Below are 119,675 nucleotides of genomic sequence, written 5' to 3' on the forward strand. Positions count from 1 at the left end.
GTCCATTTCACCTTCTCCATTCTTCTCCACACCCACATTTCAAAAGCCTCCAATCTACGTCTATCCTCCTGCTTCAATGACCACGTTTCCGCACCGTACATAGCTACGCTCCATATCAAAGTTTTTACGAGTCTTTTCTCAACATCTTTACTCAAAGTCCCCGTCATCAACTCCCTCCTCCTTGTGAAAGCCTCTTTGCCTAGCGCAATTCTTCTCCTTACGTCCCTACTACTTTGACCGTGTTGGTCCAAAACACTACCGAGATACGTAAACTTTTCTACCTGCTCTAGTTTTTGCCCTCCTATTTTAATGTTAAGCTTAGCCTTTATCTTCCTAGAAAATCGCATAACCTTTGTTTTATTAATATTGATTCTCATCCCATACCTGTCGCATCGAATTTCCAATTCACTAAGCAATGCTTGCAGCCCCTTGGCTGACTGACAAACTAAAGCTTGGTCATCAGCAAACCTAACTGATTTTACGAATTCCCCGCCCACTTTCATTCCTACCTTTAATTCTCCCCATATCTCTTTAATCATTTCCTCTGCATACAGGTTGAACAGCAACGGTGATAATGGGCAACCCTGCCTTACACCTCTTCCTAACACTGCCCAACCGGATTCCCCGTTCCCCACTCGCACTTGAGCAGTCTGAGACATGTACAGGTTGCGGATTATCCTCCTTTTTCTCCAATCTATTCCTATTTCCTGCAATACACTCATTAGTTTTTCCCAATTCACTCTATCAAACGCTTTTTCGAAATCTACGAAACAGGCAAATACCTCCTGGTTGTGTTCTATATTCCTCTCGATTAATAATCTCATTACTGCAATGGCATCACGCGTACCTCTCCCCTTCCTAAACCCAAACTGATCATCCCCTAAGTAATCATTTGCCCTACTCTCTATCCTTTTGTTTATGATCCTGAGAACAACTTTAGCTGCGTGGGATATCAAACTAATTGTCCTATAGTCCTCACATGACGTGGCCTTTACTTTTTTCGGAATAGGAACTAAAACTGATCTCACAAAGTCTTCCGGCCAGATTCCCTCCTCATAAATACTACGGATCAGCCCATATAGCCTCTTCCTCCCACATTTTCCTAAGCATTTTAAAAGTTCCACGGGAATGTTATCTACCCCCACGGCCTTATTTAGTTTCATCTCCCTTAATGCCCTTTCTATCTCATGGTCTAGTATGCCTGGACCTAAGCTGTCCTCTACGTCATTTTCTTTTTCAATGTCTAACTTTGTTGGTCTGAGTTCTTTACCATACAGTTCTTCTATATACTCCTACCATCTCTCTTGGATCTTTCCTGCGTCAACTATTACCTTACCCGCCTAATCTCTAACTGTTAGCATAGATCTTCCTTTTGTACTTCCCGATAAAGGTTTAACTTTGCTGTACAGCGCACCGATTTCACCCTTCCTCTGCAGACTTTCCATATCCTCGCACTGCGTCTTCCACCATGCGTCTTTTGCCTTATTTGTTGCCCGCCTCAATTTATTGTTCAATTCTTTGTACTTCATTTTGCCTAATTCTGCATTTATATTCTCCCATTTTCGCCGCTCATCCATCTTTGTAATCATCTCATCCGTGATCCATGGTTTCCTAGTCCTTTTAGCGTTAACGGTTCCAATAGTGTCTTTTACGGCTTTAGACAACCCTTTCTTGATACTTTCCCATTTTTCTTCGATAGTACTTAGCTCTTTACCATCCTTCATGATTTCCTCCAACTCCTGATTGAATTCCTTCCATTTCAAACCATTTAATGCGTCTATATTCCATTTTCTAGCTCGCCGACCCTGCATTATCTTTTTGAAACGGACGCTACATTTCATAACAACTAAATTATGGTCAGAGTCCGCCTCCGCTCCCGGGAAGCTGTGCGAATTTATCTCACTGTTCCTAAACCTTTGTCTAACCAGAATATAATCTGCTGTTTCTACTCAGTTCTGTCCCTCTCTTCCTTGATAAAAGTGGCTACGACCACTGAAAATTCGAAAAAGAGTGAGTCTCTTTTTTGTGTGTTTCTGTGTTTTTGTCTGTGTCCACTAGTGCTAAGTGTACCCATGTATGTATGTGTGTATTTATATACACACATACATACATTGGTTGCGGTAGCCCCGGGGGTAGAGCGTTTGACTACTGACCGGAGGGCCCGGGTTCAATTCCAGGGCAAGCCTCTCTGGGCACCAGCAGGTCCACCCAAGCTATGTATTTTTTCGGATACCAGATCATCCTTTGAAACCATAACCGACACAGGGTAAGGAACTGCCCCCCCTACTCAGATGTGTGAATTTCACACTCCGTCGGCCTTAGTCCCTTTTCCTCACATCTATTTCCATTATAATATTATGATTAGGTAATCTACCAGTTAAGGTAGGTTTTTGGATGGTAACAGCTAGTGAATTTCACACGCCGTCGGGCTTTGTACTGGGTGAACTCTACCATCACCTACCAAACCGACCTTCGGGTTGATTACTGTGTTAATGGTTTTATATATATATCGATTATTTAGAAACACTCATGTGGACGATATAACACTTGGACGGCACAATAGAACACAAAAATATAAATAGAGAACGCGTAAAAGGACACTCACCTTAAGAAAGTTTAAGTTTCAGCCCTATCTTAGACCATCTTCAGGTAAGAAAACCAGTGCAATTGATCGATCGCTTTCTCCATTTAAACTGAAATGTTGCCAACCTTGTTTTGTTTTGCCACGTGTGTTCCTCCCTTTTGTGTCCATCTGTCACGGCAGCGATCATATGCCGTGCACACGAGGGCACGGATGAGTGCATGCATTTGGTCACGCATCCGGGGCGCCATTTCCCTCACGGATGCCCGTGGATCACCCGGGCCTCCCCTCGCGGCTTCTCGAGTGGGAACCTAGAGGTGGACGAACACCAGGGTTGTGTTTTTGCGGAGGGACCCCGTCGGTCACGAGGGGTCGTCCCCGAAATCTTTGGTGGTAGGGTTCGGCTAGTGGCCACCCTCCGGGGCGTCAGGGTGTGGGGAGGAGGTGGGGTTGAGGAGGGGAAGGGAGTCGCGGTTGTGGTGGAGCCGTCTCCCACTGCTGGACTGTTTCCGCTTCATCACTTCCCCCCTTGAGGGCGTGAGGTGGTTGAGTCAGGGACTGCGTCTCTCCCCCGCTCGTCGAAAGGGTGTAGGGCAATGGGTGTGGAGTTGGAGGGGGAGAAGGGGAAGGATTACCAGGGTACCTAAGCGATTCGCCACATTCACGGATCACTTCAGGGCGGCGAGTCGAGTTCACACGGTTGGGTGTACGGCCATGAACAGGAAGTCCCCTATTATGAACATCATTCCGAACGACTCGTCTGCGCGAATTTTAATACCACGTGTAGGCATCCTAAGTTATAAGAGGACTGTACTTATCTGAGGAAATGTAGTTTTATAAAATTTTAGAAATCTTCGTGCATAGTTGCTGCCGGCGGGGTAACTTCACCTGCTAACGTACGGATTGGGGGTTGGGGTCTCGCCGAGGTAGGTTCACTCCACTTTGGACACAGGTTTACGTGATTGACTTTGCCTTATGTTTATACCCAAAATGAGAAGACATCAATGTTTTCGGAATAGTTTTATAGAAAGGAAGAAAGAATATTCAAACCAATTTTTTGCCGGAAGTTTTCTCTCTTAATTCATTCGAATCATTTAATATACTGGTATAATGTGAGATATCATAAATCCCTGTTTGAGTGATTAGGCGCCAAAGGAGAGTCTTAGGGCGATTAAGAAGTTCATTATCCCGCTCAATCTCTTGGAGTTCGTAGGGAATCCCAATTTTTACTTTCCAAAGCGAAACGGGACGCCTCGCTTCGATAATCTCGTAAATTTTCCAGATAGATAGTTGCTCAACCTAGATGGACTTTTTTCTCCTTGGGGCTTTCATTCATTGCTTCCTACCGCCGTCACAATGAGATAGAGTTTCTTCAGACGCACTGTCATTTCTTTTCTAGTGATGACTCGTGGTTAGAATCTCTCCCTTCAGTACTACCTTTTTTTACAACCTGCTTCATGCATTCCTAACTTATATACATGAGCTTTAGTGTGTCATTTTATTTTATTCCAAAAGTTACCGTAAAACTGTTCCATTTTTTCTTCATTAAAGTTTATAACAGTTAATTAATGTCTGTTAGTTCCCCCCACTAATTTTGAGTCTTTATTTCTTGCGTAATACGTTTTTAACGGGGAAGTAATGCAATTGTTGCCATTAGTGTGGCACTACTGGACGTAATTTGAATGCATGAGAAAGTGTCCGGCTCGCGCCCCATCCCCTGTCGCTCGCCGCCTGTTAAATTCATTTGCACCTATTTAGATCAAGTCATAAGCAATGCTGCATGAACCCTGCCGGACACTCCACCAATCGTTCGAGTCCCGTAAAGGATTGGAGGTGGACCCGCGGAGTGACCGTTTGGGGGATATTAGGGGTCAGGCGATGACGTGATGGATGCTGAAACTAATTTGGGTGTTTTTGGGTAGTAGGGAGTGAGGGGAAGGTAGGATTTTTGCACGAGGAGAGGCGGGGCGGAGGAAACCGAATTGAAATGCAGTCGGCCGGTCGGGTCGTTCCTACGGTGGGAATGACGAGTGATGGTGTCGGGGGGGGGGGTGCGGCGGTGTGGCCGCGCGCCAAAGGGACTCTTCCCTCGAGCGGCGGGAGAGGATAAAGTGGGGCAGGGGGGCGGATGAAGTGGCCGGCCAGGGGGTTAAGGGGAATGGAGAGGGGGAGGCATGGCGACCCCGGGGGCTCAGGGTAAGAGTGAAGGGACGGAGGGAGTGGGACTTTATCCCCATTCGACTCCCCCTCCTCTCAATTACGTGCGATGCCCCCGGACCCTACGAGAGGAAAGGGGACCTTACTTACTGCGGGCGGCATCAGGGTGAACTTCGAGGGGTTGGATACCGGATAAGGGAGGGTGCGTCCTATGTGTACATTATATAAGTATCCTCCTCTGCTCTTAAAAGTCTATTCTGCTGCAGTTATCCGCTTCCGCCATCCGGTCGCAAACTGAAAGGGGGGGGGTTGAGGCTCGGAGGGAGGATTTCCACGTCCTTTCGCTCGTATCAATGCGTATTCCACTGCACGGCTCCCTTTTAATACTGACTTGAACGCGTCAGTGCCTTCTTCTGTTTTATCATCTGTTTGGTCTCTCACGCCCTGACGCCCTTCCCTCGCCCCCCTCCCCCCGCTCTGCAGCAATTCCTCGCCCCCCTTTTTCCTATTCTCCCCCACACCCTCCTCCTCGCCGACAACCGCCCTGATCGCTTCCCCCATCCACCCCACGCACATTCGCCACCCCCTCTGGTCCTCTCCCGGATCCGTTTCCTTCCTCCAAACCCTGATCCTTATTTTCGTGGAATTTTCTCCAATCGCCGCCCTCCCCCTTTCGCCTCTCTCCTCACCCCCGCACTTGTTAGCCTTAAATGGATTGATCTGACTTGGCACCTCCTTCTCTCTCCCTCTCCTCCCCTTCTCTGCCGTCTCGATGGGGTCCTCGTGTATTTTTTACCGGGGGCGGGGGCGAAAAAACTGCCTCTCCACGGACAGAGGATTGTTGTTTTTGAGTTAAAAATCGGCGCCTTGGTCCGCCGGCCTCTCGGATGCGTGCTTTGGTGAGGGGTATGGGAGGAGGCGAAGGAGGGCGGTGGTTGGGGGCGGACGGGCGGGTTCGAGAGACGTTGATTTTTTAGGGTGGCCACGCGATGGGTTTGGACTTCACCTATTCCGCCAAGTGGAGGAGCGTGTTTCGTTTTGGAGGTGGGGCAGGCGGGCCTCCTCCGCCGGTGTTGTTTGGGCAGGGCCTCCGCGTTCCCGAATCGAGAGTCTTCCGCAAGAGTGTTCCCATGGCTCCCAGTTGAGCGAATGACGCGCGATCCGAGGGTGGGAGAGGTCTCTGGGCGGAGGGAGGGGGGATGAGGATAATGCTTTTGTTTTGTCGGACAACACTGGCGGCACGGGCAAGGACTAATTAGTGTTTGTCTTCCCAGAGGTCTCTTTCCCTCTAGTGATTGGGAAATACCTCTTCGTTTGGCGACGGGGTCGTTTGGCTCACGGCTGTTGTCTTAATTTTGTCTATATGTAGTTTAAGAGATTGTACCGGCGACGGAAATGTGCTCTGCGCGGAGAAGCAGGAAGTCGGTATTAAGAAATGGATCGTTTCGTGATTGAATGACCGTGTATACATGTGCTTCTCTGATGGCACGTCGGCGTGAACTGTGTTTGGAATCGATAATTTCTTCGGAATTACGAGGATGACCAATGGGATGAGGTCGTCATATCGTAAAGATACTATGTGGAGAGAGAGCACCCGTAAGAGATGAACCACTCTAGAAATGGATTCTCATTTTCTACGCCGAGTTTTGCTCATACTGACGGTCGTTCATACGTATATTTTACGCGCTAAGCGCTGATCGTCACTGTACTGAAATGACAAATGAGTTCCTCTAATATTCCGGGAAAATAGTCTATTCCAGGATTGGTTCACACCATTAATCCATTTATTCATAAAAATTTTAAAAGTAAGTTACTTTCTTAAACGTGTCATGAATTCTATTTCTTTCACTTTCCGCTAGGGAAAGGTGGTCGCAGTTGTTTTCCTCATTTCTTAAAATGTCCATCAACCGAATGGGTCGTCATCCTTTTCTAATCTTTTCAATGTATTATTATTATTAAGTAATCTACCGGTTAATGTAGTTTTGGATGGACACCACTACCAAATAAATATTTTGTGACTCCTATCAAAACACAATCCATCATCCTCCTCCACATCAGGTCCCTCTTCATCTCTGAGTACTGCCTTCCCCCTTCACCCCGTCCAACATGCCGATCCTGTTCCTTCCCTTTCCTCGTTTGCCTAACATTCTCCCCTCTTCCACAATCTTCAACATCCCACTGCCGGTCAACACCCCCTTCATCCAATTTTCCTGCCTCCATAGGATTTCTCCCAACAAACCCCTCCCTTCGCCCACCATACCAAGTACTTCCTCATTTGTTTTCTTCTCTGTCCATTTCACCTTCTCCATTCTTCTCCACACCCACATTTCAAAAGCCTCCAATCTACGTCTATCCTCCTGCTTCAATGACCACGTTTCCGCACCGTACATAGCTACGCTCCATATCAAAGTTTTTACGAGTCTTTTGTCAACATCCTTAATCAAAGTCCCCGTCATCAACTCCCTCCTCCTTGTGAAAGCCTCTTTGCCTAGCGCAATTCTTCTCCTTACGTCCCTACTACTTTGACCGTGTTGGTCCAAAACACTTCCGAGATACGTAAACTGTTCTACTGCCTTTTTCTTTGTAGAAAATCGCATAAACTTCGTTTTATTAATATTGATTCTCATCCCATACCTGTCGCACCGAATTTCCAATTCACTCAGCAATGCTTGCAGCCCCTTGGCTGACTGACAAACTAGCTTGGTCATCAGCAAACCTAACTGATTTTACGAATTCCCCGCCCACTTTCATTCCTACCTCCAGTTCTTCCCATGCCTCCTTAATCATTTCCTGCACTCCCCTTCCTAATCCCAAACTGATCATCCCCTAAGTAATGAATAACTGGTCGTAGCACCGAGGTTATTCATTGTGTTCAACTTCCACCACATCACGCCTGAAGCTACTCAATCCCCTAAGTAATCATTTGCCTGGCTCTCCCTACTTTTGTTCATGACTTTGATAGCCACTTTGGCTGCATGGGAAATCGAAGTTATTGATATGTAGTCCTCACATAATTTAGCCTCTTTCGGAATAGGAACTATTTTTCAGAGTAGGAACTATTTAACGGAATAAATCTTTTTCGGAATAGGAACTAACACTGATCCCACAAAGTCTTCTGGCCAGATTCCTTCCTCATAGATGCAATGATGATTCCTTCCTCATACATGAATAATTAAATAATGTTAGGCAAACGAGGAGCTATTTACGCTACGCGTAGAATTTATTTACCATTAGATAAAGTCCAAAACCTAAGTTTCCTATGTAGAATACCTTTGATGATGATCGATTTAATGATTCAAAGTTATAGTTGTAATATGGGCATTTATATTATCAATTATAAGTAGAAGTTGAACCACCCAAAGCATTTCAATTAAATGTTATTCATCCTGAGGTAGGGGAATGATTTTAAAATTCATATCCTATGAATCAGGAGTAAGTGTGGCAGCAATGCTCACGGGTCAGGGGGGTCGTTGCTCCAGGGGCTGTGTCTTCCCTACCGTGCTCCGCCCTTGCCCTCCCTCGCCGCTCGCTTTTCACGCGCACCCGTCTTTCTCAGCACACCTAATACCCCCGGAAAATCACTCGTGGCGCTCAGGAGCTCTACGGATATAGGTGTAATTGGTCGAGGGACGCACCCTCTTGGTACCACTTCCTCTCTCCCTCCCCCCTGTCCCCTCGCCAGAGCTTCCCCCGCAACGATTCCGCAATCAGCACTCCGCGGCGACGGGGTGCGTCAAACCCCGAGATCTCTTGAGAGTGCCAAGGGCCATTGCTGTGTATTCTTTCGAAGTTAGAAAGGTCGTGACGCAAAATATTAGCACGCATAATTTCACACGTTAAGAATCGGAAGGCCATCTTCCACAATAGGGAAAGACTCTTAATATCTTACATGGGGCTCAAATAAATTACTACCTCACGTACGTAACATTTACTCTTCCCATGTAACGAAATCGCTGGTATAATGATATTTGATATTTTATTTAGATACTTTAGTGCCCTTAAAGCCACCGCTGGGGTGTGTGGCAGGGGGTGAATACACACCAGACCCGAACATTTTTACTCCTACCGCAGTCGGACTGTATTATTGTGATTCTTATTGTTCGTGGAAAAATCGACATCTTAAATCTGTTCGACCACTTAGCTCCCTAATTTTATTGACTTGATCTCTCCTAACTTAGCCGAATGGAGCTAAGCATGCATTTTTAACATCACTGATAAGGAAACATTCTTCTAATTAATGCAAGAGATATAATTTATATGCTAACTTCGCTCCGTGAGTGATTCCCAGTCTAGCTCCTCTAATATTTTAGATACGCTACTATTAAAATGCTTCTGATTGAAGTAAAATAAAGATATTTTCCGATTCAGGAAACACTTTTACATTTTGCAAATCAGGCTCGTAACGAATATTAAGCCATAGATGATTAAACATCTATATTGTCTTGAATAGGTTAGGAGCAGGTCTCTTTTCAATAAAATTGACGAATAAATTCCTCAATACAAAAGGTATTAGGAATCATGAATAAAAGGTTGCCTTGAGAAGCTGTAGAAGCTACAGAATCAGAAATGTCATTTTCCCACGGTGGAGAAAGGATTAGAATGTTTATCAACGAATGCGTGGTGCCCAGGATGAGGTTTAACAACAATTAACTCTTATCGATAGTGCATTTTGACACTTTCTTTGAGCTCGTTACGCAAGTACGGACTAGTATTTGAAAGTTAGACGTACTTAAAGTCATATAGATTTGTTTCTAATTGATACACCTATCGCTTAAAATATAAAAATTTCGATGATGGTAGCCTTTGAGGTCATCAAACCTTTTTACACTTCGGCCGAAGCTTGCAGAAGACCATGTGTATGCAGTAAAAGTTGATTGATTTGACTCCAAGATCGTGTAAGGCGCAGCCGTCATAAGTTAAAACATTGATCAAAGACTACTTCTGTAAGTGTTAAAGGTTCCTTCGAAGACATTTATACATAATAAAGAACAGAAAAAAGTCACAGAGCCTCATACATATAATCTATGGGGAAGAATAATAAAAACTTCACGCTGGTTATTACAATATTTTTGCGATTCCACCATAAGTATAGCTGAAGAAACTGCGGGCCTAAACGTCTCATGCAAAATTTCCCCGGTACTAACATTCGATGGGATTTCCAATATTTTTGATAGTGTTCTCAAATATATTCGACGATGATGAAAGCTGCTGTGTTTTTATATTTTTAGAGAGTGATTTCCTTCTTCAAGGCACCGATAGGGTGTGTGGCAGGGGAGGTTTCAACACCTGCCATGCAACATCCATAAATGAAATTTTTCTTAATTTTTAACTACTATTTATAATGTAAAATAAATAAAAATGTGTGGATTATTTTAACTTAAGGTACAGGCATTACGATATCTAAGCGAGTTACGTGCACTTCTCAACACATTAGAAGGGAGCAGTTGATAGAGTGGAGGATAATTACTGATGGATATAGATAAAATGATGACAACACAATAGGCTACTTAAAATGGAAACGGAGAATACTTTTACCTCCCTAGGGCGGTCTAATACAGTTATTCTGATCCATTATCGTTCATGATAGTTTATTTTTAAATCTTTTCTGACTAATTAAAATCCTATCTTCACAGAAATCCTCCAGAAATTATCTTCTAATTTACCATCGCAAAATGTCTAGTTCCTTCTGAGAGTGTAGTGGTCCAGTCGAATGGGGTACAAAAAGTACTTAATGTAAGTAAAAATGCCGCTGTTCAATTAAAAACCTAAGATCATTATTATCAGGAGCATTACCCTGACCTCTACAGAAAATGGGTCAGACAATGGGGGCATGCAAGTGGGCATGATGTAATTACAGTTAGGTCATTACAATGGTAATGATGTAAATTGGGTAAAAATATATTTCAGTTACTTCATTGGCAGTACTTATCTAAGTCTTTGATGAATATTCTATGTGAAAGTTGGGCGTACAACTTCGTGCGACTGCTCCAAGAATTCTGCCTCGCTCTGATTCCTTAGAAAAAAAGTTAGTTTTTGTCGTAATTTCCTGGAAGCCAAAGCAACTGTTCTTTTGTGTAATGCGCCATTTCCTTTCAAGTGGCAGGGACTATTTATCTTTGCTTTCCTTGCGCCTAAGCCATTTAAAGGATTATTGATGTGGGAATTCTTTTTTTACAGTAGGAGCAAGGAGGGAAGAGCGTTTCAACTCCTTTATACCTTCAATGTGATCATCGGTCTGAGAGACTTTATTTTTTTTATTCCTTTAAGCTGCCGGAGTGGAAAAAAAATCCCTTCGAAAAGAAATCGGATTAAGGGTTCTTCGCAGAAAAGAACAATGCCTCGATCGTCCTGAGACGTAGAAAGGCGCAAGGGAAGAAATCCGAGTCTTCTTAACTCTCCTTCTTTTCGCATCATTTCGTCAATTCGTCCTCGACGGGGTATTATATTCAGTGTTTCATTTGCGTCTCCGACAGTGCGAATCGGTTCCCTTACTTCGTCACTTGCCAGAAAAAATTTACTACGATTGAGTAAAAAGTTACATTTTGGGAGTGGGATGGGAATGGGAACACCCTTAATGCCTCATTTTATTAGATTAGGGGTCGTGGTATGGTTGGACAAGAGTTTTTGTAATACATACAGGGTATTACGGGGTATTACGTAGATGTAGATTTAGATGAGGTTGTGTGGCATGGAGTATTTATTAATGAGAAGAATGAATGATAATTGGCATTTCGTGCAATGGAAGTTTTATGTAGTTTGACTTGGCATGCATTTTTTTCCTACTCTGGACATTAATTTTGTGAAAGTGAAAAAATTATTGAATTACCATATGATATAATAATAATAATAATTAATTGGGCCCGTTCGAGCACGATCGGGCATTTATTGTTTCAATTTGTTTTTTGGGGTGCCTTATGTTTAAACCCCCAATACAATTTCGTAAATTTTACAAAATACAAAATATGAGTTACATGCCATTCCTTTCCGTTACTCTCCCCGTTCTTACTTTATCTTTTGTTAATAAATCTTTCCAATATTTTCCTAATCGGTTCCTCATGTAGGTATTGCCCAATTTGTTGGACGTTGTGCAAATACCCAAGGATAGCTTCCAGTTCGCGTCTTTCCTCGGCATAAATTGGGCAATAAAGGACTCTATGTATTGCCGTGTCCTCCTCCATCATGCATTCACACGTCCCCTCCTTTTTTTCCCTATTTTCTTGAGGTATGATCTAAACTCCCCGTGGCCCGTTAAAATTTGCGTAATACCGTTGTAAATTTTAAAGTTGATCTTCATTCTTTCCTTCACGCTAGGTAAAAATTGTCTGGTTGTTTTACCCTTTTCTAATGTTTCCCATTCCCGTTCCCACATATCCAGGAAATACGCTCTTATAAAATTCCTGTTCCTGCTCCATTTCTCAGTTGGAGACAAAGCTACATCTCCCAGAGTAGCCTCTTCCATCTGTTTCATCCGTACCTTGATTCTTCTTTCCTCTATTGAGAACGTTATCGGCTGTATCCCAGTTATTATTTGTAGAGCTTCATTACAGACCGTATTGTAGCTCCCGGATATTGCAATTAGGCAAGATCTTTGGGCCTCTTCCAGTTTTCTCCGGATTCTGCTGTAATTGAGTCTCTCTCCCCACACCTCGCAGCCGTATGCCAATATTGGGATGGTGACTCCGTTGTATATAGTTCTTAAGCTATTAGTGGTGATGCCAAATCGGTTTCTGCACAGCCTTCTTAAGCAGTTAAATATTTTCTTGACCTTGCCTGCTGCGTAATTTGCGTGTTCTTGGAATGTTAGTCTCTCGTCGAATTCAATGCCCAGGTATCTGAATGTGGAGGATCTTTTGATGTTTTGACCATAGATTTTTATAGTTGGGTTTCGTGACAATTTTTTCCCAAATACGACGTACTTAGTCTTATTCACAGAAATTTTTAATTTCACTTTCGTACTCCATGACTCCACTATATGGCAACATTCTTTTGCGAGTTTTTCTATTTCTCTCCTGGAATTTGCAGGCATTGTGATCACAACGTCATCAGCATAGGCTGTCCATCTGCAGTTTCCAGGAAGGGGCTGATTCAGTAAATCGTTCATGGAGATGTTCCAAAGAAAAGGACCGAGTATGGATCCCTGTGGTGCCCCTTTTGTAATGTTCTTTTCAACTTCCAGAATATTTAGTTGTATTTTGGTGGTTCTATTCAAGAAATAGTTTTTAATAAGTTCTACTATTGGTCCCGGGACTTTATACCTTTTGAGCTGGTTTATGCAATGGGGCCACCATAATGAATCGAATGCTGCTTCGTAATCTATGAATAAGGCCACCTTATACTTATATGTACGATTTTTGATTTCTTGCAGAAGTTTTATTGCCGCGGCTGCGGTGGATCCGCCTCTTCGAAATCCAAATTGGCTTTTGTGAAGTAGATCCTCCTCACCAACTGCTTCTTCAATTTTCATTTTGATGATTCTTTCGAACATTTTCCCCATTTCGGGTAGTAGTGTTATGGGTCTGTATGCCTTAGCATCAGAGGGATCCTTTTCCTTAGATTTCAAGATGGTGCATAGGACACCCTTTTTCCATGCCGCAGGGAAGTACTTGTTTCTGCAACAGTCCTGTAGCAATCTAGTTAAATAGTTGAGGATTAACGGCTCTGCTGCTTTGATCAATTTAGCGTTTATGCCATCAAAGCCTGGGGCCTTTTTCACTTTCATCTCTTTAATCGCGGTTCTAACTTCCTCATCGGTGATATCTATCTCCGTACTTTGCAGACAAGGGAGGTTAGCCTCACGCCTAATTACTTTTTGCTCTTCAGTTTCATTTTCTGCTGTGTCATCCGGCACTAGCGTGTTGATGATGCTGGAAATGGTTTCGTCCAGGAATAGAAGCTCCCCTCTGGCGTTGGTCTTAGCTGAGTATGCTGGTAGGGTTTTAAATTTTTCCCTCGCGATTTTATATATTAACCCCCGGGGGTTTTCCTCAATATTTGACCTCGAGAATTTCTCCCAGCTTTTTTCCTTGCTTTTTTGCAATTGTTGCTCATAGTTCTCCTTTGCCTCGTAGTATCTTCTTTTGTTGATGGTACGTTCTTCGTGGCTAATGCTTTTCTGGTAAGTTCTCCGTAGGTTTCTGCAAGTTATCTTAAGCCTATGAAGTTTCTCATTCCACCACACTGTTTCGTTTCGTCGTGTTCTGGTCAGAGGGATCGAAGCCAGAGCGGAACCTTGCAGCGCCTCCGTAAGAGATCTAACTCGAGCATCGATGTTGTTATTGCTTGGATCCCATGGCAACAATTCACATTTGTACCAGGTGTTCTTTGATAATATCTCCATAAATTTTCTCCAGTTTGCTGCACCGATATTAAATCTTCTTCGATGACAGCGTTCATTTTCTGTAGTCGTGCCAATCTGGTATGTGACTAATCTGTGATCGCTGATAGATAGTTCGGCATGAACCTCCCATCTGTACACGTCTCGTATTAATGCCGAGTTACTGATGGTTAGGTCTATATTTGAGCAGCCTATTGTCGAACTAAACGTGTACGGTTGCCCCGGTTCGTTTATTATATACAGGTCCTCGGAAGCTATTAAGTCCTCCAATGCCCTGCCTCGGTCATTGGTTTCCTTACTAAACCATATTTCGTTCTTTGCGTTCGAGTCAATTGCGACTAGTATCCTTTTATTTTTGAATTTATGTATCAGGCTCTTTAGCTCTGTGATGTATTCTTGGATGTCCTCCGATGGTGGCATATATCCGGAAATCAATATCAATGGTTTCCTATCAGCCCGAATTTCTGCAGCTGCGAAGTGATTTGTTGTGCAGTGCTCAAAACTCAAGAAATCATAATTTTTGTTGAAGACCATGATGCTTGCAAAAAATTTTTCTTTGGCATTTGCTGGTGTAATGCGCGTTTGCACTCCGAATCCCGGGATTTTCCATTTTCTTTCATGACTGTTGCTGTACACATATGGTTCCTGCGTCAATATAATATCTAGCCCAAGATCCGTTGCTATTTTTCTTAATTCATTAGTATTAACCTTTGATTTGCCCTATTTTTATAATGTGGTTTTTAGTCCCCATAATCGATCAGCTCTATGATGCGTTCTAGTGCCTTCTTTAGACAGGGGCATTTCTTGTCACTGGCTTTGTGGCTACAATCTTTTATGTCTGCTTTCTTGTAATTCATACAGCAGGGTGGTTTTTCTACAGAGTCGCATTTCCTGGAATCATGGTTTTCGGAGCAATGGTCACAAACATCCTGGTCTGCATAGCACTTTTTGGCAGTGTGCCCAAACTTTTGGCACTTGAAGCACCTCGTTGCTACAATGAAGTCCTTCACTCTATATGAGCTAAACTCAATGAAAGCCCTTTCTCTATTTAACAACTTCTTTCTGCTAATGGGGTCTACCTCGATTACCCAGTTTGCTGTTTGTTCATCTCTTTTCCCAAATTTAAACAATGCTTTCACGTGGCTACCTGCAGATAGGTCATTTTGGTTCCTCAAAGCTTCCTCAATATCCTCTGGTGTTACGCTTGATTTAACCGCATATAATGCCATTCTAGGGAGAACCTTAACTGGTTTCCTTATCAGTAGGTTATTATCGGCAAATCCTTTGCAATTCTTCAGTTTCTCTTCGATATCTTCGTTTTCGGACTCAATTTTTATAGCTTTGTTCTTCGTCCTAGTGATTCCTTTGATTTAAATACCATGTTTTTTGGGGTTTAATATTTTTAGTACCTTCATCTTCGTGTCGTCACTTGTTTCTTCCTCCGCTCCTTCCCCTGGGGTTATTACTACAGTGTACGTTTTGTTTGCCTTCTTGCCCCCTATTGGAGACATCTCGCTCATGTACTCATTCCTTTGAATGGAAGCGATTTCAGCAAAAGATGGGCCCACTGCAGGTTTCGAACAGGAGAGCTTCAACTCTTCTCTAACTATATGTCTTATTATTTTTACATTTTCATCATTGTTTTCAAACTTGGCCTCTAGTTTTCCTAGAGCCCTATTATGACTATTTATTAGTGTCATGAACAAGTCCTCCAATTTCTTGATTTCGACTGTGATTTCGCCTTTTTTTAACGCCGAGATTTTTTCACTGCCCACAAGACGACGCACGGCGTCACTTGCTACACTAAACTGGCTTGCTAAAGAACTGAGGTCTGCCTCTCCATGAAAGGCATCAGTCTCTGCCATTGCTGCGTTTGATTATCACTACACTAAGTGATACTCAATCCCATTTATTCCATACCCAATGTTTAAAGACCATTCAGACGCTCGTTGATATGATAATGGACGCTTCAATTAGACCCAACAAGGATGTTCAGAACATCCCTCACATATTCAAGCTTCACCGTTCCACTCGAATTGATACCCAAGTAGTCTGCTTCACACAACTTCAACCGGAATCCGAGAAATCGGGAAATTCCGGTGTGGACCACGTGTTCCGGTTTCAGGATATACGGCACCGATTCAAGAAATAATTACACACAACACTGATATTCACAACACCTATCCCTCCCCCAAGTTTCACTGCACAGCTTCACCCGGGTTAGGAGAAATCGGGCACTTCCGGTTTAGACCACATGTTCCGGTTTTAGAAGGTATCCAGCCGATCGTTACGAGATGCGCACACAACACATATATAAACAGTACCAACAAGACAATCAAATATCTCCCTGTTTCTTCCGACGGTTTCCGATGAACTGCCGGAATACCGAAATTATTTATGCACTTTTCACAGCCTCTAGCCCGCTTTGGTCCAAATGAATCAGCTTCGCACGCTCACAGATGGTGAGGAGTATTGTCGGGGAAAGAAAATAATCCGAACTTTTCATCACATTCGCACGAGAACTTTTCCAAAATGACGTTTTAATAACTCCTCCGCGGGAGGTACGGAGCTCAAAACAGATACGTCCGCACGGCACCGCGACTAGACTCGGACTACCATATAATATATCGAACTAATATCTGTGTAGATGTTGACGTAATATTAATACTCGCATTAAATGTGTATGGATGATTGGCCCCTTAACACCTCCCGCCAAACACCCTTTCGGCGGCTTGCGGGATATTACAAGTATGTACATTTAGATGTTATTATTTAGTCATTTACCTTCAGCTTGATTTACACTTCACTTAAACTTAATTTTGCAGTATCGTCTTCCAATGTATTGCAGAACTAAAATGCCTCCGTTCATATCAGTATTAAATTCGGTTTAGTTACATTTATTTCATAGACTTGAAGGCAGCCTGATAATATGAGGTTTTCTGTCCCTTCAGTATGATTTTTCGGTTGAGTTCTCCAGAGGCATGAGGTAGGTACAACAGAGAGGGGAGTTGACTGGTTGAACGGTGCTGGATAATAGATCAAAGTTTTGAGAGTCGTCTGATGAAAGATTTCAAATGAATGGATCACTTCATCTACATCTACATCTACATAATACCCCGCAAGCCGCCGCAAGGGCGTTTGGCGGGGGGTGTTAGGTCACCAACCGTAAAAAAGAAAAATACCACATGCAAAAAAACAACACGGAAAATTACACCCACAGCAGCGCACACACTCATGCAAAAATCCCTTCATCCATCACTTTGGTAGTCTTAATTAATGGCACGCATTTAATATATTACAGCTGCCGGAAAGAATATCTCCAAATGTAGAACGGTAATTCATATCCGTGTTGAAGTAGCAAAGAGATGGATCGAGCCAAATTTAGTTTATTGCACAGTTGAATACTGCTTCGAATACAATTTCATGCATTTAAAGAAATTAGTTTGGTGTGTAAACACCCCCTGCCATACACCAAAGCGGTGGCAATATTTCATAAAAGAACGATAATAAACATTTCGTAACGCTGTGAATTTAATTTGAGATATTTTACGTTTTTTGCATTATTTTAAGATTTTATTAGATAAAAGCACGAGAAATAAAACAAAGACTCTACGGTTTTCGAGAAAGAGAACTTTCCCCAATGCCACACACCCTAGTGGTTGCTTGCAGGGTACTATAAATATATATTATATCTACATTAAGAGGTAATATGCCAAAATATATCTCGAGATGAGGTGAAGAGGCGGGAAATCATTGCAATCCTTGGAAGATGATAAGTCTTCGTAATTGCACTGACATTACTTATTTTTCAATTCAATCCGGAATGCAAACAAGAACACCTTAATTATATTTACATTAAATCTCATTATTTATGATATGCAATTGATTTATTTGTGCCTAGTTTTATAGACCTTTTATAATACTTCTATTGTGTATTATTTAAAATCACTGATCGAATACAACCAGATCCATAAACAGAATTGTATATATTATAAAACAGTCGAAAATCATATTCCGTGAATGTTTTCCATTAAAATCCATTCGGATTGAATCTCTGCTTCTAAAACTGTCACGTTGTACTCTCATGGGCCTCGTTCTTCTCCTGCTAACAAGTAAGCTTCAAAATTAGCTCAGCTTTTCTTTGCTCATTAATCACATGCTTTCCTGATCGGGAGGTATCTTACATTGAATTAAATCATTTAAATTATTGCGTAAATTACTTTTAAGAGAAGGGTTTGCCATGTGTCAATTATTGCGAGCTATAGTTGTACGAAAAATTAAGTCATCTTCTCTTGGTTAATTTGATAACGTGGAAAATAGTATGCCATAGCATTCAAGCTCTTTTGAAAATGCAAGAATATTAACGGTCATACTACTTTTCAGGTAAATCACTGTATATAACTGCATCGGAGTACCTCTGGAACTTTAAGACTCGTAGCAATATACATGAACATTCAGGCGACATGCATAAGACTTCGGTCTTAATAATATTCTGGTAGCAACGTGGCGTCCATCAGCCATCCTGTAACATGACAGGAGTAAATGTCTGCGGATAACAATATCATTTTACCTAATAAATACATATTGGATCCTCGAGAAGCTCTAAAGACATATTTTATTGAGTTAACTATAGATAGGACTTTAAAAGAATTACATATGGTTTATTACACACGTTGTATGTGACCACCCGGGTTGTTTCGGGCAGTCGTTAGAAAGGAACTCTCCGTACAGTGGTCCATTCATCACAGAAGTCATCGAACAGAGCTCCATAATGATCTGCAGTATTAATTAATTATATGCTTCACTGAGCAGAGTTAAGTCATTTGGAGAGATATGTGCACATCTCATTATTTTAATTGTAATAATTCATGCGAATTGTTTAGTCCCATTTATAATTGATCGCACATAAAAAATTAAATGGTAAGTATTTATTAAGTCAAACTTATAATGATAAAAATGGGTTTAATTTTGGAATGTATAATTTTATTTATTATTTTATTCTTTTCTTGATATGTACAGTACCGACTGTTTTTTACTACTTTACTTAATTTATATCGATAAATGTAGATTTCATATAATTTAAATTAGTAAAATTACATATTATAGTGTTCCATCGTAACCTGAATTTGGAATGACAAATGGATTTCACCTGGGGTTCTCATTTAGTTTGGTAACACTTTTAGTTTATAGGTCGCTGTTATATAATTTAAAGTTTCGTATTAAATAATGTAATTCTTTTGTGTTTCATTACGAGGAAAAATATTTTATTCATTCCTTGTTGAAGTTACTTTGTACTATGCTTTTTTGTTATTTTCAAACCCAATGCGTTTTCATTGATTGTAATTTCATTAAAGCTCTATCATCTTTTACGGGCGGTGACCTAACACCCTCTGCTACGCACCCTTGCTGTGGCTTTCGGGGTATTATGTAGACGTATGGATTTTACGCTCAGTAACTTCCTGGCAATAAGCATTCTATGGGTCAGAATACGAAGACAGAAAGATAGGTTTACCCTGTCTATTTGCCCGGACGCCACCCCGCAAGCCACCGCTAGTGTGTGTGTGTGTGTCAGAGTCGTACCATTGGTGCTACGTATTCTAAAAAAGGAATTTCACTATTGTGAGTTCACTCCTGTAAATATCGAATTTTATTTTACTTAGTTTATTTCACTTAGTTTACTCCAAAATTTTCAAACGCGCAGTTTGAAAATTTTGGAGTAAACTAAGTGATAAGGAGGTGAATTAATTGAGATTGTGTATGGATGAATGGTAACTATCATCACTCGGCTACATATCTTTTCGGTACCTTGCGGGGCATGGTGTAGATGTAGATACGTAAATATATATAAAGTGGTGAGGTTGTAAAAAACAAGAAACAAATTACTCTTGTCGTATAAGTTTTCTTGGAATGATGGTGGTATAATATGCTCTTTTATTGTTTGTGAATAGTTTGCCAGTTCATTGCAATTTAACTTTTTTTCTATAGCAAGGCTCATACGTGATGCGTGACCTTGTCAGTTCGTGTGCTGAATGTCTAGGGTGGATACACCCCCTGCCTGCCGCCTTCTTGGTCGCTTGCAGGATACTATAGGATAGATGTAAATGCTTACGCACGGCAATATCAGATCTTCCTCTTGCAATTAATGGGTGTAGAAACGCGTCAGAGCTTGTTAGAATGTTTAACTTTTACTTCATTGCGAACTGGTTCTCATACAATGGATGTGAGGAGTGGCCATTAGTATTGAATGCCCTCAGCGGCAGCCATTGCCCTGCCCTAGGGTTGCGCGCCTGTTAATCGCTTATACCCTCGTTCGCCAGGAAGAAAGGGCGCGTGACCTCTTCCCCCCCTCCCAGTAGGGGGCAACTGACTGTGAGTTTGCCTTCCAAGGGGATCCGGCTTGGAAAGGTGGGCAGACCATTGTCCGGTTTTAAACTCATCAGCGGAAACATCAAGAGAAATCTTCCCGTCTAACTGCTGCTTTTTCCTACCTACCATTGGTCGCTCGTTAACGAATTCCTTGGTAGATTCGTTTGAATGTCTTCGCGAACCTTTTTATTCCTTTGACCAAGGATCGAAAAATATTCTGGGAATCTTCACTGATGGAGGCGGTCATATGCCTTCACGTGGTACTTAGGCGCTCCTTTGTCCCTCACTTCCCCGTTCATTTTGGCTTTCGCTATCCATGCAAGTCACCCCTTGGGTAAGTAAGAGTGATATCCCACTACATACTATATATGCACTATGCTCCTTGCTCACTGTTCACTAGTTTTTAAGCATATATTACTGGTTACGTAATGAAGACTTAAAAGTGGTAACTTTGGTGACGAAATGACTTTGAAAGCATTATGTCTTTAAATTACAAATTATTGTCCTATTCCTGTGCAGATTGTTCATGCGGAAAGTTTAGTACATCATTGAAGTATGGGAGGCTTGTTTATTGTACAACTGTATATTTACATCATCACAATATCACGTAAACCGCCGTAAGAGCATGTAGCTAGGAGTGTTAGAACACCACTAGTAACATAAAATGCAACTAACAAATGCATGCCAATTCACACCCACAGAGACGTACGTATTCAAACAAAACTTATTTTAATTAACATGCAAGTACACACAATTAATATGATGACTTAAAAATTCACCAGATGTCTACGCAGCGCTTAATCTTGTTCTCGCTTTATTTTGATTTATTTACTATATTTTTTATGACTTTAATTTTTTACCATCATGATTCATGATTGTCTACATCTACACAATACACCGCCAGCCACTGCAAGGGCGCGTGTTTGGGGGGGACTAAATGGTCTGAGCAAGGACCAATATTTGCATCTATATGTATTCTATCTCCCTTATCTTTGTGTTCTAACCTACTTAAATACCACGGAGCCATAATAATTTCTGTTGTGCCATTGTTTAACTCATGTGTTCTGAAGTCTCGCTTGTACACGTCACATCTCAAGCGGCTCCCAGCCTGATTCCTCTAAAAGACCTGTCATACTCGTCTCCTTATCGCATTAATTTCACACTTGACCTAATTAAAATACTTAGTGATATTCTAAATATTGGTATAGCATTTGATGATTAAAAAGAATTAATATTTTTAGAGCATCAAATGATTTCAATATATCTCCGATTGCTTAAATGGGCATTGTTAGAAAGAGGGGTAAGATAGGGTTGTCCATTATCACGCGCACCTTACAAAGTCTGTGTGGAGGATATGGTCCCCCTCCCCCCGCCAGCCCCCACCGCACACCCTTGCGGCGGCTTGTGAGTTATTATGCAGATGTAGAATAGTAAAATAAAAATGCGAAGAGCTGAAGCTAGGAATGAGATTTAGTGAGGGATTGATAAAATCAGTAAGGTTTTCAGATGATCAAGCTTTTGTTAGCCAATCATCCAAGGGGTTATAGTCCTCGCTGAGCGCGTGGGAAACTGTTATACAGATATGGGATGGGGTCAACATAAAAACAACCAAGATTAGGAGATTTACGAGGAAGAGGGCGGCTAAGTTACCAGTAAAAATTTGGAGGATAATGACTAGAGGTAGAACAGTTTGTCTCTCTTCTAAGTTCAATATAGATGTGATGTAAATGATTTTATCAGAATTTCAAGATTCAACGGAATTATTGTTTGAAATGATGTAAGCACTCATATTTTTGCTCACGCAATTGTATTTAATCTGATTTTTGTGCTTCGTTATTTTTAAAAGCATTTTTTTTAAAGAAATTTTATTAAAATATCTCTTTGGTATAGCTTTTGTCATCTTCGTAAAACACGGTCCGAGTCGTGAGTTCAATGTTGTTTATTAGTTTCTTAAAAACCCTAATTCTAATATTTTCTCAGTTTATTTTACGCTTGTGGTCTTTCCACATAAATTTTGTACATAATTTTTAATGGCACACAATACTCCAGACTTAAAGTAACATTTTCCAATAATTATCATAATATTAATAAAGTATCTTTTACCTATCGAATACATCTCGCTTGCCTAACCAGTATTAATCACTTGCAGTTTCCAGCTACACTGTGAGACTAAAAGACACTTCATATGGCCATAAATAGTCTCACTTTAATGAGAATCATGAAATATCCAACGTTACATAATTACAATGGCTTCATTTATGATAAGCATGTGTGTATTGGGTGTTTATACATATTTTACTGTATGAATATGGACATTTGCATCTGTATGTGTATGTCTATGCTAACGCATATATGCCTACATATATTTCATCTACATCTACATATTACCCCACGAGCCGCCGCAAGGGCGTGTGGCGGGAGTTGTTAGGTCACCACCCCTAAAAGAGAATAAAACCACATTAAAACCAATAAATTCATGCAGACCTACTCCCACAGAGACAAATGAGATATTCATGGGAAAACCATTTTAACTTAAACTCATGCAAATACATGTACAATCAACGATATGCGCTCCCCATGAAAGGCGTAGTGTTACAGCTACCCCCAAATATTTCACTTGATCTGCCGTTATATGCGCCGAACCCTCTTTTTTACAATTTATGTGCTGCTCACCAATTTCTTTCTTCCAAAATTTCAAAACTGCGCCCACACATACACATACGAGTATACCTTATGTCTACGCATCCTTTAACCTTTTTTCAATTTGTAAATCGAGTATCTTTACTTTTTCTAGAATGACTTTGATTTATTGCTATTGTAATTCCTGATTGTCCGAGGAAAGAACGGAAATTTATATCTACGAGTGTATTTTCATCTCTCCCTTATTTTAATTCTTTTCACCTTTAACTCCAACTTACACGTATATATTTATCTATCTCATGTATCTATTTATTTGAAGTAATCGAGGCTACTTTAAAGAATAAACAGATCACTATTGCTACATTATGTTACTACAAATAGTGCTGTTTATTATGTGCATTCTTCTCGTGTCCCATAAGTGATTACTTTTACCTTGCATTTCAATTTTTTTTCTGTGGTCGTGTCCGACCTTTCGTGAAGTTCGTGCGCGATGCATGCTTGGTGAAGTTATACTCTCTGCCACGAACCTTCTCGGTGGCATTAACGGTTTTATGTAGAAGTTGATATAAGTGCCCTGGATCCAAATGGTTAAAGTAGCGGTCACATTAGAAGAATAAATGATAGGAAGCTTAACTTGTCAGTCAAATAACGGGTTGCGTTGCTGAACGCATTAAAAGTCAGCGTAATAGTTTATGGAATGATAATACATTTGTACTAAACGAAGCTTACACGTTTTTTGAGAAAGAGGAAACTAATTTATATATTAAAATAGGTAGTCATAAACTGGAGCAGACGTTTACGGATCTCGGTAGGGTTTTGGACCAAGATGATTAAATTAGTAGGGACGTAAGAAGAAGAATTATACCGTTGAGCAAGGATGTTAGGATAAGGATGGGAAAGGTGCATGAAAACATTGGTATGGAGGGTGGTTTTATACGGCGCGGAAACGTGGTCATTTATGCGGGGTGAAAGGCGTAGATTGAAGGTTTTTGGAATGTAGGAGTGAAGATGGATGGAAAAGGTAAAATGGACTAATAGAAAACAAACGAGGAAATGCTTGGCATGGTGTTGAAGGAGAGGGGATTGTCGGAGGAAATCCAAAGGTCGCGGGGAGGGTTGATGTAAACCATTTTGATTGCGATGGTACGTATAGGTAAGCAGGGAAGAGGGAGAAAAAGAAAGATGTGCTGGACGGATTGTTAGACGGTAAATTATATTCAGAATTGAAGAACAGGTTAATATAGTCGGATGGATGGTGTCCTGACACCACCCGCCACACACCTTTGCGGCGGTTTGCGAGGTATTGTGTGGATGTGTTGATGTCAGGTCATATTTTTTTAGGAGTTACAAAGGAATACTACCTTGATCAAAAAGTTCCCGGAATAACCACCGTGTAGCGCTCCCATCGTTCCGATTTGAGTTCTGTTTTTTTTGTTAAATTGGTACATCTGTTGTTGATATTCCCTTTAAATCTTAGTGTCATAACTTGACATTTGCAAAAGTTACGTAGCCAAGAGTACATCTATCTCTGTGTGTGTTGGCGATTTTTTACAATTTCAGAAATGGATTTAAATTTGCAACAACGAACTTGTATTAAATTTTGCGTAAAAAACGGATTTAGTGGCGCACGGACGTTGGAAATGTTGGAAAAGTGTTTCGGCAACGATTCTCTAAAAAAAACGGTCGTTTACCAGTGGCACGAGCGGTTCAGAAGTGGTCGTGAGTCAATCGAAGATGATGAACGCAGTGGCAGACCATCGACATCGAAAGTCGGTGAAAAAATTGATAAAGTAAAAGAAATGTTGGTCAATAACCGCAAATTAACCATCAGAGAAATAGCGGAGGACTTGAACATTGCCTATGGGTCCGCCCAAGACATTGTGGTTAATGATTTGGGTTTCCGTCGTGTAGCAGCAAAGTTGGTGCCAAAAGACCTCAATTTCATGCAAAAAAGAGACCGTGTTGACGTCGCAAAAGACATGATTTGTGAGGCTGAATCCGATCCCACATTCATCAAAAGGATCATTACTGGAGACGAGACGTGGGTTTATGAGTACGACACGCAATCCAGACATCAGGCAAGTGAATGGCGTTCACCAAATGAGCCGAGACCAAAAAAACCACGTCGTTTTCAGTCAAAAAAGAAGGCAATGCTGACGGTTTTCATGGATTACAACGGTGTAGTGCATCATGAATTTTTGCCAGAAGGCCAGACAGTAAACAAAGAGAATTATTTGGGCGTTATGAGACGTTTGCGTGAAGCAATTCGCCGAAAGAGACCAGAAATGTGGGCAGAAAACTCGTGGATTTTGCACCATGATAACGCACCGTCGCACAGTGCTATCATTATTTGTAATTTTTTGACGAAAAATGCAATAAATACCATCCAACAGCCACCGAATTCACCTGATTTGGCTCCCTGTGACTTCTTTCTGTTCAATCGAGTTAAAAAACCATTACGGGGAACGCGTTTTAGCAGCCGAGAGGAAGTAATGGAAAAATCGCAGGAAGCACTGATGGACATACCGAAAACCGAATATAAAAAATGTTTCGAGGATTGGATCAAGCGCTGGCATAAGTGTGTTGCAGTCGATGGGGATTACTTTGAAGGGGACAATATAGATTTAGATGAATAAACTTGTATTTTTAATTTTCTGAATAAATTCCGGGAAATATTTGATCAAGGTAGTATATATATATAATTCATAACGGCCTCTGCTGTCATGAATAAGGGACCAATGGTTTAAGTGCTCAAGCGAAATTTTTTCAAAATCAAGCAAAAATATGCCAAAACAGGAGACACGGTCAAATGAAATAGTTTTGCATTTTTTTCCAAACTTATCCTTGAAAAATTAGCAAAATACAACATTTTGAAATACCGGCCAGTCCGCGGATGATTATTTAGGTTGAAAATCCATCCGATCTACACATCCCACGGACTAGAGATGGCCAATCTACCAGCTCCACGCATTCGTCGGATAGAAGAGGGGGTTATTTTAGCAATTCAATTAGAATATATGGAGGGGGACAAACTACTCATTTTAAAATGATATGAACTCAGTATTTTTCGAAAAACCTCTACTTAACCAACATTCAAGGGAAAATTGGCTACATGAATCATATATTCTCTTTCGTTAAACAACTTACATGATGCAGTCAAGTCGCATACAACTTTTACATGATAAATCTGTGTCTGCTTGACTTGCAATAGATTTTTCAAAAATACGTTTCGTGAGAATTATCCGTATTTCTATTCTCCACGTGAAAATATTTCCCCTGCGACTTAACTCAAATTGCAGGCTTCCTGTTGTTTAATAATAGCGCGTACTATTCCAAGCGTTACAACGTTAAGTCACTGAAATCGAAAAAATAAACAACATGGCTTTTCCAAATAGAAAATTTTTAGGAGTTGATGACAGGGACGTTGAGTGAAGATTTTTAGATAAGGCTCGCCAAAACTTTGGTATGGAGCGTAGTCTTATATGTTTAGTGCGGAAAAATGGCCACTGCAGGAACATGTTAGGAGTAAATTAGAGGCTTTTTAAAAGTGTCTGTTTGGAGAAGGATGGAGAAGGTGAAGTGGACAGGAAAGAAATTATATGAGGAAGTGCTTGGTATGGTAGGCGAGGAGAGGGAAAAATGGATGAAGGTCGTATTTAACGGCAGTGGGATGTTGAAGACTGTAATTGAGGGGAGAATGTTAGGCGAACGAAGAAAGGGGGGGAATAGGATAAGGGATGTTGAATGGGATGAAGGGAGAAAGGAAGTGCACAGAGATGAAGAGGGACCTGATATAGAGTAGGATGTAAGGTTGTGTTTTGTTTGGAGAAACAAAATATTTTTATTTGGTAGTTCCCTCGTAACCCTACCTTAATTTGCAGATTAAATAATAAATCAGCCTTAAGTCATCTACCTAGTATCGCGGCATAATTTCATAGGAAAATGCCCCTAAACATACAGTTGCGGTTTATACGCTAATGTAACGCGTGCAGTATAAATGTCGGGGGCATCGTATAACGTTTAATCGTTATCCCCACGCGTGAATGGTGCCAGCGAAAAAACATAATCTCTAGATTCAATTGGTATTTGGTAGCACGTAGCCTCCCTGACCTTCATGGGCGCAACCAGTAGGTCAGGGAGGACCACCCTCTAAATATGAACAATATAAAGAATTGTGCAAAACTTGTATTAATGATACTAGTAATTAATATTTGCTTAAAATATTATGGAAATACACGCCTCCGGGAAAAAAAATATTTGCACACACCCAAATTAGACTTTTTAAAATATACTTTCTCTGGCTTTGTAATTCTATATACTAGCAAGCATGGACCTGTGGGGGGAGATGTTAGTTTTATAGAAAATCTGAGCCTTCAAAAACGTGTTGTAAATTACTGTTAATTCTCAATATAACCTAATTGTAGATGGACGGATGCCATGACCACCGAGGAAGATTTTGTAGAATGGGACCCTCTTTCCGACGGGAAAAAACGGATGGTTCGTGACTACGAGACTTCTTGGGTACATTTCGACGCTCGACCGTCTCTGACTTGTCACACGACTATCAACGCGCGTCTAATTTTACACCCATTCCTCTATCAACGCATGCCTCATTCAACTGATGATACATTCCGATTGGTGTGAAAACGATAGCAATCGTAGGAAACAGGCGATTACTCTTATTGTACACTAAACGACCCCGTGTTTAGCATTGAAAACGCTTCTCATTCCCTTTAAATTCTCTCTCTTCCCATCGCTGCTGAATGAATTATTTGCACTGCAAGGCGCAGCTTTATATAGTTTTAAAGAGGTACCCGGGTATTTTAAGCTAAATCAAATCCTTCCTCTTCTCCTAGTTTTGATAGCAATATTAGTTGACATCAGAATTCGAACGTGCGTCGTAATCCAAAAGACTTGCTACTATTTATTTATTCAGCATTAGTCCGAAAACAGCACATTTTGGCCTTTACATCGAACTATTAACAACGATAACAATGGTCACATTTACAAACACCCAAGCCCTAGATGGAGGGAAACTCACCCAGGCGGGAATCGAACCCGCGACCCTTGAAATGGCAGATGAGGACGTTACCCCGCCGCCACCGGGGTCGGCAAAGTCGACTGAGAATTAAAGTAGATCTGGGCAAAAATGCGATGACTGTCAGAACAAGTTTCTTTTATAATCATGTAGTGGCATAAATCTCCGTTTTTTTATTTAACTGTAATATAATGGAATGGAGATTTAGTTCGAAAATTATTGCGTCTATAAGTAACTGAAATAAAATAAGACAAGCAAGTTGGAATAATGGTTTCACTGATATTATGGACAAGTTCATTTGAAGAGGATTACAGGTTAAATAAATCATAACTGGAGATTACCACTTCCTTGGTGTCATCGGATGTTAGTAAAACGGTCTTTCTGCTTGAAATTGGGGTTCAAGCATGCGAGAGGATAGTTTTCAAATCCACGCCATCAAATGCCGTTCCCGAAAGCGCTTCTCGGGTTGAACGGCGCGGAGGGAAGCAATGCGGAAGGCATCGAGCACAGTGGTGGTGCGGCGAGGAGCGCACATACGTATGTGTAAATACATGCGCTCCTCATAAAACATGTCTAATGTATGTGTGCGGGGCGGATGGAGGGTGCTCGGCGGAGGCGTAGCGTGAGCGATGGCGTCGCGCTAGGCTTCCTCACCACGTCATCGACGGTCAAGTACGGTGCGCGAGGTCGCCAAGAGGTGGGGGTGGGTTCAGGGAGAGGAGGAGTGTCGGGGTGCGGATAGACGCAGGGGATTGTGGGATACGTTCGAAGGGCGGGGGGGGAGGGGATGACAAGAGTGCGGGGAGATCGGTTCGAAAGGCTAGTCTGCCCTGCAGCATATTGGACACATGTTCTGCGGAAGGTAATCTGCCTGTAGCCTGACGTCCAGGCGCCTCTCGTGTTTCGCCTCACCCTCCCCTACACCCTTGTAACCCCTCCCCTCCCCCTCCTCGTCCACCCCCCGAGCGGTCAAGCGAGGCTTTCAGGACGGAAGAGAAGAGCGGGGCGAGTGGAGTGGAAGGGAGGGGCGAGGGGGAGGCAAGCGGGGGGGGGAGAAGAGGGGGCGTGTCCTCCCTCACGTCACGACGCTCAACCCCCTTTCCCCCACCCGAAGAGTGCGGAAGTGGCGTGAGCTAATTGGTTGACGGCCCGAGCCGCGGCTATTGATTGGTTGCCAAGTGGACGCTCTCGGTGGGCAGGGGGGAAGAGGGGAAGGCGGGGGGGGGGGGTGAGGAGGGGTAGGGGGTTTCCGTGGGCAGGCAGGATTTGGGACTCGGGGGAGGAGGGTGGGAGGATTTCGGATGGGGGTGTACGTGAGTGTGTGGTGTGGTGCGGTGTTCTTGGTGTTCTTTATATAGCGAAAAGTCCTGTTCGGAGGCGGAGTGGTGGTTTCCATGGCAATGCGGCAGAGGGGGCGTGGGGAGGGTGGGTGGGAAGGGAGGAAGCGTGTGGGGGTGAGCGGGTTGCCGACCATCGCTCTCCATTCAGGCCCATCGGCCCCATCCGCTCCAGAGGGGACAGCCAAAGGGGTGCTTCTCAGGGTGCGGGAGGCAAGGCAAAGAGCGAACCGAATGCAGGGCAAGTTGTGGATTCTCCTCAGAGTTGAAAACGAACGCTCATCTCTCTACGGAAACAAGTACATCACGCAAAGACTACGGCGCAAAGCCCATGAAGTTAAGAACTGAATTTGTATCGAAAATTATGGCTCCTTAAAGTGGTTTAAGTACAGGTGCGGGAACGTACTCCTGTATAGTTGATTCAAATGACTCCTTTATATTTTTCCGGCTGATATAAATTATTCATACACACACCATCCGACACACGCTGACATACATTATCCATAGCTCCTCAATACTTAAGTAATGAAGTCTTACATTTTTTAGTAAGAGACACTCATTATATTTAGCAGATTTGGTTGATAAATGATCATTCTTAGGTATAAATGATTGTAAGATGGAACATTGAGGAAATTGAAAACAATTAAGTTAGTAGGTAGGGGACGGGGTGGACCAGTGGTAGCGTGTCGACTCTCGAACCGGCGACTCTCATTCCGAGAGTCGCCGGTTCGAGACCATTGCACGGAGAATATTTTTCTGGATATTCTGCGGGAGAATATTTTTCAGCGGTCGACGACTTTTACACGCAGCACAAAATGACACCACTACTGAGAGGAGGCAGCTCTCAGTAAAAGGCAATGATGGCGCAGATCAAGGAGATCGGCATCAACTGCCGCAGCTTCGGGCGAGAGTGAAGTTCACGGAATAGGCCGAAGTACGGCGATGCGAAAGGCAACGGGAAAACCACCGCATTAAACTCCCGAGGAGATGCAGCCCTTGCACCATGGAGCAGGGCTGCAGTACACCAATTGTATTGGATTGTAATACTAAAAAAAAAGATAATAGCTCGGAGGAAATGCTTAAAGTTTCAGGGAAGCGGTTGGAAGAGTTGTCGTGGACTGATTGATATCTGCATTCATAAGGCAGAAATTTGACCGAAAAACTCCGTTAGGCATAGGTTAGTTCTATAAAAAGAAAGCAACCACAATACATTATATCCAGCAGGTTTTGCCCAAAAAATCATTTCCGATTCCGGAGAATGAGCCGTCGAACAATACATTCATTCTTGTACACAGCTCAGACAGCAAAGTTTTATCTCCGTCGATTGATGATAATTCAACGCTTATATTGCACGTAATAATAATGTATGAAGTTTATACATTAGATTTATTTTTCCTGTTTTACAATAAAAATATTTACTTTCACAGCAATATACAAACCATTAAGTAAATCGACCATTTCAAACTTACATAATAATTTCTCCGAGCATAAGTTCAAGATATATTTGTTTGTTGTTCATTGATTGCATGAAAATCAAAATATAACAGTTATTTGATGTCGCGGGTTCATAGTCATCATACGAACCCGCATTGGTAATCATTCTTGTAACCGTCTTAATTTAGAATTATATCGCAAATATCTTTTTTCTAAGGCACCAAGCAAAGAGTAAGCCCTTTTTCTATCATTGAATATGACATTTGGACCAGCTTATTCGGATATTTTTTCTCAATTTTTATCCTTGCTTCAAAATTGCAGTTTATTTACTCATGTTTTTATTCCCTGTATCTTTCCATGAACGTGAGTAAACTGTGGTGATTTGAGCAGTTATATGAAGGGGAGTCGAAAATTAAGGTCTCCTATTTTTTTCATGAAAAATCAAATTTATTCTCAACTTTGTGTACATTGTTGGAAAGGCTGAGCATTTAGCTATTTTTGTATAGTCGCCTTGACGATCAATCACTTTTTGCATCCTTCTGAGCAGTTTTTTAATACCGACGTCCTGCCTTTCTCCCACCGCGTCACGAAGCCAACTGACAAGACCGAGTACCTTTCCCTGTGCCGGTTATGGTTTCCCAGGAAGATCGGGCACCCAAAATATCTGGAGTTCAGCTGTGAAGCTGAACTCCAGATATTATAGCCTTGCCTCGGAATGGAACCCGGGCCCTCCGGACAGTAGTCCAACGCTCTACCCCTGGACTACAGCGACCCACACACGCACACACGTGTGTGTGTCTATATATATATATATATATATATATGTATATATATATATATATATATATATATATACGATATATATATATACATATATATATATATATATATATATATATATATATATATATATATATATATGTATATATATATACGATATATATATATATATACATATATATATGTATACATATATATATATGTATATATATATACGATATATATATACATATATATATATATATATATATATATATATATATATATATATATCGTTGCTTAAATAACAAAAAATGAAGGTGGAGAAAATATATCATAGAGACTAGGATATGGTAGATATTTCAACCAATTGATCTCAGCGTATAAAAATAGCACATAAAGAAGTAACGCATGGGATGGCAGTTATATAGCAGGATAATTGTGTTCCATGCAATTTCCCATTTGATAACCCTCTGATGATTTCTCAAAGGAGGTTATCATTCATGTAGCATTCTTTAAAAACGATTTTCCATTTTGCATTTTTCTCCCTCACTAACGTGGAATTCACAAGTAAATGTCTCTAAATTCCCGCATTGACACAAAATGTGTATTTTTTTTCTATTGACTCAATGTGCAAGCTGGAAGAACTGAAATAATCGAGAATGACCAAAATACGTCGGAAAAAATTAATTTTATTAAACCAAGCATAATAATTACGAGTGATTGTTTCAATGTTTTGATGTGAGCATTAAAATTTTCCACAAAGTGACCCACTTTACCCGCAATAATTCAACGGAAGTTACTCGAGTGTGGATATTTAATATTTTCCACCGAGACCTTCGTCATTATAAGTGACTTCATTTGACTCATACGATTCCCTTCCTCTTTTTCATGGTTCCAGGTGATCGGCTCCTCGACATCCCGTGCAAAGTTTGCGGCGACAGGAGCTCCGGGAAGCACTACGGAATATACAGCTGCGACGGTAAGTGACTACTCCTGCTGTTTATCCATTTTTTGTTTTCGTCCAAAAGGATATGGTCACGTGGTTTATTAGGACCCAATCAGAATGACGGATATCTTTAAAATTCTTTCTGAAATGGTCATAAACAAGTGAATGCTTCATTCGGACGGATAAATATCACTTTTTCGTCTTGCATGTACATGGAGGACTTTTTCCAAACGATCTTACAATTCTTTGCCGAACCTTCAGAATGCATCCAGCATAAGATTAGAGATTGGAGTCATTGTTACGCTCATGATGGCTGCTACCAACATCGAATTTTTAAAATTGTGTATCCATCTCCAGCTAAAAAATACCACGCAACAACGTCTGGCGGTGGGTGTTACGGTATCACCAATACAGTGTCTATTTTATAAGTAATGCGAATTCTCTGGAGGAAATAGATTTATTGATCGTACTTGTACAAATGATTAAAATTCTTCAAAATGCACCCCCCCTGCATAAATAAGTACACTTGCAGATACGTGTCTGGACCACGCCTGGCAGGCACTCTTGAAACTCCTCTCGGTGGGAATGTCTCTCAGGAACGTTGTAACATGCTTTTGGATGTTTTCCACGGTATCCCAAAGTTTTCCTTTCAGCTCTCTCTTCAGTCAAGGAAACAAAAAAGTCGCACGTAGCTAAGTCGAGACTGTGAGAGGGCTGGAGCATCAGGCCAGGAAATTGGTAACAATGAAGGACGTCTGGCTGGGGGCATGTGGCGTTTGGCTGGGCGCTACATCGTGCCGTCTTACAAAGTCGAAAAACACACTTCACGCAGAGGCACGTCTTACTACCCAGACTGCTCGTAGAAACCTGCTGACCAGCTGATTTTGAAGTGCTGACTCCCCACCACATTTCCCGACCAGTTTTGTTGCGCTGCTATGGATAGTCGCAGCACAATAAAATCATACGCATTACTTTCATCATGGACAATGTATAGTCAGAAATATTATTTTAAATATGTATGTATGCCAGCAAATACAATAAAACAACGTCAAAATAGAAGAGCAAAAATTAGAGTGGGTGGAACAGTATACCAATCTCGAAAGTGTTTTGGACTTAATGTTCAAAGTAGTGGGGGTATAACGACGTATGTGTGTCTATTTCCATTGAATATTTCGCGTATGACAAAAAGTCTTAGCGATATATCTACTAAAATATGGACGCGATTACAAATGAATGAGAATGACAAAAAACGTTTACTAAATTCCCTTTAACTATTAATTTATATTGATAATTTTAAATCTATTCAATAATACTCGAGTATATATGGCAGGATAATTTTCACATGGGTCATATAAAACTTAGCATTTGGGAAATTTCAGTCAAGTTCAATTATTTGGCAATGTTATAAATATTATACAATAATTCTCCTTGAGCGGCCACACTAAGTAGTTCTCCACCGATTTGAATAAAGTTTTTTTCGGAGTAATTTTCTCAGAAATAGTGATTCTATTGAAAACGAACTGCTTTCAATCGCAATTCAATATTGTACATTTTATCTCATCGTTGTTATGAAGAAAATACAGAAATAATTTTCCACTGGATATTTATCTATCTTGTGGAAAATTGTGGACTATCTTTTCTTTATTACTTTCGAATTCCACCAAAAAACGCCTAAAACTATTCCATCTCGTCGTTTTTTTATCACTTATATCAGTCATCCTTTTCCTCACCACTTATTCACGTGGTCTATGCGAAAAGTCAACTTTGCGTCAACTGCCAACTGCAACTTAGCGGCGTTAGTTGTTAATCGATGTCCTCTGATGACTTTTGAGACTTGACCAATACGAAAGCGTTGAGCCTATCCGACTTATCACGCTAAAAACTAATCGCACGGAGTCACGACTTTATCTCTGTGAAAATGATACCATTCGCACATTATCGAATCTTAGCATTGTCGCTCCAAAAAATGCAAATTTTGCAAGCGATATGAAGGCGAGCTCAAAATTATCTAGTCTTTCAATTTTCCCCAAAAATAAATATTTTTTATCAAAAAATACAAGTAAATAGAATATATTGACTAAAATAAATATCTTCAGATTATATTTTAGCATAGCTGTTGAACTCTTCAGCACCACAAAAGCTATTATCCATTTCACATCGTACACTGATTAAGGTATTATTTCATAATTTGTGCTTTGTCAGGTAATGCCGGACTATCTGCTGACCTGTCTCCAAGCGCGTAAGAATATAAGAAAAAAGTGTTGGAAATTGACTTTGTTTTCCAGAATAACATTTTTTTATATGAAATTTAAATATAAAATTGCAACATTTGCTCAAGAATGATGCATATATGCGTCCCCACTTATTATCAGTCGCAGGTTGTGAATGATTTCGTCCTATTTACTCGATTAAAATACGAAATTAATTGCATTTTAACGGGCTAACCTCTCAGTCTAGCGCTTTGTGCAAGTGAGTTGTTATCGTGATTGCTCAACGCTTTGGTTTCAGTTAGTTAATTCCATTAAATTCCGTGTCTATTCCGTCCCTTTATTGTAAATGGTACTGCAAACCTCTTCCCGGGGACATGAAATCCAATTTCGATTCGGGAACTTGCCCCCTTCATCCCCCGCCGTAACTATTTTGGTACGGTCGCGATTTAAACACAACCAAGCCCGTATCGAATGATCTTGATTAACTGATTTTCAATTATCGGTGCAGAGTAACGCTAATTGCAACATAACACAGGCACTGGAAATGTTTGTGTGCGATTGGGAAAAAATATCATTTTGCTACATATTTATAAGGGATATAGAATTTGCCTGCCTGCTTATTATTGCAAATCATTGGAAGTGAAGCAGACACAAGGGATACAGGAACGCACAGTAAGAGAAGCCATCCCAATTATTTAAATACATTGAGTTCTCATGTACATCTGTTTTTTAATGCATATGATTGCTTTTTGGCTTAGAATTTATCAGAAACCGTTACCGCTTCATAGTGAGATTTAAAACGAGAAACCTATAGGTATTCACTTGGTGATAAATAAGCGTAATCATAGTTTTAGTGAATAGTACGCACTTAAAAGGACACTCACATTGTAAATTGTTTAAGCTTTCGGCCTTCTCCGAGACCTTCTTAGAGTCAATCTTACTGACTGAAGGCCGAAAGCTAAACAATTTACTATGTGAGTGTTACTATTTCATTTGTGTTCTATTGTGCCGTACAAATATATATATATATATATATATATATATATATATATATATACACACACACATATACATATATACACACACACACACACACATACATATATATATATATATATATATATATATATATATATATATATATATATATATATATATATATATTTATATATATATTCATAGTTTCTTATTTTTTTTACATGGAAATAATTTCTGTATACACACACACACACACACACACACACACATATATATATATATATGTGTGTGTGTGTGTGTGTATATACAGAAATTATTTCCATGTAAAAAAAATAAGAAACTATGAATTAAAGGAATGTATTAGATGTATACTTGTATATATTGACTCTTAAATGAAGGCAGCAATCGATGCACAGGGGTTATGATGATAAAAAACTCTATTATATTTTACTATAACGCTCAATGCATAGAAAATGCGCTAGAACAATGTTTTCATGAACAATATCGGATAAATTATTTCAACTGAACTGCAATGATATTCGACCTAACAGTTTCCGACGGTAATCAAAATAATTGTATCTTTGTCAATGTTAGTGTAATCGATTTTCGATGCAATACAGTAACCCAGTAAATTTAGGAAACACGCAATTTAAAAACCTTAAAGCTTTTTCATTATATTGCCCTAATTCAACCGGAACGGAATCGATATCTCCAAAAATACCAAAATGTCATCATTCAAAGTCATAGTTAATGTAATATGTAGGTAGACATTACTATGTTTTATTGGCGTGGTTTACACGTATACCCGGAAGGGGGGGTGTTTTCGATGTTTATTTGATGTTCTTCATGGTAATAACACTATAATTATAAAGATTGGGACATAACGTCCTTGATCCATAATTTTTGCACGTATTATTGTTTTTAAAATGATAACGTAACCTTGTTAACATTGTTATTAACATTGTCAATTATTCCCAAATGATAACTTTTAACGACATACCAACAAAAATGGAAAATGGATAATGGTTGCCACAATTTGTTATGGTATGTCTTTTATCTCAGTAAACTGCCTAAGGAAATCATTATTCCATTCTAATATTATTAATCTCAGTTGGAGATCCGATAGTGGACTACTGTTTCTTTGTACGTAATGTAATGATTGCATTTTCGGATCATATGATTATTATTCTCTTCTTTATCCCCGTATTTCTAATTTCATTAAGCATTTAAGAATGACGCTAAAATCAATTAATGGCGCCCCAAGAACCCCCCAGGTAACTAACTATTTTTGTTAGAATTTTGCGCATTGCATTAATTTTTTAGTGACAACTACTCTGGGATGAAATTTCTGGCATTTCTACGTTGCAGCGACTTGCCCATTTAGTCAAACCCTCCGTTTAATTACAATTATTTGGACAATTCATCATCGCCGGTCATCTAATGCATTTGAACCGTGGGTTTTACCACTTCCTGCCCCCAGGTTGCTCTGGCTTCTTCAAGCGAAGCATCCACCGCAGTCGGGTGTACACCTGCAAGGCTGCCGGTGACCTCAAAGGCCGCTGCCCCATCGACAAGACTCACCGGAACCAGTGCCGTGCCTGTCGACTCAAGAAGTGCTTTGAGGCGGCCATGAACAAGGACGGTGAGTTATACCCCGTAGTTTCCTTCGCCCGGTCGCCGCGGTTGTCGTGACCGCGCCCTGGTTCTCTTTTTGAATCCTAACCGTAATTGGGTGAAGTGAATATGGTAAGCAATTAAATAAAATTGCACTGGAAACGTCTGCAAAGTTTCAAATCAATTTCGTACACTTTTTGAACCACCTCTAGTTATTAACTCCGTTCGTTGATCGAAATCGTCGATTCATTGCTGATCAAAATCTTTATTTTTCCGTTGAGGCCAAACGTTACGGGAGGGCAGCTGAGGTGATTTGGGAGAGGGAATGGATGATCACTTGACTTTTGCGCAATTGAAAGTATCCTTGTTGGCACCGTTCTCGGGGGGGGGGAGCTTGCGTATTGATTTGTTTATCAAGTACTGAGGCCCCGGAGAAATGCAAAGCGTACTACGGCAATGTGCTGGAACAAAATACCCTCCAGGCTACCGTTCGAGAGAATCGCGCAGGGAATCCTTCAGAAGCGCACTTCCCCAAAACTCCGAATATCCCCAATTCCGATACCCTCACCTCACCCTCCTCCACCTCCACGGAAGATTCCCATATTATTCGTTCATTCCCGAAACGTAATTTCAGCGAACGTATATCGAATGAGTTTCAATTCGCTCCCCTCCCTTCACCGAGTGCCATCGGAGACGACGCTTCCTCTATGGGGGGCGACAGACGGACCCGGGGGGGGGGGGAGCTGAGTCTCCAGCGGGGCGAACCTAATTTCTTCCAGGGAGCATGAATCAGAGCATTGACGTTTTGAATCGTGGACTCTTCTCCAAAGGGGGAGGGGCAGCGGGAGGCCCTGAGGACACGGTGGGCGACGTAACAAAGGACTCCTTCCCCCTCGATTGCCTGCCCTCCCGCCGATACATTCGCGCCCACGGATAATAAATAAGGTCGCGCGATTTATGGCGGGGTCCCGACCGGGCGCGAGATGGCACCGAAGCGGGTGGCATCTTAGGAAGGGAACAAACGACTCCCCCGACGGCGTCGCCGGCGGCATAGCCTCCCGCTGCCGCGAGGCCCATTCACGACCCGCACGCGCCCCCGCGAACCCCACGACCCTTTGTCCTATCGAGGGGACAGGTAGCGAGCGATTTGATAGTGCCGCAGATAACAATGCCCTTATTCCATACACCGCATGAAGTCCCCTATATCTATCCCATTGGGTTTCCTTCATCGACATTACTTTGCATAGCACGTGTCAATGGAATTTTAATTCATAAAGGTTTCATTCTTTTTTCTCGTTTTATATGGTTGCGTTTCTCCAGTGGAGAAAGTTGTGCACCCGTCGAACTCTGAAACACTCCCAACGTGCCCGTTGTTCGTGGCAATATGAGCCTGGCGGACTTCAGTAAATCATTTTAGTGCTATAAATACGATACGAGTATAACATTTAGATTACTAACGAGAATATCTTAAATTATTCACTTCTTCAAACGTCAGTTACTGACTGGTATTCGATGCACCTAATGTGAGAAGAATATGCATTTATTGAGTTACCCGTGTAATTATCTTCCACCAAAATTAATAATCACTATTCCCTTATACGTTAATATTTTGATTAGAGCAAGTGCAAGGCTAATTTCAATGCTTTGAAGATATTGCAAGAGAGATGGGACTATTGAAATGAGCTCCATTCATGTCTAAAATCCTTATTCCTACTTATCTCTGCGTCTTTGTTTTTCGCCATTTCGCCAGAATTCAGACCTAGTTTTTATCGTTAATTTCTCACCCTTTATTTTCATAAAATTCGGATAAAAACAATATAAATTTCTCAATACGAAATACCATTTTACAATTGCTCCTCGCAATTTGATCACTTTGAGACGCACTGAAGGAATTAGTGAACGAATCATTTTCAATGTTACGGAATTTGTCACCAGTTGGAATATCAAGACTGATTTCTTTGTCTCTGTCCGACTTTCCATGATTCAGCATAATGTCTTCATGTTGAAGCACTTCAATAATGTATCTCCATCATTACTGCTAGATTGTGATATTTACAAGGTTATATGGGGTCTTGTTTGTTTTCACGATGTAATTTTCATTCAGTAGCTTTTACCCTGGGATAGATTGACGGGACATTTTTTCTTAAATATTTCTGCATCTCATTCCATTTCATCGCCTTTCATTTGAGCCAGATATTTTCTCCCAGTGGAGCGTGTGAACTTCTATTCCTATTTTATGGCAGAAAAAAAATCAAGTGTGTTTCGAGTTTTATCGGATCCTTTTCCTTTCCTTATAGTGATCCACTTGTCCCATTCCTTTACTCTTATCTTTCGGCTCCATTCTCTAGAATGTAAAGTCTTTTGTTCTGTTCTCTCCTTCTCTAGCCTAGTTCCAAAGATTATCCAGCTCCACACAAATATTGTTGAGCATTAATTCCTTACTGGTCACCATGATTCTTCAGCACATTTAAGCATAATCTCACACTCTTCATCAGAAATGTGCTAAAGGTATTCATTCACAATTTAAATTAATAACCCAAATGTGCATCAAAAAGGTTCTATTGCAATTATTCCTCAGCTTAAGGTATTGATTCATAATTTAAATTAAAAGCCTAAATATGCATTTTATAAATTCTATCGCAAATTCCATTGAAAAACGTGCCAATTCATCCCTTGACGATTTCAGATCTCCGTTTTAGCCACTGTGCAGGACGTAGGGTATGACGAGAGCAACCGCGAAGGAAGAGCCAAAATATGCATTTCGCCCCCGCGGAGTTTCCTCACCCCCTTCCTAATTTCCTTCCTCGGAAGCTCGTCGTGTATTTCGGACGCAGCACCCAATTCGCTGATTCGGACACGGTCCGCATTCGACCGCCGCCTTCCCGTCCCCCCCCCAACCCATCCTCCCCTCGCCCCCCTCTCCATCGTCCCCACACACAGAAGGTCTTCCCCCCCTCAATCCCTCCCCACCCCTCCTTTGATGATGGCGAGACGAGAGGCTGATTCCTCCTCCTCTCCTCAAAACCCTCCCTCTCCCCACTGCGCCCTTCGATCGTCACTTGTTCCCTTTCCCACGGCCCTTCCAAAACCATCCGCGGCTCAGCCCCTACCCATGCCACCTCCGCATCCACCCCCAACCTCCCCCCCTCGCCCTGCTCCTCCCCCTCCCCCCCTCAACCCTCCCGCCGCTCTTGACTGGCTCCTCTCACTTATGCGATTACCGAGGCAAACAACCGTCCTTGGAAATTAACTTGGCCATTTCGTGCCTCTTCTTTGCCCCCACCCTGCACCCTCGCTCCCCCGTGCGACCCCCCGCCATCGCACAGACACAAGCAGTCGCTCGGAAGGAAGGAGGGTGGGTGGCTCTGGGATGAGCGATACCTCGATGCCTCGATTGCGATTTTCATGTACTATAAAGTTGCGACTTTGAGTCATAAACCACCCATGTGAGATAGCATGTGTCATCGAATTTGGTTAGATATGTGATATAAATGTATTGACCACGGATAGGAGGTTATTGGAACGTAAGCATCGAGAAAAATTGAGTTAGGATGTGGGAAGGAGATTAAGTCTAACGAAGAGATGTTTTTCATAGTGGGAGAAGAGAGGAAGTTGCTGGGTGAAATCCACAGAAGGAAGTAAAAGTGGTAGGTGTTGAAACTGAGAATATAGCGATTTTGAAGACCGTGATAGAGAGGAGAATATTAGAGGAAGGAAGTGTAAGCTTTTTGGCCGTATTTAGCCAGAAGAAAAAGGTATTTAGAACTTAAGTCGGAAGTTTACAGGACAGAATTATGGAAGTTCACGGGCTACTTTGTATATAGTTTGTGTTAGGGTACCCCCGTACCCTAATTTTTTAATAGGTGATGATAATTGAATTGATTGATGTAAATGTAGTAAATCAATATTCGCTTCCGAATTGCATACGCGGGAGGTATCATTCATCTTCTTCGCGTTGACGCTATGTTGAAAGTTATGATGCATGCAATTACCATCGCAGCCAAATATTTTTTTCCAAAATCAAATTGCCAAATCCTCATCAAGGATTCTATCCTGTCAGGTCTCGTATTCTAGTCGACACTTCGACGCTGGAGTCGAAGTATCAACTTGTTGTCCAGTCCTCCATGAGGTTAAGTAGGGCAATTGAGGAGTTGAACGAATGTGAACACATCTGAGCACAGTCGTTCAAAATGCAGGACCTGACTCGGTCGATGGCAATCTCGACGAGAATTTATAGATTCGATTCAAACGTGGCATTGCTATACAGACTTCATGTCTCAAAAGTGTCGGCATGTCACCCACGTGACACTAATGGACGCCATCGCAGTTGCAGGCTATTATCACTATCGGTCGGTTCTCCAAATCATTCTTCTGCGATCCCTACAATCCCTGAGAATCTCTTCGTTTTCTCATATTTCCTTGAACATCTTCCATCAACGGCTTTTTATAGTTCACCGTAGCCGACCTTCCTAATTACTCCCTAACACGTTTCCCTCGATTATGTCCAGTAATCTCTCGTTCCACAAGATGAATTCTAATCCTCCCGGTTTTATGATGGTTACATATGAGGGCGATTCGAAATGTAAGGTCCCCAATTTTTTTTTTCATGAAAAATCAAATTTATTCTCAACTTTGCGAACATCGTTGAAAAGTTTGAGCATTTAGCTATTTTTCTACAAAGTTGTCTTGACGATGAATCACTTTTTGCATCCTTGCGACTATGTAGAAAAATAGGTAAATACTCCGCCTTTCCTACCATGTATACACAGTTGAGAATAAATATGATTTTTCATGGAAAAAAATAGGAGACCTTACTTTTCGAATCGCCCTCGTACATTATGAAAACGCTTGTTGCATTAAAAGTGCCGCGTCGGAGGAAGACTTCGAAAGATACGAGACTACTGAAGTCTACTACAAAGGAAACCTAAAACAAGATAGAAAAACTACCGGAGGGAGTAAACAAGGGAGGCAACGCGAGAGGCAGTTAATGCGTCTAGAGAATTGTTTAAGACATGAACTGCCGTTCCTACTTGGAGAAAAATGCAGGCTCTCGACCGGGCGAGTGGAATCGGAAAACAACTTCTGCAAATCAATCAATTTGATTGTTGATCGATAAGAAGCGTATTTACATCGCATGTTCCATAATATTCGATGTCGCACCACATACGCACACCTGGTTCGGTGGAATCCCTAGAGAAACCCCCCCCCCTCGTGGCACGCACCCTTCCCTAGCCAGTTTCGCCGTTTCGATCTTCGGCTTCGGGGCTTACAATTCGAGTATCCCACGACCCGAAGTGTGTTAGGAAGGTTTGCGGGAGGCGGGGCGAAGTGGAGGGAAGGAGGGGGTTGTTATCGCGGGTGGATGCCTTTGCCTTTGAGTCCTTGGGTTAAAGAGGGAAGGGAGGAGGGCGAGGCTGCTCCGGAACCATTTTTGCGTCGGTTCGTAGGCGCCGGGGGGAGGAGGCGAGTGGAAAGAGGGTGGGGGAAGGGGGTTTTGCGAGTTGTGTGTATCGCTTCTTCGACATGGGCTGACTCCCCGTCTCCCACCTCCACCTCGCCCCACCCCTCCAACCCCCCATTCCCGGAGATGTAAGAGCGAGAGGGTCCCGGAGATGGGGGACGCGGGAAGCTATTTTGTAAGAAGCTACTTTTCTTAGATCCCTTCTCTCCTCTCACCCACGTCCCTACTCGTCTCCTTCCTATGGCCAAAGCAATCTCCCTCCCCCGCCTCTCTCTCTCCGCCCTTGCTTTACTCGTAAGTTTGCTCGAACCAGAGAGGAATTAAGCGAAACAAAAACAGCAAGCCCTTGATCTACTTGCCCAACAGTACCGTGGGTCACGATGGGACGGCAAGGATGAAGCTATTGATAATAATGTGGGGAAGATATCGGAGTGATGTGATTATTTCAATGTCAAATAACACCACCATCGCCAATAGTGATGATCACCATACCAATGATCAAAGTTTAGCGTTTAGATATGATATTACTTTTTCCTTAATTTTAAAAGATGGCCGGCATTCAGCATAAGGCTGGTGGGGAGAATGACAGGTTGTTGGTTTTAACAGAAACAGGTCATCCTTAACCAGGAAAATATTTGGAATATAGCCCGTAAATTAGGGACGTAGTAGTCCAGGGTTTGAGCGGTGGACTGCTGACCGAAGGTCCAGGGTTCGATCCCCAGGTAAGGTTTTCTGGGCATTCTGAGGTTCACCCGAACAGTGTATTTCTTCGGGTGCTAGAACTTCCTGGTAAGCCATAGGCGACCCAGGGAAAGGACCTGCCCCCCCCCCTGTGAGAGAATGCTCATACCGTATCGGACTTTGGCGGGATTTCGTGTTTGAATGTATATATATATATATATATATATATATATACACACACACACATATATATATATATATATATATATATATATATATATATATACACATATATATGTATGGGTGTTGTGTGTGTGAGTCCTTTAACGTGTTATCTATTATATTTTGTGCTCCGAATGATGCCGTCCAAATGTTATATTGCTCTCTTGAGTGCTTGTACTTCCCGCAATTTAATTCCGAGAAAATGTGACTACAACTCAAAGGACCCGCCGCCGCTTTTCCGTAGTGCCAGTAATATCATACCACGCCATTAGAAATTACCTGATTAAGTGGCGCCTTTATAAAATGAGAAACCACAGGAATACTACCAAATTACGTTGAATCAAATTACGGAGAACAAGTGTTTCCGCGTCGTCCCTCGTTGTTTCTCTCGCCATGTATTGAACTTTCCACACTTTATGCACACTTTTCGAGCACATTCACAGCGCATTTCAGTTCGGCTCATTCCATCAATGAGATCATTGAAAATGTGCGTTTTGAGTATCAAAACGCGTACGCCTGTGATTCCTCAGCCAAACCACCCAGGGTGCTTTATCGAAATTTGGCAGGGTTACTGTATACCCCTCTCCCTCCCTCCCCCTCGTGAAACGTCCCCTGGGTTCCAGGGGTTGAGAGAGTGGGGGTGGGAGACTGGGGGTGGAGGGGTTGCGGTGAGAAGGGCACCAAATCCTCTCCCGCAGTTTGTCAAAGGCCAAAAAGGGGGCAGGATCCATCCTATTTAGCGTGCCCGTGTGTCAAAGGGGGCCTTTATGCTGGGCGGGGAGGGGCGAGAGAGAGGGAGCGGGCGACCGAGGTCGACGCGTTTGCCTCGCGACGAGGTAGTTGGGAATCATGGGATATTTCCGCGAATGAATGGAGCCAAATAGAAAAGAACTGTTGGTCGGCTAATAGGATTTGATGCCCGAAAATACGAGCGTGTGAGTATATGCTCGCACGGAGCTATGTGGGCGTGAAATCTGCACCGAGGAGGGGGGAAGGAAGGGCGGCGGCATGAGGAGTAGGGTGGGCGATGGAATCGGCGGGAACTGCGCGGAAGCATGCGTGTATTTGATTTGTAGGCCTAATCACTTCGAAACAGGAAAAAATGTTTTTTTTTCCACGAAATCACCTAGGTCCAGCCGTGTGCTATGACGATTGATTGAGAAGGCCATCTTTTTTTTGCGAATCGGCGCCGTAAAATATTTTCCTCGGAGTTACCTTTGAGGGGTGCTAATTGCAAATTTGACAAGGATTTCGTTTGTCGAGTGAGGATTTTGCGTGCTTTTTAGTCGAGCGCTTTTTGGAAAACCATCCGGAAGGAAAGCCGGTCGTTATGGTATCCAAAATTCTCATTTAAGTTTCAGAGGATTTAGAGAGCGTTGCCGTTTATTGAAGGACTTCATTGAAATCGTATCTTTAGTTTCGATATTTTGTTTCGGCACGGACCCCTTAGTGTTTCGATATTAGGTAGAATGCAATGGAATGCGGCAGCAAATGGAAATCAAATTTTAGCAGCTGATATTCTTTAAAGGACAGTTATTTTAAAATATGTCAAAAAGCGTGAGGCGTTCACGTTTGGAATATTAAATTTGTTTATACAATTAAGCATTTTTATTCAGCTGAAATTAAATTGATAAGGATCAGAATGACGCCCAGATATTTTACTTGAGATGTACTCTACCCTGCGACTGTAATTGTAAGCATACTTGTAATCATACACCGAAGCACAGGCCACCGCAGTACTGACACGTTCACATAAAAAATTTTAGGAATTAGGAACCTGATGGAATGCCTAAAATCATCATAGCACATGAAGGCATTTATTAAATAAATAAATAAAATAATATTATATATATATATATACAGGGTTCGTCCGGAGAATAATTGTACTGAGCTCAGGAAAAAAAATTTATTACACTTTTACATATCTTAAGCTAATATTCCTCAAAATAGGACCCTTGTGAGTCGATACACTTGTTCCAGCGGCGTTCCCATTCCTGGAACGCTCCCGCGAAGGCATCATCGGGAACCTCTCGAAGACACGTCGTCACGGCCTCTTTGACGGCGTCCAAAGTCCCGTATCGCGTTCCTTTCAAACTCCTCTTTATCTTCGGGAACAGAAAGAAGTCCGGGCTGTAGGGCGGGTGCGGCAGCGTTGCCACGCCGTGCTTGGCCAAGAAGTCCGACACGACAAGCGCGGTGTGAGACGGCGCATTGTCGTGATGCAGCCGCCAGATGTTTTTGATCGCTGGCCGGACGCGGGCGACTCGTTTTCGAAGCCTGTCGAGCACTTGGACGTAAAATGCAGCATTTACAGTTTGTCGTTCAGGTACAAATTCGTAGTGGACGACTCCCCTTTTGTCAAAAAAGACAATGAGCATCGCCTTGATCCGAGATTTGCTCATGCGAGCTTTCTTTTGACGGGGTGATGATGGGGTGTGCCACTCCGCACTTCGTCTCTTCGACTCCGGGTCGTACTCAAAGATCCACGTCTCGTCACCCGAAACAACGTTCTCTAAAAAATGTGGATCATATTTGCAGTGATCCGCAAGTTGTGTCGCGATTTCCAAACGATTGAGTCTTTGATCATCACTGAGCACTTTCGGCACCAACTTTGCACAAATTTTTCGCATCTGTGATTGCTCCCTAATAATCTCGTGCACTATTGTTTTTGGCACATTACACTGCTCTGCTATCATCCGAACACTAAGACGACGATCAGAGTTCAGTACATCGCGAACTTTTCGCACATTTTCGTCGGTGAGTGTCGTTGATGGGCGTCCAGGCCGTGGTTCGTCGTCGACCTCTTCTCTGCCCTTCACGAACATCTTGTGCCACCGAAAGATCATGTTTCTGGGTATGGCTGACTCCCCGTAAGCCTGGTTAATCATACCGACAGTTTCGGTAGACGATTTCCCAAGCTTTACCGCAAATTTGATGGAATAACGCTGCTTCGGCATCGCGTTCCGTGACGTGGGTCGAGCGTGGAGGTTCGCGTTAACAGAGCTCCTCACTACACCACAGCTCAGAGCCGACTGCCTTTTTCAGCGTCGCTTGCCAACATACCCCCCTCCAATCGCAGCCCGTCAGAGCGGTGCTGGGCGCGCCTGGAGCGGCGGGAAAAAATCAGTACACTTATTTTCCGGACGAACCCTGTATATATATATATATATATATATATATATATATATATATATATATATATATATATATATATATACACTCGTATATATATATGAGATGGTATGTCTTTCTTCATTTAGCACAGAACTACTAACTGGATTTTGCTCCAAATAAAACGATAGCGCGGTTCAATGCGAAGTACATATGCTTAACTTACAAGTCGTTTAATTTTTTAAACACGCTCCGATCCACATGCCAAATAAGATACTGGGTTGATAATGACATTCTGTCTACTATTGGTTTTGCATATAATAGCTCACTTTTACGAAAGTTATATGTTTACATGTCGAATTGGTATGAGTCAGTTATGAGAGTATCTAAATGTCACGTAGAAGGAAAAGTAAAAAGTATTGAACGCTACATTACATATCTCTATGTATCATCGTAGTTCTCTTAATCCTTTGACTCTTAGATACCCTCCGGCAACACTCTATTAATAAATAAAGACACATTTAACCGCTTCCGTTGCATTACGAATCAGTTCCTGGGTCATTTTACAACATGTTTCTTCTTAAAATGCACCAATTTCAAAGTGTATAAATCATTGGATTTAACCGGGGTTGAAACCCGGATCCCGGTTTGAGTCACGGTCAACACTTTTTAATTGATAAACATAACAGTTTTAGGTTTGACTTTGTGGAATTCCTTCATTATGAGGGTAAAAAGGAAACTTTACCTTGCGCATCATCGAAACCATGGTCGTGAAATATCAAGTCTTTATGGTGGAAGTGTAAAGTTTCCTTTTTACACTCATAACTTTGAATTTGGTACATTTTATTCGCATTAGCGGATTACCCCGTTGCACATTACTGTGGCGGCATCTCCCGCAGTTCTTTGAATGGTTCTTCTGTCATTATTTTCCTGATAAAATTATTAAATTCCTCTTATATATATTTGGAAAGGGATTAAGACATTTTGGGGAATCAAAGTCAATGATGCTTGTTTTCCACTATGATTTTCTCGGAACTGTAATGTTTGCCTATTTCGAAGGTAGATGGTGACGCTCGCAACACACAAATATCTCATTTTGTATATTTCTTACCCTTTGCGTGGTGTTTTTATGTAGCGGTTAATCTCAATCTCGACTCAGTTCGCTACCATCAGCACGCATTGATCGAGGCAAAGCAATGTCCCCTCAAGCTTCTTCTCTGGCCAATCCCAGAGGACCCAGGCGCGACCGGAGTTGCAACGCTGTCTCTTGCGGGAATGCATTAAAAAGTTCGGTCGTCCACTCTCTAACGTCTTCTCCTCGTTCCCACTCTCTCCTCGCCAGTTCGCAAGACTTCGAATGCTTTGCGCTTCTTTCTCGACGGAGGAGGAAGGGATGCGCCCCCTTCCACCCCATTCCCCACCCCCGGAACTCTCCTCCGCCACCATGCGCCCCCGGAATCCCAAGAGTCTTCCAATCATACAAGTCAAACACGGAGGACGACGGATCCGCTCCTTCCCTCTCCACGCACACACACCCTCCTCCCATGGCTCACAACCCCCTCAGCCCACCCCGCCACCCCCTGGCCGCACGCCCCTTCCACCCTTAACCCTTTTTCCTCTCCTTTGCCTTCTCACCCTTTTTCTCATTTTCCCGCATCTCCTCTTCTTCCCTCTCTCGAACCGCGGCATCTCCTCTCCTGCCTCTCAAACAGAAAATCGTTGCGAGGCACCAAAATCACTCTCTTTTACTCTCTATTTATCACGTTTCCTACACTATTTCTGCACTGTTAGGAGAGTGTTCAGATGGACTACACTTGTCTTCTTAAGTTTTTGCATTCAAAAAGAAACCATCTATTTGATATTGTTTAATATTGTAAGTTTTATTTTATGATGGCATACACTCATTAACCTGTCTGTTGTTCTCAGAGTGATGATGATAAATTATAATAATAATACAGTGTGCTTTTTTGATTAAAAAATTTCAAATCTCATACGCGGGTTTCTTATATCAGTAGGATACATTGTAAGAGTTCGGAGTGAAATAATTATTTACAAATTTGTATAAGATTCTGATAGATGTAAATTTTATCAAATCATATTAAATTCGTCCACCGTTGTTAACCCGAATGTTGATTGGAGCCAACACAGAATTCAGTCCAGTGTTTATTATTTATACTACCCTACTTCCCAGTTCTGTAGTTTTCTCTCCAGCTTTCAATTTAATGCTTTATAATTTTGTGCTATCAAATACCATCATTGGCTTTGTCCAATCTGGATTAATCTTATCAAATATGTATGCATTGTTCTTCAAAAAATATCTATATATCGTACATGAAAATACACTTTCTAGTTTGCTGTTATTTTTATTAGTGTGTGTAATGAGTTGAGCAGTTTTATTAGAGCTTATTTGACCAATAATAGTTAATAATAGCAAGGTTTGTGATATTCTACTTAATATGATTTGAGAGGTCTGAGTCTACAGCCAACGTTCTATGCAATAAATAAACGTGTTACTGGCTGAGAATAATCGGCAAATCCTTCTTTCTAAAATTTTACTTTAGTCTCTAGTTAAGAAGTTGATAAACTTCTAAACAAGAGAGTATTTAGAGGGGTTAGGCGGTAGAAGAGACTCCATTTTTCACCCATGAAGGAATGCTTCAGGGTCAGGCGTATACGAATTTTATCAATTTACATTGCATCTCAGTATCCCACTAATTTAAAATAATTTTTTTATTTGTTATAAAACCAGAAAATATAATTTAAAATTTATTTTGTTTTATTTTACCAACAAATTCTTAAAGTATAAGATCGATAAATTATAAAGTATATTGGTAAAATTTATCAGTTCTTCTCAGTTTTGTCACTCAAAAGGAAACGTGGAATCAATATCTGTCCATATTATTAGCTTTTTGTTATGAGGATTCGATATAAAAAAAAAGTTGACCGAAGTATTTCATCGGCGTGATCAGGAATACCTTGTCGGCGTGGTAGATTGTCTTATTGGAGGCGGAGACTAGTAGCGGGGTGACTCCTGTCGTCCCGCGGGAATCGAACCCGATGCCGGGAGAGTGCGAGGGCGGGGAGAGTCCACCCATCGATCGATCCCCGCCTCCTTCCCGCCCCACCCCCTCACGCCCACCCGCCTCCCGTCGCCCTGTTTGCCCAGACTTCTTGTCTTTCATGTGCCGACGACGGAGGTCCTCTCGGCTGCTTCCTTCGCCCGCCCCCTCCAGCTCCCCGCCATACGCGCGGAGGCGGGCATGCGGGCTTTGCCGGCCTCGTCGCGCGCCCTCTCTGACTCCCAATTTCTTATTTGCCTTCAGGCTCCGTCGCCTGTGTGTCTATATGCGATAGATGAAGAAGTTCCTAGGAAACATTTTATGGCGCCCCTCCAAAAATTCCCTTAGTTTCCCCCATACCTCCCACCTTCCGACATCCTTGCCACGCCCCTGATTCTCACCCCCTGCGCCCCCCAGGGCCTGCTCCCGAAAGATATTCTGGAGGGGTTTATTTGGATTGCCCGCGACAGTGATTTCCGTCACTTCCTCGTGCATAATCCCTTTGCAATCCACTCACTTTCTGCAGACCTTTTTGGCGCAAAGCTAAATATATACTCGTATTTCTATTTCCGTTAGGTTGTCTTAATAATTGTACATATCTACGTTTCCTTCCGGCGATATAGAAACTAGGTCGTGTAATTTAGCACATCGAGCATTCTAATTAATAAAAGTTATTAAAATTTAGATTGCCTATAGAATCAAGTGCCAAGCACAATTTTGTGGATTACTGAAATATTTGTATTTTAAAAACTGATGCCCATAATTTGATTTCATTTAAATTACTATACACTTTTCAACATCTAACGCCATTTTTAAGTGTAAATCTTGATTTTTCATTTATTATGGCGAAAACATTTAAAATTGTTATAAAGTTAAAAAGAATCAGGTTTTTTTTAATTGGGGTACTTCATTCAACACGATATTTTGCTTTGAAATTATTTAATTTGCAGATAAAATCACTTTTTGAGAGAAAAATATTTAGCATTTCAGAAAAGGTTGAAGCTGGTTTCCACCCTTGTGTTTTCGTATTGCCTGGTTACCTGTCACAACTAACGTTGTTTATTGTGGAACGTTTGGCATCGCCTCTAGAAGGAAACCTGTATTCCTCTACGACAGTCTAATTTTACAATGTAGAATCAGAGACTGGTCGTGTACCTTGAACTTTTCATGCATATCAGTGCTTCTCTGAGGCAATTTTAACCTCTCCTTATTTATACTGTGCAGTGTTTTTAGCATTAAAAAAATTACCGAGACGTTACATTCAAACTCTAAAGAATATATATTTTTGGCTGGACTGGAAATTTCTTTTCAGAAGAATTTCGAACCTAAGTAGGATCTCGGAAGATTTCTGATTACTAAACAAGGCAAACGTGCGAAGCCAAATAATTTATTCCTCCCTCACCATTCATTGAAGGTTTTGACCCAATGAATAAAGAAGCGTTAATATATTGTCAAATGGCGGATTTACATTTGCACGGATCATTTATCGACTTATTTTTATTTATCGACTTAATTGGGCGAGGTTGAGACTAATAGTTCCTTCTTCCAACTAACCCTACATTATAGACATATTTCAGACAAACACATACAACCAAGCCCTAGATGGAGGGAAATCTACCTAGGCGGGAATCGAACCCGCGACCTTTCGGTTGGTAGGTGAGGACGTTACCCCACCGCCACCGAGGCCGGATTCTGGGAGAACAAGCGATATTAATCACCCATTATCTTTCACACTGGATCATTTCCTTTAACTTAATACTTCAGCTACTAATTACTCGAGGCTTCACCTTACTACGTTATCCCTCTCCTTCTCATCTTAGCTAAATATAGTGGGTTCGAATTCAGCCTCTTTTCCGGAAGTTATGTCCTCCCTCGTCTCATTTCCTTCATATACTCTTATTGCACCATGAGTCAGGAATCGTTAGCCATAGAGGTTATCAATTAATACCCATTTTAAACTAGGTGTTACTTTGTATTGTTCAGGGCTTATGTACATTTTGTGTTAGCCTTAGCAAAATGAAATTATTCACAATAGCCATACTCACCTGCAAACAGCAATTTCCTGGTAGTGAAACTCACGAAACGTTCAGCTTTTTTTCTTACAAATCGTAAATGTTTTCCTCGTCGAATAATTTTCGGAAATTGGAGAAAAAAATGGGCATTCGATTTGCCTTTCATAAAAAAAACCACTTGCTATTACTGCTAAAAACCGGAGCATTTTGAAAAAATTCCGTTTATTACACGAAAATATTGCTTTCAAGTCGCTTCGATTACACTCGATTCGTGGAAAGTGACTTCCGATGCGAAAGCGGTTGTAATGAATGCGCGGGATCCCCTCGATGCGTGTGTTAGGGAATACGAAGGATGATACTTACCCGTTTCCTTCTCTCCCTCCCTCCCCCGTCGTATCCTCTCGCCTTCTTCCCGACCCCCTCACCCCTCCCCCTCACCCCCGGTGGCCAAAATCCGAATGAATACGCCTTCATCAACAACATCGTCCCTCCCCCTCTCGCCACCGAAGTGTCGACTCATCTAACAACTTACCGTCGCGTAGGAAGGAGTCTCACCGCAGTAGAGACGGAGGGTACAAGGTGGGGGGGGGGGGCGGGGGCTGCAAATAAGACGCCAAAGGAGCCCGGCGTCTCTCCTCCTCCACCTGCGTGGGAGATGACGAGATCCTCAGGGCTCCTCTCCTCCTCCCCAGCCCATCTGATCCATTCCCACGCCCCCATCCCCTTTCATCGCCCCCTCCCCCCCCCTCTCCCCCCTGCCTCTCAACCCCGCGAACCCTCTTCCAACCCTATTACGCCCCGCCCCACCCGCACCCTTCCCATTGAGGTTCCCCCGCCCACCCTACCAAGATTCTTGACTACCGCACACTTAATCCCCTTCTGCCCTCCTCTCGTCGTGTCGCGATGCGTCGAAATGTGCACCCGGGCGCGCATGCAACGGTGCCCCGTCTCCCCGGGAATTTGCGCGGATGACAATTTGTTATTTCGCGCGATTTTCACTCGCAGTCAAGCGCTTCGATCGTTGTGAGATGTTCAGCCGCAGCGAATGCACCCGACGTCGCGACGGGGTCACCGTTGGGTGAGTAAACAGAGGAATTCGTTGCAGCAATCCAGTACGTAATCGAATAGTAACTATCAGGGAGAGCGTGGTGGTAGCGGAGGCTCACGGATTTTTAAGGGGACCGCCTTGATACACCGCAATCATTAAGACGGAGAAGAGTTACACTGTCCGTGCTCAAGGATCCTCCATATGACTCAACAATTCGCGCCCGAAATAGTAATGTTGGAACTTATTGCCGACGGTTTACGGCAATGTTTGAGCAACATATGGGAATAGGACACAACTGTTCCGCACTCTACATTTCAATGCTGTGTTTATCTGGTGAAATTTTATTTTTCATCCGTAATACGTATTTAATGGGCATTTCACGCTAGCTGCATCCAAGATTTTCAATTTTTCAATCCTTCTGACGTGTTTTTTTTTAGCATTCGTATGTTATTCTTGCATCATATATATTGTGGTCAGTGGTTCAATGTGTCCCTAGTCGAATAGTGAGCATATGGTATGGCATATAAAAACGTTATGGTCACTCAACGGAGTGCGAGGGAGAGCTATTGCCAAAAATATTTAGGCATTCTTTTGATCGAGCAATGGAGCAGAGATTTGCTGATGATAACTATCACAGATTAATGCAGCTGTCTCGAATGATAGATGATACAGAAAATTAAATTGACCGCTTAGCGATTAAAGAACGTATGTATATACGTACTGAATAGAATTTTATTTTTCCCTCACGTAAGCCATTATAAATATAAATAAATGAATGTATATATATATATATATATATATATATATATATATATATATATATATATATATATATATATATATATATAAAATATCTTCGAAATGGAACGCTCATCGGCGACACACAAATATATAAAAACACAGATGTAGATTTTTAGAATATAGAGACACAAAGAAAGGACACTCACAATTTGTTATTTTACGTTTCGACAGCACGGCTGTCGTCTTCAGAATCTGATTCTATATATATATATATATATATATAGAATTCTGATATATATATATATATAGATTCTGATATATATATATATATATATATATATATATATATATATATATATATATATGTATATATATGTATGTATGTATATATATATATATATGTATATGTGTGTGTGTGTGTGTGTGTGTGTGTGTGTGCGCGCGCGCGCATATATTTGTCTATTTTTGCTAATTCTGAAAATTTTGATGAGTTGTTTTAGAAATACAGTGGTATTATTTTTTAGTGCGTCGTGTGACAATGAAAGGCACCATTCCCGGTCAGTTACCAATGGCACATTCAAAACCCGAATATTTGCGCAATTGCCCGTAATTACATTTTACTCCGCCTACCTGGGGAATCGAACCCACGTTTTCCACGTGAACTGCCATATTTCATCATCAAGACCATTTGCACGATAAACGACGTTTTCCGTTCTGCATTGGACTTGTTACGATCCGGCTCCCGCCGGCGTTTTATCGTTCGACCTCTCACCCGGGCGCCTTTCCTCGCTTGCGCTTTTCGTCCCTCCTTTCTTTCCCTCGGGCATCCCAACACCTCCTCCGGCAACACCCCCCTCCTTCCCACCTCCCGCCCCCCCTCCCACGTTTCCCCCAATCCCATTCCAATAAACCCCACCCAACTCCCCACACTTCTCCCTCCGCAAAACCCGATCCGACGGCTTCTCCTGCACCAGTTCCCACGACCTCGGTTCATCCCCGTCTCCGGAGGGTGGGCGGGGGACGAAGGGGGGGGCGGGAAGGAGTGGGGCCCCCTTCAAGGTTTGACAAGCGGTGTGCCGGCACCGTGAAGGAGTTAACGCGGCATGAGGCAGCGGTGGGAATTAGTCAGCGTCAGAAAGGGGAAGGGGGGGCGTGGCCGTCCCCTCCCCCCGCGGGACCCGCCTTCCTCCACCGCTCTTCGGGTGCTGCTTCGGATTCGCGATCCAACGCATCGCAAATGATTTCCCGGTACGAAAAGAAACCATCGCCCTTGGCGGAGAATGCTTTCGGAAAGGGAAATCCTTCGCACTGTGGGCTAACAAGCTTGGCAACACGCCCCATCCTGTTTTTCGAAATTGTGTGAGCGTACAAATATAATACATAAGTAAAATTGGCATAGTTATATTTGACAAATTGCTCTGATAATTGGCAAAAAGGTTTAAAATGCATGTCCTACCATACTAGGAGTTCTTTTTTAAGAAATTCAAATTGCCTTCATGCATATTAGTCGAGTCGTTCCACCCTGCCAAAGCATTTGCCTAGCCAGCAGACCAATGTCACAATCAATCATTAATATCTACATCAACATAATATCCCTTATCCTGTCCCATGAGAGCGTGGCGAGGGTGTTAGGTCTTCGTTCATGCGTTCCAATAATCAAAATAGTTACACTTCCACATAGGTATGAGTTCGAACATGTACTCAAACAAAGTAATCCACACGAAAGAAGGTTTTTGCAAGAATTTTGAATAACAGGATAGTGGGTTAAAGGGACAGAATATATTCAAGTGATGAGGGAGCAGTGTCATATAAAATGGGACTATTTTTAATGCATGCAGAACATTGACAAAAAATATATGCACTTATAATACTAATTATTCCCTTCACGCCTGCAATCATATCTATTTTGACCTTTAATCGTGCGAGAGAAAAAAGGTATTTTTGATTTATCCGTTCTACTATCTATGCACTAGATTAAATATCAGAGTGCGACAGCTCTTGCTTGCTATATCCGTAACGACAGGATGATACTCCTCACTGTGATTGGCTGGGCCCCTCGCCAGTGGACCTCACCAATGCATTCATTGAATATACATATAAAGTGATTCAATGTTATCAAGGCATTGCATATATTGGCAATTACTTACGTTGTGTGGTGAGGAGAATAGTATAAAAACTTATAGCAATGCAAGATTCTGAATACCTATATTAATAAGATGTGCTAAAACACTTTTGACCCAAACGGAGATTATGCGGTCAAACATTACATATAAAACAATGAGTGCGCTCGTATCCATGGGGTTGGAGGATAGGGGTTTCCGGCGAAACACAGAGGAGGGCTAAGGACGGATGACTTCATTTTAGGTGTGTTGGGAAGAATATAAGTCGTCATGCAGCATTGAGGCGTCAGGGAGAGAATATTTTCCTTTATTTATTATTATTAGAAGGCTGAAAACTTCGGCGATTTGACTACAAAAACAATGACAAGGGAAGGGTATTTAGACTATTCAATAAATACTTTGTACTTATCCACTTGAGATGAATGTGAAAGTACCGAAAATATGACGTAAATGGTGCATTTATTGCTTAATACTTCCACCCTGGTACATAAATGAATTTACAAATTTTACTGCAGAGTCCTTCAGATACACAAAATATGACGCAATTTAAGGTCACGCGCTTCATTCTACACACTAACGCCACGCGCTACATTCTAAAGGCACTGAAAGCTACGCATTCTTCCGAATTTCCTTCTCAGAGTTCTCGATTCGTTTTTGTAATGCTGCGAACAACGCATTAAAACGGTAAAAACCCATCTCAAAGGGATGAATTTAATCGAGGCATATTTTCCTCTCGGGGCGAGAATTTATTTTACTCCGGTGCTGCAGGTCAAGGGTGGGGGGGAGTAGGGGCGAGGATGGGGGTGCCGCAGGAATGGAGCTCAGGGTTGCGGAGGGGGCCCAGGAAGAAATAACACGGGGGAAGGGTTTTGTCCGAAAGGTATTTTGTTTGATGCCACTGCTTGTTTGCCGAGTTTTTGTTTTCGTTCCTCGGCTTCGACGCCGCGTCGGGCGAAAGAGATAATATTCGGAGGAGAGAGAGACGGGGGCAAGTGTGTGTGTGTGTATGGATGCTCGCGGGGGGGGGGAGGGGGCGCGGAAAACGCTTCGCATTCGCGCAGCAAACCTTTACCCATCCCTTTTCCCTCCTCGCCATTTCCTCACGCGCGTAAAATATGCGCTATCTCGCTCACCCCATCCATTCCTTTCCGTTCCCGTACACGGAATTTTGATTGTGCCGATTTCCGCGATGCCTCTCTCTCTCTCCGTCTCCTCTGCCCCCCCCCCTGCTTCCCATCGCCGTGGAATTTAACGACCCCCCCCCCCTCCGCACGCCTCCCACCTCCGCCCCCAAAACATCGGTCGAGGGTACATTACGGATCGCTGATTTTTTTCTCCGGTGACTCCGCTCCCATTCCCTTTCCCCCCTTCCTTCCTCTCCCTTTCCCCCTCTCCCCGCCATCCTGTGCCACCCCTCCCCCCCGGGGCACGTGCGGCCGGCCGGTAAACCTCGCAAGCTGTCGCCTCTCTCTTGTTTTCCTTGGCGGAGTTTTTTTGACGAGGGGGAGCAGTTGGCCCGCTCGTTCGGAAACAACAATGGGTGTGATCCGCTGAGTCTTTCTTCCGGTCGACCGCCTCCGTCGCGGGTGGATCATTTTCCGCTCTTTCATTTCATCCTCGAGACGATAGAAAAAGGATACGCGCCCAAAAAGCAGGGGGTTTTATTTCGACGATTGATTGAATAGTTTAGGGAATTTTTCGGGATTAAATGCGCGAGGAATTGAAAACGTTTTGCGACCGAACCGCGAGGCCAAAGAGGCATGCAGTCTCCTGCAATGACGATTTTTAATAAAGCCCAAAGTCATAAGTGCACGTATGGTTACTTATCGTTTTTTATATTTGTTCATCTGTAAAAATTACATCGAATCCCCTAAGACTTCGCGCCCCCTCTAATAGATCACTAAATAAACTATTCCCTAGATATTTCATTCTGTACGTGAATTCATTATTCGGCAATGTTTGACCACTGAGGTTCTGAGAGTACTCAAAAGTGGGTTGCCCTGAATATTCATAAGTGGTCTCTTTTAGATATTGATGAAAAAAATAATCTATTTCTCTTTCTCCATTATTTTCTTCATCTTTTCATAGAAACGATTTCAACGAGTGTTTTTTCTATTTCCTAATAGATGAGGCATCATCCAGGGACATTTCATATCGAAATGATGATGTTATGCCCATTAAAGTACGTATTTTCTGAAATTATCGTGTAAGTCTGAATGAAAGCGGTCAAGCATTTTCCAAAAAAGTTGTAGGTGGTAATTAACATCTGCACTGACATTGCATCTTCAAACTCTATTGCACAGCGTATAGGACATGTTATTTCAGTGCATATAAATTACGTCTCTTTCGAAACCAATATCTATAGCTTAATTTTTTATAGTTTCATTTTACCTCTATGGGGTCCTAAATGTTGTTATCCAGTGCATTCCATGCACATGATAATATTATTTATTAGATGCTCATACACAGTCGTTAACAGACTAAAAGTTGAAATGTACCTTAATTATAGTAATTATATTTATCTTAATTTTTGGGGTGATTTGAAGTTGGACACAGCTTTGCATTTAACTGCGGTGGGCATTTATGTCTTTCTAATCGAAATAATTCGACTTTTTCGTAGCTTAATATTTATCCGGTTACGTTGGTCTCTTAGACGGATATTTAGGCCACACTTAATAATTTAACGTTTTTCCACCGTAGTGACAGTATTGATAGGCAGTCTGATTTATTACTCTTAACTTTGTGCAGCCATCGTCAGAAATTTAAGTAAATATAAAGTGGATTACTAATCAAAAGAATCTAATCCACATCCAGTGCATTTACACAGTTGCTTCTCCGTGAAGAAATGAGATGTAAAGGTGAATTGTTTTTAATTATGTGCACATAAACACATTTATACGTATGAATATGTGTGTGTATGCGTACATATGTTGTATATATGTATATAAACATATATATATATATACATATATATATATATATATATATATATATATATATATATAAATATACATATATACAGGTGTATACTGTATATACTTACATGTATATATATATATATATATATACTTACATGTATATAAACTGACTTCTATTTGGTTGAAATGCATTTACCATAGAATATCTACCTATTGCCTTAGAACTTATGAATTGATTATATAGGCATTAATGAGATAAAATCAATTTCTTCTGCAGATATAATATTTTTAAAAAGAAACAGCTTGGTATGTTGACAGTAATTCAAGTGGAGTATTTGTTATTATTAGTTAAGGAGAGTATTCTTTTATTATTGTATTTAATTATCAAACAAACTAGCGCCAAGCGCAAAATGATACTCTCGAAATAATCCGAATTTACGTGATTCCAACGTGAATAACTACAATTTCTATCACTTCAGCTAACTTCCAGACAGGCTATCTTAATGTAAAAGCTATAAACCGGACTATAAAGCTCTCATTTAAGTTTAGCGTTTCTTTTGAAGCCATTTTATGTTTTTATGAGTTCAGTTACATTCATTAAAAGGTTAGAGAAGGTACAATGGCACCTTTAAGTACATAGAGCAATGCAATTTTTTTATGGATGAAGACCATCGGAAATTACAAACTAACCATGGCTCTAATTGAAGTTAGTTAGTTGTGAAACAACCGATGCAAAATTCTTTCGATTTTGTGACACGGGATCAGGAGTTTGTGGAAAACGGCGGCGCACGTATAACTTGTGAAAATGAAACAAATATTTGAGATCGAGTTAGTTGGAAGAGTAAGTACGATTGGTTTGGTTACATTGCACGTGTAAATAACGGTTTGCATGTCTCTGCAGTTTCCATTAAAAATGTATATTCTATTTGTCTCGGGAACGTTGGGAGTGCGTAAACAAATGACTTGGTTTTTATATCCACCAGACATCGAAAAACACGAAATACTGCATTCCAATATTCGCGTGGTTATATCATCGACTAAAAATCAGCTTCATCGGGGACGTTTTGTGCGCAAATATCCCCGCGTTCCCTCCTGAATGCACCGCGGAAACTAATTGGGGTCGTTGGGATGAGATAGATTCATGCTCGAATGATGGGGACGTTTGAGCTCGGGACTGAATTGAACAAAAAAGAAAATGTCAGCACTTGCCTCTTTCATTCCCAATCGAAAAAAGGCTTTCATTTAGACGGAACCCAGACCTATTCATCGCGGACATTCAATTGGAAACTTTTTTCACCGCTCAGACGTGTTTAACGAACAGATAATCGAGCATGGACATCACGTGGAAGTGGCGTGGACTAGTGCCCTAACGCGATGATGATGATGACCCCCCACCCCCTCCTCTCCACCCCAGTGCTGATTTGCAGGTCAATTCCCGATTGCTTCGGCTCGAGGTATTATTTCTTTCCTCGTGGAACGCGTTTACTCGTGGCATAGCAATGCGTGCCTATCGCCATGAATAAACATGGGATTTTAACTCTCAATCGTTTCCGGATAATTCGAGAGGTCGAGAATAAATGCAACCGAACGGTGCTTAGTGTGATGCGTGAATGGATGTGCCGTGTGTTTGGAAAGGCTCGCGTCCGATCCCAATATCCCTAAAATGTATGAAGAGTAAATTACTTCTCTCGTCCTTAGCCAGAATTATTCGCTTTAGCACAGTGGGATCGCTTTGTCGGGAAAAAAAAACCTTTTTAAAGTTACCCTATCGGATCAGGGAAGGAGCATTGTTTGTTTCAAATATATTAAGTTGCTGAATTCATTAGACTGCCATGAGCCACCTGATATCCCTTTTTCTTGCAAAATGGGTATCATCATGTTCCATAATGTAAAATCATCATGGGTGCGATGAATTTCAGCTAATTATATCCGGAGATATCCTAACCAAAATGATTTTAAGCTATCATAAACCTCCACAGCAAATAGTTACATAATAATTTTAATACTTGCATCAGAGTCGATGATCCAAACACTTCCATTGTGTTTTTTTGCGCTTCCTCTCTTCCTTTCGGGATTAATTTTACGCTCGAATAAGCTTCTTGATCCGTCATTGGGATTCGTGATTTCGGCGATTATTGCATATATTGTCGCTTTTGAAATTCAAACGAAAGAATACATTTTCGCACGCTCGCACGAATATATAGTATATTACCTGTATCGGTTTTTTAACTCTTCTTTTGTTTGCTTTCATTATATTATAAATTATGGAACAGGTAATTTTTTGCCGCAAAATATTTCTCAGAATTAAGTCATATACCAAAAGAAACTATCATATTTAACCAGGCATTTTGTATCGCTTTAAATACTAACTGTGTATAATCACTAAATACGTGTTTATTGAATCGGTCCAATGCCGGAGAACAGACGTTTTCCATGAGTTCGCTCGTGCTCGATATTTGCACCTCTTTCTGTTTCGGGCAAAGGTATTTAACGAATTACAAAGATTTTATATCTAGGTAATAATGTTTTGATTGGATAGATTGCGAGATCGAGGTTTCTCCTGTTTCTAGTCATTGAAAATCACGATTAGTATGTGGTAGTTTCGAATTCAATTTAGAAGACATTATTTGAGAGCGTTAAACTACCTTAAAGTAATTCTTTTTTTGTATTTTGTCATGACTAATCGTAGTTAATTGGACCAACAAATTAAAAAAATGTTTTAATTAGGGTTGATTCTTTTAATTTTTCATATATTTTCCTCTTCTGTGCTACATTTCTGCATTTTCTGATGCATATAAATTGGAGTCTAAAATATCCGAACCGAAGTTACAAAAACAAATTAAACACTTTCGTATCGAATGAATTTTATTGCATAATAAAATTTCCAATTCAACGTCTTTATTATGAATTTCTTAGATTATATCGATCATAAATCTTGTTCAATTACATTATGACATGATGAACAGTATCATGGTGATATAATTCAATATTCTATTAAACAATAACGTAAAATGGAATTAGATATACAATTTCATTACATATATTAATTTATTTGACTCCCCGATGGAGTTGTTTGGCGTGACACATGCTTGCTGCGCCTGTCTACTATCTCTCGGATCACTGCCGTCCAACAAACGGGGCCGATTCGGTCGGTCATGCCCTTTAGTCGGAGTGTCAGAGAAATATTTTATAGCTAGAATATGCCTAAGTGAAGCCTTTTTTATTCACGTCAGTCAAAACATAAAAATGCATGATAGATAAAGAATGGACATATGTTGTATTGTTGCTTAATTCACGCAGAATTATCAGTAACTATAAGGATGAAACTAACAGCATTCCATCGGTGAAGTGTTGGTTACATCTACCAAATCCAAGTATACTTAGTTGACCAACACGAAGTAAGGTCAAATGATCCAAGTTACGCAAATAGGAGAATAGATGTGATGGCATGTGGGCATCCAATGCCTACTAACGTTGAGTTGAAATCACGTAACAAGGGAATATTTGGCATACAATCGGTCGCCGTGCATTTCGGCGTCACATTTCAAATGACAATTGAAATTTGTCACCATGGGTAGATATATCATTCATTAGGTATATATATATATATATATATATATATATATATATGCTTTCATAGACGTAACACGGAAGTGCCGAATAGTACAATATACAGTAACACATAATATAGAAACACAAAAAAAGAGAACACTCACACGTATTTTCTTGATATTTTGACGGAAACAATCCGTCTTCCTCTGAAGATATAGAAGTAATGATTACTTCTATATCTTCAGAGGAAGACGGATTGTTTCCGTCGAAATATCAAGAAAATACGTGTGAGTGTTCTCTTTTTTTGTGTTTATATATTATGTGTTACTGTATATATATATATATATATATATATATATATATATATATATATATATATATATATATATATATACATGGGAAGCAATGATAATATTGAAGATAATGATTTTTATACACATAAGGATATGCCTAAATGAAGCAGGAATGAAAAATGTAATGAGAGCTCAATGCCACCGCCTCCGGGTAGGACCGAACCTGCGTCCCGATGAGTCTAATTTTCCAAAAAACGGAGGTTTCGTGGTTTTCTCCCCTCCCAGTTCAATTCGGTTATCGCTCCGATCGCGGGGGTCGCATGCGGGAAGAGAGTGGGGAGTCAGGGAGAGGGAAGGAGAGATCGGCGTGAGCAGGGCCGGTGCAGGAGGGCCGCCCACCCCTTACTGCTCCTTATCGGGAGCGTGGAAGAAAGAATTGGTGAAGGGGTGAGCTCTCCCGCGGAGCTGCTTAAATCTCCACCCCTCCTCAACTCCTTCATCGTTTCCTAGACCCGCCGCCCCCATTCCGATATTGGAGTGAGAGAGGGGTGGGGGTCGGAAGTACATTCCTCTCCACCGCCCTCCTCAAACGTCGTTCCCTATTAATTCCCCCCTACCTCCTTTTCCACGGCCGAACCGATAAAACCTGGAGACCCAGGTTTCCGCTCAGTCTACCGCGCTGAAAGACGTAAAAAGGAATGGGATTGGAAGGGCATGGTGGGAGGGTATGGGGGGTTTGGGAGGGGAGGAGGACTTTGGCGTATCGCGGTTTCCATTGGCTGACATTTTATATGTGCCTGTGACGACGACGCCCGGCGTGTCTCGTGTGGGAAGGGGGAGGTTTTCTCGTGTGACGAGAGAGGCGTCGCTGGGAGGGGGATGAGGGAACGGGATTTGGTTCTGGGGGAGGAGTGTTTGGTTTGGTTTCTCGAGGATCCGTGGTAACGCATAGAGGGAGGGCTTGCCGTTTCGGTTTTTGTTTCGACGAAGAGAGAGGGTGCATTCCCTCTTTGACAAAGCAAAGACGCCGCGCCGTTGAAACCTGATTTCCGAGTAACAGGGATTAATGGTGTAACCAGTATCGTCCTTTTGATAAACTCTGCGACATTTATGTGCATCATATCCGAAGTTGACAAAAACACTGTGTCCGCCTCGTGAAAGTTGCCCCGAGGTTCTCCGAAAGACCGTTTAGTTGAATGCTAGAAATGGGATAAAACAAGTGAATGCTATTTCCGTGACAAACCCTGTACAGCGATTCAAAAAGTCGGACCCATATAAAACTAACAACCGGTGTGAGTCAACGTATGAATTCTTGAATGAAGTGGTGGATAAAGGGTATTTCACAGCGATTAAAGCTCAGCGGTCCTTTGGCTTCTCTTCCTGCATTTTCAGGGTCAGACTAATTGTTACTGAAATCTCAAATCACTTATTCTATGCATCGAATAATCAACTACTTTTAGACATAAATTTGTATACCCTCCTATTTTTGTTGATTTGGTGTCCGTCTCTGGTTTGTTGGTGCTTAATAGGCATAATGGAAAAGATTCTATCGGTCCATGGAAAATGTGCGCCTAGCGGCAAGTTCAAGCAGCCCGAATGGTCACTATTGTTTTTCGATTTTGGAAAAATATAAAACAGTTACATATTATTATCCCAGACCTCGTTCAGTAAATGTTTATCTCCCATTCCCTCGAAATGTCCTCCGTAAATTGTTTTTTCACTTCCGCTCCTACCGCATGACCTAAAACATTAATCTTTAATTACTTCATCAGGTGACTATTCGTTCGCCTATCATATTTCACGAGAATTTTACGGACACTCATTACTTTAGGATGCGAAAAATCCAAAGGATGCATTGGGAATTCAACATTGGTATCAGACGTCCACCTATTTTAAAATGTTTTCATTTTCCCATTTCAACTCATATGGCACTGGATGCTGCTCCGAAATCTTGAAAATTATGTGATAAATACATAAACGAGCGAAATGCGTATCTTTTTTTGTAATTTTTTAAATCATTTTAGAGTAAATTTAACATTTTATTGATGGCTCACGTGGCTATTTGTTGTGTTTATTGCTTAATTTAAAATATTGACAGGTTTGACAAAACTCAATTGATGACGACTAGAAACTAATTATACTTCATTTACGTCCAAGAGTCCGAGTTCAATCAGAAGAATGAACGAAATATTTCTGTATGGCGTCCAAATTTCTTCGTAGTGAATTGTAAAAATTAATGCCTTTAGAAATTTACCGAATTTCAGCATGATAAACATAAATCATAGAAATAGCATGGATGAACATGATGCCGTACACTCATGGGGGCGTCTGAATACATTATTAAGACTTTGGTTGTCCACATCTACTTCCGTCGTCAGCAAAAATTGCAAAGTTATTAGATTTTAAAGACTTAATTTTCATTATTCTCTGATAAAGCGAAAGAGCGATGCTTTCAATGGGAGTCGTACGGATTTTCACCGCTGACGCCCGTGTGAAATTGATTCCGGGCACATTTGGGCGTTGCTATGCGCGGCAACTAATCTTTTTATTTGCGCAAATTGATTTAGATTTGTTATTTTTCGCCCGAAACTCGCAATTCGAAGTCAGCATTGGAAATGAGCGTATCGGCTCATCACTAGGCTTATTTATAATATGCATATACTCATTTTCGAGGGACGTGAGAGGATCGGTTAGTTTCGGTTTTTAAATTAACTTCGTGAAGGGATAATTCAACGGGATAAATAAATAGAATGTCAAAATATCAATCAACATATTGTTGACAATTGCACGGCTACGAGTGTTATCTTTATGACGGGTGGGTTATTGCGCAATTTAAACATCAATTGGAAATTGAAATTCGTTTAGGGGATGGGTCATGACCGGTCGGCGAGAGATTTATTTTTCAAACTCGGACATTCGGTCCGGATCTCTCTTTAAAGCGTAGCGGCCGTCCTTCATTGAAAAAAAGGGTCGGAAAGAAAGATGATTAACGGCGCCGAAGTGCGCGGCACGTTAATTCACAAGATCGAAAAGGGTTAAATGTTGCTTTTAGCGTGTCATCTCGTGCGAAATGATTCCTCCCCGTAATTTTAACTAGATTCAGGATCAAAAATATGCCGGGAGGTATTCACTTTTTTTTGGGGTGGAAGGGAGGCGGCTGGCCTTATTTCGACGCATTATTCGTTCCTTTGGTGACATACCCGGCGTATTAAATCGCTTCAATCGGGGGAGACGGGCGTCAGTTTTGTTGGGGGGGGGGGCGCAAGTGATGGATTGAGCGCACGGCGGGCGGAGATTTGCTTTGGTGATTGGGGCGGGAGGAAGGGGCGTCTCGGAGGGCAGAAAAAGGGCCCACCATCATCTTCATCGTCACCCTAGGATACCCACTCGTTGCTTTGTCGCGTTTAGCAAATGTTTACCGCGTCTATCGCTTCATCCTTCTTCATCCCTGCGACTTTGACTGGGCTGACGCCTATACTTGAACCACCTGGTCATACCTACAGATTCTTCCCAGCCCTATTGACAAGTATTAGTAAATTAAATTCCCATGCTGGGAGAAATAATGGGGTGGGTCATCTTCAATTTTTATTCAGGATTGACCAAATTTTCAAAACGTTCGATAAATTATTCAATATTATTATTAAATATCAGCCTGGAAGCCACCGATAAGGTGTATGGCATAGGGTGATTGCACACCACACTACTTTTGATACAAAATACTTTCCCCCCTTTCGTGGACAGACAACGTTATTCTATCCCCTTATCGCTCGTGGGAAATATTACCTCTTAAAACTACCTGTTCTACTCTTAATCTCTTTACTTTTATTTACGTGATCTCCCCTACCTAAGTACGATGGGGCCAATAATATATTTTCAGCAACATTATGAAAGAGAAATCCTTCCACTGAATACAGATATGATTGCCATTGTAATCTTCTGCTATTTTGAACATATGGACAAAGGGGTGTTATATTAGTTATACAATGATTTTCCTGGTCGCTATTCACGTAAAATATCACAAAATAGTGACCGGGTTCTTTTGTACCTTACCTTTTCACTACATCTCGAGTTGAAATTAAAGGATGAAAATGGCCAGCGGGATAAAATTATTTCCAAGCAAAATAAATTTGGAGCTCAGGACTTAAAGTGTATTTTTAAACTTTCCTTACATCTACGGCAGACTTCGCTGCGTCGATCGTATCATGAAATCTTTCTTTTCGTGCTAATGCATAAGCCTATATGTTTGTCTCTTTCTTTTCTTTGACCACCGATGCCTGGAATATCATAAATGCATCATTGTATTTAAACCTTCAAACAGTCCAATTCTACTAAATTATGTATTTCCTCAGCAAGTTTTTTGTACAACCAACCTATCAAGAGATTTATATGTAATCCATTCCTCTCTATTTTTGCCTAAAAGTCAAGGCTTGTAAAAGAGTACAGCGCTTTCAATGACTGCATATATATTGCGCAAAGGAAGGCGTAATTTTCGTCACTTAGATCAGGTTAGCTAACTTTTCTGCATAGTTTTTCAGTAACACCCATTTTTTTCCACTCTCAACTGACTTCATGTCGTTCCACCACAAATTTTTGCTTCTTCTACAGCTCATTGCATGTAATCTCTTCATTCGCTCTCATGTGCTACTGGGCTCCCCGTTGCCCCCTGAATGGAGGGGGGGGGAAGGTTGGAGGGGGAAGTGTCCACACGTGGAATGGAAGAAGACGCGTTCTGACCAAAAGTGTAACTCCACAAAGAGAAAGATGGTATTTGGTGAGAAAAGCACCAGAAGCACGAAGCACCAAAGAAGAAAAGCAGGTGAAAGGATTGATAGCCAGCAGTATAGCTGTAAATTTTAATCTTTCAGAATTGAGTTCACAGCCTTTAAAAATATTGTGAATTGGCCAAAGTAATTTTTTGAGTGGTGGTGAACATTTTGTGTATAATTTAGCAGCAGATATGTCGCGAAAAATAATTCAAAAACGTTAAATATTCACGGTGAAATGATCTTTTCGCATAAATTCAAATTACTCGGTTCCGTTCCATTAGCGTACCAAAGGGACTTGATAAAACGAATTCCCCGACGTAAAATTAACCATTTAATTTATCTGCACAAAACTATTGCTATAAGAATCGCGACGAACGAAGTGATGCCAGACATGATCGACGTCGTCAAACTGCACCATACATATAATCTATTTTATTTTAAAACTTAGCAAATTTTAATTTCAACAATCTATATTTGATGCATTGGAAAAGGCTATGAATAAAGGCTTAAATTTGCGTCATATATTTCAAATTGCATGTGACTACATCTCATACACATGAAGATTTTGTCAACTGGTCAATATTTTGGAGGGAATCAGATTCACGACAACCGCTTCCACTTATTAATCGATGCCAAATTAGGCCTGAGACGAAGGGTTAAATATGACCGCTGAGCACTTACATTTTACCGCAAATGCAGACATCAGAACGTGTAAAATCCAAATTACATCCCTTAAAAATAGGATTGGCATGAAATTTTGGAGATCTTTGAATTTTTTCTCAGTGTCTCAACGAAGGTAATATGATATCGTTGAACGTCACACAGGAACGAGGGATCGCCCCAACGTGAGGAAAAGCGGCAGGACTCAACTCGAAGGTCTCGTGTAAAGTCCAAAAGCGAGATATATGTAAATTGTACATTGTGATATGAATTATTTTTCAGTGGGTGAGAAGTGGGGGGCAGCTCCTTAACTGTATCAGCCCCATCATATTACGGTAGGAGAGATCATGTCCATAAAATTAAATAGATTAAGTGCAGAACAGACGGACTTACGATGTCATTTTTCCCACGAATGAAAAGGGATCAGAATAAAATAACGCTTATCTGACTGCACTAGGAGGGAAAGGTGCTTTGGGTTAGGGATAGCCTGGTGTGTAATCAAACCCTGCCACAACCCCTATTGGTGGTCCGCAGGGTACTAAATAAAACTAAAAACCCTGTGGCGCCCGCGATTTCCATGGAAATATCTCACAGCTGGAAAATCACTTTGATAGATGGAGCCGAGGGTGACGTGTCACCCGGAATTGAAAACCTGCCCTCCGGTCAGTAGACGAACTCTCTACCCACTTGCCTTTGCCACGCCCCAGTGAAAAGAGAAATATCCCCCAAATTTTACGGGTAACTCTTCATTGGGAGGGGAAACGCTTTCGGGGGTGAGTCCGCCGGGGTTGTTGGGGGAGGAGGGGGACGCGGTTTTCAACCTCCTCCCTTTCCCTCCACCTCCGCTCCCATCATTCCACCCCAATTTCACCCTCGCCTTTAGAAATCTGCCTCCCTACGAGTGAGCAATTCATAAATCGATATCGAAATATTTTCGTTTTCTCTTCGTGCTTGAAATCGAGTAGAAATATCGATGCCAAGGCTAACTTGGAAATTTGTTTGCATTTTATACGAGTCTTATTGCCCCATAGGATAGATAGATAGACATAGATATATTACTTATATTCGTTAAAATACTTCATTATTTGTTTCATTTTTATGGAGTTTTTCAAAGATTTTATGATTCCAAGGCTTCAATGATTCTGTCTTGTAATGTGGTGTTAATGTGCCCCAGCAAAATTATGTTTTCGTGAGTACAGATCGTGATTATGTATCGATGACACGCGTCGATATATCGTTATCGTTCCCCCGTGAAGGGCGATGGGCGCGGAAGTTCAATTCGTCAACGGGAGGAGGGAGAGCGACCGGGGGGGGGGGCTGCAGAAGACTGCCGTTCTCGTAGGTTGCAGGGGGGGGACACGTGAGGCAGGATAGCTTGAGCTACGGGTTGATTACTGGGTGACAAAATAGGTGGATATGTACAGTATGTATGTGTATATTATTTGTTCATAAATGTGCACAGAAACCTACATATACACGTGTATATATATAGAGAGAAGGGGGGTTTGGTTATACCGTTTGATATATGGGGCATTTAATTCGATGTTGATGGCAGCGGGGCCCGACGATAATGGAGTGGGTAAGACTAAGAAAGAAAGGGGGTGGATTGGGGGTATAATAAAAATGGCGAAGTAACATTCGTCTAATTTCGATGTCATTGCACATCGTAGTGAAAATTGATGTAGTTCATTTGTGTCAACCATTTGAACTCTTCGTTACATCTTTCCTCTTCAGTGGTCATCTCGGCCTATCACTCCATATTTCTTTTCGCAGCAGCTTTCCAGACAATCCTGTTCCCAGCCAATCTCTTCATTCCCTCAGAGCTCCACGCATCGATATTTTCCCGTCACGGTATATTCCCGTCGTTCAACCTAAGCCTCCCCATGGAATCCTTATCCCTCCGTGCTTTCTTTATGGTCTCCCATATTCCACCTTTTGTCAGGAGGCAACTAATCAGTTCCCTTCTTCTTGTAAGTGATCCCTTATGTGACTTCTGTCATCGCTCTCCTTGAAGTATTTCCTCGTTTATTACTCCATCACTCTTCATTTTTTCATCATACTTGAGTATCGTTACAATTTTACCGTCACCACTCTTTTCTGTTCTTTTCCAATTGTTCACATTCCACATCCTTAGAGAGGTTCACTCTATATATAAGTTTAAATGAATTAACTCCGCGCTGACAATATCGCGCGATGGTTTTAGGTGTTTCGTTCACTAAGATTCTGCTCTAACTTGGTCCATTTTACACCGCAACCGATACTTCACAAAATCTAACAGAACATGACAATCATATCCGGGTAGGCATAGGTAGCTGAGCTCGTTCCCCACCGAGGTGACCGAGTCGACGTCGTAAGTATTTGACCAGCACGGATGGAAACATCCGTGGGGACGTAATTTAATGGATCCAATGCCTTGGTCCACTATTTCGATTATTTATTTCAGACGCTCTTATCCGAGAAACACGTTAGCATGCCATCGCTGTCACGGCGACGTAGGGACGGGTGATGCGGTGGCATTCAGGGCATTTTGCGTCGTGACCTCTCCTTTTGTCTTCCGTCACGGCCCCCGGTGCAGTGAACATTATCATCTGATGTTGGGGGCCAGTAAAATCTCAAGCATGATGTTCCTGTTGGGCTCCGTTAACGGAAAAGTGCTCAGTTCCCTTGAAACATTCGACCATCGATTCGCGCTCTCCGGATCCACGTCTTTTCAAATGAGCTCACAATTCCCTGCCGGCTCCTAAATTGTGGTAGGCGCGCGTAGTCTTCTCATCTATTGACAACAGGGGTCGCGTTGGGTTCCAGGAAGTTCATTCAATGAAAATTATTCGTACCTTACCTGTTCGACTGATGCTTATTTAATATCAATTAATTGGCCATTTACTGAATCCAAAATTTAAAAAGAATCGAAAAATATCTTAAAAACTGCTTTGGAAGCATGCCTTACTGTGGTAGTGGTTTTGACTACTACTGAAATCAACTGTGAGGCTAATTAATTTCTAGCACCTCAGTATTAACCAACATAAAACTGAAAATAATCAAGAAAATTTTCCTTAATTTTCATATTTTCATGAATAAAGAAGTGTGTATATCTTAATGAAAAAATTCATAGCATGGCAGCCTGTTAAGCAGTGTTGGGTTCTTGGCTGTTTTCCGGGTTTGGACAGCTTGAGGTTATAAATTGGCATGAATAGAGCACTTCTATCGGGCACTTGGGCAGTATTTCCGAGCGAAATTGGCATGATGAAAGTCCTAATGGAATTCCAATTTTCCTGGTTAAAAAGGTTTTACACAAGGGAGTATATGCCAGGGATATTTATCATTAAAAAAAAGATTAGTAAACATTTTCATATAAATTGTCGCAATTTATGGAAGAGAATTTTGATGTTCGAGGAAAATAAATTACATTGAATGGCTTTAATATATCAGTATAAAAAACTTAAAAATTAATCCAAAGGTAAAGATAAGTTATTGATGGATTTAGGGACTAAGTACTGCCTAGCAAGACTAAATTACGCGACGCTTTACATCACAATAAAACTTTTCTTAGCCCTCCCTTTATTCCGCCCAGTTCCCTTATTCCTCTATCACGCTTACCCAACATTCGCCCCCTATCGACCACCCCTCATCGATCCCTTTTGCATTAATTTCTTCCAAAATTCCTTGTCTCATTGCTTTCCGTCGAAGAAAACAGCAGCGGAAATAGGCCACGGATAACGAATTATTCTCCCGGACTCGCACTTCCCGGTCGTGTAGGGATCGCTCGTCGGCTTCGGCGACTTAGCGCGGGGCCTATTTAGGGGGAAGGGTGGAGGGATCGGAGACGACTTGCTCGGGGAAGTAGTGGGAGGGCCATGCGGGAAAGCCCCCTAACCCTTAAACCAAGCACCCCACCACCAAAGCGCCCCCGAGCCGCGATCCCCGAAACCCTCCCGAATACTCCCGCCATCGTCCCCGGGGAAGTTTGTTAAGGAGTCGACGGTTCGATATTTTATTCCTTCCTCCCGCCTCACATTTTTCCTCGCTCACTTTTTCCGGGTCGAGAGGGGGAGGGGGCGGGGTTCGGAGGTTGGGGGTGTGGGGTCGGGAGGGTGTGGGGGAGGAGGGGGGGTGCAGAGAGGAGGGTGAGAGTTCCTTCGGAGCGGCTTATGAAGGGTGGTTTGGGTGGTGAGGGGGGGAGATGATAGGCTTAGTGGAGGGAAGGGATGGTATCGGTCGGTGCTGCTTCTTCCCTTCCCCTCCCCCCCAGGGAGGGTGGAGGGAGGAGGAAAGTGGGGGGGGGGGCGAAGCGGAGAAGAAAGAGGGTTACCGGATTTGCGGGAGGCTTCCGTTCTTTTTTTTCGTTCGTTTAATTCTCCGGGTCTTTCCACTCTTCTTTTATACACGTGAAAAAAGGGATGCCGAAAATGCAGGGATGTGGAGAAGAGGAACGAGGGGTGTGGGGAGGGTGGGGGGAGGATGGCCAGGGGAGGGAGGATAGGGGTTCGTTTTCTGAGCGTGGTAAGGTATTTAAATGGTGTGTGCAAAGCAGGATGCGAGATTTTGGTTTAAGAGGTGTTTCCGTCTCTCTCTCCCCCTCTCTCTCTCTGGCGCAGAAGGAACGATATTTTTTCTCTCTAAGCGGGTTAAAGTGCCCGGCCATCCAAAGCCACGGCCGCCGCCTCGGGAGTGCTGACCGAGCTGGAGAGCGTCCAGTGCCCTGGATTCGGAAACTGGGCAGGTCAGCCGTTCTTTCTTGACCGCGTTATTCTTTCATATTAATTTTTTTAGGCGAACCTTGAGAAAGAGACAGGGTAGGAAATGTCTCCATATTTACGTCAGCTGTAGCGTTTTGGCTCAAATAAATCACTCACGGGACTTTATTTCGGTCGAAAACCGTAGATGAAGGGAGGTGCCCTTTTGAAAGCTGTTCTTTCATTTTTGATCCGGTAGCAACACTCAGGTGAACGCTAATAGATAGTAGCATGTTGCCTACCAGGGTAACGAACCGCTCGACGTAAAAAATGAGGCCGGAATCTTGTGAATTCCGAGCTTTGAATCCTCCGAAGTGAATCCGGTTGCAAATTTTGTCAGACAAGGTAATCAATTCGCTTTCCTTTTAATGCTCTCTGATAGTAAAAATAAATCAATTATTTTCTTCGCGGATAGGAGGTGAGAATAGTTCATACGACGGTCATGGTGGTAGTAAAAACATCCACTTCGATTTTATACGACATTTGATTGGTACGTGTATCACCTGGGCCGAAGATTGGCAATCATTTGTGGGTGTTTCGTAGTGGGTCAATAAACGCCCTGAAAACAACGCTGATGCCAACAGAATTCGCACTAAGGGTGAATGTTCAACGTGAACACTAGAGAGCTTTCTCATCTTCTTGAGAGAACACTCGTTTCCATTTTTCACCGAGACCATTTTCCACTCCCTACTAGTTTTTCTCTTACTTGTTGACGGCGTTCTGTTATTTTATTTTTCATACTATGTGAAATAATGGATATGTATGAAATATTTGAAATACTCTCGCATACACAAATAACACAATTCAGTGAAGTAATTTACGAAAGGGGTTTTAAAAAAATCAAGTTGATCTGATTACTCCGTACAGAGGAGTGGTTTTCAATGTTCTAGATTACTGTACGTATGTATGATAAGTAGGTTGGCCTTATTTGTATATTATAGCTTTGAGTTGTTGGAAATTAAACATTAACAAAATAATCCAACTAATCTTAAATTAAATTTGGAATAGCTGGGTGTTAGTCGATGCAAGCACACAACTCCGACACAGCAAATGTTCGTCGACGAAAGACGTTATCAGAACGATCGCCTTGGTCGCCTCATGAAGGATCGTTAGTTCGTCTGGTTTTGGGCCGCTACCGGCCTTCCCCTCGGCCGTTCACTCGAGCAAGGGGGTCTTCACTCCGGCGTCAGCTGGTGCGAGCGGAAATCCTACCGACCTTTTCTCACCACAGAATAGAATGAGCATCTCCTTCTTGGTCGCTGATGGACTCGTTTGAAAGGGAGGAGGGGTGTTTGTGGTAAATGGTTGAAAAGAGATCATCACTTACGCATTTCTCGTCTATTAGTGCCGCTGAGAAACAGTCACATGTAATTAAGGCGTGGACAATACTATCCGCAAGGGTGCTTCTATATAATTGAAGGAATAAAAAAGCTCGATTGGTCCATTTCAAATGAAATAAGGAAATAAATTAGAAAAAAAGTGCTACAAATTTTCGCTTCGCCAAATAATTTTGCTGAACGAAAATTTGTTATGATAAAATAAATGTTTTTTTAAGCTTTTTAGCTTTTACAGTGGAATTCCACAAAGTTTCGGTCTCAGCCATCTCTCAGATTAAGGTAAATAAGGTTATCGTAAATCAAATGTAATGTAAATTATTCATTAATATGATTATGTTAACAAAGAATGATAAATGCGACAGGTTAAGAGTTACCTTCTGTTTGCACTTATTATATAGGACTGTAAACCTAATGAAGTCAAATCCCAAGTTCGCGATCTAAAAGATATGAAGGTATTCTGCTCACAGTGTTTCGTTTATCGGAAAGATATGGAGGTTATACGCTGTAACATTGTCCATCGGCTATAGCATTTTGGTGGCAATTAACATGGTTAATATCACTGAATTCTGACGACGTAGAAAAAATATATAATGCTGCTCACTTGTCATCAGTATGGCAAGTGTATTTGTGTGTATTTTTTTAACTGAACGCGGGAGAGTAGTATCATTCATTGGTGAGGCTGAAGACACGTATTTCGTGAGATTAAGTGACTTATTTCAGATGGATTTCAGGGTTTTCTTGCAGTTACCCAGACCAGTGTTCAAATAGTAAATTAAGCGACGTCACAAGGTGAAAGCCTTGACGAGTTAGAAATTATTATTTTTCCTGAGAAGAAATGACCCGGAAGACACTACTGGAGATAGCTCCATGCCACGCTTCTCAGATCGCTCATTGCTCCGTGGCATTTAATGATCATGATAAAACACTTGGACCTCTCTGGTTGCAACATCTCAACGCAAACAGCCATCCTGGCCGTAGGACTCGCAGCAAGGCGGATGGATCCCCGAGGGGCGCAGGGGGAGGGAGTCACGGTTACCCCCCAACCCCCAATCACCCACCCCACCCCCCGCACCCACACTCCTGCCCCGCCGGCCAATCCCCAGGCGCCTGCATAACACCCTCACCCAGGATTCATTCCCTCCCTGCACCCCCTCCTCCTCCCGGCTCGGATGAGACCCTTGACGCCCCCGCTCTCCATCCAACCTGGAAACTCCTTACCCTTTTTATCCCGACACCATTTTTTTCCCTCATTCCCACCCCTGCCGCCACTCTTCGGAATCGCTGCCAAATGGAGTGGAATCAGAGCATTTTGCGGGAGCGGGGGAGAGGGGTGGTGGCATTTTTTTCCTTCGCGAGGGGATCGGGGGGGAGTACGTGAAAAGGGCCGCGGGGGTGGGGGAGGGGAGGAGGAGGGGCCCGTGTTTTTCTCTCCACCCGAGGGGGCGTGGCGGGGGTTGGGGGGGAGCGAGAGCGGGGGTGGGGGAGGGTCGAAGGCCTTTAAGCCTCGCGGAAGAGGGAGGGAGGATGGGCCTTAGGGAGTTGGATGAGCATGAACGGATTGGATGATGGGGGATGAAAAGGCCGGTGAGAGGGAGGGAGTGAGTGAATGAGAGGGGTTGAGTCGGCGGGGATTTCGAGAGGGGGGTGATACGGGGGTTGTAGTCCTCGGTGGGAGGGGGAAAGAGGGTTGCGAGAGATGCTGTGGTGGTAGGGAGGGGGTGGGGAAGGAGTTGAGTTTTTATTCCGATGGCGGATAATCGGAGACGGGGATGGGGTATATGGCTAGGACCTACGTGACCCGTATGTAAACCTAATCACCCCAACTCTCCTTTGTCATCCAGACCCATCAGGGAATGCGAACCCTTGCGCCTCTCGCCGCGGTGACTACGCACGCACGTGGAAGTGCCTGGTTCAGGAGGGAGGGACTCCTTCTGAAAACCCACATAACTTCGCGCTTCACGTCATCCCAGCCAGTTCTCTCCTTAATTACGTTCAAATGTTGACTGTGGTCTCCCAGTGTCTACTTCCTCGGCGTGATCAGTCGATAATAATCCAGGCACCATATAGAATTAGTTTTTCATTGCTTCATTGGAAACATATTTTTAAAATGTCAACGCCGAAGATTTCATTAGGAGGAAGAGTTGATGACCGCAAAATTGGGTAAGGATGTTAAGAAAATACTCTTTAAAACCTTGACATGGAGCGTGAATTTGTAAGGCGAGGAAACATGGTCATTAAAGCAGGATTATAGGCGTAGATTGGAGGCTTTTAAAACGTGGGTGTTGAGAAGGATGGGAAAGGTGAAATTGACCGAAAGGAACACAAATGAGGAAGTACTTGATATGGTGAGCGAAGAGAGGGGTTTGTTGAGATAAATCAAAAAGAGGTGGGAAAAATGGATTCAGAGCGTTTTAATTGCAACTGGGACGTTGAAGACTGTGATAGAGGGGAGAATGTTGGGCAAGTTAGGAAGGGGCAGGAGGAGGAAAGGGATGATGGACGGAGTTAAAGGAGGCAGGAAGTATGCAGGATACAAGATGGGAATATTGTAATGCAAGGTTGGATGTCGGATTTTGTTAAAAGAGACATGGGAACTGTTGTCGCTGTTCTGGTTGGTAGCCTTTGCCTGTCAAAAACCTACCTTAACCGGTAGATCACCGATAATAATATAAAACTTTTTTCCTCATATTTCCTTTCACTGTTTAGTTATTTAGTTTTCTACGCTATCTTTTCTAAGGTTCCCTATAATATTCACCCTGGCCTATCATTCCCTGCCACACGCCTCCGTGGTGGCCTGCAGGTTAGGACAAAAGATGTAGTCTTTCCACCAATCGCACGCGGCTTGGATATCCGAGTGAGAAGGGTAGAGTGGCGAGGGGGCGGTGCCATCATCTAGAATGCTTGCTTCATCCTTCCGCCTCATTTCCGTGTTCCCGCCTCTCTCCCTCCCTCAGTGTGAGTGCGTGCGTGCGTGTTTGAGGGGGGAGGGAGAAGGGGTTTGAGGGGGTGGGTGGGGGGGAGGCTAGGGAAAGGAGCATTCTCATTCCCACACTTATCGCTCCTTATTTGAGTGGAGCCATCTTCATCCTCCTCCATCAGCCACCGCCGCCATTTCACCCACACCCCCGGCCGTCCCCGCCCTCACACACAGACCGTCCTCCCCACAATCCCCCCCTGGCCGGCCGCCATTCCAGCGCAGGGGCGAAAACACTCCATCACCTTCACTTCCCGCCTCTTATTCCTTTCTCCCCCCCAGTCCCCTCCGACCACTCGTCGTCCCCTCCCTCGACAACCTCCCTCCCCCCCGCAGGACGACCCCTCCCGGTCCATCCTCACCCTATCTCCTTCTCCTAAGGTCCCTCTCGGCCAATCAATAACGGCGGTGGTTCGGCGTTAACTTTAACCTCGTGTTCTATTTATATGTGCCCATATATATATATATATATATATATATACTATATATATATATATACGATATATACATACATATGTGCGCGGCATTGTGTGGGAGGTTCGCCGCCGCGCATACGGTTGGTTCTAGAACGGTGGTTGATGAGTTGCCTGCCGCTTTCGAGGGAGGAGCTGCAAACGGGGGAGGGGGAGGAGAGGGTGCTGCTTTTTCCTTTTATCGGAGTCAGCATGTGTAACAATTGAGTCAAGGCGTCGGAAGGATTTAGCGACGAAGATTGATTTTTCATTGCAGGCTCCGGCATGGTGAGATAATGAATGCTTCGAGATAAACAGATACCTATCTACTATATGCAATGTCCACAGATAGGTGAGTAGTAGATACGGCGAAACTGAGAGATATGACAACAGATTAGAATTGTGAGGATTCTTCTATCGCCTTAGAAGACGGCTTAGATATGCACTCTTCTATAGAGTTTTTTAAGGGAGACCATAGGTTTGTCAGCTGAAGCTATTTAGAAATGCACGGTCGAAAGTTATGCGTGCCAAATATTACCATCAACTCTCTTTTGCTAGATTCAATCATTTGTATAAGCAAATGCAGAGGGCTTCTGTCACATACTGGGGAATGTCGGACTGTAACTATGAAATAAAACAAGTAAAACTTATGTTTATACGTACCTAAGAGGGGAATTCCAAATTTTCATTTTCTCCTTATTTAATTTATTGGTTATTCATGAGTGCAAGGAAAAGCACGGGGAGGAATTTCTTTGGAGAAATACAAAGGAGGCAGGGGATATGGACACAAAGCATATTTTGCATTGGCTGTGGGATATTGAAGAATATGGGGAGAAACGTAGACAAACAGGGAAGGGTAGGAATACGTTTACTCGTAATAGGGATGTTGGATGGAATGCAGGGAGGAAGTATGTGGAATTGAAGAGCGGTTTAATTTAGTGTCGGATGCCAGGTCGTATTTTGTTCGCAATTGCAGAGAAATTTATCATTTTTTAAGTCAATGTTCATCCAAAAACTATCTTAAACGGTAGGAAACCAATAATAATAGCCCATGAACCTTGAGCTAAATTTCTTAACTTTTTCCAAAAGCCGAACTCAACTACATATATTTCTAGAATTTAGTACAGAGTTTTCAATTCTTTATGCTGAGGTTTACAAACTTAATCTGGTCTATTTTATATTTTAAACGTCGATTGTTTGATTTTCAATTTATTCTTGCAAGGTAACCGACTGTAGTAGATAGCAGAAGATACAATCTTGAGTTATCTGAAATTCGTCAGATATGCCGTTATTTGAAGGCATTGGTTGTGACTCTTGTGATGGTTTCTAATATTGATAGTTCCATTACTTTAGACCACATGTGATATTGTGATCCTTAATTATGCTTCTAACCCTACAATTCTTCCTTCTGATTAAATATTATTTTGTATTCCTAACTTCAGGGGTCATGTTAATAACGTGGAGTTAATGGATTGTAGTTGAATACATTCGTTGAATCAATTTGGCATAATTCAATGCAAATCACTACAATTTACATCTGTCCTTATATAATACTCTGGCTTCCTGTTCTAAGGCCGAATAGATATCAGTCCGTCTCTCTCCCAACAACCAGTTCCAGTGCGTCGATTGATAACTAAAATTATTGACTGAGTGCTTAACGGAAGCTTTAGGATTTGCCCTTGTGTAGGTACATCAGGATTTCGATCACTACTGAAGTATTATAATTAGTATTTCGCTGTGTGCCACCTTTTATAGTGCCATTGTATTTTTAATCCTATTCACGCCTATCCGAGAGACAATTTTACTATTTGACATTCTTTCTTCAATAAATTAGATACTTAATATTCCATATACGAATGCCTTATTTCTCGATATCTCTTCACTCTAGCTTTCCTATGTTTTAATTAATTTCCTATTCCCCTCAATTTCTCTATTCTCCTCTTCCCAGCGTTTTACAATTTTACTCCACATCTTTACTTCTACGTTCCGTTTATTTCATTTATTCCTGATTCCTCTTTACTAGGCTAATAAAATACTTTCGCGCATCCGTACAATTTGGAGTTTAGGTTCAAAAATGACATAGCACATGAAATCATAATTATACTCAGAACTGCAGCGTACCAAAGCCAAAACATCCGTTTTCAAACATCCTAAATTACAAGGATTCTGCATTATCTGGTGTCACCGCGTCGTTGTTTGATGCTGACAACAGTTTCGCCGAAGTTGCATTCGGCGTCTTCAGGTCGAAGATGAGGGACTCGGATTTTTGCCACCCTTATATAGATGATCCCGTCTAGTGGCTGCTCGCTGATTGGTCCGCGAAAACCTACGCAGCCATATTCTAAATTACAATAGAGATAATTTTACCACGATTATCTTTGGGGAAGCATCTCTCACGAGAGCAGACGAGCGAACAAGCAGGGGGAATCATGAATTTAAGATTAGAAAAGAATAATTGCTTATGAGAACCTAGTCTTCCAGAACTCTGATCCATTGAAAAAACAAATGTATTACAGTTTATCAGTATAGGAATGAAATGATCAATTAGGTATTGAAGAGCACTACTACTAGCGGTAAGAACTAAATTCTTTTTTTTTTACCCCAATTAATTGAGATCTCTCCCCGGGAGCCTGAATATTGCAAACCCCTCCTCAAAAAAGAAGGAGCCGCTACACTCATCCCCTCCCGACTACACGTCAGATTTCCTTCTCGGAGCTCCCGCCCGCCCCCTCCTCTCGTCAACCCCACCCCTCCTTCTCTCCCCCACCCCTGCCAACCCCCCTCCCACTCCTCCGCCTCTCCCGACTCCACATACCACCTCAGCCAAATCAATACTCAACTCTTCAGAAAGCCTGAGCTTTTCTGTTAGCTGAAGGCAAATGGGGGGAGGGGCGGGAGGAAGGTGGCCTAGGTTGGGTGGGAGGGGAGGGGAGGAAAGGGGGAAGGGGGAGGAGGATTTCCTCCTTCCCCACCACGCCCCCGAACCCCTTCCCTTTTCGGCACTAAAAAGTATTCCAGAATCGCCTCAGGGGAAGCTTATCTTTCCCATTGGCCTCTCGTTTTCGACTCTCCCCTTCCTCCTCCTCCCTCCCCCTCCCCCCTCTTCCCAGCCTTCTCTCGGGGGCTAATGCATGCGAGTGGTAGGCGTGGGGGAGGCGGGAGGGGGCAGCGGGGTGAGGGAGTGAACGGAAAGGTCACAGGGATGCGGAGGGACACACTTGGGGTGATAGAGAAGAATCTCGAAGGAGAGCGGCTGACATAAGACCGGGGGCGCGAAGGGCATCTCCGCTGCCCGCGTTGGTCGTCCACCACCACCTGATGTCTTAATTCAGTACAGCGGTGATTCCTTGGGTTTTCCATTTGCACGCGTCTCTCAGTCGGCGACGTTTACGCTATTGGTGCGCCATTCTCGAAAGTCAGGCATTCATTCAAATTGTTTTAATGATTTAAACAAGCAAGATTCCTCCGCCTTCCCTTACTTAATTCTTCACCCGAATATTAATATAAATAAAGCATTATGAATCATGCTTATTTTAATGCTTTTTTTCTATCACCAACGTTCTATCCTTTTACAATCCTTTTAGCCAGTTAGCAATATGAGCATTCCAATATGGCATATTATTAATTTTCCCATATGTATCGACATTGGGTTTTTTGGTTAACTTTAGAATAAATTCAGGATATAGCTAAAAGGGGAAATCACAAATGCTCCAACACTGACATCAACCAAAGTCGTTCACTTGATTTTAGATTTGCTCTTGATTAAGTGCTCTCAATTATCATTGTGAGAGGTTTCACAGGAAATTATACTCTGACCAAGGAGCTGATCCTCAGAGAACCTGAAGACAGAAGGGTAATTACGAAACAAAAGTCTCCTTCCTGATCGCTTTCATCTCTCCGCCGTACGGCTGTGATTCCAATCGCGACCCATTTGCAAGGCGAGGCTTTGTCTTTGAAGGAGAAGAGAGGGAGGCTTTCTCTTTATATTTCATACTGTTGACGGTACGTAGAGGTCCGCTTTTGTCGAAAGGAGTGAGGTGGGGGAAGAGAGACCCCTTTCCAAAATTACTAAGACTTCCATCGACGATGAGCCATTCGTTGGCCATTTCATGACGATTCGATTTAACTCCGTCGCTTGAAAGCTTTCCACGTAGGTGCGCCGCACGCAAACCCTCAATAAGAGCCGCTTCCCAACATTCTCGATGCGTCGGCATGTTTATGCTAGTTAACCATTGCTTTCCTTTTTCCCCTCGGCAATAAAAATCTACCTCCGTCGCGCATTCGCTGTCCCTCGCCTCTCGGGCAGATACGAACGCCCTGATGCATCTGGGGCGGTGCCTGTCTCCTACGTACGTACTTCGCGAGGGAACAACTGCATGAAAAGCTTTTAAGTGGCACGCCCCCCCCCTTCTCTCCCCCATTGCCTTGTTCAACCCTCCCCCCCTCTCTCTCTCTCTCTTTCCGTTTGATTATATGATTCCCAAGCTCCTATATCCATCGGACTGCAGCCTATCCCCTGCGACTGTCTCGTTTGAGCCAAGTGAACACGGAACCAAGTTCCCTTTTTTTTTATTGTCGTGAAAGCTACGTAGAGTAAGCGTAGCATTTATTTGTGATATTTACATTTGTCTAAGGAAAATTATGGCTGAAAGGTATTTTCAAACTTGAATATTTTAAAATTTAAAATTTTTTTTTTTTTAATTTTAAATTATTTTAAATTTTAAAATTTTAAAACCTGATGATGACGTTCAACGTCGAAACCTGGGTCGTGTTTTTAAATAAAGTGTTTGGAATTACAAAGTCAATTATTTCATTACATTTCAATATGGAATATTTTAAGTAAATTAGAGCACTTGGCACCGAATGTATGTAAGAGCAGTCATTAGAGATGACGACCGATAGCCGAGTTCATTTTCGCCATTACGGAAATATGAGTGTTTTGGAAGATAGGACGGGTATTGAGGATCAGCGTGCTGCTGATACGCGCTGGAGATTTAAGAGAAAAGTGCGTAAGTGACCCTTCCATTCATTATACAATCTGAAGCAGATCGTGGTCATTGCGGGGTGCTTTTCAACAACAGTACCGAAATGCAAACTCATGTGCAAAAATCTGTTCGGAGAGCTGCGAAATGTACTCAAATCACCCCCATTTCATGAAATCTCGGGAACTTAAGGATTATCATTCCCCGCCCTCTCCAAATACACAATCTTTGAGGATACCTAAACGTCATATACTTCTTCCTAGATAGTCCAATTTTTTCACAAACAGTCAACATGGTTAGGGAAAAAAGGATCATGTACATCATTAACGCTAGGCTTATTAATTTAATACATTCTACAAAATATTAAATTAAAAGGACAAGCAGGACATGGTATTAGAGATTTAAAAAAGTCTCTCATCATGGAGCACACAATACGCTATTGTGCAAACTTTAATCATCACCTCCATCCTCATGGAGACCCGGTCTGGCATTCGTCTGCAATAGGAGCAGGAGATCCTACCGTCCGAAAGAACGGCCGCCAACACGGTGCTCGTGCTGCGAAACTTTAAACGGTCGTCTCCTCAATTTAGATGCATAAGGTGTGTCAGTAATCAATTTATCGCCCGCGATAGAATGCTGATCGTAGGGCATTGAAATTAAGGCCTACAAAGAAATTCTTATCGTTGCTTATCTAACGAACATTGCTTTTTACTTCGCATTTCCACCACAAAGCACCACTTGCACAGTATCCAGTGGTAGCGAAATTCAAATAGGTGTACATATTCGCGAGGAACATGCATTTTGATGAAACTGTTATCAGCTTCTATCATGTTGTTTTGATATCGGTTCAGTTCAAAGGTAATATTCCTGTTAAACGTACGTTATGGTCGATCCCTGAAGACTATTATTCACTACTTGTATTGATTTTTTTTATTTTCTCTTCATTTTTTCATTCTCCAAAATTTGTACCTCTGTCTGAGTTCATCATCATAATCTTCTAAAGGCGCAGCCCTGTCGTTGCAGCCATTGCTCTCTCTCTCCATTGCCGTTTTTTTCAGTCCACTGTGTGTTGTCCCTCCCATAGTAGATTTTATGTCATCTATAAATTTCTTCCTTTGCCTTCCTCTTCCTTTTTCCTATTAGTTCTCCAACCATTATAATGTCCAGGAAGTTGTTATGTCTCAGAGTATGTCGAAAAAAAATGTATTTTCCTTTTCTCCATCTCTTTTATTGAATTTCATTCCTCTTTAATTTCTTTCAATATTTCTATGTTGCTTTTCTTGTTCGTCCATCTTGTTCTTGTTATTCTTCTCCAAATTAACTTTGCCATTGCTTCCAACTGAGCCTTTTCCCTGTTTCCCAATGTCTATGCTTTGCATACAAATAAGAATTCACTCCAAATTTACGTTTTTGCAAAGGATTTTCCACGTCCGTGCCATTTTTGCGTCCATGTTGTCCGAAAATTATATTTTCTTCATTCCTTTATCCCACCCATATAAGAATTTCCACTCCGTCACGGCTTTTAACAGCCCACTACCTCCCAATATATCTTCCACCCACTTGTTCTGCCTTCTTCAGATAACACGTAGCAGCTTGCTGTCTTTTCCGAACGTATTTAAAACGTTGTCGTAATTTTATATCGTCCCTTACTTCCTCTACGTACCCAAAATCTTATAAGCATCACTACGATCTGTATTGAAGTTTAACTTAACTTTTATTAACCACCTTATTTACCGTAGATCTCATAAATTCCCATCTTGCAAATGCCTCTTCCTTTATGAAATGGATGTGATGATTCGAGAAAGTAGCAGTGGATGTAATGGCAAACTATGGTGGAGGCCGACTGATGCATTAAATATTTATATATTTATATATAATATATATATATGTAGAGGAAAAATAAGTCCAAAAATATTAAATGCATTAGGATACGTATTGGATAAGTATTTTGAAGATAGGGAAACCTTCCAGGATATAGAAGATAATAGGTGAAGAAGTCAGATTGTTTTAAAAGTCGACATAAGATTTCATAAATGGTATTTTAAACTTATCACTGCTATGGCCTATCTGTAACTCTTGAAATTCTTAATCATTTTTGCCATTCTACGATAGAGTTAGAAATACGCTTTCAACATCAGCACGAGAAAGAATAAATCATTATAATATTAGCAATAGATTTAATTAATGATGGTTTGGTGTTTATGAATCGCCGCGTACTTAACACAATATTGGAGTGACCGTTGGTAACTGGCTCAACCTTATGGAGCGTCATGACGAAGAAAGAAAACAAACAAAAATCGTGATGAGCTCCATATTTTTTAATTTAAACTATCGCATCTCTAAAAAAAAAATACCCAGGTTCCAGTAAAAATTGCAGAACATAACACATTATTTTTGTCTCTCTTAAAAATTGGAGAATTAAATACCAGAAATTATTATACCCTAAAACAAAGCAGTGAGAATACGCAAGTATTACTTAATCGTAGAATTGCATCCTGGCGTCGATATAAATGGCGTTGCTATATTTCTTCAATTTTTAAAAGGGAACGGGTGCATTTATGAATGCCCTTCTCCCATTGGGTGTGCGCAACGAATACCGTGACTTCATCTCAAAATGGAAACTACGCACAATTTCGTCAATCAGCCTCTCACCAGTGATGCGATCAAACTCCCACGAATGCATCAATTCTCGCATATTTCCTTTCGCATTCATTTGTGCGCGCTTGTTGATCCGTCCGTTGACGGCGCCACCCGGCTGGTACGAAGCGCAGTCCCTTCGCTCGTCGGAGTGGTGCGAAAGGGTTGGAGGTGTGCCCTGCTCCTGGAGGTGAGGGTGGGAAGGGTGCGGGAGGGGGGGGGCGAAGAGAAGGACGCTAGGGTTTGAGGTCGGCAAGGGTGTTTGTGGGGAGAAATGGGGCGAGTGGGGGTGAAGGACGAGACGGACCCCCTTAAGAAGTGGGCCGGTTGGCGGAGGGTGGAAGGGGTTTCTGCATAGGTCCTCCTCCCCCCCTGCAAGAGTGGTCTTTCTCTCCATTCTTTCTTCTTTTTACCCCGGGACACTATTCCTCCCCTCCCCCCTTCCCTCCCTCCCCCCTGTGCCGAGTGGCGGCGGCGGTGGTCGTGGAAAAGGTGAGACCAGGGGAGTGAGTGCACCTGCGCCTTTCTCACGCGAATTCCAACTTTAGGCCCACTCCGGCGAGGGCAGGGGTCGGGGGCAGTGGTGCGGGGGATGGAGGGAGCCTGACGGAGGGCAGTCCCTCTCCGGCCCCAAAACCCCAATCCCATTCCCATTCTCCCCAAAGACGTCCCAAATGCGAGATAAGAGGTCAAATTTCCGTGATTCCTCCTCTTTTCCCCGACCTCCCACCCCTTCCCCTCCCCCGGCACTCCGTAGTTTGTTTCCCCGGCGACGGGGAACGTATTTGCTTTGTCTCCCCCCCACTCCACCCAACACCACTCCCTTTATTTGATTGCTTCCTTCTTTTCCTCTCCCATTCTCGCCTCGGCGCAGTCCACGTGATGAAAAAATCGCCGTATTCGTACTTGGGAGGTGAGCAGGAACGAATCTTCTCTCCCCCTACCCACCCCACCTCATCCCCGACTGCGTTGGGGCGAAAGAATCTCGGTTCCCCTTCGGATTAACCGTACGAGTCCCGCGAACGTTATATCCCCTTCTAAAGGCGGAGAGGGCAGGCAGGGTGGGAGGGAGACCCGGGTGTTGTGAATCGTGTCCGGTTTAACTTGGTGAAACTGCTACGTGATGAAATAACAACAGCCTTTTGGTGTTTGCACATTATTTAAATGCAAATAAGCGACGAGACAAGTTTTGATAGCGCAAAAGGTGAGGTAACGGTACGATGAAATCAGATGTTTTTAAGTAACGTAGCACTAAAAAGTTAAAAAAAAGAACGCATGACAGAATATAAATTACTTCTTTGTAATGAGAGCAACTTGATTAACCTCTCGTTAGCCAAAAAGACAAAAGTAAAGCAATGGATGAAAATGGAGTTAACCAATATAACAATGACTCAGCGACCTCCTCTCGCGGAAATATATTGGATGTAAGGCAACTAAAAAACCGTAGGTAGACAGCTCTAAGTTTCTAGAAGAAATGAGCTCCTTTCTGTTATTAATTTCCCTCGCATATATTCCGCGAAATACTCATTTCAAATCAAAAAACTAGAACGATTTCCACTGAGATGTTCTCCGAGATGAAGATACGGCATTCCATCTCGACAGTTTGGAGATTTTAGAGAATGCCTAGTGTAAAAGGACGATAATACAAGTATGTATTCACGTTCGGCTCCTTCTTTCCCAAAGATCACCAAATAGACAGGCGGACGTAAAATTATGCCCTCTCCTCCTGTCGCGGGCACCTCTTCAACTTCAAAGCATTTTAATTTTGCTTCGTATTACCTCCAAGCCCTACCATAACTCCCCACCCGCCACATCCAATTTCTTCTCGTGGTTTCATCCACACTACTAAACCAAAACCACATCACGCTTGGCTTCAGGAGCACTGCAAAATTCCTATTAGTATTTTATCGTAAATATAGCAGTATTAAAGTATTAAAACTATTGGTAAAATTTTTTCCATACCATACTTTATATTATATCTCCGTTCTATCCTAAAATTTATGTGAGTTTGATTTGTTTATGGTGCATAAACGTGTATATGAAAGGATTCTCTTGATGTTACACATCAGCGGATCACTAGTCCGTGTATGATGGAACGTATATGAAGAACTCAAGTGATAACATCCAATTTTCATTTGATACGCACTCACGTTCATACATAAGTACCTCTCACCTCTAAGTACCTCTTCCCTTTCGGATTTGGCCAGAATACACAAAACAGCTCCATTTTTAATTTATGAGTAGAAACATACATTCATTAAATAATCAATACACTATTCTCTAATACTGCTTCCATGTCATCCGCATAGATAATCATACTGTTTTTGCACGTGCCCTTCTGTTCCTTCAGATTTCTTTCATCTCTTTGGCTCTTTGATCACGTTCAACAATTGCTTTCTCCAAAGCAACGAAAGGAAAACAAACGCGTAGTACAAATAAAAAAGAAGAATTGAGGTGAATTTGATGTGTTTTCATACTAATATTAGATTGAAGTCATGTTCTTCGACCACTGTAGTAGGGATGCGCGGTCTAAATTTGTTTGTGATCGCAATCATTTGAGGAACATAGAGTATATCAATTTGCCGAGATAACTTTGTTGTCTTCGTTCCGATCTATGTTTCTCTAATTATTAATCAAGGTACTCTGGCCTAATGATGATGTGGAGCCCCAATAATGTCCCCTTTGGTGTCACCAATTAATTGACCTTACTCCTATCTCACCCTAATCCTCCCACCCTTATTTCTTTTAGAGTAGATATTCAGATATTTACTCTGTTGCCTCATTGTAGCTTTCAGGATTCCCCGTAAATAAGGCGGGGTTATTTCACGGCTGAAATTACTCCATCGTAGCTATTAGTGAGATTTACGTATTTATTTTGAATGTTTGTATTATGTGCGGGATTATTACAATCCGGCAGATGCATTGAGGTCACCTCGGGCGCTGACCGCCCTTGGCTAACCCCTTTCCCTCTCTCCCCTGTGCAGCAGTGCAGCATGAGCGGGGTCCGCGCAAGCCGAAGCCCAAAGACGGGACCCACGGGGGCGGCGGGGCTTCGGGCGGGGGCGGTGCGGCTCCGCCCGGGGCCGCTGGCGCCCCCGACCACCAGACCATGCTGGGAGGAGCGGGTGGAGGCGGAGCGGGTGGCGGGAAGCTGATGCCCCCGCTGCTGTTCCCGGGGCCCCCACACGCCCTCAGCCTCGCCACGCACCACCATCACCATCACCACGCCCCGCACCACCACCACGCCCCGCATCACCACCACGCCCCGCGCCCCCACCACGCCCACCATCCCCACCACCCGCCAATGCCCCTTGCCCCCATGCCCCTCCCGCCCCCGCACGCCCACCCCGCGCCCCCGCAGCTCCTCGCGGCGGCCGGTGGCGGAAGCCCGGGTCTCGCCGCCGCCTCCTCCGGGGGCAGGCAGCAAGGGCAGCCTCCCCCGGGAGAGATGCCCCCGCCTCCGCCGCCGGGGGAGGAGGCCGAGGCCGGTACGGCGGGAGGCGTCTTCGGGGGAGTGGCTGTGGCGGCGGCGGCTGCCGCGGCGGCGGCGGCTGCGGCCGGTTCCGCGGGGGGAATGGGGCCGCTATTCGTGGGCCAGCACCCGCACCCGGAGCTGCTGCAGATTCTCATGTCCGCGGAGAAGTGCCATGTAAGTGAACCATCCTCCTGGGACCTCTCTGCCTCAATCACCCTATTCAAATGGTTTTATCATTTATTCATTTCAATTCATTGCCAGCCATTTACGTAGATTTTTCATTTCCAACATGAATCGATTACATAAAGTTACGCCGGAAACCATCATTTAGATGTTGCTTAATACGAAGGAACATCTACTCTTCAAGTTATAGTGCTAACGGTTAAACCTGCCAAGACTGAAATTGTAGTATACGGAAACCTTTCGGAAATATAGGAATCGTAATATTAATGAGCATTCAAATCAATTTAAAATATAAGGATCTCGTTAAATGCGTACGAAAATAATTCAGGGAAGCTTTTATTTTATTGCTAAAGAGGTCATTTGCATTAGAATCCATTTAATGCGGGTCTGTTAATTTATTCATTATTCTGTTTTTTCATTTCAATCCCCTAAGACTCTGCTTTTTGATTTTTACTGTGTTTACATTTCCATAAATTGAAGTATGGTCAAAACTGATGGCTGACACTCACTCGAGGAATAATTATACACTTTTTTCAACCATCCGCCCGTATTTTGATTTACGAAAGAAGAACTCTGTTTTGTTCCTCTTGGTTCTTGTGCTGCGTCCAAAAGCGATTGGTATTCGTGTCTAAAATGGTGAATTTCTTATCCTTCTGAGGGACATAATAATGCTTTTGTTTGTATTTATAGCGACTGGATTCTATTTTATTGGAGAATATAAAATACTGACTAGCTGCGACAACGCTTAGGATGAAATTGCCGATGATTATAAATTTGCGACTCTTCCCATCAGCGGTGGAGAGGCTGACAAAATTTGCTATTTCAGAATAACGTGACATGTAGAGACGGTCAAGGCTGTGTTATGGCTTTGCTTAAACTGCAGGTGACCTGCATAAATCTTTAGGTCATAAAGTTTTAGTTTATAATTTGTCGTGAATATGAAACATCGGGAACTATCTCGGTCGTGACCTTGGCGCCTTTCATTTCTTTTAAAATTATCCATTGGTGGCGCTGCCAAAAGTTTAAAGTTTATGGATGTTGAAACCAATTTTACTTGAATATCCATTTCCGTGATTCCGTTAAATCGGAGATTCTCAACTTTCCAATTCGTAGTCATACAGACATCCCAAGTGATAGTACAACATTCACGTGGCATCCGGCAATACGTAAGAATTTTTAATAACTTGACGAGTCCGAGGTGTGCCACCTTCGGGCCATTCAAACATTACCATGTCCACGAGCAGCAAGCGCCCACGCTTGCCCCCATATGGCATTCCATCTTGGAGTGCAGGGTGCCCCTCTCTCGCACTCCAGGGTCACTGGAGAATGATACTGAGCAACCGTCCTCTCCAGGATTACGCCTGGAACTGCAAGGCGGGCGGCGACTCGTCGGAGAGGCTCCTCCCTTCCGCTGCCGCTGGACCCCACGTGCCGCCACACCATCGCCAGGAGATGTCTCCGCCGATGCCGGCCCCCGCCGCTCTTCCCACTCCCCTCCACCTCGCCCTCTCGCCCACATGGGAGATCCTCCAGGTGAGCACTGCCATTGCGGACTCCGTTTCACTCTTACCGATTGGCGAAACCAAAAAAACCCTGGTTTCCCTTGCATTTTAAAAAATTGTCTATTTTCTCCGATTGGTGAATATTTCCCAGCCGGAAGCACACCGGTCGTGACGTCTATTGCTTATAATTTATTATTTGCTTAATTTCCTGTTACTACCATGTAGTGAATTATGCAAGCCGTTCAATGTATGAATCGTATCGACCCTTTTCCATTTATTTCCAAATGTGTCATAAGTAAATTTTAAAACGTTTTGCCAAAATAAATTTTGAATGAATCCTTTGAAAATTTCATTTTAGTTGCCATTATTTCAACTGGATTTCAAAATAACATGAAGAAAAATTCAAAATGATAATTGTAAAATTAATCTTTGCAACAGTTGTATTTCCAAAAGGACGTTTGAAAGGAGCAACTTTGCTTTTGCTTCAACGCGTTTTCTTTTGCTATAATAATGTTATTCTCTCTGGGACACTTGTTTTGCCTCCGTCTCCTACAGCCCATCAGTAAGTTATTCATGTAAATTGTCAGTATTGTTGATTCGCATCCTGCAATACGCCAATTCAAAATCTGATTGCATTTTTATTCTTAAAACCTTAAACGTGGGCGTACTCGCGGATAAAGTTTCTCGTTTAGAGGCCGGCAAATGCTGAATCCTGCATTCATAATGAGCTTTCATAAGTATTCCCCAAGTTCAGGATGTATTTCAGGATTAGAATTATTTCTCAAGTTCATGAAAATAACCCCATTAATCTGAGTACTGAGAACCTGTGACCATTTGTGTAACCCAATGTATTCCGATCATTTAATCCCTCAAACGAGCAATTATTGCCCTGTCCGCCGTCGCACAACTAACTTCCAGCTCCACCACTCTTCCGGAGTGGGGAGTAGTTTTTAGGGGAGGCGACCGACAGCTAAGGTCATTTGCGCCATAGGGGATGGATAGGAAAGGATGAAGGGTGGAGATAAACCCGGCGTCGGCATTAGCCTACTCTTTACGAAAGGCGCCAAGGGGTCCGCAGCTTAACGTCCCATCCGACGGACGCCGTACTCACTCAAAGTGCCCTCCACAAAGCACCTCAAGTAGGGATCGAGATACGTCAGTTTACGTATCTCGGTAGTGTCTTGGACCAACACGGTCAAAGTAGTAAGGACGTAAGGAGAAGAATTGCGCTAGGCAAAGAGGCTTTCACAAGGAGGAGGGAGTTAATGACGGGGACGTTGAGTAAGGATATTAAGAAAAGACTCGTAAAAACTTTGATATGGAGCGTAGCTATGTACGGTGCGGAAACGTGGTCATTGAAGCAGGAGGATAGACGTAGACTGGAGGCTTTTGAAATGTGGGTGCGGAGAAGAATGGAGAAGGTGAAATGGACCGAGAAGAAAACAAACGAGGAAGTACTTGGTATGGTGGGCGAAGAGAGGGGTTTGTTGGGAGCAATCCTATGGAGGCAGGAGAAGTGGCTGAAGGGGGTACTGACCGGCAGCGGGATGTTGAAGACTGTAATAGAGGGGAGAATGTTAGGCAAACGAGGAAAGGGAAGGAACAGGATAGGGATGTTGGACGGGATGAAGGGAGGAAGAAAGTACTCAGAGCTGAAGAGGGACCTGATGTAAAGTAGGATGTTGTGTTTTGCTAGGGGCCACAAATTATTTAATTAGTAATTACGTCCATCCAAAAACCTACCTTAACCGGTAGATTACCTAATAATAATATCTGGCTGTCGTTACCATATACACGCTAAAGCCAGTTGCACCACGTGAAAAAATGTATGCCCAGAATTTCAGAAACTGAGACATTTTCTATTTTTTAGTGGAGTCACAGAAAATAATAAACTATGCTCTCCAAACATCGCGCCCCCTTGAGCCTTCAAAGAAAGAGGTAGGGCTCAACTTAGATGCAAAGCAGACGAAAACGCATACCTATGTCATTTGATAATTGCAAATAAACTTAGCCATCAACGACTTCCAATATTGTAAAATAAATCTTGGTGGATGGTGTTGATGTCTCCATGCGTCAGGTTGGACTGCAAGGATAGACGTATGAAACGAAAAACGATAATTTAGTTTATTTAGTACCATTCGAGCCACCACTTTGACATACACCAGACAACCCTTTACCTCTCCTTCCTAGAGCTATCGGATAAACGTAAGTTTATTCTGATCCCTCATCATTTGTGGGAAAAATGACATCTATCTGTTCTACTCATAATCTCTCAAATTTAATTTACCTGATCTGTTCTACCGTAGTATTAGTAATGAGGCTAATAACACATTTTCAACATCATTGCTAAAGAGACATCTTTCCGAATTATGCAAAAGGTTTAATAGGTAATTTAGCCTCCACTTCGTGAGTGACTCCCAACCAGTATATGAAAATCCATGCCACTTATTTCAACTATATTGGAAATAAGTTATCGTGTTTAATCTAGTATCGTTCTTGTGGAAGTGTTCAATCTGAAATAGGACGGATGAGCCTGATATTCAATAGGTTTGAGATCAATATTTCCTCTGGGATTGGGGGAATAGCACCCTTAGACACTCTCCCCCTCCCTCCCCAATGGATGTGCCCGTAGTGAGCTCCCCTCGTACTAAGCACTGAATACGAAAATTTGCGAAGCACACAGCCTCCTTTCACCGCCTGCGGCTGCCCACGGAGTTCTGTTTTCCTGAAAATGGCGACACGCTTGGATTTTTCGCTGGCGGATGTCCAAGGGCATCACCCGAATCTGAAACTGTAGCCATCTTATCGGTAGCAGACGCCCTCTTCCTTCCTTCGCTATCTCGCCCCCTCTAATGTCCAGTTGCTTCGAAAGTTGTATTTGCTCCGGAGGAGGTCGTAAAGCTGGGCCAATGGGAGCGCCCGCTCTCGAGTGCGGCGGGAGCTGACTTCTTGGGTGCGCGTGGTGCCTTAATGAGGGTGTGGGAGGGGAATGAAGAGGGGGGGGTGGGCGCGGCTGGTTGGCGCTCCGAAGGAAGGAGCCCCCTCGACGCCCCCCGAGTGGCCGGCGTCGCCTAGCGAATTGACTTCCCCACGTCGAATAAAAGGGGGAGACCACGCCCCATGCGCTGGCTTCGGGGGCGGCCTCCCATTGGCTCCCGGCGTGGAACGTCGATGGTTTTTCCACCCTCCTCATCCCCTCCCAAACGGCACCCGCTACCCCTAAAAGTGTCCCTTGGGTTCCAGCTCCCCACCCTCCCCACTTCCTCTTCTCCTCTCCCCTCTCACAACCCCCCCCCGCCACCCTCCCAAACCCGCCAGCCAGCTGCACGGGAGCGAGAAAGTCAACTTCCGCGCCGGTATGGGGAGTGTTCCCCCCCCTCCCTCGACGCCGGCCCTTACGCCGCCGCGTCTCCACAGGCCGTCCGTCCTCCAGGCGACGACCAATCTCTATCCGCCGCCGAATTCCTCCCCGCACCCCCCACCGTACCTCCAGAACCTCCAGTAAGAGGAAATACCCGATAGAGGCTATACATAGGGGTAGTGAGTAAATAGCGCCCCGGTCGCAGCTTCCACTCTCGGAGGGAGGAAGAGAAAGGAATCTCTTCAGGAGAGTCCTTCCGAACGTAGAGTAGTGAATAGAAGCACTTGAACTTCGGGTCTTCCACAGATAGCATCTTCTGAGGTGATGGCATTGAGTGTCTTCTAAATTTTCGCGAGTATGCCGGATGGACGGAGAGCAAATAAAGTACTGGGCATGGTAGGTACAAAGAAGCGAGAAATTCAAATCAGTTGGGAAAAGCGGATACACAGAATATTAAATGGAAAGGGATTGCTCAAGACAACTAATTTATCCAACGTACAACGGTAGGCAAGATCATGTCAATCATATTAGAGAGGTTAAGTGTAGAACAGATTTAAGATGTCATTTTTTTCCACGAAAGATAAGGGATCATAATAACATTAGCCAACCACGGCAGGGGTAAAAATATTGTGGTGAAAATTAGTCTGGTGTGTATTCACCCCCTGCCACACAACAAAGTGGGCTCTTAGTACCCTGGATTGCAGGGTACTAAAAAATACAAAAATATTATTTAGGAGAGAATGTTATTAAATGAAAGGAGGAAATTAATCTGCACTACACATCATTTCTCTAAATTTATTGACATGATCCCTGCCTACCGTAGTACAATTAATAATGCATTAATATAATAATGGGGGTTAATAATGCATTTTTAGTGCCCTGCAAGCCACCGCTAGAGTGCGTGGCAGGGGGTGAATAAATACCAGACTAATTTGGATCCAAATATGGCCCTAGCCAATGTAGTTAACGTTAAGTAGGAGTAAAAGCGGTCCCATAACACTTCCCAGGGGAACACCTGGAGTAACTTCTACTGCTGATGAACTACCCCCGGCAATGACGTACCCGACCATTAAAAAATCCTTCAATTCAACCCATGGATATTTTTATATATTCCATATTCTCCTACCTTAACTTTATGAGTACTTCTTTACAAGGTACTCGACGAATGTTTTCTTAAAATCTAGCAAAACTGCGCCCACTAGAACATTGCTCTTCCCCGAAATAAGAATATCATGAACAAAAAGCGCAAGTGGTGTCTCACCGATTTTTCATTAATAGCTCCTGACTATCTAGGCGTCTCAAGATCGAACTAGCGAACTATATGTTGCACGAAATGGATGTGAGGGAAATAGGTATGTAATTACTAGGTTCCTCCTTGTTTCCATTTTTAAAATTGGTGTTAAGTTAGCCATTTTCCAATACCTGCAAACCTTGTGATCTACCAGCGACTTCTTAAACATTATTTCTAGATACGGCGCAATTTTCGAAGCTAGCTCCTTTAATATACGAGCGGTTATTTGATCGGGTCCGGAGGATTTATTAGGCATAATATTTTTCAGCAAACGTTCGATTCTATTATATGATATTTCAATTTTGGGGATCGTTTGGCCAGCATGATTTGATAAGCTATCGGAAACATTTGGTAAGACATCGTTGAAGACGCTTTGAAAGAAGGAGTTTATTAAGTTAAACTTTTCTAGAGTTTTTTTATGTCATCTTCATCGTTTTTGAGTTTATTATATGTTGACTAATTTCCATGAACCTCTCAGACGTACGGCCAAAATGAATGCGTTCCTTTTTCAAAATGCCCGTTAGTCCTTTCCTTCTGAATTCTCTAAACGCTTATGTTATTGTTGCACATTACACTGCAAGCCGTCACCAGGGTGTGTGGCATGGGACGTGGGGGTCAGGGGCAGGGGTGTGTGGCAGGGGACGACCACAGGCCAGGTCATTTTTGACACAAAAAATTTGAATTTATTGCAAAAAATGAAAATACATAATGCAAAAAGGCTTTCCGAAATGTCTTCTTGGTATTCGCCCCAGATATCTTGTAATCACTAAGGATCTCATTCCTTTAGTGGCTAGAGATATCATATCTAATATTTTTCATCTTGGCATAACATGACCTTTGATCTCGCAATACTTTTCTGGCATCCGAGGTAAACCATCAAGGTTCCGTGTCATCTTTTATAAATTTACTGGGAATGAACTTGTTAATTGCTGAGCGCGTGATCTCTATTAAGTGATTCCACGATCCTTAGCTTTTCGGTGATTTCTATTTTTCTTAAAATTTGAAAATTGACTTTATAGCACGCATTAGGTCATTATATTCGCCTTCTTTACGTAAGTGAATTTTCCTTTTAGGCTTCTTATTTCGGACCCCATATAGCGGAAACTTAGTATTTACTGTGGTCCAACATTCCTTTTATAGTTTCTAAACTCAAGACTTTTTCGGGTATGTTCGTCGTTGACAAATCAAGAATATTATCGCCCCTAGTTGGAGAAATGACAAGTTGATGCAAGGAGTTCTACGTAAAAGAATTCAGCAGCGACTCGCAGTTATCTTTGTCTTTACCCCTCGTTTTAAAACTATATTATGTGCTCCAACCAATATATGGAAAATTGTAATCTCCATCGATTATAACGTCGTAATCATTGTATTGGGATGAGAAACCTTTGATTTGCTGATCTAATCATAGTCGTCCGGCGGTCTATGAAACTTGCATACATAAATTCCTTTGGATTGAGGACTTTGAATTGAACACCAAACGCTTTCCCAACCATTACCTGGAGTTACTTCCGCCCTGCTGACGCAAGAATGTTTAACCGCAATAAAGACACCGCCCCCGATTCTATTTGTTCTGCAATTTCTGTAAATGGAAATGGATTTTGGAGAATTTCACCGTCGGAAATATCACTTGATAACCAGCTTTCGATTCCAATAATCAAATCTACGCATTTCCTTTAAATAAGGTGATGATATTCTGCGACTTTGTTTTTTTTAACTTTGCCAATTAACTGCCAATACAGATAATATTTCCTTGATATTACGGTGTTGTTGAATTTTTGGCGAGGATCGTTTTCTTATATTGAATTCCTTGTAAAATGTTGCCTCCGGTGCTGTCCAAGTCGTGTTAAACACTACTGTGTGTATTTCTAGCACTGGCACTCACTTCATTTACAACTAAATATTTTGGCAAAGAAGACTTTAGAGACCCACTATTTGACCTACAGGTTGGAAGAGTGTGATAATGAGGACGTTAGGAGAAGCGAGGAAGGGGGAGGAAAGGGCAAAGGCATGTTGGATGGAATGAGGGGAGGGAGGAAGGATGAGAAATCGGAGATTGTATAGTTTGGCTAAGCATGAAAGTGTAATGGTATCCTGCCTGGGTCCATTCAAAATCTTTTTAATCATAGATTACCAAAACAATAACTTGTATGTAGAATCATCAAAACTCCGAAATGGAAACAACTTTTGAACCCATGAATTAATTGATTGCCGTTAACACAAATTATTTCGCCAAGAGAATCTAAAAACATTAATGCGAATGGTTGAGATGCATGGTCTGAAAAATGACATGGAGGATACTAACTAATTTCGATCTGACCCCTTTAAATACTCTTGAGATTATGTTCAAATTTAGTCTGCCGAGGCAAACATTATTTTTACCTAAAATATTTGTATAGCTCCGGAAATCCAAATCTGATCATTTTATCAGCCCTTTTTTCTTCATTTTTTTCCGCAGGAAACTACCGCAAGACTTCTCTTCATGGCCGTGCGGTGGGTGAGGTGCCTCGCTCCCTTCCAAACCCTCTCCAAGAGAGACCAGGTAAGTTCCGATAGTTTTAAATAGCCATGATGTGAGTTTCTGTCCTAGGTTACATCTGCAATTCGATGAGTGGTGACCTTTCAGTAATTATGTGATCGCTTTTCTGCAGAAGCGAGTAAACATAGACATGGTTTTGATAGGGTAGCCATGTCGATTGAGAACACCCAGCAAGGTATTCCCTAAAAAAGTAGGTAAACCTATATGAATGAAGTACTATATGTCAAATATGTACATTACACAATGCAAATTTATCCTTCCATCATTTTAATTCGCGAAAAGAAATCGCGAAGAAATATCTTTGACGGAACGTTTCCACTTTATGCCTACTTATTTTCGATTTTGCAGTGTTTATATATATATATAAACAGATGTAGATTTTTAAAACATAGAAACACAAAGATGTAGTTTTAACATATGTAGTTTTAACGTTTCGACGGCACGACCGTCGTCATCAGAATGAGTTCATGCAAATGATTCATATAGAAATATAATCTCGTGTTTCTTGTTTGACGAAAAGAGATTTTGATGACTTCAAATTATGAATTTAAAATATATTCCAAAGTTATAATGCCCATATATTTTTTCAGGAAAATATTGCGACTGACTACGATCTTATTAACTGTCATATCATTCAGCTTTACATCATTTTCACGTTGCTCTGTTGCACTTAAACTTGGACATTGCCTTCTTTTGATACATGTACGTACAGAGAAAATTGTTTATTTTTTAAAGTTACTGGGAATTTCAAACATATGAAAATAAGAACCGATTAATGTCGCCCTATGTGACTACCTCTTTGTGGAGGCGTCCCATTCGTCTTACCAGTCTTTGGGACCATGAAGACGTTTTGTGTTCTTCTGCGTAGTCTCTTGGCGGCTTTATTACTTCAGGGAAGTCTTCTTAGCACTTCCTTGGCTTCTTCCCTGCAGGAAGTGATGCAGGGGTGTCCAGGCTAGCAATGGGTCGTTTGTGACGATCCCACGGCCAGACCTGTACCTCGGAGATTCTTCGGATAGCAGCAAAGTCCGACTCCGCTGCTTTTCTGAAGAAATCCTGCGCTGCCTTCGGAAGTAGAACGTCTGAACCGATTATTGAAAATTGATGTGGGAATAATGTACAGCCTTTATGGTGTTAGTGATAATTACTTATATACCAACCATTATGTAGATAGCTACCGTTGTGATTAAGTTTTATGTTATCAACGTAAATGGTACAGTCATCTAGCTTCCAAATATTAAAACAACACCACTTCCACGCGATTCTACAAGTTAAAGTTTTAAACTGTTTTATTTGTTAATATAGGTATCTAAGTTCAGTATTTATGTACTAGTGTATGAAATAATACGATGAAATACTTCATTCATCAGTCCCTTAATCAGGAGACTGGTTGGTTTCAGCCCTTCACTATTACCTTTATTCAGAATTAAGTACATGTAATTAATTATCTCACTCCCGGAGTGATCTAGAATTCCTCGTCGTTTCATTTGCATCCTGGTCTTTCTCATAGGACAATCCGATGCTTTTCCTTCTGCTATATCCTTTAAAAAATCCGTTTATTCACCAATTATGTCGAATGCTTAAATTTCATTATCATTTTCCGTATAGCGGCCGCTTCCTCTTCTACGAGCCGGAATACTTACTAATTTCACGCCAAATTTTCGCATATATATATTTCAAAACAATGATTCCAAAAATCTTCAAAGTTCTTTCCGTTCTGGATGAAACACAATGACTCATACGAATTCTAATTATTCTCGTTATTCAATTCGGATCATTCGTATGAATTTACAATTTCTTTCTTGACACCTCCTCCTCCTTTCTTTTTTGAGACCTCTTCTCGTCTCCAGTCTCCTTTCCCAGTGACCCACGTTTCTGATCCAATGATATTTCATTGGATCAGCTTGCTCTTCGTTTTTATAGTCAATTCATATCCATTTGACATTATTTGGATGATTCCACTTAAAACGCATTTTGTCATGGCAATGCCTACCGTGGATTGCCCATATCAATGAGCTTAAATCACATTAAAGGCTGAACTGCCTCGAGATGTGCTAATTGATCAGTTTCGCTGCCCGTCGGCGCCAAACTCTTGCTCACCCGTGATATCTTTTCTTCTTTGACAGCTTCTGCTGCTGCAAGAGTCGTGGAAAGAGCTCTTTCTCCTCCATCTGGCGCAGTGGTCCATTCCGTGGGACCTGTCGGAACTTCTGGGAGGAGTCGAGGCTAGGGGAAGACTGCCGCCGGATCATCCGATAGAGCAGGAAGTCAATACTATACAGGTATTTATGTCCTCATTATAATCAAGCAGTGCCTTTTCTGTGTTTGACTCTGAATTAGTTCTCGGTCCTCCAAAAATCTCATAAGAATTTAAGGGATTATGATTTCGGATATGATATTTTATATTGGTTATATAATTGGTTATATCATGAAGATGAGTTGCGCAGTCCTGAAATTTACTCTATTAATAACGGAATTCAGATTGTTATACATTTTCATCCTATGAAATAATGCTCGAATATGCATTTTATCAAAATGAATTCCTAAATAACAGTAATCATGAAATTTTCTATGTTGAGAGAATGGAAATTCATGATTCCAAAATAATAACAAAATGTAATCTAAATTAATACGGAGGGTTAGAGTGCCTAACTACCTACTATCCGACCGCGCTAGGGTGGAAATATTTTGTTTCAAGAGTAGTCTGGTGTGTTATCGCCTCCTGCCACACACCCTAGTGGTGGCTTGCATGGTACTAGGCAGATAGGTAGAGATTCCTGTGTGTGATCATGTAATCCCTTTTCTCCATCTTTTCTCGATCTTGATTCCCCAACGAGAAGTTCCCTGGATTCGGGATCGAGAAAGTGAAAAAAAATTCTGAGGGCGGGTGAGAAGGATTTCTCAGCCGGAAATCTTAATTACAAGCGTAATTGTACTGCGCCGAAGGATGACGGCGTTCGCGCATGTTTAATACGGATTTTCATTTTTTTAGCAAATGACATTTAAAATCTATCGTTCTTTTATTGCAGGAAATAATGGGGAGGTTCCGACAGCTCTCGCCAGATGGCAGTGAGTGCGGGTGCATGAAGGCCGTCGTTTTGTTTTCTCCTGGTGAGTGCTTCCATCTTTATAACAGTAAATGAATGAATTATTTTGTAGTGGAATATAGCTTAGTGTTTTTATGAACTAATAAAGTGGAACGAAAGTGACATTTTACCATTTGTAGTATGTTATGGTGTCCATAAGGCAGGTGAGTTCCGCAAGGCAGTGTTCTAGGGCCTTTCTAATTTACGTAAACGATCTACGGAATAATTTACATTCCCAAGTAAGACTCTTTGCTAATGATTACATTTACAGAGCATGTACATTACCGCGTTATACTTCCAAATGACCTCGATCGCCTTGGTGACTGGGTAACAAATAATAATATGGGCATCAATGTAAGTAAAAGTAAGCCCGTAACTTTTTCAAATAAAAAAATCATAAAAGGATATTTACACCCTCTTTGGAGAAAAAATCCCATGTAGCAGTCATAACAAATATTTAGGCGTTTACTTAACTAGGGATTCCGAGCAGATAATGTGACACTGAAGGTATTTAAAGTACTTCATTTAAAATGAGAAATTCAAAAGGAAATGGCGTAGCCACAAAAGAAAAAGAATATAAGGTACTGGTTTGTGTCACGGAAATGTCGAATATACTGAAATGAGAGAGTTTGAAAAATAGAAGAGTTGGTTAGGCGCGATGTATACTGTAGAGTTGTTAAAAATGACGAAGCGTGGGAAGATTTATAGAAATAGATAGAAGACTCAAACTTTAAGGAAAAAATGACCACCGTTTTAAAATAAAAATAATAATGCAAAAAAATAAGAAAAAATACTTCTTTTTTTAAATAGAACTATAATTGATTGGAACCAGCTGCCTGGAGGTTTGTTTAATCCCTTTCCATCCAATTTTTGGAGTTTTAAGAATAAGTGTAAAGCAGCCACTGGGTGATAAACTTTGTTGGTCAGTGATTATTATACTTATATTGTACTTATTAAAATATTGGTTGTAAGTGATGTGGACGGCGTTAGAAGTTGTATTGGAAAAGTGAATGTGTTAACGGTGGTGATTTTGAACGGTACATGAAATTGAAGGGTCCGTGATTATGGACGGAGTGCGGTGATGGACGGTGCATTGTAGGCATGGTGTGAACCTAGCTAATGTGTGATGGTAAAGGTGTAGTTGGTAATCTTTAAGTGTAATTGTATATAAGAGCATTTTGTCTCATATATGTTCTTCTTATTTTTGTATGTACGTGAATTATAACAGTGACCGTTGACCAGACTTAACCGTTGCCACCAGGATTATTGCCTAATTGTAACTAAATTTGTATTATAATAATAAAATAAAAAATGAAAATAATAATATTTAATAATAATAAAATAATAATAGTCGTCCTAAGATGATGGCTCATGACAGGTTTATATGACTACATAATTGTTGCAATAATCTTCGGCATTGGTGAATTCTTCAACCACAAGCAAAATATGACTTCAGTTATATAGAAGAAATGTATTCAGTCCCCAGCTAGCGTCTAACGAGGAAAGTAGGATGGAGCTCTTTAAATTCTTAATGTACGAGAACACACTGCTTTTTATTCATAATCCTATTCTAAAATCAGGAAAAACGAAGAAATAACGGTCTATTGAGAGCGCTTCTGAGAAGTAATGTACTTCATCTTTCAGGAATGCCGTACATATAATGACATAGCGGTTATTGTGGTTGTTTTCAACTATGGCGATAAATGATAATATTCCCTGTCATGATGCCGCTATGCCCTTCTTCCCTCATTGTAATGAAATCCTTATCTAAATGTTCTGGAGGAAATTCGCTCGGTTTTACTAGTGATCGCTCACTCACAGTAAACGAGCTATCGAGAAAAGCGGTACAATCGTTCATTTAAATAAAATTTTCACTGGAGTGAAAATTTCATATCGCCCAGGAGATCATGTACTGCAACTTATTTTTGCAATTCCGATCTGATTTTAATGTTTGTACTGAATGAATAACTTCATTTGAGCATTCAGAGCTAGCTTTATGCCCCATGAAACGGAACATTCTAATGAATCCGATATCCGATTCTGTAGTGCGACCAGTAGGTCGAATCTACTGTATCTCTGTCGTCAATCGTGCTACAGACGGATCTTAAGAAATCAATGAGATGGAAGGCGATCGATTCAGAATTCAATGTTGTCACAAAATAATTCTCATGTTATATATTAGTGTGCCAATATTTTTGGAACTTGGTTTTGTAAATATATCCATATGCGATATCTTGTTCACAATATGTCATTCACAGATGGCAAAGAAGTGTTTTCACAACAGTAGTATCAACTGGAAACCACAAATAACCTACTTTTTACCAGTCTGGGGATCATGCAAGGGCTAATTAACTTGAAAAAATGCCCTTGAAAAAGTATTTTTTCTCGTGTTTTTATTGTTTGTTAAGAGATTTTGTATCTTCTAATTAGCGTTTAATGAAACTAAATAAGGCCGTGTGGCCCACTTGTCAGCTGAATTTATTACCGTATTGATAAAAACCATAACTGATGACCTTAGTGCAAATAATCGTTTTCTTAGGAAGTCCTGAGAGCATGCCTTGAAAAATTATTCGGGCGTCGAGACTAATTCGGTCGTCAATCTTCCGCCTAGAAACCCCGGGACTGGCGGACGTGCAGCCGGTTGAGATGCTGCAGGACCAGGCGCAGTGCATCCTGGGAGACTACGTGAGGAGCCGTTTCCCACGGCAGCCGACGCGCTTCGGCCGTCTCCTGCTCCTCGTTCCCATCCTCCGCTCCGTCCGCCGAGACACCGTCGAGAGGCTCTTCTTTAAGGACACTATCGGCGATATCCCAATGCAGCGCCTCCTGGGGGATATGTACTCCATGGAGAAGGCGTACGTGGTCACGTAGGGCGGACTTCGAGCAGCGCCGCGCCCTGCGGATTGCGTTGACGCGGCCATCGAACGCCCTCGGGCATCGGGGAGACGCACCTTCGGTTGCCGAAGACAATCCGACGAAGGGTTCAGGGCAACCCCACCCTTCGTTGTCCTTACCCTCTCCGGTTATCCTCTAGGACAGCATTGATTGGAACATTGGCTTTCACTGAGACACTGGTGCTTTCACTGAGACAGTGCTATATTTTGTGATTGTTTTTTGACTAACTCAAGTCTATTTGGTTTTGTTGAGGCAAACATATAATCCTCATTCCGGAGATAATGCAAGATACTGTGTTCTCGTCACATCAGATACAAATTAGTTAAGAATTTGAGAATGAATGAATTATTTGAAGGAATAATTTTAGGTGATTGGTTTGACTTGATTTGGTATAGCATATGATTTTCAATTACAAACAAAAATTGTTAGCCGAAAAATTAGATTTTTATGAAATTTTTGAATTGGGAGATTTTTTGGAATTTTTGATGTTGCATTCCTTAGGTTAATATATTTATTAATCGTATGCAAAAGACCGATTCGTTGCCAGAAGGTTCTCGTGGCTCAGCTAAAAAGCTTTGGAGTTATAATAATATCAAGGCTAAAGGAAACATCATAAAATGTGGAAACGTTTTCATGAAAGGGTACATGAACAATTTAAGCACCCATTAGCCCCGTGGTCATCAAGGCGGTCCCAGCCAATGTTCAACTATGGCTTCCTCTTGACGATTATTTTTCCTTCCTGCCTAGTCATCGTTATCCCTGGCATTTTTATTTTAACGGTGAGGGGCATATGGAATCAAGTAAAAATTAATTTCGGTCTCCGTAAACAAACGCCTGGAAAATATAATGTCGTTTCAAAGTAATTTTATATACGAGATTTTAATTTCACCAGTATTTCAACCTTAAAACTGTTCCCTCCTTTCGTGGACATTATGTGATCGCGTACGTCAAGGGGATTTCAAAACATTTCCCGGTCGGGGATAAAACAACGCGGCGCTCCGTCGTCCCAAGTGGGCCGCTTCCTCTCGGGGTGGCACGGAGATTGCGCGCGTCCTCTCCGGGGACGCAAAAGCAGGGCGACTCCTGGGATCCGGTTACCTTGGCGGCTGTTTTGATAATGATATCGACTCGTGTCTCCTTTCCTCGTCCCCCCATCCCCCCTCACTCCATCCACATCTTTGCTGACACCCCTCCCTTTCGCCCTTCCCCCACCCACCTCTCTTATACCCTATTATCTCAGCAAATCGTCAACTAATGAGGTCTTAATTCAAAGAAAACACGGGCCTTCGGGAAACAGCTTGATCGCGACGGCATCCTCAACCCCGGGCGCCCCACGCGCTCGTTCCTTGCCCTCGGGCAGGTTAATTTGCATAGCAAAGAGAAAGCAAACATGCCCTGCTTTGTTCTTTTTTTTCATCCTCCCCCTCCGTGCATATTTTTTTCCTCTGGGGGGAAGACAGGCTCTCGTGGGAGAGATAAGGGGGCACGTACCTCTTCCCCCCCGTCTCTTCTACTTCCCGCCTCTTCACCACCGTCACTTGGCCCGCGAAAGGGAGAGACACCGAGGAGTGGGATGGTGGTTCGCGAGACAATTCCTTTCCTTTTAAAAGCCCCGTTGTGATTCAGGGGATGTTTTTGTGTAGAGTAGGGTGATACGAAGGCAATCTTGGCGCTGACTGTACCGCGGCGCTCCAATTCCGAATTACGGTCTTCTTCCTTTCCTCCTCCTCCCCTCCCTATCCGGCCTCGAAGGGAAAACAAGAGAGAAGAAACCGGCGTCTCCGCATTTGCGAGGAGATTCGTCTTCGCCGTGTTTGAAAGACGCCTTAAAATTGAGTGGTCGTTTGAGGCCAATTTTCCCGAGCACGAGAAATTTGGGTTCGCCGGGACCTCTGCTCGCTACCACCAACTACATACTCCTGCGGATTGTCGCCCGCGCGAGTGGGTCACAGATTGAGTTCCTTCGTCGCTATAGCGATGGTGAACTGTTTTTTACTCCCTTTGTTCAGAGTAGTGTGCATATTTCGATTCGGGTTCCTTTTCGCCTCCATAATTTTCTTTAATTATCTTAAATTATTGATGTGTTCAGTAGGATGTTGGTGACGTTCTCGAAATCTCATGTGTATTGAAAAATGAACAATTTAATCTGAAACTGATGTGATATAAAATTATTATTATATCTTTGTTATTAATAACTGCCAAGTTTTCTGTTCCGTTTCTAATTAAAATATATATTACTGAAGTGTTTGGACCCTATAAGTTACAATGCTTTTTATATGTTTCGGTTTTGGGTATTTTCTGCTGATTCTTGCTTTCTGTTGTTCTAGTTTCTGTCGTTCTGTTTAGTACTGGCAGAAATTATGGAATTCGACAGAACATCTTCCATCACAGAACAACTTCTTAATGCCATGCATGCCTGATCTCTCTGACAAGGAAGCTGCTGAGAAATGACACATTCCTAAATGCTACCGTTAAAAAGAGATGACATTCGCTCGTACGTAGTCTATGAAAACGTTATCGCATGGTAGCCATGACATTTGGTACTCAGTTATCACCTAAAAAAATAAAGAGGACTTTAATACTCCCCTAAATTAGAGCACCACCATGGCACCAAGTCTGGTGTGGATTTTAACGGACCAAGGACAAAGGAATCTTACTTTGCGGAATGTTCAACATGAACGAAAGTGTGGGATGAGTTGTTTTACTGAGAAAGCAAGTGCTCTTGGCTTCAAAAGCTCATAATTGGGAAATTGTATTGAAGCAATGAGGTGCATTTGTTGAATCTGCGAAAAATGTCGGAAAATTGTCTGATTGCATAGCGGAATAAATTAGGTTCCTGACATCACTGAGGATGAGATCGGCTCCGAGCGATGCGTCTCGCGAGTGATTCTACGGGGGGAGTACATTTTCAAGTGCAATGTAAATCCTTTTACTAGATGGACAGAGGAGGTGATATAGATTTCATCCTTTTGAGGATTGTAAATAAAAATTTGTTTTTTCAGCATAACAAGCTGTGATATTATTAACTTTAACCAAACGAGTTGATTTAAGGAAGCCAAAGATAAACATTGCCGTTGTTTTTTTTTGTAATACTTATGATTCGCTAGAATCTCTGCTTATGTGGTTGTAAATTTTCCATATCGTGTACATACGGTGCTTTGTGGATGATGTAAATTGTATAGACATCAGTTTCTATCGGCATTACCTTGTATAGTATTAGAATATGTAAACAATGGATTCAAGGCTACCGGCACCTCATAATTTAATGAATGTTAATATTTTTTTCATAAACATGTTGGTGCTTACAGATTATGTGCTAAACTGTTCTGTCTTGTTTACGATTTCTTATGGGTATTCCACTGTAAATTAGTGTTCATATAATAAAATTGTATTAAAATCTGCATCCGATTTTTGTTCTAGTATTAACATGTCATCATTGTGCATAATTAATCCATGGATCGGTTTGTGGCACCATCCCAAGGAAATAATGAGCCATTCAGTCAACCATACCACAATCGTTGCTGTCGTACTTAGCACTACATGTCCTCGCACATACAAATGCTCCTCTTCTTCGTCGCCTCGTCCCCCTGCTGGGACCGCAGTCTCTCTTCCCTCTCGTTTCCCTCCTCCCCGTCGGGTCCTTTAGAGATCGATCTCATTCAGCCGATTTAGAATCGTCTCGAATCGATTTACTTTAAATTATTTTCACTCTATGAGAAAAATTAGCACTTTTCCGCAGATTTATTTGTAACGTACAACACGTTTCAGTTCATCGAACCATTTCCAGGTGCTAGTCTTGTACCTGAAGGTGGTCCGAGGAACTGAAACGCGTTGTACGTTACAAATAAATCTGTGGAAAAGTGCAAATTTTTTCTCATGATGACGAACTTCCACTACATCTCGTCTGAATCTGTTGAATAGATTTTTACTGTGTTCGATTCCAGTCCATCGAAGTTGGAATTCTACTCGTCTGTTGGTTCCTTAGGACTCAAAATTAAAACTTTTTCAACGATTATAGTTGGCAAAACATCAAACCCATCGAATACTAAGGCTACCGCTCAGATTACAGTGAATATAGTACATAGAACGTCAGGGTTAACATTTTTAGCCTTTTTGAGAAACTGCGTGCCTCTTACTTGTACATGTATTATTATTATTATTATTAAGTAATCTACCGGTTAAGGTAGGTTTTGGATGGACACAACTACCAAATAAATATTTTGAGACTCCTAACAAAACACAATCCAGCAACCTACTCTACCTAAAGTCTTTCTTAATCTCCGTACACTTCCTTCCTCCGTTCATCCCGTCCAACATTTTTCCTGCCTCCATAGGATTTCTCCCAACAAACCCCTCTCTTCGCCCACCATACCTAGTACTCCCTCATTTGTTTTATTTTCGGTCCATTTCACCTTCTCCATCCTTCTCCAAACCCACATTTCTAAAGCCTCCAGTCTACGTCTATCCTCCTGCTTCAATGACCACGTTTCCGCGCCGTACAGAACTACGCTCCATATCAAAGTTTTTACGAGTCTTTTCTTAATATACTTACGCAAAGTCCCTGTCATCAACTCTCTCCTCCTTGTAAAAGTCTCTTTTCCTAATGCAATTCTTCTCCTTACGTCCCTACTACTTTGACCGTGTTGGTCCAAAATACTTCCGAGATACGTAAACTGTTCTACCGATACGATATTTTTTGCCCTCCTATTTTAATGATTGGCTTAGTCTTTTTATTTTTTGAAAATCGCATAACCTTTATTTTATTGACATTGATTCTCATCCCGTAGGGATACATGTATATTGCATTGTAAAAGCGGAGGTAGTTTCTTAGATTTCTTCAATGCCATATAGTGATGAATGATTATTTGCAATACGACAATCTGATTATTGAAGCAATAAGTTGGTCACCGTTCCATTCATCTTCAGCTTTCACTTCTGTATTCGACAATAAAAATCTATCGATTCATTTTCATTTGCTATTGCTGAATAAATTTGGAACTAAAATCAGAATTACGTGATATAATGCCAACCAACATCCTGCGTGCGAAAACAATTTTCCATAATTCTCGGAGGTTCAGAGTGGAGAGGAGAGAGTTGAAATTTAAAGAAAACTATCAGTGAGTCATGAACCGAAGTAGTTGGCGCATTAAACGGCTTACGGAACACGGTCGCGCTATTTTGCCGGCTTCGGGTTCGTCTAGACGTCCGGATGGGAGACTTTTGAGTGTTTCTGGCGAAACGAATCTCGACTTTGAATTGAGACTCATCGGCGCGAGTCGCTCGATCCGCTCACATTCGCGCCGCCGTGGTTCCAAGTTGCGGCTGCAAAATCAAAGGGCGTTCTTTTGGAATGCGCGATCAACTAAACTGGCTGCCTTCGGTCTTTCCGCAGTGCGGAGATGGAACAAACGCAACACGAGTGTACTGCAGTGTATAGCGAAACGTACGAAAAGTAGATAGGAAACGCCGTTCCTGTAACACGCCATTTTGGATTTGCTAGAAGCCGTTCCTGATGCAGGGCCGGTAAGTTTTCCTAAGTTTGTTCGGTTATTGTTATTTTTAGTCGATTAAGGGACCTGTGGGCAGAGCCATGCGTCGCGGCCAGCAGTTTCTTAAGGCCATTGAAGTACGAAGCTTGAAAACAGCCTGGATTGTTGTCGTGCAAATTTATCTGGGAAATACGTCAGTGCAGCGATATTAATAATTCATTTTATTGATCTCGGATGTCCTCTCGGGTGTATAATATTGCCCACAAATCCTAAACAATCGTGAGTTCAATCAGGAACGTGGCGGGTTCCAGTGGGTTCAACCTCTCCGTTCTTTTCACTCATTTGGTCTCGAGTCAAATATTTGCCCGGGCGTGGTGGCCGATTGTGAGTGATTAACTTTGACCTTGGGAGCAAAAGGGAATGGTAGGAAGCCTCACGTCTTTCATAGATTACCGTGATCCTCAATTCAACTTCATACCGTCTTTTTCTCATATCTCTCTCTCTCTCACCTTCAAGTCACGGCCTTTTCCCCTTCTCCATGCGCCTTTCCTTCCCCTCTTGGCCAAGCAGTCGTGCTCCTCCCTCTTGTGCATATCCCTAAGTCTCAATATTTCATTCCACAAGACCCTCAGCCAAACACATTGATTAAAACTGAAAGAATTTTTTTATGCATCATGTGACTTTTTTTGAAGGTTATGGTAAAGAACGCGGCGCACGGTGGACGTGGTAGTCCAGCTGGACCACTAGACTGGAGAGCCCGCGCTCGATTCTGCGTTCGCATGCCTCTTTATTTCTATTTATTTATTTCTTAGTACCCTGCAAGCCACCGCTAGGTTGTGTGGCCAGGGGGTGAATACACACCAGAATAATTTTGACCCGAATATGACCCTGCCGCGGTCGGACAATGTTATTCTGGTCCCTTATCGTTCGTGGAAAAAATGACCTCTTGAATCTATCTGTTCTACTCTTAATCTCTCTAATTTTATTGACATGATCTCTCCTGCCTAAGTACGATTGGGGTAATAATACATTTTCAACATCACTGCGAAAGAGATAAATGCCCTTTCTCGGCACCCCCAGCCTCACCCAAGCTATACCGTACCAAGGTACCGGATCTTCTGGGAAATCACAAGCGGCACTTCCCTGTTGCGTGAATTTCACACGCCATTGGTCATGGTACGAGGTAATTTCCACCCTCACCCATCAAAACGATCTTTGAGTTGATTACTGTAGTTTCACTGGAGCAGGACGAAATGTGCCCGTGAATAAGTATACGTATAAATAGTACTTGTGAGATATCCAGTTCCTCTCTCCGTCGGGCATATTATGATATTATGCTTCGCTGTCTTCTAATGGCGGTCCCGAGACCACGCCCACCTAGCCAGGAGCTCAAAGGTAAGAGACTTGGGCACAACATGGGTGTGCGTCTCCTGCGGGAATGTAGATGCTGAGTAAAATCGGGATGATGTGGTGGCTAACGTATAGGCTTCGCACCGAGAGGGCCTGAGTTCAAATCCTGGAGACAACAAATATTTTTCGGGAGTATCCCGATCCCTACTTGAGGTGCTTTATGGAGAGCACTTTGAGTGAGTGCGTCGTCCGTCGGATGGGACGTTAAACTGTGGATCCCTTGGCACCTTTCGACAAGAGTAGGCTAATGCCGACGCCGGGTTTCTCTCCGCCCTTCCTTTCCTATCCATTCCTAATGGCGCAAATGTCTTAGCTTTCGGTCGCCTCCCATCAAAACGACTATTCACCTAGTGAGAGGATGGACAGATCAGAATGGATTCATTGATGGTATGTTCTTGCATGATAGGCCATTTGTTAGTACAGGTTTAATGGCTATAAATTAAGCAGCGAGGATGCTGAATAGGAGGCTCATACGGGCAAAGTAATCGAATAGAAGGTTGTTATTGATGGGTGAAGTTAAAGATCATCCGGATTTAAGCCTTAATGCGAGTGAAATTCAAATTTTCAGGTTAGGATGGCCAGGGGTAGTTACCAGTCCTACCATTATTATATCAAACAGGGACATTTTACTAAAACGGGAAAGAAAAAAGTTAATTTAGACTTGAGGAACGTGAATTTCATTGCGATTATTTATTAATTCTTTCAACCACGTGTTTTTTACTATATAATTATACTGCTATATTTACTATAGTATAAATTGTAGCACATTAACACACCTTACTTTTATTTTAGTGGTATCAAAATATTTTCAGTGAAAAGAAAAAAATAGTGTTTAAAAACTATTTTAACAGGTTTATTAATACTTAGATAATTCTGAAGTGGCAGTTTTAATGTGCGAATCTCAGCTATGTGTACTTTGGTGACCAATGGTAATGAAAATTCTCTCTGTTCAAGGATATTAAAACATTTTTCTCTACACGCAATGGCTGAAAAAATTCCACCTTTCCTCCTCCCTCCTCCCCTTGTGTATTTTGAGGACAACACTCTACCCTTCAACTTAATCAGTATAGGTAACCCTACCATGAGCATTTCTCGCATGCAATCCCTCTCACAAAAGACTTTTCAACTCAGACATTGCAACACTGTAGCTTCATTGAGACTTCTCCATGCTCCCCATCTTTTTAGTCCAGATGATGCTAGAGTGTAGCAAAACTAGTCTGTGATAAAAATTCTATTCTACAGAAATGCAACTGTATTTGTTTCTTCCTTGATAACTTAATACTTAAATAGTTGACATAGGGTTTTCATGATAAAATTGTCAGCTTTGGAAGTTTCTTAGGTAAATAATCAAAACGTTACCTGTATTTATTGAGATATTTGTGTAGGTGATTGAGTCTTGAGATGGTAGACTATTGAGCCTTATCATTAATAAAAATATTGGAAAATGAACTTTATACATTCTCAATTTTAATATAAGCAAAGAAAGATTAATACTTATCTGAGGATTTTTTTAAAAGACAGCATACTGATAAGCTGCCAAGTTCCATCACCCAAGTAAAACATCTCTGCATTTAGTTTTGAAAAAGTTTTCCTGAAATGATTTAGACTGTGTTCAAATGAAAAGAATTTCCAGTATTGTATGAACAATGAGATGAATTTTGCCATGAGTCTTTTAAAGCATCGAGCCCATATTTCATTACCTTTGCAGAACTCAGAAATTTTTATCTTCATATTTTTAGCACAGGCTCCCTGGTAAAACTTGATCAAATTTATTTAATTACGTGTCAATCCTTTCGGTAACTGTGTCTTATTTGCAGATGATGTGAGCTTTGTACTGTATCAGAAATCCTTTGAAGATTTGATGACTCTAGGTAAAGCCATTATTCAAGACATGGGCATGTGGTGCTATGGGAATAGCCTTATTCTCAGTTAAACAAAAACTCAGGCCATGATTTTCTCTGCAAAAACCTGTCATTCTGATAAAAGTACTTCTCAGCCTATGCCAAATAACTGTAAAATCTACTACTCTGGCTAGTAATCCAGTTGCTGTACTTCTTGACGTACCCTATACAATTACATAATTGTATGATATTCTGTACCATACTATGTACTTGTCAATTAGGGAAATAAAATTATTATTATTATTATTATTTTCATTCAAACTGACTTGATTGAAAAACGATCATGAAGGCTTCAAAAATGCCCAGGTGTTTGGCAAAATATACTCTTAATTCATTTATAAAACATAATACATGTCATAAAAACTCTTCTTCTCTGATATTCATTGGATGTTTCCTACACAGGAGGAATTTTATTTTGCACCTTTTGATAGAAAGAAAAATGTTCAAATGTTTGTCCATTTCCTGAAAGTAGGTCATAAATTTGGCGTCCACCACAACGAAAATATCTTTGATGGATAGACCATCTATGAAGATTATGGATCTCATTTGAAGCACCAAAAGCACTCACATGAATCTGTACTAGAACTATATTTCTTCACAAGCAAGACTTTCCACTCATCTGGAGATCATTTTCTCAGCTAGTTTGCTTCCCACTTTTAGCCTTCAGCACTGCTGTGCAACAACTTATCCCTGAGACCCATTGGTAAGTTTCCTCATTTGGCTCAACTCATTTAATAAATGATTGGCTAAATGAGAAATGAAGAGTCATTTGACAAGACTCTTTGCACTTATCCAGCATTCGGTCATTAGCATATCCTACATATGTGAGAATCGCCTACTCTAGAGAGTGATGGGGTGGAGACAGTTGCACTTCAAACCTACTTTGTCACCCCATTCCAATTCACCAGTGGGTAACTTGTGAAATTAATGAAACATTTTATTCCGGAATCAGATGAGAGTCATCATGTAGGAAGCTTCTAGCATGTGCCACTACAGTTTTTGGCAATTGCCTGCAACTAGTCACAGGATATTTTTCTAAGTAGATAACAAAGGATCCCAATGATCATTCGCATGTGTGTGGCAAGTACTTATGCCACTGACTGCATGACGTACTAATCAAGTAATGCAACACATTGTCTTGATAGATGAATGAAAGATGGTAAATGAAAATCAGGTATTAGTGGTGCCTCTTTGTGTTGAATCTCTTGAAACTTAATTATGTGGAGATTTTAAAAGGATCAAGTTTCACTCAACATTAGCAGATACTGGTAACGAAGATGATAGATTTCCTCTTTCACAAGATCATATATCTCCTTGTATTTCCAATATTTTTATTATTTGCCATAAAAATGCATTCCTTCCTTGAGCCTATATGGTTGAGGAGGTTTTTGCCTCTTTAAAATTATTTGATCAAGTTAATGCATTTTATATTTTCGCTATCTGAACAGATAGATAAGTTATTTTATGTTCTATTCCTTTCATTTACATAAGATTGTATTTTTTCAATAATCTCTTTTATATATATATATATATATATATATATATATATATATATATATATATATATATATATATATATATATATATATATATATATATAACACAAATAGAAAAGAATAGACACATTTAAAAGAACAATTTACCTTGTGAGTGTTCTTTTAAATGTGTCTATTCTTTTCTATTTGTGTTATATTGTGTCAGCCCATTATTGTGCCGCTCGTGTGAGTTTTTCCGTACAATCGTTATATTTTTTTTTTTTTTAAGGTAATCTACCGGTTAAGGTAGGTTTTTCGATGGACACAACTACCAAACAAATATTTTGTGACTACTAACAAAACACAACCCTAAATTCTACTCTACACCAGGTCCCTCTTCATCTCTGAGTACTTTCTTCCGCCCTTCATCCCGTCCAACATCCCTATCCTGTTCCTTCCCTTTCCTCTTTTGCCCAACATTCTACCCTCTATCACAGTCTTCAACATCCCACTGCCGGTCAACACCCCCTTCATCCACTTTTCCTGCCTCCATAGGATTGCTCCCAACAAACCCCTCTCTTCGCCCACCATACCAAGTACTTCCTCATTTGTTTTCTTCTCTGTCCATTTCACCTTCTCCATTCTTCTCCACACCCACATTTCAAAAGCCTCCAGTCTACGTCTATCCTCCTGCTTCAATGACCACGTTTCCGCGCCGTACATAGCTACGCTCCATATCAAAGTTTTTACGAGTCTTTTCTTAACATCCTTACTCAAAGTCCCCGTCATCAACTCCCTCCTCCTTGTGAAAGCCTCTTTGCCTAGCGCAATTCTTCTCCTTACGTCCCTACTACTTTGACCGTGTTGGTCCAAAACACTACCGAGATACGTAAACTGTTCTACCTGCTCTAGTTTTTGCCCTCCTATTTTAATGTTAAGCTTGCCCTTTTTCTTTCTAGAAAATCGCATAACCTTTGTTTTATTAATGTTGATTCTCATCCCATACCTGTCGCACTGAATTTCCAATTCACTCAGCAATGCTTGCAGCCCCTTGGCTGACTGACAAACTAAAGCTTGGTCATCAGCAAACCTAACTGATTTTACGAATTCCCCGCCCACTTTCATTCCTACCTCTAGTTCTTCCCATGCCTCTTTGATCATTTCCTCTGCATACAGGTTGAACAGCAACGGTGATAATGGGCAACCCTGCCTTACACCCCTTCCTAACACTGCCCATCCTGACTCCCCGTTTCCCACCCGCACCTGAGCAGTCTGAGACATGTACAGGTTGCGGATTAGCCTCCTTTCCCCCCAATCTATTCCTATTTTCTGCAATATACTCATTATTTTTTCCCAATTCACTCTATCAAACGCTTTTTCGAAATCTACGAAGCAGGCAAATACATCCTGGTTGTATTCTATATTCCTCTCGATTAATAATCTCATTACTGCAATGGCATCACGCGTACCTCTCCCCTTCCTAAACCCAAACTGGTCATCCCCTAAGTAATCATTGGCCCTATTCTCTATCCTTTTGTTTATGATCCTGAGAACAACTTTAGCTGCGTGGGATATCAAACTAATTGTCCTATAGTCCTCACATGACGTGGCCTTCACCTTTTTCGGAATCGGAACTAAAACTGCTCTCACAAAGTCTTCCGGCCAGATTCCCTCCTCATAAATGCTACGGATCAGCCCATATAGCCTCTTCCTCCCACATTTTCCTAAGCATTTTAAAAGTTCCACGGGAATGTTATCTACCCCCACGGCCTTATTTAGTTTCATCTCCCTTAATGCCCTTTCTATCTCATTGTCTAGTATGCCTGGACCTAAGCTGTCTTCCTCTACGTCATTTTCTTTTTCAATGTCTAACTGTGTTGGTCTGAGTTCTTTACTATACAGTTCTTCTACATATTCCTTCCATCTCTCTTGGATCTTTCCTGCGTCAACTATTACCTTACCGGCCTTATCTCTAACTGCTATCGTTGATCTCCCTTTCTTACTTCCCGATAAAGATTTAACTATGCTGTAAAGCGCACCGATTTCCCCCTTCCTCTGCAGACTTTCCATATTCTCGCACTTCGTCTTCCACCATGCTTCCTTTGCTTTATTTGTTGCCCGCCTCAATTTATTGTTCAATTCTTTGTACTTCATTTTGTCTAATTCTGTATTTATATTCTTCCATTTTCGCCGCTCATCCATTTTTGTAATCATCTCATCCGTGATCCATGGTTTACGAGTCCTTTTAGCGTTAACGGTTCCAATAGTGTCTTTTGCCGCTTTAGACAACCCTTTTTTGATACATTCCCATTTTTCTTCGATAGTACTTAGCTCTTTACCGTCCTCCATGATTTTCTCCACCGCCTGTTTGTATTCCTTTCTTTTCAACCCATTTAATGCTTCTACATTCCATTTTCTAACCCGCCGCCCCTGCCTTATCTTTTTGAAACGTACGCTACATTTCATAACAACTAAATTGTGGTCTGAGTCCGCATCCGCTCCCGGGAAGCTGTGGGAATTTATCACACTGTTCCTAAACCTGTGTCTAACCAGGATATAATCTAGCTGATATCTTCCCGAGTCACCTGGCATTTTCCATGTATACCTGCGTCTTTTGTGGTGTCTGAACCAAGTGTTGGTGATGACTAACCCCTGTCTCCTGCAGAACTCAACTGCTTTCTCCCCGCGGTCATTCCTCGTGCCTAAACCGTAGTCGCCCACCTCATCACCATCTCTTCCTTCGCCTACCGTCGCATTCCAATCCCCCATCACTATCAAATGTTTCCCTGCAGGAACACACGCGATCATGTCCTCTAACTGATCGTATATCTTATCGACCTCTTCTTCCTTATGGTTGCTCGGTGGCATTTATACCTGAATAATAACTAAGTTCGTCGGTTCTGCTTTTATCTCCACTAGTAGTATTCTATCCGTTACCTGCTCTATGTTGACTACGCTTCGTCCTACCTCTTCATTTAATACTATGGCAACCCCTCGTTGGCTCTCGTCCCCACCGCTGTATATTATTCTATACTTATCACTCCAGTAATCCCCGCTATCTTTCCATCTCACCTCGCATAGACATAACATATCTATGTTTCCCCTTTCCATCTCTTGCTTAACATTCTCCAATTTCCCTGTCCTCATCATTGTCCTAACATTCCACGTTCCTATTCTAACTAATTTGGTCTTCTTCTCCTGCGTCTTCTGTCCTGCTGCTGCTGGTTTTCCCTTGCAAGGGTTTCGTGGGATGACGACCGCGGAAGCCTTGCCTCCCCCGCTGCCGGGCACGACACACGGCCGATTGGGCCGAGCCCCGTGGTTGCCAGGACTCAAAATATCTCTATTGTCCATCATATTTTTCTAGGGAATGATAATTGAGGTGGTTTCCCGTTGCCTTCCTCAATAGTGTTTTTAACGTGACACCATCACTTACTGGCCGCCCCACTGGGGTCAGACGCCATTGCAGCCGCCTCACTGAGGAACAGACGCTGCGTGGACTACCTTTCGTCTGGCTCCTAACCTTCGACCTATCTGGCATGGGTGACCCTACCAGGAGCAATAATTATTACTCCCGCCAGCACAGCTCTAGGGGTCATCGGAACGCACAAGCCCTTCCACCACGTCAAGGTTGTAGTCCGGGGAGGGAATCGTGATATATATATATATATATATATATATATATATATATATATATATATATATATATATATATATATATATATATATATATATATATATATATATATATATATATATATATATATATATACACACACACACACACACACGAGGGTCATCCGGAAAGTAGTACCCGTTAGTGCCGCATGAAATGCTGACGACGCGAGTAGCCGCTGGACGAGGTCAGATAGCTTCAGTGGCTTGTCTGCCTTCTCTGAGCCAAGTTGCGTGACGCTAGCATTGCCTGTGTTGTTTCTGTGATTGTTTACAATGTTTAAAAAAATTGAGAACGCCGCCAGTTGTGAAGTGAGGGCAGTGATTAAATTCCTCAATGCAAGAAACGTTCGCCCTTGTGATATTCATCGCCAATTAAAGGAGGTGTATGGAGACAATGTAATGGACGAGTCGTCTGTTCGGCGGTGGTGTCGCAACTTCAACATGGGGAGGGGGAACACACACGACGATGAGCGTTCGGAGAGACCGTCTGTCATTACAGACCAACTGGTGAGCTCAGTTGACGAATTCGTGAGGAACGATCGGCGCGTCACAATTGATGACATCTGTGAGCATTTTCCCAATGTTTCTCGAACAATTGTTCATGAAATTGTTAAACACCATCTGCATTATGCAAAAATTTGTGCAAGATGGGTCCCTCGCGTATCTCAATGAGCTGGCGGCGAAGGACTATGCAGCAGGAATACAGAAACTTGTCACACGTTATGACAAATGCCTTAATTTGCTTGGAGATTATGTTGAGAAGTAGTTTAAAGTATCCTCTTTCAAATAAAATTTTTTATGTTTGTTAATATTTACTTTTGTGTCTTTATTTCACGAACGGGTACTACTTTCCGGATGACCCTCGTGTGTGTGTGTGTGTATATATATATATATATATACATATAAATATAGCACTCAATTACTATTACCAATCCTCTAGCAGCACTCAAAACTATTGGAACTTATTGATTTATCTAAAGCTGCTGCAGTCATTTCATATCTGAGGCTTGAAAATGAAAAGGTTACTGAGATAAATAATACTGTAATAGTTTATTAATTTCTCAAAGAAACACATATTTGAGTCATATTGCTCGGAAATTATCTATCACTCTGAAATGTGCATTTGCAGCATGTATCTGGCAAAGATTTTAATTTGAAAAATACCAATGATAAGGATTAGGGTGTGAAGCCGAGCAGAAGTTAGCTGGTAGTTTAGATATGGGAGAGGAAGGGAAGGGAGTGCTATGGGATAGGGATATGGGAAGGTTTCTTGCTTTAATAAACCTCTTATAGAAATAAATTAAAGACATTCATGTTTATTAGGAGTTAAGCGTAGTACTGAAAAATCCAAGATTTTTTCATTTATTTGTTTGCTGACAATGGCCGTCAGTGATCAAGAAACACAGCACCTACAACCAGCTTGAAAATTCACATTAAAAGAAAGATATTACACAGGTATGGATTATGTTTTTAATTGATTCTCATTTCTGTAAAAAAATACATTATGGGTACAAGAAACATCTGTGGTGCAACATACACAATAAGGAAAACATGTTTGTATGTATTTGTGCATTAAAAGAAGGTAGTTAAGTACTTCATCCCAACCTACTGCAGGAATTATGTTAGGTATAAAATTATAGTTAATGACTTATGGTTTTCATAGAGAACCAAGAATAAATATGTATAGCGTAGTGACTAAATAATTATAAAATCAAATTAATTTTCTTATATATGTATAAATAAAGTAGGTACCGACCACTTAAGTTTACCTTGACTTTGAGATCTGTTCCACTAAAATGATCTAACGATGCCCATTCATTAAGTTTCCATGTTATAGGTGGCTACTATGAAGTCTCATTCCCACCTATAATAGTAGATCTTATTTTAACATGGCCCATTATTAGGATATTAATCATACTTTTGTATTTTCATTTTGTTGTAACCCTCTCTCTTTTATATCAATTGTCATTACACTATTATAAACAATTTCACAACTAACTTTGGCACCCTTTATTAATCACAATGTGAACAGTGGATTCGGATTAGCTCTATAGTTCATTACCTTACAGCTTATAAAAACAATATCATGGAGGCTCTAGTATTAGCAGCAATTTTAGGGTTGAGATCATGCTCCCATTCCACGATAGTTAATGCTATTAATTGAAAGGTATTGAAGTTAATTAAGAATTAATTCAGATCCATAGTTAGCACCCCAACTAATTTTGTTCACCTCCTGA

The 119,675-nt window shown here is 41.9% G+C and overlaps 1 protein-coding gene across 1 annotated transcript; it reads left to right on the plus strand.

Annotated features, from left to right (window-relative positions):
• Window positions 1-32,537: 32,537 nt before the first annotated feature.
• Window positions 32,538-103,461, plus strand: dsf (nuclear receptor dissatisfaction). Its single transcript, XM_071593160.1, has 8 exons — window positions 32,538-32,628; window positions 37,264-37,425; window positions 88,141-88,805; window positions 90,129-90,347; window positions 97,424-97,507; window positions 99,631-99,786; window positions 100,534-100,615; window positions 103,202-103,461. Exons 1-8 carry the CDS (start codon window positions 32,538-32,540, stop codon window positions 103,459-103,461), a joined length of 1,719 nt encoding a protein of 572 aa, XP_071449261.1.
• The last annotated feature ends 16,214 nt before the right edge of the window (window positions 103,462-119,675 follow it).

This window comes from Hetaerina americana, unplaced genomic scaffold, assembly GCF_022747635.1.
Source record: "Hetaerina americana unplaced genomic scaffold, ioHetAmer1.1.p SCAF_52, whole genome shotgun sequence".
NCBI lineage: Eukaryota > Metazoa > Arthropoda > Insecta > Odonata > Calopterygidae > Hetaerina > Hetaerina americana.

What these genes read in the sequence shown, in the direction of transcription:
- dsf (XM_071593160.1), top strand. Translation starts at nt 32,538, where the DNA reads ATGGTTCCAGGTGATCGGCTCCTCGACATCCCGTGCAAAGTTTGCGGC. An exon ending in CCCTCTCCAAGAGAGACCAG is followed by an intron (nt 97,508 to 99,630) that starts GTAAGTTCCGAT and finishes CTTCTTTGACAG; the next exon opens with CTTCTGCTGCTGCAAGAGTC. An exon ending in AGGAAGTCAATACTATACAG is followed by an intron (nt 99,787 to 100,533) that starts GTATTTATGTCC and finishes CTTTTATTGCAG; the next exon opens with GAAATAATGGGGAGGTTCCG.